Source organism: Hakea prostrata, chromosome 2, assembly GCF_041222555.1.
Source record: "Hakea prostrata isolate BN-2017 chromosome 2, UWA_Hpros_2, whole genome shotgun sequence".
Classification (NCBI taxonomy): domain Eukaryota; kingdom Viridiplantae; phylum Streptophyta; class Magnoliopsida; order Proteales; family Proteaceae; genus Hakea; species Hakea prostrata.
In genome coordinates, this window is record NC_142601.1 from 1,631,510 (window position 1) to 1,775,688 (window position 144,179).

General features: G+C 37.8%; 4 protein-coding genes, 1 long non-coding RNA gene and 2 pseudogenes across 12 annotated transcripts; 6 read left to right on the plus strand and 1 right to left on the minus strand.

The window, feature by feature from the left end:
* The first annotated feature begins 7,301 nt into the window (after window positions 1-7,301).
* LOC149023194 (splicing factor Cactin-like) lies at window positions 7,302-52,623 on the plus strand. 4 transcript variants are annotated; one of them, XR_016171498.1, is made up of 16 exons: window positions 7,302-8,488; window positions 8,578-8,649; window positions 12,717-13,044; window positions 13,122-13,213; window positions 23,101-23,200; window positions 26,464-26,535; window positions 27,377-27,439; window positions 28,418-28,558; window positions 37,623-37,718; window positions 46,701-46,985; window positions 47,074-47,209; window positions 47,292-47,434; window positions 48,300-48,476; window positions 48,555-48,821; window positions 48,911-49,082; window positions 52,172-52,623. XR_016171498.1 is itself a non-coding variant. In XM_089143752.1 (16 exons), exons 3-15 carry the CDS (start codon window positions 12,763-12,765, stop codon window positions 49,028-49,030), a joined length of 1,974 nt encoding a protein of 657 aa, XP_088999878.1. In that variant the 5' UTR covers window positions 7,302-8,488; window positions 8,578-8,649; window positions 12,717-12,762; the 3' UTR covers window positions 49,031-49,050; window positions 52,172-52,623. The 4 variants fall into 4 exon arrangements, 2 of the variants coding, with proteins under 2 accessions (XP_088999878.1, XP_088999879.1); XR_016171499.1 differs by having other exon boundaries at window positions 52,181-52,623; XM_089143752.1 differs by having other exon boundaries at window positions 48,911-49,050.
* Window positions 52,624-57,220: 4,597 nt separating this feature from the next.
* LOC149023195 (uncharacterized) lies at window positions 57,221-58,306 on the plus strand. Its single transcript, XM_089142716.1, has one exon. It carries the CDS (start codon window positions 57,221-57,223, stop codon window positions 58,304-58,306), a length of 1,086 nt encoding a protein of 361 aa, XP_088998842.1.
* Window positions 58,307-78,370: 20,064 nt separating this feature from the next.
* Window positions 78,371-79,890, minus strand: LOC149023196 (peroxidase 47-like; annotated as a pseudogene). The gene is made up of 4 exons (XR_016171404.1): window positions 79,578-79,890; window positions 79,267-79,460; window positions 78,968-79,130; window positions 78,371-78,847 (listed from the first exon to the last, which is right to left on the minus strand). The product of XR_016171404.1 is annotated as a peroxidase 47-like (transcript).
* A 1,708-nt stretch (window positions 79,891-81,598) lies between these two features.
* On the plus strand, window positions 81,599-82,497 carry LOC149023197 (uncharacterized; annotated as a pseudogene).
* Window positions 82,498-86,924: 4,427 nt separating this feature from the next.
* On the plus strand, window positions 86,925-111,921 carry LOC149023198 (uncharacterized). 4 transcript variants are annotated; one of them, XM_089143755.1, is made up of 8 exons: window positions 91,759-95,957; window positions 98,751-98,865; window positions 100,045-100,158; window positions 107,411-107,503; window positions 107,631-107,977; window positions 110,670-110,752; window positions 110,914-111,021; window positions 111,115-111,921. In XM_089143755.1, exons 5-8 carry the CDS (start codon window positions 107,959-107,961, stop codon window positions 111,265-111,267), a joined length of 363 nt encoding a protein of 120 aa, XP_088999881.1. In that variant the 5' UTR covers window positions 91,759-95,957; window positions 98,751-98,865; window positions 100,045-100,158; window positions 107,411-107,503; window positions 107,631-107,958; the 3' UTR covers window positions 111,268-111,921. The 4 variants fall into 4 exon arrangements, 2 of the variants coding, with proteins under 2 accessions (XP_088999881.1, XP_088999880.1); XR_016171500.1 differs by lacking the exons at window positions 107,411-107,503; window positions 107,631-107,977; window positions 110,670-110,752; window positions 110,914-111,021; window positions 111,115-111,921 and adding exons at window positions 86,925-89,339; window positions 89,573-89,660; window positions 89,783-89,855; window positions 106,291-106,813 and having other exon boundaries at window positions 95,866-95,957; XR_016171501.1 differs by lacking the exons at window positions 107,411-107,503; window positions 107,631-107,977; window positions 110,670-110,752; window positions 110,914-111,021; window positions 111,115-111,921 and adding exons at window positions 86,925-89,339; window positions 89,573-89,660; window positions 89,783-89,855; window positions 106,350-106,813 and having other exon boundaries at window positions 95,866-95,957.
* Window position 111,922: 1 nt separating this feature from the next.
* LOC149023199 (uncharacterized) lies at window positions 111,923-117,788 on the plus strand. The gene is made up of 8 exons (XR_016171502.1): window positions 111,923-111,969; window positions 112,062-112,112; window positions 115,706-115,768; window positions 115,978-116,065; window positions 116,210-116,227; window positions 116,451-116,525; window positions 116,616-116,703; window positions 116,811-117,788. It is a non-coding gene; the product is annotated as an uncharacterized LOC149023199 (long non-coding RNA).
* A 15,635-nt stretch (window positions 117,789-133,423) lies between these two features.
* LOC149023200 (uncharacterized) lies at window positions 133,424-135,979 on the plus strand. The gene is made up of 2 exons (XM_089143756.1): window positions 133,424-134,560; window positions 134,680-135,979. The coding sequence occupies exon 2, from the start codon at window positions 134,785-134,787 to the stop codon at window positions 135,949-135,951; it is 1,167 nt and encodes a 388-aa protein (XP_088999882.1). The 5' UTR covers window positions 133,424-134,560; window positions 134,680-134,784; the 3' UTR covers window positions 135,952-135,979.
* Window positions 135,980-144,179: the final 8,200 nt, after the last annotated feature.

A 144,179-nucleotide genomic window follows, 5' to 3' on the forward strand; every position in this document is an offset into this window, starting at 1 on the left:
ATCATAGAGCAGTAGGGTTGCATGTAATAGATAAGGGCTTCTAGGCGCTCAAGACTGGTAACCAACCTGTGAGAGGACATAGAAAACATCCTGTCCATTATATGTGGATGACCACTGGGTTAAGGAATGGGATCCAACAGAAGCCTCCCGTTGAGGATTCCATTCATAGGTGGGAAAGTATCAAACCAAAAGGGCACTAGGCATGAGAGGAGATATTGGATATTGAACCGAGTTGGTTGGTGTCATAGGGGAAGTATTTGTACCATATGTAGTACGAGACCATATGACTTTGCATTGAGCCTAGGATTATCCTTGACATGCGTCAAATCTCATACTAAACGGTGATATGAGAGAGTGATGACCTATACCCTAACCATGGCTTGACAGGACTTTACCCAACAATAGCGAAGAACCCAATAGACATCTCTTGTCGAGGGAGAGTGACTGAGACCACCCAAAGGAGATTGGTGTATAAACTTAATGCGTGTCTACCATAGAGACTTCATGATAGAATTAGGAACATAATATCATAATCATACATATATCATATCATTATCATTAATCACATTATCAATATTCATGCTATATATGTGACGTGGAATCTTGTGAACGAATGCATGATATAATGTTGAGTTAACCTCACTGAGTTTTGTTGAACTCATTCCTTTTTATATGTCTATTCCTATTAGAATATACTGTAGGTTATGAGGACTCCTTCCAAGTGGAGGATTTGTCGTCGGCAGACTTCTCAAGGGAGCATCTGAAGAAGATATAGACTTGCATGGAGCTTCATGCCAGTGCCAACACTGTTCTTATGGGGTTGGATTCCATTAGAGGATTAGTTTAGTTTAATTTTTGCCGTGAAGAAAACTATCTCTTTTATTTTCAAAACTCTAATGTTATAACTTTTGATTTGAAGTAATGGATGATTTTAATTATTATTTCAGAATTGATAATTTATTATTTGAACTTGATTTATTCTTGTCTGTTTGATTATGTTATATCATATGTAGCGTGGAATTGTCATTGAACCTAGGTCTTGCAGTGTATCACCCCCACGGTATTCAGGTATGACCGGGTCTTGCTGGGTGGGTCGTGATAGTTGGTCTTGAATGGTTTATAACGAGGATCAAGAAAACAAAGCTTACTTCCTATCTCCGAGATTATCGTTTTCCTCTTGAGTTCAAAGCTTGGGTCCCCGAACCCTGTAATCATGCCTTTCTTATTGATCCTGGAGTGATTGCCATTTATGCAAATCCCTAGAAGTTGGATTTTGGGTTCCTCTGAGTTCTTGGGCTCAATCTCTTCTTGATTATTATCAAGTTTGTCCTTGCCAACTTACCCCAAATAGTTAGAGGCTTGGGCAATTGTTTTTGAGTGTTTGTTCAATGCATGGGATGTAGTCCCTCAGTCAACTTGTTCCATAACTACTACACTTTGAAAGTCTCTAGTGAGCATGCTATCCTGCACTTCACCAGGAGAACATCATTGGTGTTGAACTTGATAACCATTCCATTTTTGTTGAAAAATCTATCCCTCGTGACAACAAAGGTTGGAGGGGGAAATACTGCTTCTGTGCAATTTCTTTTCCTAACAATCATTCTCAGTGGAGTTCACACTCAATTGAATCTTTGGCTCCTTTCAATCAAAGACCTCATCTAGACGCTTATGATCAAGAGACATGGAGCATGTTTCCTTTTGGTGAGCAGATTGATTATAATGAGTTCAAAACAGATGTGGGATTAACCCATTATGGTATTCTTCTAAGGTATATCTTCTTCTCTATGTTCTATTTTTGCTTTCTATTATTCTTCATTATTCCTTTGAAACAAATTTTTAAATACTATTCAGGAGTTGGGACATAGAATGCGCCCAACATTGCTGACATCCAACAGGATGCTCACGTTAAGAAAGAGGCTGAAATTGCACTTGAGAAGACAAAGAAAAGGAAGAAACCCTCAAGCAATGTTGGTCAAACTTTACATAAGAAAAGACTTACTGAGGAAGATAGAAGTTCTGATAAGGACAGCGATGGTTCTGAGGAGGAAAATGATGATAACAGGGGGAAGAAGAAAATGAAAAAAGAAAAAGAAACCTAATGGAAAGAAAACCAAGAATGGTGCTGATGATGAGTAGAATGGTACGAGTAGAAAAAGGAGGAGTAGGGAGGTTGAAAATGATGATGATGACATTGAAACCACTGGTGTCAGAGTTGACAAGAGTGTTGCTAAAAAGTCCTCCAATAGAAACTGGAACTCAAGGAGGCGACTCCGTTCCATGGGTCCATTTTCTGGTAAGGAATTAACCACCTGAAAGAGGAGTAAGAAAGTGCAAAGCAAATCCAATGCTTTGAAGGAGAATCTTGGGGGTGAAAAGATTATAGAGGGGGAAGCAACTCCTGACCAGCCCTGTGGACATATTGTTGCATCTTTGCCTTCCCTAGTTCATCCTCCCGCCAGTAAGGAAATTGTCCCTGCCATTCGGTTTTTGGAATTTTTGAGTCCACCAATATTTCTAATTTACCAATTTTTGATGAAGTCACTAGAGAACCTCATGCCTCCCCAAAAAGAGTCCCTGATCCAGACATAAGAACTGAAGGTCCTTAATTGGCCTAGTTGATCAGATCAGGGAAGTCACTGAAGAAATTGCTACTTGTGTTGCAAAAGAAATTATTGAACAGATTGCTGATCATATTTTTTAGGAAGAGGATAATCCAATAGAAGATAATGATCCCATAGCTCCTAAAGTTCTGCATGTTGTTCAAGCTACGGTTGGAAATTAGGAGAATGTAGAGAATGTAGTGGCTGAAGTGGCTAATCACCAGCTAGCCTCTAATGATGTCGCTCTGGTCCCTTATAATCAAGAGGTTGCTGGTGATGCTCCTACAGGTGTAGCTGATTCTGGGAATTATTTCCATCTGGCATGGAATTTAAAGGAAAATCATATTGTTACTTGGAATTGGGAAGTAGCCCATGAATGGGGCACCAAGAGAAGAATTCATCGAAACAAGAGACAATTAGCTTCAATGTCTGTTTTATCTTTATTCTCATGCATAGGGGTAAGATTTTATTTTTCCCTCTTTTTTTTTTTTCTTCTTCCTACTAATCCCTTTATCAGCTTTATGAACCTGTTCATTCTGTTCTACAAATGCTTTGGTGCTACTTCAATGCCTTTGTTGAAGTATTGGAAAGGGAGAAAACCCTTTCTCTTGAAAATCAGGAACTTGTCAAGCAAAATCATGAATTGGTCAATGAGGTACAAAATCTCAGAGTTAGTTTGGATACCTTGCTAAAAAGAGGTTGCAAAAGCCAAGGAGGAGCTAACTTTTGAGATTGATGGTTTACAAGAAGAATTTAATTTATGCTCTGACCATTGTAATGAATTACAAGATGAAAGCGTCGGTTTAAAGTCTTCTCTTTGGCAACAAGGGGAAGAAATTAATCAATTGGAAGCAATGAAAATTGAGGCTTTGGAAAGAGCTAAATGTGCTACTCGTGACAGAGAGGAAGTTTGTCAAAAACTTGTCCAAGCTATGACATGTCCGAAAGTTTCGAAGCTGAATGTAATGAGTGCAGATAAGACTTCGTGAAATTAAAACTGAAAACTTCAATTTGGATAGAGGTAACCAAAAAATGCAAGAAGTTTTGAATTCCTTCACCTAGCAGAAGACTGAACTTGAGATTGAACAAGACAACTTTTTCAGATCTCTGGAATCTGTCGTTCATGAAAAAACTACCCTCGAAGAGGAGAAGAGTAAATTTGAAGAAGAGAAGAAGAAACTATATAATGACTATGACACCTCTGTTAGAGCCATTAGTGAAGTCATTGGGCAAGCAAAAGAGAACCCTGCTTTCATGGTTCTCTACTGCAACATGTTTAAAACTTCATGTGATGAAGTATGGGGTGAGGTGCTCAAAGTCCAACCTAACTTCAGTTTCAGGGGTGAGAATGAAGCCTGAGTGAAAGTTGCTCCTCGATTCCTTCCTACAAGAGCTTTCTTTAGCCTTCGTGGGATTCGACACCCAGAAGATGATAGTTTTTCAGTAGAGACTGAGAGTGAAAGTGGTTCATTAGAAGAAGGAATTGAAAAGGAGGAAACTGAGGAGGAAGAAATCGAAGAATAGGGAGACAAAAGCAAGAAAAAAAGTTGATAGTAAGGCTAGCAATGATAAGCTTGAAGATGAAAGTTCTGATGACAAGGATTCTAGCTCCGAAAGTGATGGATATGAGGATGAGAATGTTGTTGAAGATGAAGAGATGATGCTCAATCTTAAGGGTTCTTTTTTTAGTGTATTGATCTTTTTTTTAGTGTACTGATCTTTTTGATTCTGATCACTTATTGCTCCTTCATTACTAATTATATTGAGATGAGAATACAACTCATCATTGCTAATCATATGTATTGTACCCCCTAAAGAGGTTGTATGACCATCTTGCAAAATATATTATTTGTTTGCACTTCGTTTTACTTCCTGATGAGTTGATGAGCTGATCATCACTTATTTTAGTAGAAGCCCTTGTGAAATAGTTGACCAGAAGACCATGATAAAAATGGCTGCTCAGAAGCCTTTGTAGAAATGGATGGTTAGAAGCCTTGGAGACTTATGAAAAGTCTCGGTGGCTTATAAAAAACCTAACTCATGAAAATTCTAGAATTGCCAAGAGATTAAGGGCATGTTTGGTTACATGAATCCAGAGATTTCAAATCTCAAATCTCTGGATTCATGAATCTGAGAATTATACCCGTTTGATTGGAAAAATCTCTAGATTCATGAAATCCAGAGATTCACCTTTTTACACTAAAAACGTGAATATGTAGATTTATGGTTAAGTGGTGAAATCCAAAGATTTCAAAAAAGCTATACATTTGCACATTCACAAAAATCACGTCGATCAAATAATTTTTTAGGATGAATCCACAGATTTCATTATACAACCAAACATTTAATTTTATAAATTATGACTCCATAGATTTGAAATCTATAGATTTGAAATCACTAGATATTTGAAATCTCCAGACTCATGTAACCAAACATGCCCATGACTTTTAAAATGTCTTGGGTGCATATAACTTTTATGAAAATGGTTGTATGAGATCCTCTATGGCTAAAGATAAGCCTTTTAAAAAAAAAGGCTGACTAAGAGCCTTTATGGCTGAAGATAAGCCTTTAGAAAAAATTGTTGACTAAGAGCCTTATTGAGAAAATGGAGCTTTATTGAGAAAAAGGTTGAAGAAGCGCTTTATTTTAGATTCAGGTATGAATGATCAAAGAAATTTATTTATCATCGGAATCAACTTTTGCGACCAAATACAAATTCATTATTAATTCCTAAATGACACATTCGAATACTATTGATAGTATTTCTTTAAATAAATGACATTCCAAGATCGTCTCAGTCAATTTCCTTGTAGATCTAAGATCCTTAAGCTAATAGGTATTCGAGCTGACAATTTGGCTAAGCATATGGTCCTTTCCAATTTACTGACAGCTTCAAGAGTGAAGATTTTGTAGGGCATCTCAAATGTGACTCCAAATTTTATCTTCTAGGTGAGATTTGTGAAGGACTCTACAAGGGTAGACAAGTTGACTTGGCCACAAAGCTCTTGAAAGAGGTATAACTACTTATACTAGAAAGGTTTAAATGCTAGTACTTTTAGATTACCAATATCTAATTTTTGCAAGAGTGTTGCGAGGGATGTTGGATAGATTCATGGCTCCTGATTTACGTCTTCTCGGTGAGATTTATGAAGGATTCTACTAGTGTGGACTAGTTGAATCGGCTGCAAAGCTATTGAAGAAGGTAGAGGCAAAAGACCTTATGCCATAAAGTTTTAATAGAGCTATATATATATATATATATATATATATATATATATATATATACATTGATGAATCATAAATTGAGAGCACAAAGGTAAGTCATTAAGATTGTTTATGCTTTTTGCAGATTAATGAAACTTTACAGTAATTTAATAATGGGTAATTTTCATTTGGACCCTGAGGTTTGGTTATATCATTTTTAGTCAAAAAAAAACTAAGACTTTACATCTGTTTCCTCTGTGCAATCAAAAAAGTCAATGTAAAGACAAATTATCGTTTCTATAACCAATTTGCCCTTATTTATTTATTTTTTTTAGTAATTTTCATTTAGACCTAGTGAGGTTTGGTTTATGTCAATTTTTAGTAAAAAAAAACGAGACTTTGCATTTGCCTCCCTTGCTATATAAAATGTCAATTTAAGGACAACTTGTCACTTTTATGATCAACTTGCCCTTTTTTTTTTTTTAATTTAATTTTTTTTACATATACACCCCCACCTGCCATGAAATCGTGACTCTCCTTTTAGTCCAAAAATTATTGAAATGTCTTAAAATTCAAATAAATTTTAAAATAAGACAAAAATGCCCTTATATGTTAAAATGACTCAACTACCCCTTAGATTAAATACCTATTGGTTTCATTTTTTTCTCAATTGGGTTGTTCTTGATTTCTCAGTAGTCGAATCGATTGAGGTTTTTCCAAGGGAAGAAAATGTTTCGGGTGAGCAACAATCTTTTAGGGATCTTGAACTTTGTAACATTCCTGCTCTCTATTCCGATATTGGGAGCAAGGATATGGCTGAGTTCAAAGGCTGATACCGTTTGCGAGAAGTTTCTGGAAAAACATAGTTTTGGGGTTTTTTCTAATGTTGATTTCTCTTGCAGGACTTGTTGGTGCTCGTTGCCATGTTTCGTTGCTTCTCTGGCTTTATCTTCTTGTTATGTTTGTCCTCATTGTTCTTTTGTTTTGTTTCACTATCTTCGCTTTTGTTGTGAGTAACAAGTAACAAGGGTGTTGTTTCTAATAGAGGGTATAAGGGGTATAAGTTGGGGGATTATTCTAATTGGTTGTAGACGAGGGTTACTAATTCCAAGAACTCGAAGAATATCAGCAGTTGGAAGGTTTTTTTTTTTTGTACAAAGGCGCTTTTTATATATAAGGATAGGATATTACATATGCCGCCGGTAGGAATTGAACCCATGACCTCTCCACTGAGAAGTAGGTTCCTAACCATCCTACTACTCCTCCGCAAGAGTTGGAAGGTTTGCAAAAGTGTTGCCGCCACGGGTTAGTCCTAGCCGTTGGATTTTTTTTTAATCATGAAAGACCGGACCGTTGGCGGCAGCCAACCGCGGCTGCCGCAAATAAAATCCCTAAACCTGTGATTTCATTCTGGATTTTTATTTGCGGCAGCGGCAGCTGGCTGCCGCTAATGGTTGAGATTTCACCATGAATGTAAATACAATTTTATTTTTTTACCTTCAAAGGTTTTATAGTTTAAAAATTTACAAAGTTAAACTCCTGAGCACCTCTCGCGGGTCTGTGATGACGACTCTAGCAAGATCTGCCCTTTATTTCAGAGAAAGTAATCTCGAATTGAAGATGGTGAAATTCTTGTTAGCATGGGTTGTAATTTTGGAGTCCTTGGCTTTAGTGGTTCATGAGAAATCTTACCTTAAAAAAGGTTTGGATAATGAAGCATTTCTCCCAAATTCAGAAGCGACACCACCACCACGGGTGCTCCAAGAGATGCTTCTGTTAATGCCAACGGCATCCTGGGGTGCCCAGATATTGCTTTGTGAGTTATTAGAAGGTGGTAAAGATGTTTTGCTAAATCCCCACTGAAAATAGTTTTGGTTTTGTAGCAGATTAGAACCCAACGGAACCCTAAATCTTCTTTGAGTTGAGATTTCAGACAATCGCTCATATCCAAGAGGGTTTCCTTGCAGATGGATACTGAATGTATGAGATTCAAGAAAATGACTTTGTGGGCTTAATTAATGCTTAGAAATAACACTACAACTCAAACCTCAACTCTCCATGAAAGCAATTTAATATCTATAAATTTTATGGAATTACAGTTCCACCAAAATAAATGGAAGAAAGGGAAAACATTTAACTGCCAATCCATCTTCATACCAGGAGCAAAAATCATCCACACGCACGGACACAGCCAAATGTAGACTGAGCAATGATGAGCGTTCCGGTAGTTGCAGCTCTCATCAGAATCAAATTCGAATTTTCAGGGGAGATCTGGTTCGTTTCTACTTTCTCTCCAGGCGTCATTGCAGACCGAGAGAGGTGCTCAGGGGTTTAACTTTGTAAAATTTTAAAATATAAAACCTTAGAAGGTAAAAAAATTAAATTGTATACACATTCATACCCCCCATTTGTTCATTTCAGCCGTTGGATTTTTTTTTTTCTAAAGCCTGGTGAAATCTCAATTAGCGGTGGCTGCCGCAAATAAAAATCCTTTGATTCTCGTTCGATTTTATTTTGATCATGTTATAATTCACCCCGTTGGCCGCATGCTGCATTGCTGCAAATGAAAATACTCTCCTCTCCCGTATTTGTGTTCCGTTAGAGTAGAAAAGCGGGGAATTTCGTTAGATAAATTGGAAGCTCTTCAGACGCTCTGCAAGCCCTCGGTGGACTCTGAAGCTAACGTGCTCTCTCCTTCCTTCGCTGAGGTCTTTCTTCTCTTTGTAGGTCATCCTCTGCTACATCTATGAAACCCTATTCTGTCTGATTTCAGGTGTTGGAAGCCTAAAGAGAAGGAAAAACGTTGGTGCAGATCATCACTTCTCTGGGAGAATCCAAACCTCAGGTAACCCTGCTCTCTGATCTTTTCCACCCATATCTCACTCATCTTCTCCCTCACAATGTTAAACCTGTGAGCTTGCTGCTTTTGTCGTTACAGCACATCAACTTATTACTCCTTTTCATATTGCCTCATCCTACCCTAATCGACGTTTGCATCTTGCCCTCGCCACATAGTTTATCGCTCAATATCGGCATTTAAAATGTAATAGAAACCCCTTCCATTGCTGATCATTATCAGTGCTGAGTTTTTTGGACTTGCTACCTATCCCTACCGTAATCTTTGTCTAACTGTGATGATTTTTATCCCTGCACCTCGAATAGAAGCTCAATCCACTTTAAGTTATACCCCTCCCCATATTTTATCAGAATCTTAGGAATCAATGGTTAACCACGGGAATAGGAAACGAAAATTCTATTTAACTGTTTTTTTCAGCTCAAGAATTGCTAAATTGAGTTAGCGACTAGAAACTTAGAAACTGAGTTAGGAATCAATGGTTATTTCCTGCTTAATGGTTTTTCTTTTCCGATGAAATAATATACAATTATACAGGGAGTCTGTAACAAATTATTATAATTATATGTGGAAGCTGGTGAACTATTTTGATAAAAATCACAGCGCTACTGAAATTAAAACCTTGTACTAAGTACATGTAGAAATTGTCAAACTACTTCAGAATTTCTTATTTAAGAGAACTTCCAAAGTTTGAAGTTAATTGGCAATCTAGATTTTGAAGTTCGGAGGAATTCTCTTGGAAAGGGAATAAATACAAGTATCTTAATATGTTTCTATTTGAGTGATTGATACTGATTTTGATGGTCATTTGCCAATATGTATTGGTTAAGTGAATCATACTAAGTATGAGTTGGAAAGTGTGAGTCAGTTATTCTGATTATACCAAGCTCGTGCTTGTAATTGATTCTGTGCAGGAAATCTTTATTTCAAATGTGAAAGTCTGTTCTTGTTTTTGGTGTTTCATACTGATAATAAGTAAGAGAAGTGGTGAACCTTTAAAAATTAATAGGAACTAATTGAAATTGAAATGAATTTGACCCCCCCAAGAAAAAAAGAAAAAAGAAGAAGAGAGATTACTTCCGTTGTGGTCACAAAATTGGGTAGTGTTTTAATTTATGCTGGTTAGTTTTGCTGACTTATTTACAATAGGGAGGGATGCATAAAACAGGGCTGTTCAGTTAACTTTTGCTGGTTTCCTTCGTTTTTTAGTTGAATTTGCTTCAATTAAAATAACTTAAGAAGATGATGGCAAACCTTGTCTAACCTCTCTCACAGTGAGTTCAAGAGTGAACCTGATGTAGGACAGCCCTTGGAACTAGGATATTCTATTAAGGGAGAGAATCACTTGTTAGTTAGGGCACTAGGAGGGGTATGGGCCGTATGGGGATGGTGGAATTGCACGGTGCGCACAAACTAATAGCAAAGATAACTGAAACAGCATATTATTCAGTAATTAACAGTACAAATAACGTGCAAACATCCTAAAAACTTAAGGAGATAAATTTAGACTTCATGCATGATTGGTCCACGCAATTGGGCAAAGGGGATTTGGGGCATTACATTCAAAATAATAAGTATCACAGCAGTAGTCAAGGATCAATATTCTTTTCATTCTGAGACCTATCCCAAACCTAATCAACAACTAGTACAACATCAATTAGGATTAGCACAAAAAGAAAAAAAAAGAGAGAAGAAAAAGAGAGATGAGTTTAGCTTCTGCCGTTGTGGTCATAGAATTGAGGAGTAGTGTTTTAATTATGCTGATTAATTTCACTTGCTTTGTTAAAATAGGGAGGGATGCATAAAACAGGGTTGGTCAGTTAACTTTTGCTAGTTTCCTACCTTTTTAAGTTGAATTTGCTTCAACTAAAATAACTTAAGAAGATAGTGGCAAACCTTGTCTGACCTCTCTCATGGCGAGTTCAAGAGTGAACCTGATGTAGGACAGCCCTTGGAACTAGAATATTCTACAAGGGGACAGATCATCAATTAGTTAGGACACTTGGAGAAGTATGCGGATGGGAAATTACAAAGCTCACACATACTAATAGCAAAGATAACTACAGCAGGATATTATTCACAAAATATTATTAGCAGTACAAATAACGTGCAAACATCTTAAAAGCTTAAGGAGATAAAATTATACTTCATGCATGATTGGCCCACACATTAGGCAAGGGGATTTAGGGCATTACATTCAAAATAGTGAGTATTGCAGCAGTAGTTACAAGGATCAATATTCCATTCAGTTCTGGGATTAAAAATACACAATCAATTTTGAAGACCTATCCCAAACCTGATCAACGACTAGTAGGGCATCAACTAGTAAGCACAAGACTTGTGACTCAGACATTATCTCTTGATCTCCTAAAAGGCTGTAGTAGCACTTTTAGTCCATTTAAACTCCCCTTTTCTAATGCAATCGGGTGATGGGAGCCATGGTGGAACTAATCCTGTTAATAAATTGCCTGTAGAAAGTGGCTAAACCATGAAAACTCCTATCCTCATGAGTATTGGTTGGTTTTGGCCACTCTACTATTGCCCTAGTCATTTTAGGTTCAGCTGATACTTCACTGGGCGACACAAAAACCCCCAAGAACTGCACCTGGTTGGTCAAGAAGGTACACTTCTTTAAAATGTGTGTAAAGCTTATCTTTCACAAGTGTCTAGAGTACTTGACGTATGTGATCAAGGTGAACTTCTTTGGTCTTGCTATAGATGAAACATTATCAAGTAGACCTGAAGGAACTATTGTATAAAGGGCCTCAACACTTCTATTGCGATCCTCATGAAGGTACTTGGGGCATTTGGGAGCTTGAATGGCATGACTAGCCACTCCTAGAGGCCATTATTAGTTTTGAAGGCCATTTACTGTTCATCCCCTGGCCTTCTCTAGTGGTACACAATATTGAGGTCAACTTTAGAGAATATGGTGGCACAAGCCATTATGTCAAGCATATCATCAAGTCTAGGTATGGGAAACGGTGATTTTTTTTATGGCTTTGCTATCTACACATATGCTAAGTTCCATCTTTCTTTGGCATAAGTAAAGCAGATACCTGGCTTTGCTATCTACACATATGCTAACATCTTCTGAGTCTCTAGTCCATCTTCACCTTAAAAACGAGTCCCAGTTGTAAAAAAACTGAAAATCCTTCTGTCAGAGACTCAGAAGATGTTCTTAGTTCCAATAACACTTGATTTTGCATCTCCAAGGTTAATCTTTCTGCTAAAGAAAACCTTATGTTTCTCTAACTTCCATATCAGAACTATATCTCACCATTTAAATTGCAGAATTCAGCTACTTTGAATAGGAACTGAGATATTAAGTGCATATCTGTTGACTTTTGTTTAGATGAAAGCATATCTGTTGAAACTACTTGATTGAGGTTTTATAAGATACGACATTACTTGTGCTTGTTTGATGTACATTAATCAATTGTTACCATAGTTAAGAATGTTTATGTGACCAACCATCTTATGTTCCTGTCTATGGCTTAACATATTGCGGTTGACAATTCTTTTGCTTCTGGTTAGGATCATTTGATGTTCCAATTTTGGTCTGGATCTCATACATGGTTTCTTACACATTGCATAAGCACTAATGTTAATGATCATATTATTTGCCAGTTAAAATCATCTCCTAACGTAAAAGTTGATAATGAAATCAACTGAAATATATTTTAATGCAAACTTTGATTGGCTATTTTTAACGAGTTATATGTGACAATGTACTTATTTTAGGCAAACTAGGCGCTATAACCATTAGTGTTAATAAAATAGATAATGACATCCATGTAATTATTTTTCAGAAAGAAGTGATTTTGTAAAGTGTCTATCAAATAGTGTTTCTGTTCATGGCATATAACATTTTTACCCAATGCTATTTCTCCTCCATGAGACCATTCTTACGGCAAGGAATCAGAAAAGAACATGTTTGTGAAAAGAGCATTCTCCTAGAATGGAAGCATTATCAAATGGGACTCCATTGATCTGTTTCTTTTATTTGCGTTATTGTTGGTTGATTCACATTTATGTGTCCTCATTTGTTTGTACAGTGGAGATTATTCAATAGCTTAAGGAGCGTTAGTTAATTATATAAAGATGCCGAAGCATGGAAGCAGTAGCAGGAAAGAGAAGTCTTCGAGGAGAGTGGAAGAATCCAGTTCTGCTTCTGAGGAGGAGAGTAGCTATTCTTCACCCTGTCGGACCTCTTCTAGGAGAACGGATAGAAGTCACAGCCATAGCAGGCGCAGGAGCTCAAAACACATTAGAGATTCTGATTCTGAAAGCAGTATTGGCCGCAATCGGCACAAAAAGAGGCCTTCAAGGGAGATAACTGAGGAAGAAATTTCTGAGTATTTGGCCAAGAAGGCCCAGAAGAAAGTATGGGGTTTGTTGCTACTGTTTTTTGCTTCATTTTCCAGGTTTGGTTTTGACACTAACTCCACCTGGATGTGCAGGCACTCAGAGTTGCTAAAAAGCTAAAGACACCTACAGTTTCTGGTTATTCAAATGACTCAAATCCTTTTGGTGATTCCAACCTAAATGAGAAGTGAGTCTTTATGTTTTTGATGAAAAGGTTTATGTATCAGCCCCAAAAGCAAACCTTGTATCTGAAAAGCTTTACAGTGCAGCATCTGGTTGAATTGAGTCTTTTTGTTAATTTAAAGTACAAGAAGAAAATGATTTGTTAGTCGGGTAGTGATAGAGAATTGTCAGGGAAATATAATAATTAGATGATTCTGACCTTCTTTCTGCTGTTAAAACTAACTCCCTCTCTCTCTCTCACACACACACACACACAACACAGTCACAGGTAATTTCGATCAGATTTGGATTGAACAATGCTTGTATGTTGATGAATCACTGCTGCAAGTTTAACGTGATTCCAACGGTTAAATTGAGAGATATGATCTTGTCCATAAATAGAAACTTACATTTTCAGACCAGAGTAGCCATCAGATTGGCTCAAGCTTGGACCAAATGATGGCCTCTAGGTGATTAATTGGTACTGCAATTTTGATGGATTTCTGATGGGTAGAACTTTAGTCTTGAATGGTAGAATTTCAGTAATAAATTTCAGTTTATTAGAGGATTGAGGTGATGGATGGAACATATGGATCAAATGAAGGGGATTCTGATGTAGAATGGAAGACTAGTAAATCTGCAGGGTTTATGTGATGTAAGGGGAAGCAACATTGTTCAAAACATCATCTTGGGCCAAGCTCGCCATCCCAAAACAGCGATATGATTTGAAATCTCAGGGAGATCTCATGGAGTTGAGGGAATTATTTTCTCTCAACTTGAGGCTCCAACTCTAGGGTGTTAGGGATCAGTTGGGGCTGAAACTTGCTGTCCACCCTAGTTGAGGCCTTCTGAACACAATGGGTGCCCTCAAACTTATGAAAAATAGTGCGAGTATGAGTTCCACTTCAGACTCCAAGTTGGAAACCACTATTCTAAAGTGAAATCTTAAAATGGTTTATTGTACATATAGTCATTGTTTTCAGTTGTCTCGAGTGTACCAAAATGAATCCTGGTGATCTAACCCAGGATTATTGGGTCAATTTTAGGACCTTTTCTAAGAACCAGCAGGTCATTTTAAGGCTGGAATCTTGCCGTTTAGGTCTAGATCTTAATAAACAGCAACTAAGATAAAGGTATCTTAATTGAAACCTTAAGAAGGTCTGAATTGAATTTCAGAACTTGGAGCTCTGCTTGGGGATGTCTGGAAGTGAGTCCAGGCCTTGAGAAGGGTTCGGCCGGCCTGAATTTAAGTCCTGTTGTTGAAACACTATTGCTGCACCTCTGTCCAAAAGTTCCCGATTATAACTCAAGGTCTGGAGTTGATGTAGAAGCCTTAGGAAGGTCTGATCAGCTATGAATTGATAACCCCTGGCCTTGATTAGAGTCTGTCCTTGTTCTCTAATTTCAGATTGGATACTAAAAGGTGTAGGCGTTGTTTAAGGAGTCCTAGTTATGGTAGGACTCTCAAGTGCTTGGGTTATGGTAGGATTGGGTTGGGAAGGTGTAATAGGGTTAGGAGATGTGGGTCCTAAAAGGGCTTAGAGATCTAATGGTTGAATTAGGAGTTGTTGGAGGTTTAGCGTCTATGGTTTTAATGGTGGCTCAAGGAAGAAGATGAATTGCAGGTTCTATTGTAACCACAGATTTAAACCCCTAGACTGTGGCTGCCCAGGCAGATTCCAGCAATAGGTAGAGGGTTTTTAGGGGGTTTAACACTGCCTAGGCCTGCTGAAAGTACAGTTCCAGATCTGAATTCTTATTGGGGTTGAGGTTTAGATTTGAAAAGTCAAGTCCTAGGTCAATTGGGTTCAACTAGGGTTTGGGATGGTTCTAGGGTTGGTTCTCCTGCAGTCAGAACACTTGTGAAACACTATTTCTGCAGTTTAGAAACTTAGAGAACCAGGGTGAAGTTTTAAGTGTTTTGGAAATTTCTGGAATTTCTGAAAATTCTGCACCTTTCAATTGGAGAAGATGAAGTGCAGAAATTTCAAAACTCAGAAAAGAGGATTGGTTTTGGGAACAGAGGTTAGTACTTGGTTCTACAGGTTATTGTGACTCTAATAGGGGTTGAATTGGCTAGAACTAAGCAGGGAATGTGGAATTCTATTTGGGTTAGTATCTGAAATTGTGTGAAGGAGGAGGAGAAGGGAAGGGTCTTGGGTGCTATGGGAAGGGGTTGAAACTGCAGGGGATTGATGGGGAAGGGCCAGAGGGCATTGTGATGGGGGTTATGGGTGATTTCCAGGTTAGACTAGAGAGTGGAGGGGCTGTGATAGGTGCGTGAGGTCGGGGAGGGGTAGGGAGGCTTGTGGACAAGGGAGAAGGGCAGGGAATGGGTGGGGGATGTTGCTGTACTTACTGGGTTGCTGGAAGCTTGAAGAAAGATGCTGGAATGGCTGCTTGGATGCTTGAAACTCTCTTGAGTACTGCTGAACTGAAGAAGAGAAGAATAACTTGAAAGCTTTCGACACCTGCTAGGGCCTGCCCAAACAGGAGACCCTAAACTCAAACACTTAATTCATTAATCATCCAAAACTGAATAATACAAAGCAAGAAAAGGCTATTTATAGCCTGAATCAAAGGACCTTTGACTTAGGCCTGGGATATCCTGACTAATAGGACCCTATTACATCTCAAACTCTTATCTAAACTTAGAAGGGAATCCAAATTACTATGCGATCTCTACCTTGGATTGGGATCTTACACTTTATCTTTAATAGCACATGCTTATCTAAACTTAGAAGGGAATCCAAATTCCAAATTACTATGCGATCTCTACCTTGGATTGGGATCTTACACTTTATCTTTAATAGCACACTTTATCTTTAATTAGATAAGACTCATGGAACCAACTAACATCAAACTGAACTTCTTCAAAACAGCTTCAACTCAGAATAAAATACTCTAAGCAAATCCTAAACAGACTCAACTACCAAACTGGTCTCAACTAAAATTCTGGAATATTCTAATAATAAATCTAGAAATAAAATTATTGAAAATGAAGGCCAAAATGCCTAAAATACACCTCCCAAGGGGTTTGGCCAGCTTATGGGGGCTTCTTGGATCCATCCTAGGGGCCCTACTTAGGGTTTTGGACAGGGGGGGTCCCAGTGTTCACATCAGGTTCTGTTAGAGATCCTAATGGAGATGGTTGTCAGGAAATGTAAGAGTAGATGTTGGTTAGGAGAAGGGGTGTGACTGAAACTAAGGGTAATAGAAGGTGGCTTGGGTGAGGGGTGATATAGATCTAAGGTTGCAGTTTTGGGCTTGCCACTGGAGAGAAGAAGGGGTTGGGGAAGCTTGTGGATGGAGAGGAAGAAGGGTAAGGGATGGAGGCATGCTTACTTGTAGTTTGGTTAGCTGCTGCTTGAAGAATGCTTTTGTGGATGTGATGCTATGGCTGTCATAGGCTGGGTGATGAAGATGGAGTAAAGTTGAATAATTTCATTCTCCAGAACTTAAGAAACTCTTCAGCCCAGGCCACAAGGTTTCTTCCGCGCGACCCAAGACTCTGATTTTTCTTATAAACTCGGAACTGATTTAATTCATGATAAGAGGGGCTATTTAGGCTAACCTTCTGGGACTCAAGTTACTAATTCCTAATAAGACTCAACTAGGGGATCCTATTTAGATTAGGATTCCCTTTACAACTCAATCACTTAATAAGAACTAGAAAAGGACTCTTTAAATAAGAGTTCCAAAAAATACAAGTTGGAAATAAAATGCCTAATTACCATTGGGAATCCTACTTGAAACTTGGACTTTAACTTGGATTGATATTGACTTTCTAATAACTGAAGAAAAACAAACCCAACCAGAAAATAGAGATAGATCCGTGACCCTTAGACTAGGGGAATTCCAACCAGACCCCTCTTGAGCCCAAAAAGGATTGGGAAAATGACCAAAGTACCCCTGGATTATTTGGCCAGTTTTGGATTGGGTCTTTTTTTTTTTTGGGGGGGGGGGGAGTTGCTGCAGGAGAAGGAAGGGAAATATAGAGGCTGTGGGAGAGAAGAAGAAGGAAAAAGGGGTAGGGTCTGGGGTAGAGTTCTGTCTTTATGGGGACATGAAGAACTTAAAAATTTGCAGAAATTTTGAACACGACAGCAGCCGCAAGTTCCCCTTCTTAGGAAATCCACGATTCCAATCCTTGGGCCCTCGAATCTCAAATTTTATTATTCAATCTGTCCTTCACAAGCTAGAGAGGCTTTATTTGTAGCCTAACATGAATAAACTTACATTAGGACTCGCAATTAGAAGGTGATTCAAACTAGGACTTTTATTGGACTTGGCACTCAAAGGGCTCTTATGTGACTCATCCTAGGATAATCCAAATTACAAGACAAGGATAGATCTAGACTCCTTGTTGAAATCATGGAGGAAATTTCGGTGGAAACCTAAGTTTTGGCCTAGCAAAAAACCAAAAATTTCAGGTTTTGACCAAAATTTCAATGGAAATCTAGTACTTTTTTTTTTGAAAACTTGACTGTAGGTTCCGGGCCTTATATGACCTCCATTTCATTTGATTTCTTGCCTTCTACCTATGTGAAGCATAATAAACACAATGGAAGTATTTTACCCCAAAAAAACCACTCAAAAGTTATCATTCAAGTATACTAACAAATGATTGGTTCCGACAACTACAAACAGTACTGCGTACATGCATAGAATTATCATCATACATGGATTGTTTGATAGAATGGTTATATAAATAACAAGTCAACAAATACAATGTCCAACTAGATCAAGTGATGGTGTCTCACATGTATTAAGTTCAAGCCCATATATCATCATAGTTGTCATGGTGATGAGGCGATGCGAGGCGGTTTAGGCTAGTTGAGGCAATGAGTCGATGAGGCGCCCTCCAAGGCGCTTTTGAGGCGGTTGGGGCGTTTTAAGTGAAATTTTTAGTGTACATCTCATTCACTCCAATTCATTATAAATCTATCATATCTTATATGATAAAAAAAAGTAATATTATCCTACCTTAAGTCATCCAACATATTACAAACCACACATAGTAGGTCCTAAATAAAAAGTCGCGGGAAGAAAGGAAGAGAAGAAGTCATCTGTCGCGCGGCTTGCCAGAGTGTCGTCGCGGGAATGGAAGAGAAGCAGCGAGGAAGAGAGAAAGAGATTAGGGATTAGAGTGAGAGTGTGAGACTCGAGTCAAGAACTTATTCTCTTTCGATTTTGTTTGTTTTTTTTTTTAATTTTTTATTTTAACATTTGATCACATGTAGCGTCATTATAAATATGCATATAGGTTCAAACAATAGATACTTTACAATTGGAATATAATAAGTAATTCAATATATGCCTTCGATTTGGCATCTTTCATGTGATTTAAAAAAGGAAAAAAAGTAGATGCCTTGGGGTATAAGGCGTTAAAGGCTCTTGAGGCAATGCCTCATACCCCAAGGCGGTCGCCTTATTGCCTGAAAATGAGGCGACACCGATTTGAGGCGCTCCGAAGGTGCTCGGACGCCTAGGCGATGCCTTAACAACTATGTATATCATGTATTTTGAAATTAGTTTTTAAGATAAAAAAAATTAAAAAAGAGTTGCAATAATCAAAATATAAGTTTAACGACACACAATCATAGATCAATAGTCCTAGACTAAACCTAAGTCTATTTCAAAGCAATACAAGATCATACGAGGCTTGAAGAAAACAAAAATGAAAAAATTGAAGTTTGAAACTGTTGGGTATGGCTCATGCTTCACATTCTATTACCAATGAGTTTCCTTTCTAGTCTAGGCTTAGGCTCATGAATAACTGTTGTGGCTTAAAAGGTGTTTAAAGGCAAAAAAGGAGCAAAAGAGGCGTTTGAAGGCAAAATAATTGTGGAAAATTAGGTGAAAATGGGATAGAAATTAATAAAAACCAAGGAAAAACATGTTTTAGTGTCGAAACCTGTGAAATTTCTGTTGAAACTTTGAACTTTAGGGAAATTCTTGGAGTTCTGTTTTCAGATTTTGTGGATATCTCGGTCGAACTTTCAATGAAAATTCTTTCCATGGTTGAAATTGGGCTGCAACTAATGGAATCCCTCTCTAATTGGGACTCCCAAACTTAGGAGTCCTCAATAACATGAGCAAACTAAAACAAAATTCAAAAGCAAAAGTACATTTAGAATCCAACCAATACACTGGACCCAACTAAAGGAATCCTTCTCTAATTAGGACTCCTAACTAGACTAGGAACTTAACAAAGACTAACTCAATTAGAAAAATATAGACTTGGACTCTTAACAAAATTCTGATTTGGGCTAGGTCAAATTGGGTTGGATTAGGTATACCCGAACTGACCAAAATGCCCCTATCCTGGCTGAGATTCCTTGGGTTGCTAGTAGGGCCACAAGCCCACAAGGTAATTGTAAGTTGTAACCTCCCTGGGCCCTTCCTTGGGTGTTCCTGGATGTGTTTCACATCAATTCCTCTCTAAATTGTGTTTATACTATTCGTTTGCTCTGTGTGTGCGTGCGGGGGGGGGGGTATGTGAAGGGAATTGCAGATTGCTGCCGGAGCTAATATACCAGTGAATTTGGTCAAGATAGGAGCTTGTTGCTGGGGTTTGTCCATTTAACCCAGGGTTTGATTGAGGTTCTTATCAACGTGGTATCAGGGCATGCTGATCCCAGGGGATGGTTATAAGCTTAATGGAGCTAGAGTTGACGAACTTGAGAGTTGGCGGTGGAAGAGTTGTAGTGTCAGCAGTTTTGCCTTAATTCAAACTGGGCTCTCTAGCCCAACGTATGGAGGAGGAGCAGAAGAGTAATATGGAATTCATAAACAAATAGAGGGCTTTCCTGATGAGAGGGAAAGGAGTGGAGGTAGTCGAGTCACAGGTACCTGAGGTCATAGTGGAGGGAGCCGTAGGCTCTCCAGAAGTCTACAGGTGGACAATCTGCTGACCAAACACTGTGAGGAGCAAAGTAGAGGAATGGTAGAGGGGCAACATGACTTTCTTCCATGACCGCTGGAAATGCCAGTTTCCTCGGGAGAAGACCCCGTCAGGTGGGCAGCCAGAGTGGAGAGGCATTTCACCTCCATGGACTCAATGCAGAAGAAAGGTTGTAAGCAGTGGTCGTTTGCTTTGATGCACCGACCTTGGGATGGATTCAGTTTATGGAGTTTCAGACTCCCATCATGTCTTGATCGAGTTAAAGGAGGAGTTGAGGAGGAGATTTAGCTCACCGCAACTGAAGTTGCTGCAAGAAGCGTTAATCAACTTCATCAATGGGTTTGGTTGCAGAATATAGTGCTTATTTGAAATGCTAGCAGCCTTCACCGGAGAGGGGGACGAGACCTGGCTGAAGGGTGTATTCATGTTGAGTAATTGCGGAGATTAAGGCTGGAGGTCAGATATTCAACCGGGATCATTGGCCCAACTGATAGACTTGGCCCTGTCTGTTGAATAACAAAACCAGGCCATCAGTGGCCCTATAAAGTCCAAAAGCATTCAGCCCATGAATTCAGTACATCATGAGGTAGCCCAACTCTATTTAAATATTAATGCAGTCACTCTACAAAGTCTGCTCCAGCAACAGGGAGCTTAAGTTGGCTGGAACCAACTACACCAACCAGCCTATCGTCCTCTCCAACGTCTTCTCAAGCAGTGACAACTCCTACTGGAAGAAATTAATTTTTGTGGTGGTTAATTTAGGAAGAACAAAGTTGAAGAGGGACAAGGGCTTGTGTTTCTGCTATGATGCATCCTATGTCAAGGCCCAGCAGTGTCCCTACTACACGAGGAGGAAGAGAGGCGGTAGCTACATGGTACGGGAGGAGCATGGAGACGGTTAACCTAGATGGAGGATTGAGTTCACCTTGTGGGCAAGGTGAAAATTGGGGGGGGGGGTGGGAGTATTGTTGGGAAAGTATTGTTAAGACACTAATGTTGAGGATGTAGGGTAGAAGGGCTGTAGAGTATCTAATACAAATAGCCATGTGGGGGCAAAATCAGCTACCAAAAAATTAGACGAAGACAGGTGGCAGTGTCTTATTGGGGAACAACCACTCTCATGTTGGCCTGTGTGAAAAGGAATTAGTTAGGATTTGTTGGGACTATATTAGGGAAAGAGAGGGGGGGGGGGTATTGAAGAGTGTTCTTGGGACACCCTTGCTTGCAGGGAAGGGTGTTTATTCCCTTCAGATTCTGTTTATGCTATTCAATTGCTGTGCGTGTCTGTGTTTGAGTGAATGGATAAGGTTGGAGATGTGTGTGCGTGGGTTGGTATGTGATGGGAATAGCAGATTGCCGCTGTGAGCTGATATACCGGTGAATTAGGCATAAGATAGGGCTCGTTGCAGGGAGTTAATCCGTTTGATCCAGGTTCTTATCAGAAGGGTCTTTTTCCAGTAAACAACAGTCTCAAAGATCTTCATCTACAGAAGGAGTTTTCAGGTTCTGACAAAGGTGGATTGAACCAGAGAAGAGAATAAAAAATTTATTAATGGATTTAGCCTTCGCAAACAAGGCTCCTTCAGCCTTACATGTCTATTCCTCTCAGCTGGGTTCTTGTCCTTATCACTCAATGGACATCATTCTTCATGTTCAAATGCAAGTCTATTCTCGATTCAATTATCTTTTTTTTTTTTTGGGGGGGGGGGTGGTTGGGTTTCACATTGCCTTGTTATATAGAGAGAGCATCGATGCTTGCTCCCATGTTACGTGGAATGGAAGCTGTTAATTTTAAGAATTAAATTTAACTTTGTTGAGAAAGTTGATTCTCTCAATACTGAAATAAAATTCCAAGTTGCTTGATTTCTAAATAGAAACAACCAATTTAATAACAAGAGAAACTAACCTGTATAAAAGATAGATACTAAATGCTTGCTCCTGAAGTTACATGGAATGGAAGCTATTAAATTTGAAGAATAGTTAATTTTGTTGAGAAATAAAACCAATTCTCTCAACTCTGAAATGAAATTCTTACTTGTGGATTTCTAAATAGAAACAAGCAACTTGATAAGTACAGAATTAAGTGTATATCAAAAGATAAACTATCTAAATTTCTGATCCTGTGCAAAAATAAAATTGACCTTCTAAAAATCTTCATATGATATGGTTTTGGGCCCCACAGAATCTGCTAATAGTATCGACCCTGTTCAAAAAAGGGCTGTGACACTGTTCATGTGAACAAGCGACATGAACTTGACCACCTTTTCTTCATGTTTTGTCCTAGATCATCTCCATTCCATTGTGTAGGAAGATTTAGGTGGCCCTTGATGTTTTCTGCGTGTACCCAACATTAATTAAGGTTGGGCAACTTATTTTGTAAAGTAATTTTTGAATCATATTTGTCGACAATTACATGTATAGCTCAAGCAAATGTCTTCCAAGAGTTCTTTGCTTGGAAAAAAGTATCTTCTTCCATTTCACTCAAGTTAGAGCGAGCTAAATTTTTGTGGTGGGGTAATGTATGTCTAGATGCTTTTCTCAAATTCTTATTAATACTCCAAATCTGGAGCGACCTATCTTCGTTATCTTGTAACTGCAAGTAGCAGAAAATATCATTTATAGAAAAGGGGTTAATCAAGGCTTTGGTTCCGGTCAACGTGCATAGTATTGTAAACCTTGTCTTTGTGTGTACCAGTTTTATTTGGATAAGGAAGATAACAAAGCATGGTTTCTCTGCTATTTTGCTGAACATATCTACTTGTTGGCTTATTATGGTTATCTGCAGATATTTTGCGTAGAAATCTTATATTTACATGCCTCCCTTTCAAGTTGTATTGATGTCTGTGTTGTTTGACTGGATAGATATCATGCTTACAAGGACTATGATGGTTAGTAAGAGTGTAGGACTATATTTTTCCTAGTTGATGGACTTGATACATTTAGCTAATGAAAGTAGATGATACTGTTTCTGTAGTTCTACGTATAGAACTAAGTAATTGTTGCAGGTTTGTGTGGCGAAAGAAAATAGATCGGGATGTTGCACAGGGCCTACCACTTGAGATGTATTCAGTGAAATCAGAGAAAAAGAAACAAAAAGAAAGGATGGTATATCTTCTTATCATGACCTCTTTTTTTTTTTTTAAATAAATATTTACTTGCTTTTATTTATTTTAGTTTCCTATTGTAGTTTTAAACTAATAGTAAACTATACGAAATGGAATCTCAGTTTCACAGGTAACCGAAATGCAACCTAGGGGAGTTTAAAAGGAAACAAGTTTTGCTAGGTTTTGGTTAGTTTGAATAATGTTTCATAAATTCAATAGTTTCCACCAATAATTGCCAGGTTTTGACCAATTTCTTAAACCATTTCCAACCAACCCGGTTTCGGTAGATTCAATAATTTAGATCAGCTCCTCACTTGTCATGTTTTACTGCCAAAATGCTTGATTTTGAAAATGCCCCAAAATCTTATCCTTGAATAAAACACAAAAAGTGCATGAAAATGAATTATGCCTTGTGGTTCTTTGAGTGTCTAGGGAGCTACTAATGTGTAGATGGGATCTACGGCAAAATAATCATGACTACAGCTATCGAACTATCATGTTCTACTAGCCAGGGGAGGAATCATTGTTAGGCTAGAAAATCTAAGCAATGGATTATCATCTATTATCAGACCCATAATCCAAAATTTCTGATTTTTTGCTGGCTGAGACGAAAGATGGGGGGGGGGGTGGATTATTCTTCCCAGGTTTTGACCCATCTTGGTCGAAATTTCAACCATATCTTGACCGTCTCGACTTTATGACCGTTTCTGACCATTTTGGCCCATCTTCTTTTTTTAAATCAACTACTTTTGACGGGATCTGCATATTTTGTAGATCTTGTCCCGGTACGACCCTGCTAGTTTCACAAATTTTGACCTAAGATCGAACTTTTTAGCTTCAAATCCCTCCACTCCTTTTGTACTTTGTCCATCCACTTTGTTGTATTGTTGGGGTGTTAAACAAACCTTGAAGATAGGTATGTATATTCATCCCAAAATTTTGATTTCTTTAGAGTTGATGCATCCAAAAATGTTTAATTCTTTGCAAATCAATATATTTTTAATTTAGGAGCATGGTATATGAATATTTGTTATTAAACCTTTTTCTTTTTGGGTGGAGTGCAAGTATTTTTGTATTTTTTGGTTTAAAAAAATTAATTTCCATATAATATATTTTTGAAAAAAATAATAGCATCGATACATGATACTATGATAGATGGCATTGAATCTAATATATGTGAGACAACATCATTCGATCTATGTTATGATTGTGTCGAATTTATTTTTCTATAGTTAACTATTTATTTAAATAATCTCCAAAATTATTAAATATATGTGATACACCATTCCTCTAATTCGATTTTTTGCCACTGCGATCTTACTGAGTCAAAAAGAAAAGATTAAGTGAGATTTCTTGGTATGACTTAGCTTGGCCTCCTGTCCTTGTTATTTGGTCTATTATTGCCTGGTAGTCTGGTACTATGTATTTCTTTCTCTTTGTGTGCCACTTTAGGTTTATTCTAAGGCTTGGTGCTGCATGTTGAGCCCTATAGTTGTATTTTGTGTTTCCCTCTCCCTTCTTTCCGTTGGTAGTGAATCTTTTATTCACCAAAAAGAAAATTATCAATGGATAACTTTTCAATCATAGAAGACAAGCTAATGCTTGTTTTCTTTTACCATCGTTAGCATCAGGAGGTTCAGGTAGTTGTCAGCAACATATGGGGTTTTTAGTTAAGGCTTGTATAGGGAAGCACTTTGGCCAAAAAAAAGTATAGGGAAGCACTAATTAATTTACTTAACCGGTATATATAATTTTTAATAAAAAATAGGATTTTCATTACATATTGAAAGAGTTGGAAACCTACTGCTTTCGCTTTTTTTATTTTTTATAAATAACTTAAGATTGACATTCACTTCATTTTGTCAATGTGATGTAGCCTTAATTGAATGATGGCCAAATATACCAATAAGTTATCAAAATATGGTGTTGTCAATTGAAAGGGGGCCAGATAAAGCCAAAATCTTATCAGAACCAACTTGGGGTCCTAGTAATTGGCTATGGGGTCTAGGGAGTGGGAACTAGGGAAAACTCCAATTGGTGTCTTGTTGGTCTGTTGCAAGTTAAATTAATAATAATATGAATGGGGTCATCCCTCATCGTTGAGGTGGATCTTAGGGAATATGGGGTGGATATTCTAGAGATGTGGAAATTATGGGTTTCTTGAAGACTTTGAAATTTCAGGATAATTTATAAAATATGAGGATTGGGGAAAGATGGGCGGGGATGATTTTGATCTGCAACTAGCCTTACTGCTGATCTTATCTTCAAATGATGAAGTGCTGATGAAGATAACAGGCTGGATCCACAACCTAAAATGAGAATCTTGAACTTTAACCACCAAGAATCTTAATCACCTTGGACTTTTAAGCACCCAAGATTCCAGGCATTGAACTTTAGAAACCAACAGCCCTCAATCTAGACTTTTAACACTAAATCAGCAAACTACAAATGGAATAAATTCCGAAGGCAGAGCTATTAATCACATAAACTCTCTAATACGTCCTTCTTTATTATTCCCTCAAATAGGTTAAGCAGCCTTACAACTCATAATAGAGATAGGTTAAGCAGCCTTAGAACTCATACTATAAATAGGAAAGGAACTGCAAAAGGTAAAAGAACTTAAAAATCTAATAAACTTAGGAATCCTACTAAATGTAGGACTTGGACATTTAAAACTAAAGTATTAATAAATAACTGATAACTAACCCAAAGTTGGCAGAATTTACATAATTGCCAATGAAATTACTCACTCTGGAAAAAAAAAAAAAAAAAAAGAGAGAGAGAAAACAAAACTTATGATTTGAAGTGCTGCTGAGCAGCAAGCCAAGGGGCTTTGCATGTGCTTCTAAGTGATGACTGGTAAATCCGAGGGCTCTGATTAGGGGCTGGTTTCCGCATCTCAATGAACTATTTTACTCAAATGCTCTAACCTATGATGGAACCTTTGAATGAAGAACACAAGTCAGTCCACCTAGTGGTTTCCTTTTGTAGTTACGTTATGTTGATACTTCCAACATCTGTAATGGTCTGCTGGTTAGCTGGTATTGCTTGATTTTGAGACTGTAGGATAGTTTAACATACATGCAACAAATCTTCCACGGAGGATGTCTTCCTTGAGTTAAAGGCACTTAGAATAGAAACCTACTGTCATGGCATATTAGGACTTTCATATCATTATCATGTAGTTTGGATTAGGTTGAGTTGAGATTGTCTATCTTTCTGAAATATGACATTTATGCAGTTACTATTAAATTCATGCTGCAGGCAGAGATTGAGAAAGTGAAAAAGAGAAGGGAGGAGCGAGCAATTGAGAAAGCAAAGTATGAAGAGGAAATGGTAATTTTATCTGTAATAATCATAATTTTTGGGACTATTGGAGGAAACTGCCTCTACTGTTTTTTCTTGTATTTTTGTTCTCAAATGAGTAAATTAGTGGTATATGGATGGGGGCTTATGCCAAATAGATGCAAAAATCAAATGGGATATGGCTGTATTCTGTTATTGTGTATGACCTTGACGCAGTTAGGCTCCTCCTTCAAGAGAAGTCTCGGCACTCGGTGCCAATTAAAATTTTAAGGTCAAACATCTGCATCCAGCCATATTCTGTGGGTTAGCTATAAATTCCTGGATGATTCCTCCATTTTCTCTCTTTCCTATTTTCCCTGATCGTCTATACAGAACTACAGAAGAACCTGCATTAACCTTTCAGCAGGTTGACCATGGGAAAGGAAGTTGCCAAAGGAGTTTAATGGGATGCCCAGGATTTTGGAATGGAAGAACTACCAAATTCTCTTGGAAACCTCTCACCTTCTTGTTACGTTTGACCCAACTGTTGTTTCCCTTTAAATGGTAAAGAATAAGGATATAGTCTAACATTGAACTCCATTTAAAAGCTTTGAGTATGGTTGGTATCGGACTGCTTCACATTAAATTAAGATTTTCCTTCTGTCTGTTCTCCTCAAGGCATAAAAAAGGGAGTGCACCTCTGATCTAATGTCACTTGCCTATCATCATCCTGGGAAGGTCGTCAAGCCTTGTTAAGTGTTTGTTGTCTGATACATATTGATCTTTTTCAATCGCTTAACTGAAATCAAACTAATAATTTCTGAAGGAATGAGTTACTAAGTGTGTTGTTGACAAAAAAAGAAGAAGTTACCAAGTGTGTTCATTGTCCCAGGCATTGTTGGCTAGAGAACGTGCTAGGGCTGAGTTCCATGACTGGGAAAAGAAAGAAGAAGAGGTAAACAATGGAATTTTTATTTCTCCCCATATTCCTATTGTCGTCATTCAATCGCGTGAAATATTTATTTTCACTTTTAGTATTACAATTTTTTGGTCGAGGTGAAATCGATATGAATGCATGTTGCATTGTTCTTACTGTGGTATGGAGATAAGTTATTTGTTACATTATTGGTATGTCATTAATATTATTATGATGTTCGGGATTTTACCAGTAGAGGTAATGTCAATCATGGATCAGAGTCTCAGATTTGACCAGCCAGAAACTGAGATCTGGCCGAGATCTTGCAGAAAATGGTTGAAACTAGGGAATTTCCACCATCCATCTTGACATGTGGTTTCAACGTTAATTCATGATATTTCATCTGATTTTTTGGTATACACGCCATTTGTAAGCTTATACACGCAATGGATGAACTATTTTCTTCAATTCACTGAAAATGATTGATATGATTCTTTGCACAAGGCTACCATTGTTTGCTGGAATTCAGAATACCAGGTTACCAGTTTAGAAACATAGAGTGACAAATACAAGGAGCTCTAATGTACTGTAATACAACAATGACAAGAGATTTAAACAATACCTTCTTATTTGATGGCTAAATCTTCCTCCAAACTGGCTTGTTTGAGTTAAAGATTAAAAGCAGAACAAATCCGTGTGTTTTGGCAAAAATCCATAAAATTGTCAACATTGACAAGTGTATGTTGAAAGCAGAGTTGGAACTCTCAAAACCATCGAGATATCTCAACTTCTGTCAAGACAAGTGACTTAAAATTCACTTAAAAACCAGGTTTCATTTACCCTATATTTCATCTCCTTTTCTCAGGAAACTGAGATTAGTTTTGACTGAAACTTGAACCATAATGTCAATATAATAGCATTTTGTTGCTATCTAGTATATTTTTTGTGTTTTATTCTACTATAGTTTATTTTATGCAAATATGTCAATTACCAGGCACTGACCTGCTTAATTTACAGTTTCACTTTGATCAAAGCAAAGTCAGGTCAGAGATTAGACTGCGTGAGGGGCGTATAAAACCCATTGATATTCTCTCCAAGCATCTTAATGGTTCAGATGACTTTGATATTGAGATAAATGAACCGTACATGGTCTTCAAGGTGAGTGCTCTTCAGTTTTATTTAATTGTTACACAATTCTGATATTCTGATGAGCTTCCATTCATGTTTTATATGGCTGTTCTGAAATATGATATTCTTCATTGTGTTCAAAGCATATAATAAGATTTCTTTGCTGAAAAATTAAAATTCATTTTTTTCTGATAAAAGCTATCTTTAATCTTTGCGAATTAATAGGCAACTGGACATCAAATGGCATGATTCTGGTTTCCCATCTACTTGATAGAATCCATTTCAAATTGCTATCAAGTTACTAGCAGTACATGTTGTAACTGTCACTATTACTCAATCTTCTACACTTCAGTTTCTAGACTCTCATGAGGAAAGACTTGCGGATGTATTGACCTTCTTTTGTTTATGTAGACTTTTTGAATCCATCCCTCTCCCCATTATCTGCCTTCAGTTTTGGTTGCTTAAGAGTAGACAAATGAATCTTAGGGTATTGGATGGTCTATGATGGATGAAGTGCTATGTTATGAAATTTTTTGGTGGAACTTGCTTTGCAATCAAGCAGGCTGGAGCCTGATGCGTGTGTTATTTTTGGGTGAACAAAAATTTATTGCTGAATAAAGAGGGGGGGGGGGGGGGGGAACAGTGGACTGGGTCCCTGGGGGAAGAGAAATGATAGGTGCATTGGCTATATTTTCATGCATCTCTCACTGTTTTAGATTTATTTTGTTGCCAATTCTTGAATATTAGATACCATTCCTCTAATTTCTATATAGAAGAAAATCAATGGATGAATATTATCAAACAAGTTGTAGGAGTATTTTGGGGAACTTTTGAAGAATAAGGTTATGTAGGAATCATATGGAGACAAGGAACCCACATTAGGTGCATGTTTGCTGGCCTCCTATTTTGAAGTTTAAGTTTGAAAAGGAAAGAAGAGGGTACCACCGAGCCAACTAGTTTCATGATTGAATCAAATTTCTGTGCTAGGAAAGTTTCTAATTTGTAATTGATTAGCTCTAGGATGTATTTCCTATTTAATTTAAGGAGAGGAGAGTAATTATATAAAGAGGGGACAAGACAAGGACTTGGGAGGAGAGGATAAAATCAAAAACAATTTTTGAAGAGAGGGAAAAAAGGATGAATTTTTGTGGAAGGCTTGGAGGACCTTTTTGGCTTGGAGGGGCTGCTTTGGATTGTGAGGAGCAGGGGGAGCTGCTACTAGAGTCTTCTTCTTCTTCACCTAACTGAAAGTGATGTGCTTCTACTTGTCTTCTTTTACTCTTTCCATGGAACTTTTTTTCGCCGAATTCGGTGATTTTCGCCCCCGGCGAACCGAAACAGGGGGCGAACCGATATTGTTTACGATTTTCCGGCGAATCAGCGAAAATGCCGGATTTTATGGCGAATCAAACGAAATTCGTTGGGATGAAGAAGAAGAAAGAAAGAAAGAGAGAAAGAGAAAGAGACAGATGAGAGAACAGCAACGAGAAGCAGAATGGAACTGCCGATGGTTAGCACTTCGTCCTGCTCCGGCGAGTTGGCGAAAAACAGAGCACTGCAGCCTGCACTTGCAAGAAATCACCGAAGATGAATGAAGTGAAGTGATGAAGATGAAGTTTTAACTTCTTTTGACATTTGCAATTCAGCCACACACGTGGTTCAAGGATAACCATGGGATTATTAAAAAAATATATATATTTTAAAGATAAACGTGAATACTAACTGAGTGTGATGTTTTGCAGGATATTTTCAAACTTTAAATTAATTTATTTAATAGTAATGGAAGAACGGTGATTGACAACGAGTGGTTTTCAAACTTTACATTTTTAAAACTTTTAATAGCAACTTGGGGCGAAATATCGCCGAGATTTTGGTGATATTTCGCCCTTTCGCCCGGTTCGCTGGGTAGCGAACCCAGCGAACCGGGCGAAATGTCTTTCCTTGACTCATTCTACCATGTTTTAAATTTTTCTGCTATAGTGTAAATGGATCGTTACATGAATTAACTTATTGATTTTTCTCCTTTATGCAATACAATCCTCTACTCTTTGCTTTCTTCAATTTTGTTCTTAATGTCTAAATGCTTGATCACCATTATGAATTTGGGGGATGCTATCATATAACAATGTGACAATGGAGATTTTATGCTAGACTTAGGGTTGAAGAATGATAAATTACAGTTAATGCGTAACATGTTTGACGGTTTATTTGATATTGTTTAGGGATTTTATGTTTCATGAATGCATTGAATTATTCTTCTATACGTAAAAGGTAGAAGGGATTTGCCCAGATGGGAAAGGAAAAATTGGAGAATCAAAAGGCTAAGAAGGGAAAGTGAAACTGTGAAAGTATTAGCATTTGTGATGGGATGTGTAAGGGCTCACTTTGGCTCTTGGCGAACTCTTTCGTAAGGCAAACGTTCGCAAGCACCACTTTACTCTCTTTGACCAGGGCATATGGCCCTCTGGGTTATTTTAAAAAAAAGGCGCTACTGACCCCGTATTCTCAATTAGAAGTAAGCTGCTGAGAAGGGACTCTCAAGCATAATAGGTGAGGTGATCTAATTTTGTAATCCTATCGGCAAGGGCAGAGAGCAAATTGATTGTATGTAGTGGGGAATCAATAATTTATGACATGTTTGGTGAAGTCGAAGCTTTAGTGTTTTTCATTAATTGATTCATTTTGTGTTTTTGTTAGTATAACCAATAGCTTAATTTTAATTAATTCTTAATACTTTGATCAAGTAGGTAATTTTAAGTGTGTTGAAAGTTAGTACATAATTTAACTCAATTCAATCCTTGTGGGAATGATATCCTTTTGTTCACTATATTACTTGGGCAATCTTATGCACTTGCGAGTCAATGCAACAAGTGATATAGTTAAAGAAGGGATATCGATCCCGCTAGGATTGAATTGAGCCAATCACGTACTAACTTCCAAAGTACTTTAAATTATCTAGTCGATTGAATTGCTAATAATGAATTAAAATTAAGCTATTGATTATGCTAATGAACACAAAAGGAATCAATTAATAGAAAACATTGGAGCTTTGATTTTACTAAACATGTCATAAACTATTAGTCTTCCGCCTTACACAATCAATTTACTCTCTACCCTTTCTGATAGGATTACAAAATTAAATCACCTCACTTGTTACGCTTGAGGGTCCTTGACACACCAAATCTCTCCTAACTTTTACACATAGAAGATCAATTCAATGAATTGCTTGAAACATAGAATCCATAGACAATATCGAATAAACCTTCAACCTGCTATGCATTAGATTTAATTTATCATTCTTCAACCCTAAGTCTAGCATGAAATTTCCACTGTTACATGTATGAAAGCGTGCCATAGATTCATAAATGTTGATAAGGCATTTAGACATTAAGAACAAAATTGAAGAAAACGAAGAGTAGAGGATTATATTGCATGGAGAAAAAACCCAATAATTAAATTCATGAAAACTGAAAAGATCCATCTACACTCTAGCAGAAAATTTTAAAACATACTAGGAGAAGAAGAAGGAGACAAGTAGAAGCACATCACTCTAGATTAGGTGAAGAAGAAGCAAACTCTAACAACAACTCTCTTTGCTCCTTATGATCCAAAGCAGCCCCTCCAAGCTCTCCTCAAAATCGTCCCAAGCCAGTTCTTAATTCTTATATAGGTAATGTGTCCTTGGGTGCTTTCTAGTGGTAGTGGGGTTCCCATGGGCTAGGTGGCATCCAAGGCAGCAGACACTCTTTCAAAATTCGTCCTTTTCCTCCTCTCTCTAATAAACGTCTCTTTAAGGCTCCTCCTTAATTTGTTCAAAGTGGCCCTCTCTTTAATTAATTAATCTCATCTTCCCATATTAAATAGGAAAGAAATCCTAGAGGTAATCAATTAGAAATTAGAAATTTTCCTAAAATAAAAATCTGGCTCAACCATAAAAACTAATTGGCTGGGTGGTTTCAAACTTCAAAATAGGTGGCCAACAAAGGTGTGTCTGATGTGGGTTGCTTGTGTCCATATGATTCCCTAACCGAATCTTCTAAGGCTCCCCAAAATACCTATGCAACTTGTTTGATAATATTCCTTCACTGATTTTCTTTTATAATTAATCTATTAAATACTACAAATAATTGTAGGAAAAATATAGAATTATCATAATTATTGAAATTAAGAGGAAGGGCATCTAATATTCAAAAATTGGCAACAAAATAAGTATAAAACAGTGAGACATGCATTAAAATGTAGCTAATAACCCAAAATAATATTCATGAAATGCACCTATCAAATTACCCCCAACTTAAGAGTTTGTTAGTTGTCGAGCAAACTTCAGAATCAAACTCACTCTCATCTAAATTCAATGCTCAGACACAACCAGGTTCAACCATAATTCAAAGAGGGGTATGAAATAAGCTAATCAAGAGATGAGTACATAGATCACAAATCCAGACTTCCTGTATGTGTGTGGAATCCTTAACTAAACAAGTGTATGTACATTGAAACCCCAAATTCAACCTACAACTCCCTAGTCCAAGTTCAATTCTCATATGCCTAGCCTATCATCCCTCTCTTCACTAATGAAGACAAATTACTTATCCAAGGTCAAGAGGACTTGTGAAGGTGGACATAATGTAGAAAGGGACTGAACGGAGATGAGACTATTAAAGCATTAATTTTTTTTTCTCTCCTTCCCCCCCCCCCCCCCCCCCCCCCCACAAAAAAAAAAAAAAAGACTTAACAATTCCAAACCTTTTTTCTTTTCATTTTCAAGGCGATAACACCTCCCCCAAGAAGTTGCCCAAGACATAGCCTAGACCCATGACATGGCTCTCACAAACTTGTCTATCCAAGCGTTTGACAGGTTGATCTATTCACAATACTTTTAACTCTCACCATGCTTTTAACAATTCTAAGTCACCTTCAATCTATTCAAGGGATTACACAACTTGGGAGAGTTGCCAATGAGACACTAACAAATACACCATGTACATTTCCATGAAATAGTAGATTAAGTGAAAGATGGAATATGGTAGGGGTGGAGCAAAATAGAAGTTCAAACATCATCACTTCCTTGTTTTACTCTACTAACTAGACAACTAAGCACCAACCTCAAAGAAAGTTTCAAAAAAAAATTCTGAAAAATTTCAGCCTAATGAGTATAATCCCATATTAGGCATAATGAGTATCCACCCCCAACTTTAATATTTGCATTGTCCTCAATGCGACGAGAAAACAACAGAATGCGCATAAGATGGGAGAAGCAACAATAAATATTGAGTAGCATATAGGAGACTCCCCTGATTAATAGCCTAGAAGTGGCGTAATTCATATTCGATCTCTTCTCTTTAGGGTGTAGTCCATATTTGATCTCTTCTCTTCAGTCCCTAAAAAAGAAAAAAAATTCTGGAAAAAGAAAAAGAAATTAATAAACAACAACTTGAAGAAAGTAAAAATTCCGAAAATAATGGAAAATAATAGAAAACTTGGGTTGCCTCCTAAACAACAGTTGTGTTGTAGTTTGTAGCCGAACTACCCTCAACTTTTAGGTCAATGATATAAGTGACTTCTAGGGGTTGAAGCCATCCCAAGTAGTGCCTAAGTTGCTACGCATGGTACTCAATAGAAGGTTTGGGTTTAGACCCCCCCCTTTCATTAATTCATCTAGGCAAGGTGTAAGCTTCCTAGTTAAAGGTTTAACCGAATTCAACTCATCTAACATTGTTTGCACCTTATTCATTCCCTTAAAAAAAAAAAAAAACAAAAAGAAAAATAGAAAAGAGAGAAATTTTGGGTTGCCTTCCAAACAACGCTTGCGTTATAGTTTGTAGTTGAACTACCCCCAACTTTTAGGTCAGAGATATGAGTGACTTCTGGCAGTCGAAGCCACCTCCCAAGTAGTGCGTGAATCCAAACCTGACTCAACGAAATTCTGGAAAATTCCTAAATTAATTTCAGGGGTAAATTATGGACTAAAATGCCCAAAATACCTTTCATAAAGGTTTTGACCAGCCTATGGAAGTTTATTGGAGCCATCTTGGGGGTTCCACTTAAACTTTCAGCCGGGGGACCCTTGTAAATCAGGTCTAGGGCTAAAGGGTAAATTGGTAATTCCCTAGACTTAGGGTTTGCACAGGAAGTTCCAGCATAAGAGGGAAGGGTTTTAGGGTTTCTAATAGATTTAGAGTCTTCTGAAACTAAACTTCAGACCTGAATACTTTTTTTAATTAGAAGTTCAGATTTTAATGTTGAATTTCAAAAGTCAGTTTAGGGTTTTGACTAGGGGGAAGAAGGCTCAATTCTCCTTGTTTTGTAATGGGAGAATTATTTTTAATCTTATTCTATTTCTCAGAGTGTGAACTAATGAATTGAACTTAACAGTTCAAAGTTCTGCAACTTTAAACTTCTGAAGGTTGAAGATTAAGTGCAGAATTTTTGAAGTCAATGGAATAAAACAAAACTGCAGAAAATAATGGTAGGACTTTGAGTTTATGGCTTCTTGTGATTCTAATGGAAGTTAAAGGGGTGGAGAAGGGGCTGGGAATCAGGTTTTCCTTAGGATTAGGCTGCTGTGGAAGAGAAGGGAAGGGAGGAGGCTTGCGAGTGCTAAGATAAGCAGGAGGAAGAGGCTGGGGAGTTCGTGGGGGTTAAGGGGGAAGGTTATGCAAGGTAGGGGAGGTGGAGGATGGACTTGCGTGGAGGGGAGGGCTTCTAGGGTTTGTGCAAGAGAGGGGGAAGGGTTGGAAGGGTGCTGTACTTACGGATTGGGAATGCTTGCTAGAGTGGTTGCTTGGATGCTTTGATGATCCCTTGGGAGCTTCTGAATTAAAGAAAATAAATGAAGAACTTGGAAGCTTTTTTCACTCAACCAGGGCCTCCCACACGGGAAACCATAATCCTCAAACAATCAATTCATTAATTTATCCAAAACTGAATATCACAATGCAAGAAGTGGCTATTTATAGCCTAAAATATAAGACTCTGATTGGGGTTGGGAATCCCTAATAGATAAGGTTCCTAACTCTTGACTACCAACACTAAAAAATGAATCAAATTACTACAAGACCGCAATCTTAGGATTGGAATCTTGTAAAGACACTTGACTTGGGACTCAAGCTAGTAGTTTGAAGTAAAAACAAACTTTGTAAGATAAGAACCTTTTGGATAAGGAATCTTATCTTATCCATTAGGAATCAAATTACTACATGACCACAACCCTAGGATTGGAATCTTGTAAAGACACTTGACTTGGGACTCAAGCTTTTAGTTCCAAATAAAAACAAACTTTATAAGATAAGAACCCCTTTGGATAAGGAGTCTTACCTTATCCATAAATAACTAACTCAACTCTAATGGAATCGTGGTTGTCATGGCGGCAAGGCGACTAAAGTGATTAGGGCTCAGCCTGGGTGATTAGGTGACAAAGCGGCGCCTAGGTGGCAATAAGGCGACCAAAGTGGTTGGGTCAAAATGTTTCAATACAACTACTTTTAAACTACTTTCTATAATAAGCAAAAAATAAAAAAAAATAAAATTCAATAGTCATTCATGAAAAATAAAAAAATAAAAAAAAAGCATTCAAGATTCATAATTATGAAAAATTATTCAAAAACATATTATAAATATAAGTTCATCTCATCAAACCATGGTTGTCAAAGCGTCTGCCTACGCATTTGCTGATTCATTGATTCTCAATGTTGGGTATGGCTCATGCTTCACATTTTGTTGCCAATGGGCACGGGGACAGTGCCCCCGGAGCAAAAAAAATAAGTCTTATGTCACTTTGGGCCTTAGAGTTCATTTGCAGTTTGAGCGTCATTTAAACAGTTCAAAACAAGGCAGTTGAAAAACTGCTTTGCTGCCTAGGCAGACGCTTTGACAACCATAAATGGAATATAGCTCTCAAACTACTAACTTAAATAAGAAACTGAAAATAGATCCATGATCCTTTGATCGAGGGGATTTTATCCAGACCCATATTAAGCCCTGAGAAGGGGCTGGAAAATGATGAAAATAGCTTTGGGGGACATTCAGCCAGCATGGATTGTCCATTTGGATCTATATTTTTGGGACCCAATTAGAGGGGGTCTTTGTGTTCACATCATAAAGTTGATGCCTAACACATGTCTTCAAACCTGTTTTGTCGACCCGTATAGTTGAAGGGATCAGTGTCAACAATCCTTCCTCTACATGATGATTTATGAGTTCCCACCTTACTCTAGAAACTCACCTTGAAACCATGTAGTGGAGTTTGAAGGTGAGCAGGTTCCTTTCCTTCTAAGTGGGACCTAGGTCTTTTTTGAGCCCCTAGCGCCGTGCTGACGTTATAAAACTGAAGTATAAGAGATTTGGAAGGAGAAGACGTTTGGAAACAAGGTATGAAGGGTTCAGGGTTTTTAGGAGGAAAATAAATGAAATAGTGAGACCTTAGGATGAAATGTGCACCATGGAATCGTTTTGGTTCTTTTAATCCCAAAATTGGCGATGCCGTTTTGCCAAAAATGGTGTTGGGGGGGGGGGGGGGCGCTGAAACAGAATGAGTCTGTTAAGGATTAAAACCAATCACAGTAGCCAAAACAGAATTGAGTCATTTCAAAATGGCAATACTTTGTAATTGTAGGCCGCAGTTTTGTAACTGCCGATTCCATTTGGCTGCTGTTTTATTGGTTTTAAACCTAACAGTGGCTGCTTAGGAAAATGCCTTGCCTGGATTTAACAAAACTGGCTTCTGTGTTTGGGTTTTCATGTTCTATTTTTATTTATTTAGTAATACTGAATAGCCACTGTTAAAACGAGTAAGTCCAAACTCTAAAACCAAGGAAGTGAATCGACCAACCATGCCTGAGGTGAGGGAAGAAAGGGTGTAAGAAATTGTGAGGGAAGACAGGCATGGCTTAGAACTAGTAACAAGTACAGAGTTGAATAAACTGATTGGAGATGCAGGAACCATGTAGCCGACCCCTTTCAGTTGGGATAAGGCTGAGTTTTTGATCCAATAGTTACCTTGAAGATAAGCCTTCTTGACATTATATTTTTCAAACATGAATTATACTCTGCTATGTTCTTTAGTTATTTAGAATGACTGTAGAAATGTGTACAACAGGGTTTGACAGTGAAGGAAATGGAAGAGCTTCATGATGACTTAAAAATGCACTTGGATTTGGATAGAGCTACACCAACACACATAAAATTTTGGGAGGTATGAACCTTGTCCATGGTATATTTTGGCATTCAGTTTCCTGTCATCATAAATAATCAACTATTAGATAATTTGTTATTTACTATCTAACTGCATGCTTTTTACTTATTTGAAAAATCTATAGTTTCAGTTTTAGTAGCTTGCATTTTTTAGGCTTTAGTGTGGCTAACCATTTAGGTTGGAGTTTGTTTCTTGATCCATACCTGACAATGGGTTTGAGAATTATACTGTAAAATGCACTCCATGTTGATATAAGTTGGTTTAGCAGTCTGATAAGAGCAACATGGTGTTTCTTGGGTTTCCATAAAATCATGGCTTAAGATTTGAACTCAAGGGCAATCTTACTCTTTCAAACTCTTAACCTCTATCTTGAGTGGTATTGGCTGTCATTTATGGCTAAAAGCTGCTGTCTAATCTCTTTTAAGCCTTTTGAAACACATTCGTGACCTCAGATTTGTGGAAAAAGTTAGTGAAAATGACAGCTTAATTTTGGACCCCAAGTTGGAAATGCTACATCAAAGTAAAACCTTAAAATGGCCTATTGTACACATTCTATGCTCGTATAAAGTCCTTAATTGTACATTGATGTTCAAAGAAGTCTGTGTATACATTAGCCATAATTCAAATTACAAAGTTCAATGTTTAGAGCATAATCCAGAGGGCTAAGGTAACTTGAGAGTCAATTCCCTATGTGCTAAGCAGCTCTTGCTCCACCGGCACCAACTAATGTGAAGCTAAAGTTGGGATGAGCTTATCCCCATGTAACCCACAAAATAAAGAATTCAAAACTGGACAGAAATAGATAATTCAAGTTGTATGGCCAAACCAGTCTACTGAAATTCAATCATGCAGTGTCATTGTTTATCCTACAAGCAGAAGAAATATTGCTGCAAAATTTCATTAAATTCCAATAGATGGCTTGCTGCTAGTTCTGAGTTGGTTCCCTTGGAGGAGCAGCAACTTTGCTACAGCATGCTTGGGAACATGGTTCAAAATCTCGCGAAATCTTGGCCATCTTGAGTCCTTGACCTAGGTGAGATGAAACATGGTCTGAAACAAGATTCAGTCAAGAAAAAATCTCGCCAAAATTTTGGCATCTTGCCTGGAAATTTTGGCGAATTTTGCCGAGTTCTTGGAAATTTCACTTGAAAATTTTAAGGGGTTGTATAATATAAATTGTAACTTATAATTTTAGATTATAATTGAGATTTGACTACTTCTCAATATGTGTTCTTGATTTTAATTGAAAATTTCAACTTGTATCTCCATGTTTAGATTATTCAAAATACATGGTCCAGCTTCGTCTGCATACAACCGGACATGTATGAATCAAGAAGACCAGTTTGTGTTAGGTTAACAAAATAATATTTTCATTGTATCTATTGCACTCAAATTAAGTTGTACACAAAAAATGTGACCCAATCACCCAATAACTACCTAAAACCCACAGAAATACTCAATCCTTCATCGAGATTTTGGCAAAGTTTAGTTATCTCGGTTAATGAGACAAGATTTTGAAAATTGCTTGGGGGGGGTAAAAGGAGGCACGCGGGGGGGGGGCCCCAAAAAGAGGGGCGCCGGGGGGAGAAAAAAAAAAAAAAAAAAAAAAAAAAAAAAAAAGGAAGGATGTAGTTAGTCCGCCCGGCCGGGGTGTTCTTTTTTTGTGGGGGGTGGGGGAACAAAACCCAACAACGAAAAAAAAAAAAAAAAAAAAACCACAACAATAAGCCTTTTCCCAACAAATGGGGCGGCTACATGAATTCTTGCCCTCCAATCAGTTCTGTTCAAGGCCATGCTAGATACAAGGCCTAAGCTATACATATCCTTTCTCACCACTTCTCCTAAGGTTATCTTAGGTCTACCCCTAGCTCTTCTAGTTCCTTCAATATGGATTATATCACTTCTCCGAACAGGAGCATTTATAGGTCTCCGTGAACGGGCCGTGCCACCTCAAACGACTTTCTAAGCTTATCACTATGGGAGCAACCCCGGACCAACTCTAATATGATCGTTTCTTATCTTATCCATCCTAGTTTTGCCACTCATCCATCTTAGCATTCTCATTTCGCTACACGAGTTTATCGATATGATTCTTTTAACAGCCAACACCGCACCGACATCAAGCGGCGGACAACGGTCCTATAAAATTTTCCTTTAAGCTTTAATGGAATACGCCGATCACATAAGACCCGGATGCACCTCTCCACTTCATCCACCTATTTTAATTCTTTGGGAAACCTCATCTTCTAAATCACCTCTTTTACTTATGATTGAACCTAGGTACCTAAAACAATCACTCGAGGAATCTCTTTATCGTCAGTATCACCACTTCATCATCGCCCGATCATGACTAAAGTTACAAACTAGATATTCGCTTCGATCTACTAAGTTTAAAGCCTTTTGATTCCAAAGCTACTCTCCATGATTCTAATTTGGTATTAATCCCCACTTGGGTCTCATCAATCAACACAATATCATCCGCAAAAGCATACACCAGGGGACCTCATCTTGAATGTCTTTGGTTAATTCATCCATTACCAGTGCAAATAGATATGGGCTTAAAGTTGACCCTTGATGTAGCCCAACGTTATCGGGAATTCCTTACTTTGTCCCCCCACGCTCTAACACTAGTCACCGAACCATCATACATATCCTTAACTATATCTACATATTTACTTGCAACACTTCTTTTCTCTAGTACTGCCAAATTAACGCTCTAGGGACTCTATCATAAGCTTTTTCTAGGTCAATAAATACCATATGAAGGTCTTTCCTACATTTTCTATACCTTTCCATAAGTCTCCTAATTAAGTAAATAGCCTCCGCGAGATCTTCCCGCATAAACCCAAATTGGTTCTCCGAATCGTAGTTAAGTGTCTCAACCGGGTTTCAATTATTCTCTCCCATAATTTCATCGTATGGCTCATCGATTTAATGCCTCTATAGTTATTACAACTTTGAATATCTCCTTTATTTTTGTAAATTGGAACCACAACACTTCTCCTCCAATCATCGGCATTTTCCCCGTGCTCATAATCTTATTAAACAACTTAGTCAACCAAACTAGTCCATGGGTTCCTAAGCTCTTCCATACTTCAATTGGGATTTCATCGGGACCTTGTGTTTTGCCAAGTTTCATCCTCCTTAAAGCTTCTTTTACTTCGGACATCGAAATTCTACGTATATAAGTTCGGACACAGTGCCTTGGTGAAAAGTGTAATCGTCCGAAACATAAGTGCTTGAAGAATGCTCATTTAGTAAACTAGAGAAATAGGTTTCCCATCTTTTCTTAATATCCTCCTCACAAACTAATACTTTACCATCTCCATTTTTAATACATCTAACATGGTCAAGATCTCTACTCTTCCTATCCCTCATCTTAGCTATCTTATAAATAGATTTTTCCCCTTCCTTTGTGCCCAACTTATTGTATAACTCTTCATACTTTCTTTCCCTTGCTTTTTCCCGCAATTTTCTTAGCTTCATTTCTATCTAACCTATACCTTTGAAGATCCTCAACATCCTTAGTTCTTTGCCATGTCTTAAAACTAGCCTTTTTATTCCTAATGGCAGCTTGAACCTCACTATCCCACCACCACGCTCTCTATAAGAATGGATCTTTCCTTTTGATTCACCTAGAACATCTTTAGCCACCTTCGAATACACATAGCCATCTCATTCCACATTGCATTGGTATCCCCTTTAAAATCCCATTTTCCTTGTTTGACTACTTCATTAACGAAGGATTTAGAGTACTCTCCTTTCAAATTCCACCATTTTATTCTGGGATAGTTTACCTTAGACCTTTTATGTGTTCTTGGGACTAAGCACATATCCAAGACCACAAGTCTATGTTGTGCGCTTAAGCTTTCCCCGGTATCACCTTGCAATCCTTGCACAACAATCTATCAGTCCTTCTAGTTAGGAAGAAATCTATTTGGCTTCTATGCTGTCCACTTTTGAAAGTAATTAAATGCTCATCTCTCTTTTTGAAGTAAGTATTTATAATAGATAGATCAAAAGCAGTAGCAAAATCCAAAATTGAAATCCCCTCGTCATTCCTTTCTCCAAAACCATATCCTCCATGAACACTCTCATATCCTCTTTGATCTTTTCCAATATGTCCATTTAAATCACCTCCTATGATAATCTTTTCTCCTTGACGAATTCCTTGCAGTAATCCACCCATATTTTCCCAAAATTCTAGCTTTAGACTTTCATCTAGTCCTACTTGAGGTGCATATGCACAAATTATATTTACGAACTCTTTCTCCATTACAAGCTTGATAGCAATAATCCTATCACCCACTCTTTTAACATCCACCACATCATTTTTTAAATCTTTATCCACTATTATACCCACTCCATTTTTATTTGTTTTATCCCCAGTATACCAAAGTTTAAAGTCATCCAACTCTTTGGCTTTTTACCCCTCCATCTAGTCTCTTGAATGCAAGCTACATTAATCCTTCTTCTCCTCATAACATCTATCAATTCTAAGCTCTTACCAGTTAGAGATCCTATGTTCCAAGATGCCAATCTAATCCTATGCTTATGGACTAGCTCTTTACCCGCACTCGTCCACGGCGCGGGAACCCTGCCTACTTATCACCGCATCCGGGCGCCGATGCGACGCGTCGCTGGGGGACGCCTAGCTAACCCTGCCCACTTATCACTACACCCGGGCCATAGTGTAGCGCGTCGCTTCTTTTGTCGGGGAACGCCCTAGCATAGCTTTTATCATATAAGGTCGAATCCATGAAAAAGGTTTGGCTAGATTTTTCCGGTGCCGGCTGCCGACCGCGCCCAACCCTCCTCCTTTGCGGGGTGGGGGGGGGGGAAAAAAAGGGGGGGGGGACCCCCCGGGGGGGGGATCATAAAAAAAAGAGGGAAAAAAATAAAAAAAAAAAAATATTGTTGGGGGGGGGGGGGGGTGGTTGTTGAGGTAATAATTATAGGTAGGGGGGGGGGGGGGGGGGGCATGATGGTCAAGAAACCATAGTTGTAACCTGAGGTCAAGGCATCAAAAACAGCTTCTCAGCAAAAACTGTTGGGGGTAAGGCTGCACGGGAAAATTGCTGGAAAAAAAAAAAAAAGGGGAAAAGGAAAAAAAAGGTGTCTTACCTAAGCCTTTGGCACTAGGTTCGCCTCTCAGTAACAACTAAATAGGTGATTACTAAAATTAAAAAAACTAATATGCTGTTCACGAGAACAATGTTTTGCCCATAGTTTTTGGACCTTTTAGAAGACTAGATGGTCTGATTTAACCTAGTCCAATTCAATGTGGTTTGATTCTGCCTATGTTCAAAATCACCACCACCACCAGATTAGTTTGGAAATGGATGGAATCCTTGTGATGAGTAGGAGTGCTAGTAATGACCTCTTGCAGCTGGTTGACCTAGAATATGGTGAAAGATTTGAATTGGCAGCAAGCTTTGGATGTGGGTTAAACTTCCTCTAGCTCAGTGAGATCTAATTGAGATGGCTCGTCTTGATCAAATTGGGGCTCTTTAGTGTTGATTTGAGTGGGGAACCAAGATCTCAACTTGACTAAGTTATTATTAATTAATTATTTATTTTGCTTGGCATCTCATCTCGCCAAAAAGTGAGATATCATTCGAGGCTTCTTGAGGACTCATAGTCGAGATCTTGTGAATTCTCATACTATGCATTAAATTACAATCATTTGCTTCTTGTTATAGTTATGTCCTCCTTTTATCTTCCTCGGGGTCGACTTAGTGGAGCAATATCCCGTTTTCCCTCTCTATTTAACCTTAAAAAAAAATTTGCTCCGGCATCCCAAAACAAATCAAACACTGACATTGCAAGGTGATACCTGGGGAAAACTTAACCACACAAGACACAGCATGGACTAGTGGTCTTGGATATGTTCCTAACTCCAAAAATTCATAAAAGGTGCAAGATTAACTATCCTAGGATGATAGGGTGGAACTTAAAAGGAGATTTCTTGAAATCTTTTGCTAATGAAGTAGTCAAACAAGGAAAGCGAGATTTTGAGGGTTGCACTAATGCAATGTGGAATGAGATGGCTAAGTTTTTTACTAAGGGTGTTGAAGATCTACAAAGGTATATATTGACTAAAAAAATTGTGGGAAAAGCAAGGGAGAAGTATAAAGATTCATATAATAAGTTGGGCATGAAGGAAGGGGAAATCTATGTATAAAATAGCTAAAATAAGGGGCGAGAAGAGTAGAGATCTTGATCACGTTAGATATATTAAAAGTGAAGATGGTAAAGTTCTAGTACGTGATGTGGAAATTCTGGGAAATTTATTTCTTTAGTCTATTAAACGAGCATACTTTAAGTATCTATGATTTAGACGATTACACCGTTCGCTAGGGTACCAATTTTTTGAACATATGTATGGATAATTTCGATGCCCAAGTAGAAAAAGCTCTAAGGAGGATGGAAAAAAAGGCAAACACAAGGTCCTAATGAAATCCCAATAGAAATATGGTAGAGCTTGGGAACATATGGGCTAGCTTGGTTGACTAAGTTGTTTAATAAGATCATGAGCACAAGGAAAATGCCGGATGAATGGAGGAGAAGCATCGTGGTTCTAATTTACCAAAATAAAGGTGGTATTCAAAGCTGTAAAAACTATAGGCATAAAATTGATGAGCCATACTATGAAATTCTGGGAGAGAGTAGTTGAAACCCATTTAAGACAATTAACCACAATTTTGGAGAACCAATTTGGCTTTATGTTGGGAAGATCTTCAAGGGAAGCAGACCTAAGTGAAAGTGAAGTGGTGGGCCTACACATCCCAACTGGGGGTCTTGCTAGGATTTGCGAAGAGCAGCACCTTACGATGTTCATGACCAATTGGATCCTGACGTACCAGTAGGTACCATAGGAGATCACTATGATCGTTACTATATCCTCTCTTATTATCTCTCAATAAAATGCTTATAATTCTCTAGGAAGGAGGGTTTGAGGGTGGATAATGTGTCGGGGAGAGGGTGGCAACTCCAGTTAAGAATCAAGAGTAGGAGCAAACAAAGGTGCCGCGCCAGTTATTAGCCACTAGGAGTGCATGTGTGTACTTTTAAACTGTTGGAATGTGTAAAAGCGATTGTTCTTCATATAGATGATAAATCCAGTGTTTAAAACTGACATAATGTAAGTGTAGTATCTTTGGATACAACATAGGTTGTCGTTAGATTCCAAGACTTTCTGCAAGGATACCACTCAATTGAGCAACTGTTAAACATAGCATTTTAAAAATATTAGGAGACCTATGGAAAGGTTAGAGAGTGTAAGAAAGACCTTTATATTGTACTTATTTACCTAGAAAAGCCTTATAATAGAGTTCCTAGTTCATTAATTTGTCAAGTACTAGAGTAAAGAAGTGTTGCAAGTAAATGTGTGGACATAATTACGGATATGTATGATGGTTCAATGACAAGTGTAAAAACAATAGGGAGACAAAGTAATGAATTTCCAATTACAGGTTGGCTACATCAATGATAGCTTTAAGCCCATATTTATTTGCACTTATAATAGATGAATTAACCAAAGATATTCAAGACGAGGTTCTTTGGTGTATGTTTTCTGTTGATGATATTGTGTTGATAGATGAGACTTAAGTAAGAATTAATACTAAGTTAGTATCATGGAAAGCAACTTTCAAATCAAAAGGTTTTAAACTAAGTAGAACGAAGACAGGATATCTAGTTTGTAACTTTGATCATGACCGGGCAGATGATGAGGCGATGAAACTTGATGATAAGGAGATTTCTCAGAGAGATTGGTTTAGGTACCTTGGTTCAATCATTTAAACAAAAAATGTGATATAGAGGATGATGTTTCTCAAAGAATTAAAATAGGGTGGACGAATTGGAGAGGTGTGTCCAAGGTTTTGTGTGATCGATGTATTTCTTTAAACTTCAAAGGGAAATTTTATAGGACCGTAACTACCTAGGCACATGGGAAAGTAATAATGTCTATTGACCTATATTATGAATATCAACAAAATGTTGAATCCCCTCACTGCCTTTCGACACTTAAAGACTGGTTATGTTGAATTTTATTTTTGTATGTGTAGCTTTATTCTTACTTTTAGATATTGCATGTTGCCACATTCATGTATTCCTATGTTCCACTTTTTTTTTGGGGTGCGGGTGAGCAAGGGGAGTGGTTGTGTTGTAATTGAAGCCTTGACGGGGTGGAAATCCCTAGGAATGGCTTGCCTTGAACCTTCTTGCTTTTATCTGGTTATGGTGTTTGACAAGTTCCTTACCATGGACTATCTCAAAGACAGTTATACTTGTATAGTTAATGCATCGTGTTGGACCAAAAAGCTAGAGGTATGATGTATTATTCCTAGCAACAAAAAATAAAGAAACTCATGGATATTTTCACATTTCATATATGGGCATAGCATAGGTTACGATGGAGTTCGCGATATTGAACCCAATCCACTAGAACTATACCTGCGGCTCTAGCATAATAAAAAGTTTTATTAGGCCTGAGGGTGACCCTTGAAAGACAGTTCTGGGAGTGAAGGTTGCCAAGAATGTAAGCCTACAGGGATCTTTCCCATTGTATTTGTGCACCTACTTTGTGGTATCTGTTGAGAATTGTCACCTAATTTCTCTCATAGAAGGCTCTCTTGGGAAATACTCCAATGTGTCTTTGAGAATGAGTATGTGATCAGGTTGAGAGGGTGCCACATGGCACTTCATTTTTCTCGACCTGGTAGTTCGTCTAGAATTGATTTGAAGTGTATGATGCAAGATAATTTAAAATTTTCATGATGCTTCTGCACGCTGCATGAATTAGATTGAGATTGATTTACAGAAGTATAGACTGGATATTATAAAAATTGTAACGGACTAACATTAATATGTTAGGGAGTGTTATTCAAAATGAAAATATGTTAGACGCGGACTATAACTTATATCCTAGCTTTTTATGGGCTCAAAGCTCATGATAAGATATTGGATGTTGTGACACAGGCATTAATGGTGGTTTGTGACTGGGAGCTGGCTGAGGCTCGGAAAAAGGATGCCTTAGACCGTGCTCGAGTACGGGGACAGGAACCACCGGCTGAATTGCTTGCTGAGGAAAGAGGTCTGCATTCAAGCATTGAAGCAGATGTCAAAAGTGTCCTGCAGGCTAAGACTTACAATGAGCTAGAGGAATTAGAATCACAAATTGACTCAGGGTTGCATTCTGGAACGGCCAAAGTGGTTGAGTTCTGGCAGGCTATTCAGAAACACCTAACAATACATAAGGCAAAGGTACATAGTTTCAGACCTCTATAAATGTTTTTCCATCAAATATCCATCTTGTGGTAGGAAACTTGCTAATTGACTTTTGCTATAATAGGCTCTTCTAAAGGAGATTCATGCTAATCTATTGCACAAACATCTCCAACGACTGGAGCAACCTTTGGAGAGTGAGGAAGACTTGGAAGGTGATCATAACTCGAATCCTCAAGTGGATGTCATTCAAGATGTGGAAGGTATGTGCTATCCTTGCTGCTTAATCTGTTTTGGTTTTATGACATTGTTTAGAAAGATTAGCTAATCCAGATTTGTATCTAGATGTTCAACAATATTCTCTTGAGCCCCTGATTGATGAAGAGACTCATGAACCTGAAGAAGAACCTGGTTCATTTTCACCGCAGCTGCTGCATGGTGACGAAAATGAAGAAGCTATTGATCCTGAAGAGGATAGGGTTGAACTGGTAAGCAATTTACTGACTCGCATTTGCTGATTTTAGTGTATTATATATGCATTTAACTAGTAATCCATACACTAATTCACATATGTTCATTTGAATGTATTAGATATGCTTTTCACTGCACTAGATTCAGTTCTGCCACCCAGTAACAGTATTACCCAACTTTGCCAGAGAAAGAAAGGGATGCTATGATTAGCAAATGATCCTCGAACACCTCCCACCTTCAGCATTGCCATCAACAGGAGGAGCCACCCTTCAAAATTTTTACGTTATTACCTATTGATCTGATTCTCAGCTAATGCTGGCATCTCATGCCATTCTATTAAAAAATGAACTGTGGCCATGTCTCTAAGGTCCCACCCCTCCATTCTTTGAGGCTTAGCTGCTTAATCTGCTTCTGCATGTGCTTCACAATAACTGTGAGTGATCTTCCAATGGATCTACCAAAAAAATTCTTTCAATGGATTGACTCCAAATTAAGACCAGATCCCCTCAAAACTTTTGTAATATGCCCCACTGTATCTGATGACACTGAACTAGAAACACTATTACAGCTTAGTCTCCTAACAATAGTTGGTTGATCCCCCCAAAACTTTTGTAATATGCCTTGGCACTTTGTATTTACTGCTTATCTTGGGGCAAACTTCCTAATTCTCTTTCAAAATCCCTTTTTACAATGGCTTTATAGATCAGATTGGAATCAAATGAGGCCTATAGTCTTGCAATCAACCAACTGTGATTCCTATGACTCCCTCTATCAGTAACTAAAGTGTCCAACTGTGTTTGCTGACAGCTGATTCCATTCTGATTTGAACCAGAATTGATATTGGCTTCAACATTTTAAAACCTTTTCTGTTTAATATATCAGGAAAGAAAAAGGGTGGCTGTACTAGAAGAACAGCAAAAACGGATTCGGGAATCAATGGCTTCAAAACCAAATTCATCAGAAGATAGCATGGAGCTGAAGGCCATGAAAGCTATGGGTGCCATGGAGGAAGGTGATGCAGTATTTGGTTCTGGCGCTGAAGTCAACCTGGATTCACAGGTGTGTTTTTAAATTCTAATGTTTCTATTTTCCTCCATTTGATTTCCCATTGCTGTATAAGGAGAGATCTCGATCCAGGTATACTGGTGGCATGATAAATACCGTCCAAGGAAACCGAAGTATTTCAACAGGGTTCACACTGGATATGAGTGGAACAAGTACAACCAGACCCACTATGACCACGACAATCCACCTCCGAAGATTGTGCAAGGTTACAAATTTAATATATTTTACCCGGATCTTGTTGACAAAACAAAAGCTCCAGTGTATACTATAGAGAATGATGGAAGCAATGGTGAGACGTGCCTTATCAGGTTTCATGCTGGGCCACCATACGAAGACATTGTGAGTCCTGCTTTGCCCATTGAATGAACCTACATCATTAGTTTCATTAAAGATAATTTAATTGAAAAACTACTGTAATTGCATTACAGGCATTCAAGATTGTGAACAAAGAGTGGGAATATTCCCATAAGAAGGGTTTCAAATGCACATTTGAGCGGGGCATTTTGCATGTCTATATTAACTTCAAACGCTATCGTTACCGCCGATAAGAAGTTAAAACAGGACAATGGTATGTGCTACTTCAAATATACTCTTATATGAGTAAGTGCCACAGTTGTCTCTCTCATTTCCAATGGTAAAAAATGATTAAATTTATGATTCTAGTGTCAGAAATGAATACTTGCTGTTCTTTTGATAATTCTGTTTGTATACCCTCATTTATTTTTGAGTTGATTAGCGTAGATGGTTAAAAAGTGATAAGCTACGAGAAGGTTGTTTGAGGTGGCACGACCACGTTCAATGGAGGCTTGTAGATGCCCTTGGACGAAGAAGTGATATAATTTAGATTGAAGGAATTAGAAGAGCTAGGGGTAGACCTAAAATAACCTTAAGAGAAGTGGTTAGAAAGGATATGCATAGCTTAAGCCTTGTATCTAGCATGGACTCAAATTGAGCTGATTGGGAGGTTAGAATCATGTATTCCATGGTTTCAACCCCATTTAGTTTAAGACTTGATGATGATGACCATAGACGGACAGTGTATGTTATAGGTAAACCATCTCTGGTCACTCCATACTTTTTTTGTGTCAACACTATTGGACCATAATTATGCTTATTCAATCATGTGGTAGGGTTGCTCATTGTGATCAAGTGGTCATAGATTCAAGTCACGATACAGCAGAGGTAGGGCTACGTACAATGATTCCCCTGCCGTGACAGAAGCTTCATGCGTTTGGTATGCCCCCTCATTGGCATGTGGTAGACTTAGATTGGGCTGAAAAGCATGGACTGGTAGATCCAAGGTTCCCTAGTTACATGTCTGGTTTACGTCCTTTCTGAGTTAGCTGCATACCTCTAGATTGAAATTGGCATGTCGAAGTTGCTGTTGGCCATTTCCTTGAGTATCCATCAGTGGACTCACTTGTCGCCATCATTCTACCCTATGACGGAATCAGGCCTGTTAACAAGAGGTTGTAACCATGCCCTTCAAGTCACATTGCTTTCTACCACATCGTTTCAAATGGAGTTTTACTATAACATTCCGTTGGATCCCATATGAAATTGATCGTAAACAGAATCATGAATAGTCATTGACTTACAGTTGTCATTTCCCCCCCTTTCTGGTTATGCTTGATAGCATTAATTACTTCGAGGAGGAAAACCAGTGAAACCTGCCATTCCTGCTGGTCATGTGCCTACAAGCTGATACATAAGAAAAGCCAGTGAACCCTGATTTAATACATGGTGCATCTGAAGAATGGGATCAGTGAATGGGACCAGTCTTCCAGTTGCTGAAGAAGTCCACCATCTTGTCTTGCAAGAAAAGTTTTGAACTCCACAGCTTCTCTTTTTACTCCCCCACTGGGTTCTTAGTGAGCTTTTCACCATTTGCCGAGTGAGGTTCAACAGGGTCAAGAATAAATAATTGCATATTTCTACTAGGAATTTTCTGTTGGTCCAACATGCATAAGCAAAGAGTGTAGATTGGGTATGCCGATATACCAATTTATCATATACAGTGGGACAAAATGGTACGATTATAGGAATGAGGTGTCTATGTTCTGTTTCTGTTGGTCCAACATGCATAATCAAGTCACTGAATATTTTATTTAAAATGAACAAAACGGTGTATCTGGTGCCCGAATTTCTGTATAAAGCTTTGGGCAGCAATACCTGTACGCAGCCTTATCCCCGTAATTTTTGCTGAAAGGTCATTGATGAATATTTCAAATAATTAGAAAATTATTATGATTTCATATGGATTACATCCAATTTTATTGACGATTGGCCGAAAGGTTACAAGCCTGAATGAACATTTGAATCAAAGATGAGTGTATACATCTTGATCATGAGGATGATGCTCTAAGAGCATTACAATGGTATACATACATTATATAAATGAACCATCTACTTCAGGTCCTCAGATGATTACTTCATCTCATGAACCATTACAATGGTGTATGTAGAAAGCAAGTCAAGAAAACTAATTAAGATAAAAACTAAAGCATTCCACGAAGAAAAGGGTAAAGGTCTAGAATCTAATTATTTTGGGATTTAATTTTTTTTCTTGAACACTTCTTAGTTTTAGTTAGTATTGATGGAATTGGAGGTGGTTTTGAAGGAAGAAAAGGGTAAAAGGTTTACCACTTCCATGAGAAAAAGAGACAAGGGCTGATTCTTGAAGGGGAATCCTAGAATCATTGTAGGCTTTTATTAAATACAGTAAAATTAGGACTGGAGCTGTATTATGCAAAAAAATAAAAAATGTTTGATCCATTCAGTTGGGTGGAAATGGTTGCAGAGATCTCTTCAAATGGTTTTGTTCTACTTTTAGATTTTAATTGCTGCCTTTGTTTTCTTGATGCAGCATGATGTTAATTTTTTTGCTTAGATGTTCTTGGTTTCTTTCAATTGCACAAGTTTGCCTGTTCAGGCTGCTGTTGGGTTTTCTATTTAGTTGAGCGAGTATTTATTCAGTTCTTGACCTTTTTCTATTATTAGGACTTGCGACTGTTAAAATCTGAGAACTAAAGAATGATTGCTAGGTCCCTACCAAGCTGCTCGTTTATGACCATAATGTATCTAACTCAATAAATTATTTTTTTGATATCCTTAAAGTCTGTAGCCTTAGGCTTAGGATTTCAAGAACCTACGCACCACCACCCAAAACATACACACACACAAAATAGAAAGTTTCTTGGTATGCATGATCGCACCATCTTATTCATTCGCCAAGTAGTTGGTTCTTCTCATACTGTACCTGCCGAGTATTGAAGTTCCAAGTGGCATTTGTCACAAACACTCCACGACAGGAGGAAATCCTATAGTTTGCTTCAGGAATCAAAACTATAAGGTTTCCCGCCACAGAACCTTTGATCAGGAAACCCATTAGATCTACGCGAACCTTTGATCAGAAAATCATAGAGTTTGCCTTTGGAATTGCTTTGCGATTCAGAACTATAGTTTGCTATGGCTACTTGCATTTGAGATGTCATCAAACGTGATTTACCAATTAAATTTTTTTTTATCAGGAATTGGTGTCTTGGTATTTGTCCACTCCCTATTTGGCATTTTGAGATGTTATATGGGCATAAGTTATAGTTGTTTCTTTATGTTATTGATCTAATAAGGCTAAGTTGGTAACTTTTTTTTTTGGATCTGCCATGGCTCACGTAATGTCTACCTCTTAGGTCTGGCAGGAACCTCGACGGGAAAGAAATTACTGAGTCTTCACAAGTGTTCTCATCAAGCAGAAAATCTCAAGATGCTGCTGTTGGTGTTCTCGTTCACATGCTACGGACTGCACCACCTCTTCGCCAAGACTATAGTTGTTACTCATCTCGTTCTCCAAGTGAACTTGAGTGGGAAGCTAGTGCTGATTCTGGATTCTTGTGCCTCGGAGGAGAGCTGATGCATTGGCTGAACTCAGAAGTTCCAGAGAAATGAGGGACTTACTACTCTCTCAGAGTGGGACTCCACTGGTCAACAATGAAGACGAATCAAAACCATCCGATTTTGATGGATGATATTAATATTTCGTTGGTATGCTAGCATTCAGTGGTTTACTGCTAATTTGTTTCAGGTCTGTTGCTACATGTTATTCAAGAAGGAACTTGTACACTGGAAACAGGGAAAGGGAAAACTGTGGTAATGCATGTGCATACATACCGTGACTGGAAGCTGAGGTGGTATAACAGAAAAGACTATCTGGGTTTGAGATTTTGTGCCAATTTGTCAGAGAATGAATTACAAATTAATAGAGTAATTACAAATTAATTGGTTGTGCAATTTAACTGGAAGAAATCAACATATGGTTTAGCTACTAATAAAACTTCTAATATTCTTGCGTGTGATTTGTTGTGAATAAGATGAATCGTTATGGTACTAAATCTATGGTCCAAGTGAAGGTCGGGTTTGGCATCGCCAATCCAGCCCATTCACTCCCACTTCTTTCATAGGCGTGGCCAGGCGTACCCTGGGATTTCGCTCTGTGAAATTTGTCAACGGAGGTATCAGTTCCTCTCAACTATCACAACATTATAATCAAGGTAACAATTTCATACCAAAACCTAATATCGTCATCGAAAATCTTATAAACCATATTGAACTGCACCGTTGCAAAATTCGGTATGATACGGTGCAGAAAAACAGTATTGAATTCAGCCTCAGCAATACTACATCCACCTAAGCATTGATTCAGGGTTCTACTTATATGACCGGTAAGTCATCCATGTATAACTCTTTTATTAAATCAACTAGTAATTGTGCTGTCGATACTGCTAATGGGACCCCTCACCTATCTTAGATTTTGGAAGTGGTTCTCCCACACCTCTGCTTACATTAACTAAGTTTTGCATCTTGGTCGCTTTCCTTTTAATATATTATCTGTAACGCAGTTGACTCGTGTTTTTCAGGATCTTCACATGTAGAAGACAATTGGTAGAAGGTGTGGGAAGAATGAACTTTTTTTTTTTTTTTTTTGAGGGGGGAGGCGTTTAGAGACTGGACCTTTATTTTTTCGTTTGAGGAGGGGGGAGGGGTTTAGAGAATGGACTTTACTATCTGGATTACGTTGCCCTACTCTTTGCTTTCTCTAATAATAGTATCTCTGTGTTTCAGTGGCAGTGTTGTTTAGGTCATCTTCTCTAACCTAAGTTGCAATTTTTATTTTCATCTTTTGAGTTCTTATCTAAATCAAATTGTGAAGCATGTAAGGAAGCATCATTGACTATGTATCGTTGTCGCTTTGTCCCTTGCATTGAGTCTTTATTTTCCTTAGTTCACTCTAATATTTGAGTCCTCGTAGAGTTATAATAGGCATTGGTTTTGGTATTTTGTGACTTTTGTGGACGATTTTTCTCGTATCACGTGGTTGTATCTCTTAAAAGATCTAACTAGATTTTTATTTGTATTCAAAAATTTTAATAATGAAATAAGACTCCATTTTCTTTACCTGTTAAAGTGTTTCAATCCAAATAATTTGTTCCACATAATATATTAGGTTTTTGCAGTTCTATTGACATGATTTATCAAATTAGTTATTCTATACTCCTCAACAAAATGGAGTGGCTAAATACAAGAACCGTCACTTCTTGGAGGTCGCACAAGCTCTCTTGCTTATGAATGTGCCCAGGAATTACTGGTGTCATAGTGTTTTTTAAGTGCATGTTATTTGATAAAGAAACAAAACCATTGCTGTGAGCGTCGCTTAACGTCCTTTAAATAAGATGATCCAAACTTGAGGTGCTTTGTTCCATAAGTAGGCGTCGCCATAGTAATTAAAAAAATTACAATGGGTTTTGCTAGGTAGCCATCAGGCATTAAAAAATCCACTTAGAGCCTAATGGTTTATTTCTTGGAAGAAGGTCCACTAGCTCCCAAATATGATGTTGCATAATAGAATCAATTTCACTCTTTATGGCTTCTTTGCATAAAGGACCCTTGGTTAAACTCATAGCTTCTTTATATGTTTGAGGTTCAGCTTCTAAGAAGTAAGTCAAAAAATTTGGCCCAAAAGATTTTTCTATTATTGCCATTTTGCTTCTTCTAAGCTCTACCTCTATCTCTTCTGATTCATAGTAAAGATCTTGAACTGGATTATTACTTTCATTAGCCTCAGTTGTTTGTTTAGACAAAGCTGAACAATCTTCTTTGAAGTTACAAGGAAATACATGCTCAAAGAACGAAGCATTCCTTGATTCCATTATTGTATTCTTATGAATCTCGGGGCTTTTAGATTCATACACAAGAAATCGATAAGCATTGCTATTTTGAGCATAGCCAATGAAAATACAATCAACTATTTTAAGACATATTTTCATTCTTTTAGGTGTTGGAGCCAATACCTTGGCAAGACACCCCCACACTTTCAAGTAGTTGTAGGAAGGTTTTCTTCCTTTCCACAATTCATAAGGTGTTTTATCCTCTTTCTTCTGAGGAACCTAATGTAAAAGGTAGTTAGCCGTTAAAATCGCTTCCCCCCACAAGTTCTATGGCAATCCAGAAATTATCAACATTGAATTCATCATTTCATTCAATGTATGATTTTTGCGTTTAGCTACTCCATTTGATTGAGGAGAGTATAAGGGGATGTGACTTCACGAATAATACCATGTAGTGCACAAAATTCACTAAATGGTTCTACATATTCACCACCACGGTCACTTCTCACCATCTTAATCTTCTTATTAAGTTGGTTTTCCACTTCTTGCTTATATAAAACAAATTTTTGTATAGCCTCATCTTTGCTCCTAAGCAAATATACATAGCAATATTTCGTGCTATCATCAATGAAGGTGATAAAATATTTGTTACCCCTCGAGTTTGAACAAATTTAAATCACAAATATCACTATGAATTAAATAAAATGGTTCAATATTCCTTTTAATTGTTTTGAACGATGATCTAGTTAGTTTGGCTTCTATACAAATTTCACATTTATGATTGGGATCAATGTTAAATGAGAGTATGTTGTCCATGTTAATTAATCTGCGTAGAATATCAAAATTAACATGACCTAGTCTACCATGCCACAAGTTAGAAGACTCGAGCATATAAGAGGAAGACTTTCCTCTATCATTGATGGGTTTTGGCTTGATAGCCATTACATTCATTTTCAACATCCCTCTTTTACGTACCCTTTCCCAACATAAACACCTTGTTTGGTCAAAACTAACTTTTCAGATTTAAAAAACCATTTTGAATCCATGTTGACTCTGAAGTGTTCCAAAGATCAGATTCTTTCGGATGTCAGGCACATAAATGACATTTCGTAGCTTCACTTCCTTGCCTGATGTCATCCTTAGGAATACAATTCCTTGACCCTTGATTTTAGAAGTTGCAGAGTTTGCGATAAATAACTTTTCTCCGTTATTCACAGGTGTGAAATCAGAGAAAGCATATCCATTACAACAAACATGGCGTGTCGCTCCAGTGTCCAGCCACCATTCCTTTGGATTTGAGTCTATCAAGTTGACTTCAGATACCACCACAGAGGGACTCATATCAGACAATTCATATGTGGCATTGTCAACCAAGTTGGTCTCTTTCTTCTTGTTCCTCTTTGGCAATCTACAATTTGCCGATTTGTGACCCATCTTGTCACAATTAAAACATTTTCCTTGGAACATTGGTTTCTTAAATATTCCACCTTAAGTCCCATATTGAAGTCCGACTTGTGTTTACCTTTCTTATTCTTGGAGCTTTCACCACGCTTCACCACATTTGCCTTGGCAACAACAAGGTTGGAGAACTTCCTCTCCAAGCCTTATTGTCTTCTTATGCAAAGCCTAACAATTAGATCTTCAACTGTGAAATCCCACACCAACCCTTATTCGAACATCTGTGTTCTAGGTCCGAAGACCCGAAGTCAAGGTAGAAGACAGTTGTGGACCCTCTCTATTGAACTTATTGGCTTTGACCTAGAACCAATGGAGATTGATATTGAAGATCTTATCTCGGAAACCTTGTTTGATTTGAAAGAAGTTGTAGTTTAAATGGGAATGGACAAAAAAGATGGACCTTGAGTATAATGTTGACACCTTTAGAAGGTCCTATGGAGTTAGGTAGTTAGGTAAGACCCTTTCTTAAGTTGGTTGAGGATCCAAGTGTTGGTTTTGGCTTTTGGAAGTCAAAATTCAGCAACTTGTAGGGGGGAACCCTTTGGTTGATCCCGAGGCAGCCTCCGGACAGAATTGTGTATTTTTGGAAGTTTTAGGTTTTGAAGTCCTATTTATATGTAACTTTGAACTAAATCGAAACACTATGCCTCTTAACTCTTGGAGAACGTGAGAAGAACCCTAGAGCCTCCTCTTCAAGCCCAAGGTTGATTCCAAGCATCCAAGTAAAGTTCCTCCATTGATCTACTTCTACAAGATTAGTATTCAATCCCATACTTGATTGATTTACTTGCTCTACTGTTTTTACTATTTGCTTTGATTGTGAGGAAGGTCTTACACTACTGTAATGGCCTAGTTTCGAACCCTCATAGTCAGTGAATTCCCATTCACTCTACTCTTTCCTTAGACCATATGTTGTATTTCCAGTGATTTGATCTAGCATGATACTATGATTTACTCTTACTGTAATTATCTGATTCTAATCTATGTTAGAACTACTTCTAGGTAGTTATTCTAATATTTTGACTATTGTCTTCTAGTTTCTCCTGATAATATATTATTCTCCTGATTTACTATCAATTTGGCCAACAATCTTAAAATAGATTTTGTTCAGGTTGAAATATGGGAGATAACATGAATGTGAAGGCTCCTAAGGCAACGAATCAATCGGTCTCGATTCCAGTGAATAACCATGAGAAACTTGAAAAGTTTGGAGGACTAAACTTTAAAACTTGGCAACAAAAGATGTTATTTTATTTAACAACTTTGAATCTTGCGAGATTCTTAAAAGAGGATCCTCCCACTGATGGTAAGGATGGTTCAAATGCTCAAACGATGGACTCATGGAAACAATTTGATTTCGTATGCCGAAACTATGTTCTGAACGGTTTAATTGATGCACTCTATAGTGTGTATAGTCCAAAGGGTTCTGCCAAGGAACTTTGGGTGTCCTTAGACCATAAGTACAGATCTGAGGATGCTGGTGCCAAAAAGTTTCTTGTGGGCCAGTTCTTGAATTTCAAGATGATAGACTCAAAGACTATGATGAGTCAAGTTCAAGAACTCCAAACAATCATTTATGAAATTCATGCCGAAGGAATGACCATGAGTGAGTCTTTCCAAGTAGCTGCAATCATTGAAAAGCTACCCCCTGGATGGAAAAACTTTAAGAACTATTTGAAGCACAAAAGGAAAGAGATGAATGTTGAAGATCTAATTGTTAGACTTCCCATAGAAGAAGACAATAAAGGCTTGGAGAGGAAGTTCTCCAACCTTGTTGTTGCCAAGGCGAATGTGGTGGAGTGTGATGAAAGCTCCAAGAATAAGAAAGGTAAACACAAGTCGGGTTTCAATATGGGACCTAAAGGTGGAATTTCTAAGAAACCAATGTTCCAAGGAAAATGTTTTAATTGTGACAAGATGGGTCACAAATCAGCAAATTGTAGATTGCCAAAAAGGAATAAGAAGAAAGAGACCAACTTGGTTGACAATGCCACATATGAATTGTCTGATATGAGTCTCTCCGTGGTGGTATCTGAAGTCAACTTGATAAACTCAAATCCAAAGGAATGGTGGCTGGACACTGGAGCGACACACCATGTTTGTTGTGGGATAAATGAGGTGTCGGTTAAGGGCTCGAGGAGAGCTTTGAGTGAGTCAGAAACTTCTATATCCGCAGCCGGATATCAAAGATCCTTAGTGTATTAAATGCTGAAATGAATATTGAATAAGTATTATATGTATAGAATTCCTCAGTCTCCCCACCTTTACCAAGATGTCATAAGAGGGTAGTTGTGTGTCACTGACATGTCATTCATTACACAACTTCTCTGAGGGGAAGATCCCTGAGAAGTGCCTTATCCGAGAAGCGAACCACCCTTGCCCAAGCTTGAATCCTGGCTTTGGTTCAATTGGCTTATTCCGGTTCAGAGATTGTGGTTGGAAACGTTGATAACACTCCGCTATATCTGGCTTTTTGTAAGTAAGACCTTTTCATGTTGGAGCTCCTATGTTAGGCACCGGTGGCTAGCAAATGATTCAATTTGGTCTATTCAAGTCCCTGCTGGACCGCTGGTGCTCTCATTTTTCGAAGAATTCTTAGCCTTAGACCTATTGCAACTCTCGGCATTCGCTATCTTATTAAAGATGGGGCTAACACTTGGTTATGGTTCAATCCACGGCTATTGAGCGGTAGCCTTGCTCATCGATTGGATTGATTGAGGCCTTAGGCCACCACCCCAATGACAATCTCACCCTTCTTCTAATGAGTGGATTAATCCTTCGGTTGATGCTGCTATTTAGTCTAGGTGGCATGACATCCAGTCAATCAAAGTGTGGCATCGCATCCCTCATGATTTGCCTATTTGGATTCTGTCTCCTTTTGGCTCTTTCTTCATAAAGGGAGCGTACCATTTGGTTCGGCAGCAATTGCCCAAGGTGCAATAGGTTAACCTCATTTGGAAGTCAATGGTTCTAGTTCGGTTCAGTTATATTACTTGGCTAGCAACACGGGAAAGACTTCCTGCTGAGCAATCTCTCACAGCTTGGGGTGTCATCAATAACCCCGCATGTAGGTTGTGTGGTGTGGCGATAGAGTCTCATGATCACTTGTTATTTGCTTGCTCTTATAGTCGGACCATTTGGAGAGCTCTTCTGCACTTTAATGGCTTTAGGGCCCCTGCTCGAAGCTCTTGGAAGGAGGTGTTAGCGTGGTCTACTTGTAAGCTTGGTAACTGAATTTTCAGGGCCAAGGTGGCATTAGCTAGTGAAGTTTTGGATTGGGTGGTCTGTGATACTTGCATGAGGTTCTGCTGAACCCAGGTTCAAGTAGCAGAGACAATTGCTAATAGGTCTTTCTTTCAACCCACTTCACACCAATACGTCAACGCTGAAAAAAAAGGTTTTATTTTTTTATTTTTGTCTTCTCTTCCACCGATTCTAAATCTACTTTTATTTTTTATTTCTTGTGGTGTTTTGTTAGTCGGATCGATAAAAGAAAAAATCGAAACGGATCGTTGAAAATTAAAAATGGAAACAATCTTGTTTGAGATCGTTGAAAAAAATAAAAAACGAAGAAAGAGACGGAAAATAATGAGTGGAGAAATGATTACTCTTATTTTTGTGACTAGAAGAAACGTGAAAATAAAAAAAAAAACTCAAAGCCTTCCTGGTATCTGGCAGATATTCTTCCACAGACCTCCTTAGGAGGTTATAAGCTCGTGTAAGTTACAAATTAGGGTTTAGTATACACTGGTTAGAGGACTTGCCGCCGCTCTTGTAGGTGGATGTTTGTCCTCATCTTCTTCATATCTAGGTATTCTCTATTAGGGTTTCTTCAACAATGGCATTTGCAAACGTTGAGTTCCGATTTTGGGGTTTGTGCATCCACGTTTCGTGCTTTGGTTCAGAGTTTTTCTTGGTAATTTTCGCTTCAGAACTGAAAATTTTCTTTCCAGATCTGCAGTCTTCGAATTCAGATTTGCGGTCTTTTCGTCCCTGCGTTTTTTGAATCTGAGCATGGTTTTGTGATTTTTGGAGCTATCAATCTTCTGCGTTTTGTTTTCAATCTATGGTGAAATTGGTAATTTAGCCTTTTGTTTTTTTGTTTCCTCTTTTCAATCTAGGGTTTTGGTTTACTTTCTGAATTTTCTTGCTCATATCTACAGTAGGTTTTCTTGCTCATGTGGTTGAAGTCTTGGTGTTTGAGATGGTTCACTCATTTGTTTTTCTCCTTTTCATTTATTAATTGTTAATAAAACTTTTTTGTTGGGTTTTTATTTGAAAATTAAAATTAGATTTAGCCCTTAAGAAATTTGAAAATGTTAGTCACAATAGCAAGAACAATTTTGGGCAAAAAAAAATGAAAAAGCAAGAACAATTGTAGAAGACATTTCCGCACATTTTTTGGGTACGCTTGTTTAAGGTATTTTATTATTTTGGTCATTTAGTGATAAGGGTATTATGTTCAATTTGAATGTTCTGGATATGAAGGGTATTCTGTTCAATTTGAATGTTTTGGGTTTGAAGGGTATTCTGGTCATTTTGAATGTTATGTGCATGAAGGGTATTCTGTTCATTTTGAATGCTCTGGGCAAGAAGCTTATTTAGGTCATTAAGGCATAAGCACATTTTGTCATTTTGGCATAAAGGGTATTTTGGTCATTTTGAATGTTATAGACAGGAAGGTTATTTGGGTCATTTAGGGATAATTTGGTCATTTTGGCATAAAGGGTATTTTGGTCATCTAGGGTAGTTTGCTTGTACGAGACAGTTTGGAATTTTACTTTGGTCATTTCAATCATAAACAACATTTTGGGTCATTTCGTCCTAGATGGTATTTTCATAATTTAGGACATTTTAGGTGATTTGATCCGAAAGGGGATTTTGCTCATGAGGTACAATTTGATTTTTTTTAATATAAAGGGTATTTTGGACATAAAGGATTTTAGGTGATTTGGTCTTACAAGGTATTTTGGCGTTTTTAGTCATAAAGGGCAATTTGGTCATTAGGGTTTTAGGGGGTTCAGGGTTCACATCTCTGCATCACTTGCATTTATAGGGTTAGGGTTTTAGTTCAATAATTGTCGCGACGGCACCACAACTGGTGTTGTTATCGCCATTGCTCTTCTGAAGCAGTGCCAAACTCTCCTAAATAGTGGAATCCACCCAATCGTTATCTCAGATTCTCTCCACAAAGCGTCTTAGAAGGCCGTCGATGTGCTCACTGCCATGGCCGTCCCTGTGGAGCTCACCGATCTCGATTCGCTTGTAAGTCCGCTAGCACTTCTCTGAATAGCAAAGTCGTTAGTCAGTACTCAACTCTTCTGTCTCCTCTCGCGGTCGAAGCTGTTCTCTCCGTCGTGGACCCTGCGAAACCAGATCTAGTCGATCTCCGTGACTTCAAGATCGTGAAGAAGCTTGGCGGTACCGTTGATGACACAAAGCTTGTTAAAGGTTTGTTTTTGACAAGAAAGTTAGCCATACCGCTGGTGGCCTAACTTGTATCGAGAATGCTAAGATTGGTGTGATCTAGTTCCAGATATCGCCGCCGAAGACGGACCTCACTTTCGTCTTATAAATGACGTCTTCATAAACATAAACTAGAGAAACTAAAAACGGCCACTTCCACCCCAAGATAGGGTTAATCCTGGTATGCAACATGATCACACGAGAGATCTTCACTGTAATCTTCGTAACCGCTAGCACCTTGAGAGTAGTATGCATCATCGGCTTGCGCTTCGTAATACTGGCCTTCATACTCGTCAGTACCTGTAGAATAATCTAACAAAGATGTTTGCAAAAAGAAGTGAGTTCAAAAGAACTCATCATGGCAAGTTATATCCATAGCAACTCAATAAAGCATGATGACACAACATAACATGATGCAAAATGAAATGAGATTGATGATGTGTCACACCCCACCCGCCGGTCTCGGTTACCCGCCCGACAACCTGTGGGAGTGAACCATCACAGGATCCACGGTCTTACTATCAATAATAATAAATGCAAGTAATAGATAATCATGAGCAAGAATAAATGCAATAATTAATAAAGAGATTACAAGAGTCCAAATACTCCAATAAAATAATAAAGGAAAGATTCAATGATAAAAAAGAATAAAGAGTTCAGCGGAAGCAATCAAAATAAATTAAATAATATTCTTTCCAGATTCTTTCTCTAAAGCTAAGAACTGGTCTTCTAACTTAGTAAGGAAGGGGGTTCTCCAATTCTTCTCCAGACGGTTAGCAAAATGTCTGGTCACTTGTCTCCTTTGTCCATCAATGGGTGCTATAAGTGCATTCCATGCATCCGCAGGAGCTCCCGCACAAGCTATCTCCATCTCCCATTGACGGTGCCACATCTTCTTCATACGAGAAGGCTCCTTCATGGGGTACCAATCCAATGTCCGTCGCATGGCCTCCTTCTGTACAAACTAAAATAACATGGAAATAAAGGAATGAGTTTTGACGAACTCAGTAAGAACAACTTAAATCTCATCCATATGTCAACACCATCAGCAATGCATATATGATATATATGAAATGCAAAAGTATGAATGCTACTAAGATCTAACTGTGCAAGTCTCTAACAGTTGACATGCTTTAAGATATACACCAGCCCTCCTCTGGGTAGCTAGTCACTCTGATTCTTCACGGTCTGGATACCTCTGTTGGGATCCTGGGTAAAGGGGTAAGTCCACACCTAGCTCACAAACCATGGCTAAGGTTTAAGTCAACACTCTCTCACCACAACCATTGGCATGAGTACTGGAGCATGTCGGGGTTTCTAATCCAATGCAAGTCATAATGGTAACACACTCCATGAAGTCCAGATGCTTCCCCCATGGCACCAACCAACTCAGATGATTCCGAATAATTGTATGTTCCTAGGGTTGGGGGTTTGGGGTTTTCTCGTTGTGTGGAGGTACTGATTTGGGGAGTAATATCAACTTGAGACGGGACTTAGTTTCTCTATTTACCCTTTCTGTTCTCTTTCGTTTGGCTTTTGGGGGTTGGCGATCGAACCTTTGCTTCTCTTTTGTTCTTCCTTGCGGTTTTGTCTCCATATTTGGATTGTGGAAATTGGTGAGTGGCTATGGTGCTAGGTGATCGATAATTTTGGCTTCTTTTGTTTTACCTTTTTCAATTAGTTTGTCAAGACTGAGAACCGGTGTTTACCGTTTTGTCTCCTTTTTTAAATCAATGTTATCGTTGGTGAGATTTTGGGTGCGCTAACAATTCTGGGTGTCTCCTTTCCAGATTTTGGATTTCTTGTTGAAGTTCGTTGATTTATCTGGAAGAAAAAAATCTGGTGTGCTGCATTTATCCGTTTCAAATGTTCCATCGCCCAGGAATTTTTTTAAGGGTTTAGGAGGCTCGGATGTTAGCATTGACGCTGGAACGACTTTATTGTTTGTTTTTGAGGGCTTCTTAGAGATTTAGATTTCCTCTCTCTTGGTGGAATTCTGGGGGCCTGACGATTTAATGCCTCTCCAGATTTTGGTTTTCTTGTTGAAGTTCGTTGATTTATCTGGAAAAAATTGGTATTTTCTTGCTCAAATGTATAGGTTTACTGCTTCGAATGTTATTATCTGATCTTGTTATATGTAATTGATGAAGACTGTCTTTTCCCACTTTTCATTTGTTAGTGAGCTTTTTGTTTTATATTGTATTTGATAACTAAAATCATATTTGACCAGACCTAGTCATAATAGCAAGAATGATCCAAGCTTCCTTTGGCATTGCCAATCGCTAAAAGAAAATGCTAGGTCTTTGCACCCGAGCTTGAGAAGAAAAAAAATTATTTCTTTGGTTTTCCATTTTCCTCAACAGTTTGGTCTTAGTAGGCTGGAATGCAAACACTCACGGACTGCCTACTTCTACTCAGCCTAAATTCAGCCTAAATTCAAGATACCGTTCTATTCTCTATTCAAACAATTTAGAGGTAGATGACACTACTGTGGGTCCAATTGTTTAGGGTCAGTTTTTTATATTTGTTCATTCTGGACTTGTTTGGTATTTTGGGCATTATGGGTATTCTAGTAATTTTTCTATATGAATGGTATTTTAGTCATGAAGGGCATTTTTGTCATGAAGGATATTTTTGTCATTGTGAGTAGGGTATTTGGTATTGTATATGAATGATATTTTAGTCATGAAGAGCATTTTTGTCATGAATGATAACCCTGTCCAATATGGCCCAGATGGACCTTGCACCTTCTTGGTTATTACACCAAGTTCATTTTCTACCAGCGAAGCCACCATCCACTAGCCCCAGATTTTCAACACAACTACGAAACTCATAGATAGCATTTTAGTCCGAACCCGCACCCCCAATCTTCTCATTCGGATTTTGGATGATATTTAAATCACCAGCAATCATCCAGGGAATAGAAAGTGACTGAGCAATAGCATGCCTTTCCTCCCAAAGCAACCTCCTTTCTACTTTGTTGCATTTAGCATTTATGAATGATGCACAGAAAAATCCATTCAGAGGTTTATATCATACCTTAAGAGAGAGAATCTGATCTGCTACAACCGAGTCAAGCACTTCAATGCATTCATCCCAGAAAAGCCATATTTTATATATGAAATTCTCATTAGTGATGGGTTTAGAAGATTGCCTCAATCCGATATAAATTCTTTCACATTCTAATGCATTGATCATAGGCTCTGAGATGGCTACTACAGCATCTATTCTGGCGAATCCACTCCTTTAATCTACGGCCCCCAATAGGGGGGCTTAGTCCCCCCTTTGATGTTCCATACCGGAACGGTATCCATTAATTGGATAGCTTTGTTTTCGCCTCATCTCGTGGTCCTAACTTTGGACCTAGTAAGCATCCTTTTCCCCAACTTCTGAAGCAGCAGCCTCTTTCCGGATTTCTTGTCATTGTCTTCAAACAGACCTTCATCTTCATCTCCTGACATCTCTTCTCCGTAAACATTCGTAACCAAGTTGTTAACTTCTCTCTCTCGAGAGTTTTTTTAGCTTCTCAATAGCCTGATCGAGAGTTAGATTGTTAACCCAATCTTCAAGAATCTCGGCTTTATTAGGGCTGCATAAAGGGGATCTTTTTTCACTTTTTAAGCCCCTCTTCAACATCTCAAAATGATCACCCTCCATAGCTGCATTCACTGGATTATCTTTGAGAATAGCTTCACGTCGAGTTCTCTCTCTACCGTCCGACGTTGGCCCTCCTCCTCGAGAGATGAAACTCACTTGGTGTAACCGCATTCCCATCTAGATGCTTACCAAACTCAGTCTTCTCCTGCAGAGAGTCATTCACCACTATAAACTCATTAGGATCATTCCTCAAGGAATCATTTATTTTGGCTCCATCTTTCCATGTGTCTATTGAAGTTGCAGTAGTTTGATTTCCCTCTGATCTGTCCAACTCCTTCCCCGCTTCAGTAACAGCAATCTTTATTAACTTCTCCAATCCAAGAGCTTTTTCTGACGACGTTGCACCCATATCTTTGTTTTTATCTTCTTGCAAAACGAGCCCCTTTTTCCTTCCTCACCCTTTTTTTCTCTTATTTGTAGAATTGATCTTGGATGTGAATGTCTTTTGCACCCATTGCTTAGTAGAGATCTTTTCGACCTTTTTGCCCATGGATAAAGACCGTTTCGACATAAAAAACAACAAAAATTAAAGCTTTAATAAAAGCACGGATTCGGAATTGTAACCAAGCATCCCCATTGGTTCTATACCCGATTCATAACTAGAGCATGCAGCCGATAATGGAGACAGATATATAGAAAGTGTGCAGTGATGGATCTTTATAGGTAGCCAGTCTTTACTTAAATCGGCCCAAGCGAGAACCAAGCAAGTCCTTCCGCGAAGAAGTGCCATCCTGAGCCCCAACAGAGAGGGAATATTTCATGTTGCCTTGACTCTGCCAAACCCTAAGAATTTGGCGAAGTAGTTTGATTGCTAGATGCGCTACCGCACTTTACTTACTCTAAAGGGCGCGCTAGCCGTTGCTTGGCAACTTACTCTAAAGGGCCACGACCAACGGTTGTAATAATTGAATTTGCTCAGGACGGCACTTCTTCGCTGAGGGAGTGGATTCTTTGCTCCCATGCCTTTCTTGGTCGGACCAACCCAACCGGCGATGTTAGACAAGTCTTTCTTCATTTTTAGAGCATGAAGTGGAACTGCGGAACTACAGGGATGAAATTCAAAGTGTTTCTTACGATTATGCCCAACAGCCCAGTTGAGCAATTTGTCATTCTCCCATTGATTCCTATGAATATAGGAAACTTGTATTTCTCATTCACAAATCCATCTTTGTCTATGTTGTTAACTCTCAGTTTGGTCCTACTTCTGGTTCATTTTGTTACTAAAAAGGGAGGGGGAAATTCAGTACCAAATGCTTGGCAATCCTTGGTAGAGCTTATTCATGATTTCGTGCCAAACACGGTAAATGAACAAATAGGTGGTCTTTCCGGAAATGTTAAACAAAAGTTTTCCCCTCGCATCTCGGTCACTTTTACTTTTTCGTTATTTTGTAATCCCCAGGGTATGATACCTTATAGCTTCACAGTTACAAGTCATTTTCTCATTACTTTGGGTCTCTCATTTCCGATTTTTATTGGCATTACTATTGTGGGATTTCAAAGAAATGGGCTTCATTTTTTAATCTTCTCATTACCCGCAGGAGTCCCACTGCCGTTAGCACCTTTTTTAGTACTCCTTGAGCTAATCCCTCATTGTTTTCGCGCATTAAGCTCAAGAATACATTTATTTCCTCTACTTTTTACATAAATAAATCAGATTTTTTTCGTAAAATCACTATTAAGAATGTACACATATCTATTTTTTTAATTTATTCTTGACATAAGTTATAGGAAATGTGATATCTGTTTTCTTGTTTGCATTTTCAATGTAACTTTCTATCTCCCTCTCTCAGTTTCTATTTCTATAAAATTTGGGTTTTGTTGTTGAAGGAGGGGTTCAGTTGGTTCATACTTGTAGGCCAACAATGTACAACATATGGAAAATGAAGGTGGTGGAAGGCTTCCAACTTGATTCATCCCTTACAAATGTAATGAACAATATGTTGTGATTTTCTTATGGGCTTCTGTTATGCATCCCCATAGCTTGCTCATCATCACCATTAATTGAGTTAGTTTCTGTATTGAGATGGACTAACCAAACAAGATTATGTAATCAAACCTAAAGCCTAAACCTAAAAGCCTAATTTTCGATAGGGGGAGAAGGTGGCAGGGGGAAGTGGTGGGCGGTTTTCGACGAGGTGTATGAAGAAAATGAGTGAAGGAAGAATCTTTTCACCTACCTAGGGATTGGGTAAGAGAGGGGCATTATACTCATTACACCTTATTAAGATTCGACTTTCAAAATTTAAAATCATGAGAGAATCACTACTAATTTTTCCAACTAGTTTTACCAGGTGGCTACAATAAAAATAATTCTAAGCTGTTTAATATTGTTAAGGTTTCTTTTCTTGTGGTGTTTTGTTAGTCAGATTGGTAAAAGAAAAAATCGAAACGGATCGTTGAAAAATAAAAATGGAAACAATCTTGTTTGAGATTGTTGAAAAAAAAAACAAAACGGAAAAAGGGTAACGAGCCATTGGTTTGAAGCTTTTTGAATTTATTTTCTTAATGAGTGGAAAGAGATCACTATAATGATTACTTTTATTTTTGTGAGTACAACTTATACTTATACATACGCTGTACGTGATTGACTCAGTGAGTGGAGAGAAGAGAGAGAGAAGGTCAGTGATGAAGAATAAAGATGAATAGATTGATGGGGGAAAAGAAGAGAGAAGAAGACCCTTTTGCCGACCACTTTGCAGGAAAATGCTAAAAAAATTGAGGCAGCCATCATGAAGACACATGCACACGGTTACCCAGAAACAATTAAATTGACTCTTGAAACTAAACACAATGAGAGTCTACGATACCCAAGAAAAACAAAACTTTCTCTCTCTCTCTCTCTCCCTCTCCCCTCTTTACACGCAGCACAAACACCCATATACTTGAAATGGTGTCTTCTCACCACGGCTAAGTGGATGTAAGAGTATTGATGGAGAGCATATGAAGTGATATATGAACGCCAAGAATTCATAAAAGACTATTGAGAGAATTAAACGATTCATAAAAAAACAACAAAAATAACTTTTCATAGAAATAATAGCTTTAATTGAATCCCTTTAGGTAATTTAGGCTTTTGTTTTCTAGTTTTCCCTTTTTGATTCTTTGGTGGGATTCTTTCCAGATTTTGGTTTCCTTTTCTTGCTCACATCTACAGTAGGTTTTATGCTTCAATGAATATATTTTTAATGTTATTCATGTGGTTGAAGACCTGGTGTTTCAGATGGTTCACTCATTTGTTTTTCTCCTTTTCATTTGTAAATTGTTAATGAAACTTTTTTGTTCGGTTTTTATTTGAAAATCAAAATCAGATTTGGCATTTAAGAATTTTGAGAATGTTAGTCACAATAGCAAGAACAATTTTGGGCCAAAAAAGAGAAAAGAAAATTTGTAGAAGACGTTCTGGTCATTTTGAATGTTCTGTGCAGAAGGGTATTTTAGTTATTTTGGTCATTTTGAATGATCCGGACAGGAAGGTTATTTTGGTCATTTGGGCATAAACACATTTTGGTCATTAGGGATAATTTGGTCATTCTGGGCATGAAGGGTATTCTGGTCATTTTGAATGTTATGGGCCTATTATTTTGGTCATTTGGGTATTCGTTTAAGGATAATTTGGTCAATATGGGCATAAAGGGTATTCTGGTCATTTTGAATGTTCTAGGTAGGAAGATTATTTTGATCATTAGGGCATAAGCACGTTTTTGCCATTTAGGGATAATGTGGTCATTTTGGCTTAAAGGGTATCTTGGTCATCTAGGGTAGTTGCTCATATTCAACATTTTGGATTTTACTTTGGTCATTTCAGTCATAAACAACATTTTGGGTCATTTAGGGTTTAGGGTTTAGGGTTTAGGAAGATGATAGATGGGTTTCATTGCTTTCAAATTCTGGAGAATTTTCATCCAAGCTAGCAGGAGAATTTTTCAGGAAACGATAACAACAACATGAGGATATGAGTGGAAAGAGGTGGTGGAACTTCTTTTGGAAAATTCCCTTACACCCAAGATTTAAAACTTTCTTTTGGCGTTTGTTGAATGCAGGTCTACCAGTCAAAGGAATAGTGCGACAATGGGTAAAAAGTGACAGGATGTGTGTATTCTGTCAAAAGGAAGAAGAAACGATCTGGCACCTGTTCTTCTCTTGTGATTGGACCAAGCGAATTTGGGCGGCCAGATCGCTCGGACTACAAACTGAGTTTATTACTCATGAGTCAATCATAGGATGGTGTAGGAATACGTTCCTAAATTTGCCTGTGCTAATAAGGAGGAAGCGGTGGATTCTCTCCTACTTCATTATTACATGCTATTTCCTGTGGATGGAAAGAAACAAAGTTTGCTTTTCAAATGTTCAACCTAATCCACACAGAGTTTTACATAACATATCACAATGGGCCAATTACTCTCAATTGGACCCTATGGAGCACATAGAAGAGGGCTGCCAAACCCAAATCACATCAGAAAATATGCAAAATAGAAAACTTGAAAGTTATTGTGCTTTTAATGGCTTTTTTGATGTTATTAAAACAACACAATTAACAATTATGTTTTGTGCAGGGATACATCATGAATTATTAAAGACAGCAAGATGGTGCGTGGGGATAATTTTGGAAGGGAGGCTCTACTATCTGGACACAGGACAAATTTCAAATGGTGGAGAGATGGAAGCACTTCTCATGACGATCAAGAACGGACAGGATCACGCAAAGAAACACCAAATTACTATACAGGAAATTTGGTGTAGCCAAGAGGCAGAGCTGTGCCATTTGACAACACCATATTCTGCTTGGCCACTACACATAATGCCATTTTTTGCTAATACCCTAATGAATGCCCCTAGAACAGGTTTTGTCAAATTTAAATCCCCAGCATTACTAGACTTTTGTAGTAAATTAGCTATGTTGGCTAACACAGACAGTACTAAGTGTAACCAATATAGATTTGTTTCTTAATATGAAGGTTTTTATTTACTATAAAAAAAATAAAAAAAATAAAAATAAAAACATTTTGGGTTATTTGGTCTTAGAGGGTATTTTGGTCAATTACGACATTTTAGGTGTTTTGATCCAAAAGGCAATTTTGCTCACGAGGGACAATTCGAAATTTATGGTATACAGGGTATTTTGGACATTTTATGTGATTTAGTCGTAAGGGACAATTTGAATATTTGATTATAAAGGGTATTATGGGTAATATGGTCATTTAAGGCATTTTGGCGATTTTAGTCATAAATTGACCTGTAAACCGGAATTTATGATTTAATAATCCTAAACCGGAAAAACTGATGTTGAAATCAACCACTAGGGTTAAATCGGTAAATATATAATATGTAACCACTTCACTTAACTCACAACCCACCCTCTTCTGAAAACCAGTTTATTTGCTTATGATTTCTGTTACAATAATACCCTCCTTGAAAATAACCAGGTGAAGCAGTAATATTGAGGGTATTTTAGTCAAAATTATTGCTTACTTACTATTACGTGGCAGTCAACAATTGTGGTGAAAAGGAGGGACTCTACTTTGACTTTGTCGTCACCGTGATAGCGAGAGTGAAAAACGGACCATGGGGGTTCCGGGTTGGATTTTAGCGCCCGGTTTAGACCAGTGCCGGAAAGTACGGGCATTGAGAGCCCGGTTTTCCGCTCAGTCTTTTCACTTTTTCCATTTCGATTTTCTTTTTTGTTTTTTTACTAACTAGTAAAACCTTACGTGCATTTGCACGTGGAGTTTCGTGATTATTATGATCAATCTGATTAATATGATGTATAGATTATAATGAATAATAGCGTATGTAAATTCCTACTGTTAATTCTTGATTTTATTCAAATAATTATTAATTTTGAATGTTTCTTAAATGGGAGGAATTTTCTAGACTTCTAAATGTAAATGAAGGATGATAACTGACGATAAAAAGATAAAGATGTTTAATTATCTTAGCTTTGATTGGCAACATTATAGTAATTGATTATGAATTTTAATAATTAAAAAGTGAAATACTAAGGTAATTCAGCTTGATATGTTCTCGTATTTATCAAACTTGTCTATTTCCCAATTTTCATTTTCTCTTTTATTTTCTACTCTTTTTCTCATCTCTTTTGGTTTTTGTTTCTTTATATCTGTGGATATCAACTGAATGGGTTTATGTGGCTTATTAACTGCTCTTCTTCTTCTTTTTTCCTTAAATAAACACTTGTATTTACTTATTTATCTTAATTTATTGTTTCCTTTTTATTTCTTATTTTTAATTGAAGTTAATTGCAATGGTTGAAAAGATAGAAATTAGGGTGGGAAGGAGAGCTAAGAGGTTGAATTTTTGTGGAGGGGAGTCTTAGGAATTGTGTGATGTGTTTTTTATTTTATTTTATTTTAGTTTGAGGTTCCAAGGAGTTTTTCTAAGAGGAATAAGATCATTTAACCCATAGAGATTGTTTAAGGAAGTTACTTTGATTGGTTTTCCCCCTTAGGACAAACGTTGCAGTTTTTTTATTATTATTTGATATATGGAGTGGACTTGAGGGGTTTTTGTTTTTTTTTTCCTGTCTAAATATAACTTATATTAATCTCCCCAAAACAATATTTGAAGAGGCACAAAAATGAATTTGAGCAATGAAAAGAGGTGGAGTTGAGGCTTTTTAGCCTAGAGGAGTTCCATAATCTTGTTTGCTAATTTTTTTGTCAAACTCTATATATCTAAGGATAATCCTTTTGTGAGTTTTTTCCCAATCTTTCCCTTTTATGAATGCTATTTTTTTTTTTTCCTCTTTTTTATTTTTACATTATTTTATGTGTACAATTTTGTTTGTCTTTTCATTTTTAGGTCTCTATTCATTGTAAAATTATGTAAATAGTAATCGGGCTTTTTTTGGTTAGAGGGAGGTGGATTAATATTGACAATTTAGAATGAAAATTTTTAGAGTGGAAAAGAAACAGTTTAGAAGTAACAAAAGTGTTTTTTTTTTGTACACAATAGTAAGATAAATGTTTTTTATATGGTACATAGAAGTAAGAAAAAGTGAATTTCGTTTTTAGGTCTGATTATTTGAATTGTTTTCTCGTTTTCACTTTTAATTATGTTGTCTTCTTATTTTACAATACTTCATTGTAAGGAAAAGATCTTGGGAGAAAGAAAATAAGATCATGGGAGAAAAAAGGCTTTACAAGTGTTTTTTTTAATGGTTGTAAGAATATTTTGAGAGATATCAAGTACAAAACTAAATCAAACTTGATGTTTATACCTTCCTATTTTGGAATGTTAATATGGAGAATCTTGCATATATCCCTGAAACCACCAAAAAAAAAACTCTTTATTGGAGAAGAAATTCGATATTGAAAAAAGACATGAATAACTTATTAGAAGGGGGGAGTATTCAGTATAAATTTGGTAATAAAATACAAAGACTTTTTTGACCGGAGGAAAGAGAGATGAAGAGTGAGAGGTTTTGGGTTTACAAATGAAAAGTAAAATAAGGGAGGCTTTGATTAGTAAAGAATCACATAAAGCTTTGGAGTACTTGGGTGTTAGTGTCCATTGGTAGATTTGGGATGACTTATATTTACTTATAGAGAATACAAGGAATACTTTTAAGAGAAAAACATGAAAGAATAATATTAATGGGTTGATTAAATAAAATTAAAAAGATGAAGTTGCTTTTTCTATTATTTAAGTGTTTTCAAGCTCAGCGTATCCAGTAGCTAGTCTCTCAACCTCCTTCGAGTCACACTTTGGTCAGATTGCAAGATTGTCATGGGATCTATCACAGGAGAAGGAAACCCAGAGAAGTATTAGAAGTTGCAGTTTGTGAAATCTAAAAACCTGGCCAGATGCATACCTGGGAGATCCATTTGTTCATGATAATGACAATAACATTGAAGACCCAGTGCCCCACCACTCAAGAATGGCAAGTTGAGGCTGAAATAGCTTCACTGACTCTATCGATCTTCCTCGATAGATTTCCAAAGAGGCCCATGAAGCTTTATCAAATATGTATAGATACAACAGAACAAGACAAGGTTTCCAAGATAAAAAAAACACAAAAAATAATGGAGCGAGAGAGAGAAAGAAATTAATGTATCCAGGTAAATGTTTCTCTAAAACACCATGAAGAGTTGAAGTAAAGATCACACGAAGGGAGAATATAAGCAACTAAAATGCCTCTGAAAGAGGAAATGATTGTTTCAGAACAAGAGTAAGAGAAGTAGGTTAAATGTGTAACGGTGGAGGTGGCTCTTCTCCCATGTGATGCTTTTGGCATGAAGGGTTTTTCCTCTACGAACAAAACTCAAACTCAATCTGCCTCTCTCTCCCCTGCCGTCTTGGGGATTTGAAGCTAAAGTGGTGTTTGCAGAGGGACATGTCTGTTGTGTCTGGCTGTTTGGAGTAGGTGTGTCTTCTCAAGCTTGTGCAGGTTCCTAGACATAGGAGGGGTATTATGGTCCAGAATATATCAAAATTGGATTGAGTGTGTAGTTTTATGTCGCAATATGATTGGACATCGTTTTTTTTCTCTTGACCCGGCAGGAGTGCGGATGGTTGCGTATGTTGGGGCAGCTGGCCATTGATAAGGTGTGTTGGTTTGTAGTAGGGGTGTGTAGGTTGTCAGTTTTGACCATTTTTTAAAGGGTGTGGTGGGTTGTTTTAGTTTCTTTGTGAGGGTACATGTCTATTAAGGAGGGGTATTTAGGTCCGCTAATATACGTGCCACAAGTATTGGAGGTTTTCCTTTTATATAGTAGTATGATTTGCTTTACAAATTACCAGCGGTAAATCTAAAACCAAACGCATGAAATTGGACAAACTAGGCTTCTTTCACAGGAAAGTGACTCATATGTGAAAATAACCAATTAAGGACCCGTTCGATAATAATCTAAACTTTTTCACTTAAATCTAGTCCATCCCACCCTTTGCTTCGAGAAACAAACATAATATAGAATTATTATTTGATCAAAATTGTTTCTTGAAATATAAATTTTCATAAATTTCAACTCTTCAAAAGTCACCTGAAACAAAATATTTTTATCAAATAATTTTCTAACTTCTTGAGCAATAAATATCAGAAATTGTTTTCCAATAACTTATCAACATGATTCTATGAGATAGCTGCAATGCTGTGTGGTCACATTAGCCTTGAACTCTTTCATAGATTGTGTGGCTCATGGACATAATTATGATATGGTGAAGAGGTAATGGCGGGCATCTCTTGATGAGAAGGTCACGAATTCAACACTCGTGATGGTATAATCCTTACCCATAATATACCATTTATAATCTAAAGAAAAAAGAAGGTAGCACAGGATCTGTGTTACATGACATTGTTTTATTTAGCATAGTTTGTTTGTTGAATCTGAAATGAGGGGGAAAAAATGTATAAACTTTTTCATGAAATTCTATAAGAAGCTCATCTATTGATGTGATATGTTAATTTTCTCACTCTTTTCATTTTTAAAATTCTACTAAATAAGTGAAATTGTGTAAAAAAATATAAAAAACAATAAAATAAAATTAATATTTCAATTTTGTTCACAAATTTATTTTATCATATTACATATAGATCTCATACGTTTATGTTTTCATGTTACTTTCACAACCAAACATACCTTAAGGATAATGGAATTTCCCCCCCTTTTTTTTAGGTTGAAGTTAAGGTGATGGAGTAGAGTTCAGTTTTTTTGAAGGAGAATTTTGGAGGTACCTGAGATTTGCAGGAAAGCAAACGGCTGCAAGTGTCATTTTCTGGAAACAAAAAGCACGGGCATATGTCTTTTTCCGGAAACGGAAAGCACAAGAGAGATAAAAATCCATATTATATTATATATTTCGATCTCACACGGAATTTAGGGTTTTTGTAGTGTAGCAAAAAAATGAAAAAGCGCGATAGGCAATAACCTCAGGTCCTCTCCTCAGCTGTTTGTGTTAGATTTGCATGTAGCAGCAGCAGCAAATGCGCAAAGAGCATAAGACAACAGAGCTAAGCTACTACGCACGCACGCACACACTCACCTCAGCTACAGTTGAAGATTACTTAACTTGTTTAGTGGAAATTTTGGGTGCACCAAACGCTTTGCCCCCTATTGTCTGCCAGAGCTGCTCGGTGACTTGTGATGCAGGACAGACATCTGAGATAGGGATTGATGTTTACTGGGATTTAGCATCTATGTTCTATCTCTATCGTAGACTCCACTAGCTCAACTCAGCTCAACTGGGTTTCTCTTCTTGAATATATGCATGCACGTGTCACCATCACTACTGTCTCTCTATTTGCTTACACTTACAGGATGAAAATGCCGGCTTCTACAAGACCTTGCAGGTCCTTTTTTTGCTTAAATCTGTCACTTTTTTATCCGATTGACAATGAATTTTGGCTTAGATTTGGATCTTGCCATTTGCTATTTTCATGTAAAAAGAAAATTCAGTCTAGTTTATGCACATGAAGCACAAGCGAGCAAAATTTGAAGTGAAAAATATGGCATGAACCAGAGTTTTGAGATAATTAGTAGCAAATATTTGGAGTATGCAAGAAATTTTTCAGTTGGGTAATTGAAGAAACCATTAAGAACCCTCAAGCAAAGAGAGAGAAGTTGTAAGTCCAGAAGCTTATTATATATAGATTTTTACCAAAAAAAATAAAATCTTATATATAGATCATTCTAAGCTAATGCTAATGGTTTTCTCAATGTATGTCAAGCAAGGGGATGCAATATTGACATGCAAAACTCAATGTTGAGTTTTTCAACCTTTGGTCAAGGATTCAAATTTAGTTAATCATGTTTCCTAAAATAAAATTCCAGTTAATTGTGGAGTCCAAACGAAGGAAAAGGCAAATGCCTAGTGTAGCACTAACGACAAAACTCCCTACTTTATTTATTCACCCTTTTTTTTTGTAACCTATATTTCCACTTTAAAGTATTAAAAAATAATGAAAATTCTGTGAGCTTGGTACTATGGACAGCTCAGATTCAATATATGTTATCCTACGGCTGAGGATTATCGCAAACTTTGCCAACCATGTGAAGTTAGAAATTAAGAGGGGAGCGGAAATTGTAAATCTTGAGACCTAGGGTTCGACCATCGGGCCCACCGCAAGTGCTTGTTTGGTAATGGTCTTTCCTGATAATGATGTTTTTTGCTAGAATCGTTATCTAAAGTTTTTATCAAGGAATGGTGGTCTAAGCAAAATTTTGGTTATTCTCAAAAACAAAAAGCAAATTTAAATTGCATCAAAGAGGGACACTCATCTGAAACTTCATTAACTTTTAACTTCTTTCTACCTTCATAAGATTTTAAAAAAAAAAATCTCTATCATCTCAAATGTTCTTAATACAAAATTTATAAAACATTTCAAATGATTCCGCTATACTCTTCAGTTTCTTTTGATTGGTATTTTGTATTTCCGCATTGTGATATTCTTTTGTGATCCTTCTGAGATCATTTATTGACTTTTATTATTTAATTACTTGAATACAATGATTTGTTCTTACTTTTGATTATGTTATTGTGCCAAGTGGATATGATGGTTCCTAAACTTGATCTTCGGGGCTGTGGATCACACACTCGGGTATTCCAGATAGTGTACCGGCTGAGTGGATGTGACACATTCATTTATATGTATGTGTTCTTTAGATTTCTCTTTAGGTTATAAGGACTTCTCTCAAATGGAGGATTCATTGTAGGGAGGCTATTTGGAAGGAGTAATTGAAGAAGAAGTGGAAGCGCACAAGGCTTCGTGCTCACGCTTTGAGTGCTCCTATGGAGCCGGCCTTTAGTAATAAGATCTCCTTCTGTAATCTATTCTTTGAGGAGATTCTAAAGGGCTTTCGTTCATCACATGAAGAGGGAGACTCGATGTTGATTTGAGCTCAAATGGTTGCCATACACGGTTTCTTTTGTACCTTTCATTTTTTCCCCTGTTATCTGTAATTTCTACAATCATAGTGGATTGGATTCTATCTAGAGTCTTGAATACAATGATTTGTTCTTGCTTTTGATTATGTTATTGTGCCAAGTGGATATGATGGTTCCTAAACTTGATCTTCAGGGCTGTGAATTACACACTCGGGTATTCCAGATAGTGTACCGGCTGGGTGGATGTGACACATTCATTTATATGTATGTGTTCTTTAGATTTCTCTTCAGGTTATAAGGACCTCTCTCAAATGGAGGACTCGTCGTAGGGAGGCTATTTGGAAGGAATAATTGAAGAAGAAGTGGAAGCGCACAAGGCTTCGTGCTCCTACAGAGCCGGCCTTTAGTAATAAGATCTCGCCGTACTTAAGAAATATCTTGTGTCATTTATGGCATTTTTCTATATCTACACTTTGAACCATCTTTCATTTGAGGGGGGTGTTAGAAGTTGTTGTCGTACAATGTAAAACACGATTTGACTTATTTCAAATCTCAAATGTAACTTTGACCTTTTAAAACTCTATCTACTGGCTATTTTGAGATAAGTAGAAACTCTATTTTGCAAATGTTACAGCCAAGTCATAAGATCATCATCACCTACAAAGAAGAAAGGGTATGGTTGCAGAAGAAGCAATCGCGCCATTAAGGGGCATAATCCATTCGGCGATGATTTCTTGGTTTATCTTAGAACCTCTGGGAAGAAGAAAAAAAAAGAAAAAAGGCAAATAATAGGGTCTCTAGTTTTTCTTCTTTTATGCAATTTTCCTTTATTGCTTTGTTCTGTTTAATTCAGTGCCATCGCTTGAAGCTTGTGCTTGGTGTGTGCGCTTGATTTTTTTGTTTTTCCATTCTGTGCTTGTTGTTTGAGCGTTTGGTTTTTTTTGTAATGAATTTATTTATTCATAAAAAAATTTAAAAAAATGTATGATTTTCCTCGAAATTTCTTTAGTTTCACAATGATCAAACATAAATAGAGTTATTAATATTTCATGGATAAAGGGTGAAAATTAATTTTCAACCATTACAAAAGAGACAGTATTTGATCAAGTCATACATTTACGTTTATACTATTTGAGACAAAGTTACCATGTACATAAAAATAAACACACGCCACTTGCTCGATCAAGAGATGAGATCATAATGGTAATTAATTATTTAAACTATTGATGCTAGAACATATACAAAAGCGCCGCAAATTGCATGTGGATTTGTACTAGTCGTACGTTCGCTAGCTACTAGTAGTCGCTAGCTACTAGTAGTAGTTGTAGTAGTATAAATGTCGTAAAAGTAGTGGTAGTAGCTGCCTGCTGTGGCTAGTTGATTCTACGACAGTCTCCGCGTCCGCGTACCTCTCCCGCGACGCCTTCTTTTACATCGAGCATCCCCATTTTCACAATCGCTTGCTGGAAATTAAAGAAAAACATGGCCTGGTTCATGGCATATCCGTTTACGAAGCCTCTGGTGCTTGGGCTTGTGAACAGGGTCTGGTCTGAGGTTAGCACACCGGCTTTCATCTGTACGTAGTTGATTGAAATACGAACTATCGAACATGTTTCTCGTCTGATCGAATGGTGCTTCTGCATTATCACCTGCGCTGCATATTTTGGATAATGACATCGCCACGCTGGAATCTAGCTAGGCTTGGATCCACATCATGGGTTGCATCAAACTTGCTCAGTCTGTTTTTAAAAGAGGAGCACCTTGCCACGCCTAATGTGTGTCCCCCTACGTGCAGTTAATATGCACTTAATAACAGCAGTATTGATATTAATTATTGATGATTAATAAATTCAACAACGTTTACCAGATACATGTATCTTTTTGATAATTAAAAGCAACATTTACCTGATAATGAAACCATTTCTTGAGCACTAAAACCCCGTTGTCCGAATGCAGTGATGAGCTGGGAGCTATTCAGAATGGGTGCGGGCAGCTTAACTGTGTCTTCGATTCTAGACCTTCTTCCATCCTTTCTTCCCTTGGGAATGTCATAAAATGGACCCCCTGTCTGCATCCATAAGATGTATGTACTCATCATTCTTAGTATATATCATTATATTGTTTCATCTTCTACTACGTACCATTTGGATCTACCGTCGACAGAAATAGAAAAGGGAAAGGGAGGAAAAAGAAAAGATCATTACCCAAAACACTGCATCCCTAGCAGCCATTGCTAGAATGTCAGAACAAGAAACAACTCCGGGGCATTGATTCTCGATCTGCTTCTTCGCATCGTCAATGATCTCGTAGCCACGCAAGCTTAAATTCGCAGGGCAGGGGAGTCTTTTTCTGCCGTGTTGTCCTTTGTAGAGTCAATCAAGATTGATCCATCACATCCCTACATGGCAAAAACAAAAGTCCCAGCTTTGATGATTAAAAAAAAAAAAAAAAAGAGTAACAGCAGTGGGTAGAGAAAATTGAAAACTATAAAATGCATGTTTCATTGATTCAGTACCTCTATCCAGCAATCATGGAAGTGCATCCGTAGAAGCCCCGCTGCTAGAGTTGGATCTGTTTGCAAAGCTCTGTTAACTGTGTTCCTTACTATAGTGTCTACAAATGGGCAACTGAGTATATAGTAATCCATGCGTAAACCATCCACGCTGCCATATCTATATTCACTTAATGCTACTGCATTAATAACCACTATAAGCATAAGAAGAAAATGAGGAAGAATCATCCTTGATCGATTGCCAAGTTTATGCATGATTCAGAGACCGCAGCAAGATTCGTACTAAAGCAAGGGTTGTCCCCTAAGTAATGTATAAGAGAAGTGAAAATCAAACAGAAAATGAGGGAGACAATATATAAAGAAAGGAAAATCGAGGATCCAATTCCAGGCAGTAAATAATAAGATTAATGGATATATATATATATATAATACTCAAGAGTAAGAGTCAACACAATATTCTACATTAGTGAAGACGGAACGCATGATTGCGATGTGTAAAGTTTCATTCCACTAAAAAACTAAGGTTGTTAATTATATCAATGTTTAACAAAGGATCAATATAATAATTACCAAAAAAAGAATTAAGAGGCTATAGATAGTGGTCCATTATTTCTTCCTTTCCATCTAAATGAACAATTGGTATGGTCTGATCAATCTTGCTGTAAAGTGGATATCTTCTATTTTACGATTAGATCGCTTATAGTCATTATCTAATAAATACATCGGATTGAACGTGGTTATAATTACTATATATGTAATTGTTATAAGGCCCCGTGAATGACAATTTCTAAACTTAAAAGAGGTGTAGAGGCTATATATTTTCCTATAATTAAATATATTTAGGCATTTAATCCTTTGTTTTATTTACGAGGTAAAGGTTCTCCCTCCAATGATAATGGTTATTGTAGATTGATCAATTGCGACAAGAATTAATTCAGATGTTTTCTGACATGGAAATCCCTCAACACTAGGGAAGGCATGCTGTTTGATTCTCATTTGTAGCTGGAAAATAAGAATAAAGATGATCAGAGAAGAGTGGAAATGGGGAAGACGGTGCATTAGAAGCACTATGGGCCAAGACTTGTTGTAATCAGCCGTGAACATAGCTTGGTGAGTAGTGGCTGCCTAGTGACCATAGGAATCATGAATGCATTATTTTTCAAAGAAGATGAAATACTGTGGGTGATAGTGCATGTATCGGCCAATGCCATACATCCTCGGATTAATTAAAGCAGAGCCCATCCATTTTATATATGATTAGTTGAAACATTAGAACTATTGTAACTATTGGAAACCAGCTGGAGCAATAAACAAAAAGGGAATATTGTTGAGTGCACAAACTATAAAGATGTCTCGTTCTCACAAACACAGAAAAAAGAAAAAAGAAAAAAGAAAAACGCGCAACGAAGTAAGTGGGAAAGCAAAGTTGATTTTATGTGGAGGACACAAGTCAAATGGGAGTAGGTAGTCTCCGATAAGATAATAAAGGGACATATTGGAGGTCAGCTAACTAGCTGGTATCCAATATGGATATAATTGATATCAACATGTCATTGTCGTATTTATCGTAAGTGGTCGGGCAATGGGCGGGCTTTTCCCCCCAAAAACGGTTCCCTTTGTGCGTAATTTCACACCACCACCTCTGTACAAGTGCAACGAACACGCCTCAGCAAATGCGCTATGTGGGTCTGTCCTACTCCTACCTACTCTTGCGTGTGGAGAGAAATTTCGCCAAAGAAAAGAAAAGAACGAACACAGGTATATATGGATTTTTATTTGCGGCAGCCGCTGCTGTGCTAGCTGCGATCGCGCACGCGCCACGTGCGCAGATGCAAATCTAATGGATATGAATAATGAATTAAAGGGCAGAAATATAAGTGTAAATATAATTTTTTTAATTTTACAAAATCTGAACTAATTTTTTAAAATTTACAAATAAACTCCTAAACACACCGACTGAACACAGGAACACAGGAGGATGAATTCGATTTAGGGCTTTTTGATTCTCCTACTTTCTTCTTCCTCTCTTCCCTTTCCCGCTGGTGCTCTTCCCTGAATCCATCCTTGCCTTGCAGATCTTTGAATTCCGACATCGCATCATGATGCACACCCTTCTCCAGACCGATATCCGATTCGATGTTGCTGCGTCGACAAGGTTATCAAGCACGAACGCCTCCTCGATGACCGATTCTATATAACATGCAAAGGGCAGGAGAGATTCCGTGTTTCACAATCGTTCGTAACAGGCCTTACTTGGTCGGCAAGGTCAGTTGGATGGAAGATAGACCCTCGCCGGACGGCGACAATAATCTCGAAACCCTAGCCAATGATGTCGAGACCTACATGAAGAATGTTAATATTATCCGTTATTCTAACCGAGTGAATGGTAAACTAGAGGCTAACACCAAAGATTTGAGGCGGAATATGTTTCCCACGCCGTTCTCCTTTGTTGGCAGTACGTTTGAAGGTGATCCCATGGAGCAACAAGCTCTGCTGGAGTTGGAAGACACTGCTATGAGATTGAAGAGAGAAAAATAGACATTGAGGAATGCCCTCAACTATTTGACTGCTGCCTCATCCATCAGGTGGAAAAGAAGAGAGGAAGAAAAAGGGGAGAATCTAAAAACCCAAATCGAATTCATCTCAGTCTCTACCAAAAAAAAAAAAAAAAAAATCATCTCAGTCGGAGACGGTGAACACAGGATCTGTATTTGTAAATATAAAAAATTTAGTAGAGATTTTGTAAAATAAAAACAATTCATATTTACATTTACATCCACACTTGTATTTATAACAGTCAGATTTACATTTGCGCACGTGGCGCGATCACAGCCGCTGCTGCTGGCAGCTGCCGCAAATAAAAATCTGGTATATATTGCCTTAGAGCAGGGATTTTTATTTGCGGCAACCATGGTTGGCTGTCGCCAAGGGTCCAGATTTCATCATTTTAACAAAATAAGTTCCAATGGTTAGGATTAAAGGCGCGGGGTTTGATTGTAAATACAACTTATTTTTTCTTCTTTACCTTCAAAGGTTTTCAATTTTAAACATTCACAAAACAAACCCTTATCTCCCTGCCGGACTGCCATTCTCTCCTTCTACGGGACTGCTTCACCGTCGAAGATGAGAATCGATGAGGATCTCGCTAGGGAAAATCTTTCTTACCTCAAGATCTATAATCACCAAGTGATGAGTATTTTACTCAGACCGTTCCAAGCGTTTTCTGCTTGATGGGTTGAAGACAAATCCTAGAAAGATCATACAATTGCAGGAAATACTGAAGCTTCTGGAGATGGGTAATTCCAGGAAGAGACAGCAAGGGTTTCTTTAAAGATTGGTAGATGGGGATATTTCAGGGGATTTAGGTTACAGTCGCTGCTTTGCAGTAAGGTTTGTTTTATTTATTTTAATTTTTTCTCGATTGTTAAAACACCGCTCTGTGGAAATCCTCAACAAATGGTTTTTTCTCCGATCTCCACACTTCTGAGTTAGCCAGTTTTTAATAGCTATTGCCAAGCGATGTGGAGTATATAGCAAAAATTCTCTCTGTTATTTGCTTTCCATTGATGGGTCTAACTTCCTCGCCGATTGCGGTTGGAATGATCTCTTCGACACCAACCTTCTTCAATAGTAAGTACCCTCTCCATTCCTCTCTTACCTCAATTATTTTCTTCTTCGTTTCAGTAGAGATGGAACTTGTTATGTACTGCTCACCAGTATCCTCTCTTCCCCGGCTCGCTTTAGTTTTGTCCTAGAAACCCCCTTCAAATCCCTTTGCCCTGCATCAGGTGAAAACCCATGGCCCGACGAACTACAAACTTTCCTTGATGAATCCATCGACGAGATGTCAAAGATCGGAATTGAGGAACCAGAGAAGCAGGAGACATGCTCCATGTAGTACAGAAGCCGGTGACACCAATCCAAAGTAGGGAGCAGAGCTGGGCAACGCCAGTGATGTTGGAGGTGAGGCGGTGTCGGTGACGTTAATCGCAAGCTTATCTCTCTCAATCTCGCTCTCGCCCTCCCTTGAGATGCGAACGATCTACCGGTGTGAAGGGTTTGATTTGTAAATTTTTTAAATTGAAAACCTTTGAAGGTAAAGAGAAAAAAATTGTATTTACAATCAAACCCCTGCGCCTTTAATCCTAACCATTGGATCTTGTTTTGTTAAGATGATAAAATCTGGACCATTGGCGGCAGATGTAGTCGGCTGCCGCAAATAAAAATCCCTGAAAAGAACGTTGTAGTGCTGGGAGTGATTGCAGCTACGGCAGGTGAGGTTTTGGCCTTTATAGTTTTGAGCTTGACAACAGTTTTTCTACTTGAAAGTAAAGCCATACATGATTTCACATAGATATGCAAGCTGCATTAATATTTTAGTAGTTCATCAAAATTTATTCGGTAAACTTTGGTTACTTCCGAAAATGATGTGTCACGATTATAAGATAAGATTTATTACTTATTAGGTAACATAATTAATCCTACCAAAAAAAGTAACAGAATTAAAAATGAGATGTGTTCAGAGGTTTGTGTAATAATCCGATAGGTTTTTATTCATTTAAAACTTAAAAGAACATTTTTATAGAATAATTGGGAAATGATGTTTCACAATTATAAGATGAGGTTTATTATTTATTGGGTAACAAAATTAAAATGAGATGGAAGTCCGCATAGATGTGTTTGGACTTTTGTGTATTAAGTTGCTGATTGGTTTAATCATTTAAAACTTCAAAAGAAGAATTTTTTAGAATAGTCATGATTGACTATAGTACATATAATGATAATGAGGCTATTGAGATGGACAACGAACAGGACTAAAGTGATAAAGTATGAAACATAATGGAATTGGTTTCATAATAGCTTCAATACATGATTAACATGGCAATGTTAATGGATGCTAGTTGAATTGTTGAATTGTGCAGAAAATCCATGTACTTGGCAACAATTGCCTTTCACTTTACTTTTGGTTTGGATGATAGTTTCTATTTTAGTGCTAGTTTCTATTTTCATAATTTTTCTATTTTGGATAGATTTTAGGATTTTGAACATTAGTACGTTTTGTCTTAAAACTGTATTTTTTATTCCATTTTCTAAGGACAGTTGCTTGTCTTTGAAGTTGTATTTTTTTTGTAAGAAATAATATTAATTTATTTAGTAATATTTAATTCTCTAGGTATTTTACATCTGAGATTATCAAAAAGCAAGGCCCAAGAAAGGAAAATGAGGGGGGGGGGGGTTGGAGGAGAATTAACATAATAGAACCTACCCTGTGATTTCAAGGACATCAACAACAAAATTAAGAAAATTTGTTTGGTGAGGTGACAAACAAACCTTCTCACCCCTAGTCTTTTTAAAACCTCATAAAATATATGAGAATTTGTGAAAAAATATGAAAAAACAAAAAGTAGAATCTACAATTAACGTTTTTCCACAAATTCTTTTTTTTTTCATTTCTTTCTCCCTCACTCCACTACATTTAAGACCCACATTTTTTGTTCCTTCACTTTTTTCCCACCCCACCTTTTCAAACAAACATAGTCTAGTAAAACATCCATGAGTCCCACTCCCACATTGGTCCTACACAAAGTGGGATAAAAACATCAGTGACGAAGAGGTCATCTATGTTCAGGAACTAGTTTCTCTTTCCACGCTAATCTCCACCATAGGCGGCTTTCTTTTTCTTTTTCTATTATACTTTTCAAATTCTAATTAATATATTTCCATTTTAACTTCTTTTTCCCTAAAACCGATGTGGCGAAGTGTTGTAAGCCCAAGAGTGAGGCCCACGAAGATTCAAAATATCATATGATGATGTCAACATGAAGACGTCACACCGTCTTATGATAACAAAGTTGTTGGGAGAGCGCTCAATCTGTGACTTTCTTATCTTTCTTGCTTTCTTTTAAATTCTCAATGGAGAAGTGCTTTATTTATGTATGGATGCTTGGGGAAGAACCTTTCTCTGTATAGTGCAAAGTGACCTTCAATTCTCCAAACTCCGTTGCTTACTTTGAACGAAGCTTCTTGGAAAATCTTGGAAAACCAAGCTTCTTTTCTTCACTGCAACTTCCAAGAAGGGCAGTGCAGGTACCATATTTATCATTTATTAATAGCAGAAACAAATACATCGATCACCACCGCTCACTAGGATTCTCGCCATATATACATGGGGGAGGTGAGAGTTGTGTGGCTAACACTTCCATAGTTCCATTGCCCCACCACCACCACCCCTGCTGCTGCCGCCTTGACTTGGAAGTCCTGTACCCATGATGGAGGTGGTGGTTGTCACCACTAAGCAGCAAGTGATCATCAGCCATGACAACAATAACCAGCTGATGAAGGGTGGGACGGCACCCCATGGTGGTGGCGGAGACAGATCCGAGAAGATTGGCTGCCTATTACAGAGTCAAGAAATGGCAACACCTTCTACTCAGTATTCCATTCTCTTTAACTCTGGAATTGGATTTCAAGCACTCTCTCTTCCCCTTGCTTTCACTTTCCTTGGCTGGTATGTCTCTCTTCCCCTCAAGATCTATCTTTGTGGAAGGACCTTGAAGATCTGCCATTTTTAATTATTTCTCTTTATTTTTCACGGATGTATGTGACTTTTCTAATCATTCTCTTTCAATTTTAGATTTTTTTTCATAGATACTTATGAAAAACGTTAAGTCAAGTCCTTTAATCTATTAGAAACGTCTTACTTTTCTTGGAAAGTGATTTGATCTAATCACAATTAACGTATTACATTGAATATATATAAATGTGTTAATGAGATTGTGACCATCAATGATTTCGACCTGGGTTGTTGCACGGTTTGGGGGATTGTATGTTTATCCATAGCATTCGCATGGCAGCTTTACACCTTATGGTTACTCACCCAACTCCACGAATCAAACATAGGGGTTCGTTATAGTAGATACATCCATTTAGCCAAAGCTGCATTCGGTAAGTGCTGTTGGAACCACCCTTAGAGCTGTGTACTGTATCATACTTTGATTGTTATTATTTTTTTTTTATGAAAATGTACTGTGATGTAAACTAAGAATAAATAATAGAAATTACATGCATTGATAACGCTTCCGTTGGCATCCTTGTGAACAAGTTGCGCGAGATCTGAAGAAAGATTACAAAGACATAAGTGAATTTTTATTTTTTATTTTTTAGTAGAAACATAAGTGGGTTTCTCTAGGAAAATTCGAGAAACTCGCTAAAAAGTCAAAAATTACTTTGATCATTCTGTGCAGTAGTAGATGTATTCTTATTTCTTAAGTTTTTAATTTGATGGAAAAATAATATGGTATTGACTTCACCTATTCATTTTCACGCGAGAAAAATTACTCACTTGGACGGTGAAGATCTACCCATCATCTGCAATTCAGCATGACACCAGGTGGTGAGCATGTTGTGAGTGGTTTCACATCGTGTAAAATGTAGAGATCTAACATATCATTGTACAAACTTTAAAAACTCACAAAAAAATCTAATCTTAGAATTCACATCACCTTTTGTGAACCACGTTTTTATCCATCACATTTTTTTTTATTAAATCTATCAAATCACATAAATCAACGTGTTGAAAAATATAAAGAGGAAGTTTCCCAATTGGCTACTCTTATTTTTACATATGAAACTATGAAAGCAACATCTCTAAATTGTGAACTTACAAAAATAGTCAATAAAAGTTTGGGAAAAGATACTATGTTGACTTCACTTTGGATCCGTAAAAGATAAAAATATTTATCGTGTATAGCATTAAATTCTGAAAGTCCAAGAAACACCTCACATGGGTGAGTCAGTTAGTCACGTCTTTTGACCAAGAAAAAAAACAAAAAACATAACATCACTAGGCATACTCCTAAAATAATATAAATACTTAATAATAATCACTTTTCAAAGTTCAAATTAGACATAATTAGGTGGTTAACGTTTTCAAGATCTCCCACCCTTGGAATGCACGAAATTTTAGGGTTTTGCTTCATTTTGCATAAGTAATCAAATCAATAAGTAATGGGTAAAATAAGTAATGGGTAAAATAACAACCAAGGACATTGGAAGAGAAAGTTTCCTTGAATTTCATATTATTTTAATTGTAAAATTATATTATTTAAATTAATTTTAATTGTCAATTTCTCTTTTTTTTTTTTTTCAAGAAATCATTAATTACCTAATAACTAATAAAATCAATCAAGTAATGAGTAAAACAACACCCAAGACAGTGGAAGAAGAAACGTTATTGGAATTCTAAAAATTATTATTAATTTATAATAACCAATAAAGTCAATCAAATAATGGATAAAACAACACCAAAGGGCATTGGAAGAGAAACCTTCCTTGAATTCCAACATTATAGTAAAACTAAATTTAATTAATTGATTGAAATTTACAATGATAGGCAACAAGGAAGTATATACCAAACCTTACCCAAAAAAAAAGAAAGAAGTATACACATTACGCCAAAGAGGACAAGTTAAAATCATCTAATGATCTAATGCAAGAGAAGGATTATTTCTAATATCCACCACCTCCGCGTTTCACCTTTTTTTTGTTGTGCGAACTCGATTACCGCAAGCTATGGCCTCAGAGAAGAAGCTCTCCAACCATACGGGGGAGATGAACTTGTAGAAGCTTGTGCGAGAAAGTGGATATCGTCTCACCAAAGCCGCTAATGTTTTCTAATGCCTCACTCTTCATTTGTGTACTCGCTAGATCGTAGATCTGTCGTTTTAAGTCGGATTTCGTTTCCAGTTAATTTGGTAGGTGTTGGAGCAACTTAATCGAACAAATCCCTATGGATGCATCTACTAGCATTAAGCAACTGATGGATATTCAGCGATTCTGATCAACATGTCAGACGGAGTTCTCTTGCTCAAAACTCATTTTTCATAAAAGAAAAAATAAAGAGTAGAAAGTGATTGAGTTCTTGTTTGGTTTCATGTCTTTGGATGAAATGGCAGAGGATGCTATCAAGCACGCTGTAACCTGTAATGAAGCTACCTTTAGCTTTGGAGGTATGCTTACTAATAGGTTTCTCGTTCTCGGTACACTTATTTGAGGGTGCGGGTAGAAAGATCTTGTTGAGCAGAACGCTTACTTTCCATGATCGTATTGGATATGGGGCTAAATGCATATCTGCACAAGTCTTAGGCTGTTGAGCAAGGTGCAAACTGGTCATAATTCTATGCTCTGGAGCCTTAAATATTATACAGTGGTGGAAATATCATTCACGGTGATTTCGTGGTGGCGCATTTAATGTGCAGGACTGAACCAAAATCACAAATAAAAACCCAAAAAAGCAGGATTTTTATTCGCGGCAGCAGCTGCCTGCTGTTGCCGACGGCCATTATTTCGCCACCTCATCGACATTTGAATGAACGGTGGAGATTTAAACAACGAGGGGTTGCGTGTAAATATTGATGTTTTTTTTTTCACACTTGAAGGGATTAACTTTTATTAATTTACAATATCAAGTCCCTCATTCACCCGATACCCAAAACCCTTTCCCTTTTAATTTTTCTTCTCACACCGACGCTGCTGGGAGCACGATTCTGAGAAACCAGGGCACTCCGGTGCCCGCTGTTGAAGCCATATTTGCAAGAAGCCAAGAACTCATTCGGTTTTTTTTGAGTTCGAGGTATCCCGTCTGTCAAATCTCGGTTCTTCACAATCTTTATTTATCCTTTATGGAGTTCGACCCAACGATTCTCCCACCTATTCGAAGGTCAGCAGTCCTCGGCGATTCATCGTCTTCAAGAATCGTTGGATTTGGTGAGTTTCGATTGCATCTCTAGATCGTCTTCATTTTTCTTATGCTCCTTATTCCCATTCTTTCAGGTTGTTGGAAATTCATGTGAATCAGGTAGGGCTGTTCGATTCATCAATGTAGGCTGTGGTATTGCTATTTGTCTTTCCATTTTTACTCAACAGTCAAATTTTAAAACAATTTTTTTCTTCATCTGTAACTTACTTAAATTTGGTTTGGATGGGATATATACATTCAGCTATTTTGACCGGATCTCCAGATTGTTCCATTCTGGCCACAGATGTGGAAACTGGTTCCACCATTGCACGCCTGAAAGATGCCCATGGGTATAGTTTTTCTATATCCCACCAAATCCCAATCAATTTCGTCTTTCTTCAGGCCTTTCCATTTGGTCTTTTGTCTTCTCAGCTGCTTGAAAATTGACTCTGATGTGTTTGCTCATGAACAGTGCTGCTGTGAACCGCTTGGTCAACCTGACGGAGACTACTATTGGCTCAGGAGATGATGATGATTGTATTAAGGTGCCTTGCAGTTAATTATATCACAAATTTTCCTATCTTGTGGATATAGTATTAAGGTACCTTTTTATTTCGTATCTGTATTTTCCTTCTACTGTGGGTGTTTTATTTTATTTCGAGGGAACATAAAGATAAGCTAGTTAAATAGTTAACTAAGTTTCAGGTTGGCAAAATTGAGCAAGTGGTATGGTCAAGATCATGCTGTTCATTGGGAATTGAAGGGGGGGGGTTGATTAGTATGCAATTTCCTACCTTTGCTTAGAGAGTTATTGGTTTATTCATGGTCATATGAGATGCAAATGTTAGCAAAAGTAATGCATGCAGTGGAACTTAAGAAAAGCACCAATAGGTGACAAGATGAGGATAACAAAGGTTTGGGATAATTCATTAAGACAGTTTGGCCATATGAAATTGCAACCCTCTGGTGTGAGGTCGGGTTCATTTAAATTGGAGGTGTTAAAAATAAAACTAGAACTCTAGAAGGCTAATAATGAGTTGGTCAAACTGCTGAGAAAAGACAGTATTTTATGAGAAAATAAAACTAGTATCCTAGAACTAATTAAAAACAAAACTGTTTTCCCCTTGATGATGGGAGAACTGAATTAAAGGGTTACTGAATATCTTCTAATTGTATGCTGAGTCACTGATTGATAAGAGTCAAAGATCACTGAGCTTGCACACATGTCCACACAGCTAAAAGAAATTGAATCAGGATCTGCAAACATCAAATAAATGAAAAGGGATTCAAGAACGAACCTCGGGCTGATTGTAGGCAGCTATATATGCTAAAAAATAAGAAATACGGACAACACAAGTGCAACAACCACAAATACACCTGCACTCATAATTGGCCAGCTGTGGTGGGGGAAGTGAGGGATAAATTTGATTCTTCCCCCAGGTGAGGGGACCCCATTTTCCATAATCGACTTGACGACTCTACCACCGTAATATAAAAAAAACAATGAGTATAGGATTTTCCTCCAAGCCACAAGCAAAATCTTCTTATTTCCCATTTTCTAAACTATGCTTCTGACAGCAAGTAATGAATCATGAACCACGAGCAATGATCCCTGTAAGGTTTCCTTCTTAAGCATTGGTTGTGTTGCCTTGAAATTGCTTTTTTTTTTTTTTTCAAGACTTGTGATTTTAACTAATGAATCAAGAGTTCAACTCCTGCCCAAGAATGGTGTGAATTGCTTTCAAATTACAATCTTGCACCCACAAGCTCAATTCTTCAACAAAGAATGTCCTGTCGAGGGGAGAGGAGAAAAACAAGATAACACTTCAAGAATGAGTTCAATATATCTTGCATCCCAAAACATATGTATCAAAAAGAATTGATGACATATACTATTGACAATAATATGTACCCAGTAGCAACGGATGGAACCGTAGATGTATTCAGCTTGTAACCTATGATTAACAACAAAATAGAACCGTCGAAATGAATATTTACATAGTTTTGAACAGAGATACCAATCATATCTGTAAAAATCTAAAATCAAATAATGTCAACAGTCATTACCAAATGCTTGTCATCCAAGTTCCCACAAAATTTGGATATTTTAGGATCACCAATCCACTAATAAATTTCAGCAAAGATGATCAACTGAAAATGTTAAATACCAGTTAAAAGACATCCATTAATCTCCAGCTGCTTTATCAAGCAAATCATCTTATTTTTGTTCATAAATATTATTTTCATAATGGAACTGCTTGTCATCTGCTTCAAACTATGGGAAGTTTCAGTACAAATGGTTCTTATAGGAGTTTTATTTGTATAACAACAGATACTGATGAGAATTTTGGAAGGGCTAGGTACTTCCATAACTATAATTGCTGCATACTGGTGCATAATCCACTGAGTTTGGCATTTCTCAGTTTGCTAAGTACGTGAGGTTAGTGGAGTAAAATCTCTGTAATGGCAGTCATATTTTTTCCTTCCGTTGAATTATAATTATATTCAAGGACGAGGGTTGAAGTCGTAGGTCTAGGTTGCGATGTTGAGTTTATTTTAGTTGTGATGTTTGAGTGGATTATACTCTGCGTTGGTTTCTTAATTTGATAGTTGCAACCACGAAATACATCTCTTCAATATCTGCGCATTTAAGTTCCAGGTTCCGCCCGCTTTCTGTTCTCTTCACCCCCCCTAAAAAAAAAATTTATCATGGTAATATTTACGATATGATGACTGATGAGAACAGAAGAGATCCTGCCGTTTTACTCGCTATCGTTTTCCTCTTGCCACCCACTTCTGGAAACAGAACTCGTTACCCCCATTAATTCTTATCTGAATATGCTTCAGTTTTCCATCTATATTGAATTAATTCAGTATTGTGACGCACTAATGTGTTTGTAATTGGTTGAAGGATGGATTGCTTGGTCGTAGAGTGTTCATCTGCTAGTTGCAGAGTGTATATCGTAAGTTCCCTAATTGATTACTGAGAGAACATCGCTAGCTCCTTGTGAAATACTCATACAAAAATTCAAGTCAAAGTGGGTTCGGAAATCAGAAATAATTGACTCCTTGATTCCTCGGGATCGTTATGACGACTACTATTAGGTTTCTAGAGTATCAGTTGGTAACAGTTGTGTTAGCGATGTTGCCAGTTAATCAGTATGTATGCACACACACACTCACACACACACACACACTCACTCATTATTCTTTTTGTAGGTCTAAAATTAAAATAAAAAGATTTAATCTTTTTTTATTAGGTTTTGAATTTTAAAAGTTGCAGCGCAGTGAATTGAAAATTATTCCTTTCTCATACGCATGTACCATCCGATATGGAATGAACAATGTATATTATGGATTTAAAGAGTTAAATGACAAATGATTTTTTAGATTTTGAGATTCAAAAGAATGATAAATGATTTTAAAATTAGTGTGGTGTTCATGAAGTCAAGTGTTGGTGTCAATTTTGCCGCAAAGTTAGATCTAACCAAACGATTTGTTATGTTTCGAACTTGATTGATTTCTTTGTGCTTGTTTTATGATCTGCTTACTTGCAACTGATTCTAAAGAATAATGTTAGAAACGAAGAAGATCAGCTTGATTGGCGATCCATCTTTGACGAGCAAGTGAATGGAATTCGAATTGAAGAAAACCAGAGCTCAAATGAACCCTAGAAGGAGAGAAAAGGCAGTGATAATTAATTAAAGTTAATTGATAGATTACAATTACAATTTTAGACTTAATTAATCACATCTTTTAGTGAAGATTCAAGGGTATTCTAGAAAACTAAAATGTAACCACAATATGAGTTTTACATGTTATCTATTAATAATTAATACATATAAATAGAAAAATACAGTTTTAGATATCATTTATTAATGACTTCTGAATTTAAGAGAAAAATACAAGTTTGTTTATCATTTAATAGTTACTTAAAAGTCTAATTGATTGAATGAACAAGGGTATTTAAGGGAACAAAAATGTAGCCGCTTTATTATATATATATATATATATATATATATATATATATATATATGTATATATATATACTAGTAAGGTTACACGTGCAAATGCAGGTGGTGATATCTATTTGAATATTAATTTTATATAATGAACTATGCAAAATTTACTTTAAACATATTTTCAAAGTTGAATTTGAATGAGCTTAATGTTTTTAAGGATCAATTTATATTACCATTAAGTGTACTTTGATTATTAGTAATTGTTTTTATATTAGTCATAAGATTTGTTTTTCCTTCTAATGCAAAATTTGAACACCTTCCTAGATGTTGAAATTCTAGTGTGCATAACTGGATTCCTCCACATTGCAAGATCTTGAGGTTTTTCTGAAGAAAAAACGATTAAGAGAATTGATAGCAGGTAGATGACCATAAACAGTTATTTATTTATTATCTTTTCTCAAAAAGATTGATAGCCCCCATAAATTTTTTCGAATTTCGAATAAGATATTTTTTCAATATATTAATAAAGAATAAATTGTTAATGTTTTATCATTATTACATTTATTAAGCGGTATTCAAACGATGCTTGGTTGATTTTGATTAGTTTCTTCTTCTTCAATTAATATTTTCTAGTTTTTAGGAGAAACTCTTCTTATTCTTACGCTAGTTGTTGCTAATTATTATCAATGTAGTTAGGGAAGAAGGCTATTTTGGGAAGTAAAAATGTAGCCATAAATTTGACGTAATTAATTGTATCAATGTAGTTAGTGAAGAAGACTATTTTGGGAAGTAAAAATGTAGCATGAGTTTTGAGTTCGTGTTTTTATAATAAAAATAGTATGATATATATATATATATATATTTATTTATTTATTTATTTATATATATATTCAACCGGCATTAAAGCGTCAAGGGTTTATAAGCGCGTCGGTCGATTCGTATTCTTTTGGGTATAAATAATAAGTGTCTGTCAATTTTGACCTCATTCCAACAGTTATTTTTCCCGCTTCATTTCCCTGTGTTGAAACGATTCGAATTCTTGAGAAGCTTAAGAAAGATCCAAACCCGGCCGATATGATCGACCGTTTTCAGTATTTATGATTCACCATTCTAGGTTTTCGAAGAACTTCAGATGGAGTGAGCGGTTTTCTATTTTTTTTTTATTCACTTTGCTCTTCCTGGTTCATCCGTCACCTTCGTCTCTTATTCTTCTTCTCGTATTTCTCGCCATTCGAGTCATTGTTCGATTATTCTTTCCGAAGTTCGATAGACTGATTTAGCATTTAGGGTTTTCTCGTTCTATCCACCATGGCTAGTTTCGCCACTCTTCATAGCCTTCGTGTATCTCTCTTTCCCAAAAGATATCGCTTCTCCTAATATAAATCTCCAGAAACAGGAAATCCGAAGGTTTCAGATCTTCCTTTGTTTTTTTCTTCTTCGTCGTCTTCCGTCTCTCCCCTCGATTATCTATAGGGACGATAGTGTTTTCGGCTTTCACGAGCAAGGTGATCTGGCTGATTGTTGTATCGTTTTTCTTTGCTTTTCGTGACAACGGAGCTTGGGGATCGAATTGCGTCTTATTTTGTGAAGTGGCTGGGGAAACGTACTTTGGGGGTTGTCTTAGGGGTGGACCACTAGCGATTCTCTTATTGCCTTGACTATGCCAAATACGGCGGTGAGAGCTGGAGACACTTCTTACTTATTATCAAGTCGCTAACCCTTTCTTCTAGTAGCGATCTGGTGATCCGTCGTTGAAGAAGCTTGGCTTCTATCTGGTTCTGTCCCAGTTTCAGGTATAACGATCGTTTTCGTTCATCTCTTTCCTACATGTTTCAGATAAAAAATTAAATTTAGATTTATGTGTTTCTAATGAAGATTCCTGCATTCTTCAACATAAAGTCCTTCTTACTCGTTTTTCATTTTGTCTGTGATTTTAATCTGTTCTAGAGTGTGGTCAAGGGTGCTCTATCTAAATCCTTCAGTTGCTGAATATTTCAGTAGATCCATATCATATTTTAGAAACTGAAAATATGTCATTGTTCTCCTAATATTAATTTTATCACCTGTCATTATCTCATCTACTTATCCATCGCTCTTGTCTGATGCATCACATTTCTCTGCAAACTCAAGTGTGCTTTTCGTAACTGCTGCAGCTTAAAATCTGCTTTGTCTCATGTTAGCTTAGGAACTTGGGTCAAATTGCAAGCCCGTGGTTTACCTGGTTCAAGGCTGCTAATTTGCCTGCTTTGTTTGCACTTTTGAGTTACCCCATTTATCCCATATAAGCTCTGTCCTCTTGATGCCAAGGATACTCCTGACACCCCTGCTATGGCTACACAGAAACTAGAGCAGACGGGTCCTGTCAAACTAAACAAATTTTTTGTGGTTGGAATGATGCTTCTTGCTGTCTCATTATGAGTCCTCAGGTAAGTGGGGTACATCTTTTGTTAATTATCTGATGAATCAAATCCTGTAAGATCTCGTGATAAGTGTGTAGGTGATATCTAACTTTTTTCCATCATGGACAACATTCTACATGCTGTTGATTGGATTCATTTAATGCTATCGCTCATGTTACATTGGTTAAATACAGTTGGATCAAGATGCTTGTTTGCAACTTCGCTACTTACATAAATGTATTGGAATGCCTTATGGTCTAAGGGAAAAGCATGGAGTGTCATCTAGGTATGACCGAATCTGTTCCTATTATTTTGTAATATGAAGTGACAAATTTTTAGGTAATGCCTTACTAGTTCTTGTGATGAGAAAAAAGAAATCGGTGTTTCCATTTATTGCTTGAATGTCCTATTAATATTATTTATTCCCACATCTTAGGGTTTCTAATAACATTATTTACCAGTAAACAACAAGAAAAAGTTGCATGAATTATAATTATTGGATTAGACAGAGACACGGGAAAAAGGAGAAAGAGAAAGGTAAGAAACAATGAACAAACCCAATTCACCCACAATCCACATCAGCATTCGGTTTTCCTCAAAACTGGTCGTCGGAGCAGAATACGGCCTTCCGACTATTTTTCCATAGAACAATCCATGTTTACTGTAGGGAACGGAGCAATGCAGTGGCTAATCTTGTCTTGTCAGTAGAGAAAGATGAAACTAGTATGACACTAGGGTACAGAACCTATGGAGCAATCAGAATCAAACAAATAGTGCTAGCTATTTACATTATTGGATAAGTTCCAGCATGAATATCTTTTGTTGACTGTTATTCCATTTGAGAAACGTGGTATACTTTTCATAAAGCTTCACTGTAGATGTGCCTGTGAAGATTTGTACCCATTTCATCATCTTCGTCTTATCCTTGCCTTGTGAATAGGATCAGGGTATTGGATCACAAATGATGCTCCTCTTTGCAGGATTAAAGTGTTAGCCATCCCAGAATTTTTAAATTACTACTAGACCACTTCAAAGTAATTAATATAGACATACTAAAGTTTTGATAATAATTACCAACTAATTGGCAAGGTTTCATATAATAAAATGGAATAAAAATGGAAACGAAGAGTGCCAAATATCTATCTGGGACCAGTGGGGTGTGTGTGCATCTGAGTTGGGGCAGTTAAAGAGGTCTGAGGAATTGAGGGTATGCAGGAAATGGATAAAAACATGAAAAATAGGCGGTTGGGAACACCTTATCTCTTTGCTAGTTGTTTTCCTCTTCTTTCTTCCTTTTTAGTTGTTCCTCTCCACACTTTCCTTAGGAAGAAGAAAGAGGTTTGGTGGTGATATGGATTTGAGAGGATGAGTTAGTGAGATTGGGAAGGGAAATATGTGGGTAGGGACTAGGGAGGATGTGAAGAGAGGGTTTTGGTTGGAGAGAAAGAGAGGAGAGGAAATGAGGAGGCGAGGTCTCGTTTTTTAAAATTAAATAAAGTGAAAAGTAAAGATAGGAGGCAAGTGAAGAGAGGGGAGCAACAAGGAGAGGAGGAACTAAAGAGGCAGGGGCCCAACTCAACAGAGAATCTCTTTAGAAGTGGGAGGAGTTGGGTGTATGTAGGCGAAGTGGTAAGGAAGGAGTGGAGTAGCTAGAAAGTAGGAGGAAAAAGGGGGAAGGAGATGCAGTTGGTAGCTAGACAGTGGAAGGAAAAAAGAGAGGGGATGAGATTTGGTAAGGAAAAGAAGAATAAAGGAAAAGGGAGGGTATTTTTGGTGTTCTCACTTGATTATCAAAGAGGGGGTTTTTAGTACGGAGAAGTAAAGGTAATACTGAAGAGAGTGACACGGATGTAATTCTTGGAGGAAGTTAGGAATAAGAGTATAAAAATGGTGGTATGGACAAAACAGTTTTTTCTGTAAATGGGGGAAAAACATTAAAGGGAAGGGGTGGCATCTTGATAATCAATATGTCCCGTTAAAAAAAAAAAAAAAAAAAAAAAAAAGAGATGTGGCTACCTCAGGGAGTCCTAAATGTGATCTTTTTGTTGTAAACTTCAGATGGGGATGTCTTTTGGTCGATGAGCCTGATTCACTTTCCAACTGTAATTGGTAATGGATTTTTTTTGAGATTTACTAAATGTGGCTACCTCAGGAGTCCTAAATGGAATTTCCTCCCCTCTCTTATGGGCTGCAATCAAGAGCCTAAATTTTGTGTGCAAGTAGTCCCCTGCTCACATGTCTAGTTTAGGGAAAACAGAATAGATCATGGGCCTCATGGCATGATATTGGGTTCTATCTTTTTGTTGTTTCTGAAAAAAAGGGGTTCAAAATGATATACTCAACAAAAAAGTTTGTTAAACACAATTGGATAGCTGAAAATGGAAGGGAGATTACTGACATATTTGAATATGCTTCTGTAATTTAAAAGGTTCTAGGCTGTGGTGTGCCCTACCTATACAAGTGTTGGAATTGTGACATGGCAAAAGATGGAAGAAGAAGTCCTTCCTATGTGGGCCATGTAAATGACTTTCTGACTATGCCTTAATGCTCTGAATGTTGGGAAGCCATGAAAATAATTAGGTGCAGAACAAGGAGGGTTATAAGCATAGCCACAGGAAGTGGGTTCAACATTGAATGAACAATGGTTCAGGTTACACCATACTACGAGTTTTCCAGTTTTGTAGAAGTACCCTAGGTTGTGATTTAGGATTTCTACCTCCAGATTTTCTGAACTGATTATGATTGAAGTTATAATTTTCTTTAAATAGTCATAAAGTTCTTTATCAGTCCATGATTTATGGTGAATAAGATTTGGCTTTTTGGCTTCTAGTTCTTGGGTGATTCACAACATTCCAGCCCTTATTGTGGTGATCCATTAGTTGATTGGTTGTGATTCCATGGTCATATCCCCCTTTCTTATCTTCTTTCATTTTCCTTACACTTCTATTATTATTATTATTATTATTATTATTATTTTTCTAATGGGCATTGCGTTCTATCTAATATTTAACTGCGGTTTTTACTTGATAAAATAATAAATTCAAGTGTTCCTATTTTTTTTATGCCAAATCTGAGGCAGAGTAATGAGATGCTGCCAAGGATTTGCTGCACCTACAGTAACGTTTAGGTTTTTTAGTGCGACTCTACTCCAATGCTGCCAATCTTTCTTTCTTTGAGGAAAAGCGAGACAAAAGGTAGGTTCTTTTACTGGGATTTATCATTATAATTTATGTTGCAAATATGAGTGTTTAGAAGCATTTTCAATAATCTATATATTTTAATGGCCATTATTCCTCTGATCGAATTTTCTCAATTTGGTTCGATTTTAAACAGTGGATGTCCTTTTGAGTGTTAAATCGTTGGTTTTGCTAATTGGAATGGAGGAGCAGGGGTGTTACTGTGGAGAGAAAAAAGAGAGAGATCATGATCAGGAAATGGGTAGCGGATGAAATGCTCTTTTTTTCTTGTTAATTAATTAACATGTTTTGATTTTTAGTGGTGAACTCTGCAATTTTACAGAAAGAGTAAGGAAGAAGAATAGAAGGAAACAATTGTTGGCAGAAGATTTTATCACACAAATATTATTCTACTTTTTATTAGTATGCTTCTTGCACTGCCTTTCTTCACAATGAATTTTTTCTCCTTGAGGATCCTTTGATCCTTTAAGCATAAATTTCCCAGTCTAGGATTCCATGTCTCTTTCGGCATAAACCCCTTCAGATGCCATGTCTAGGATGTTGTAGCTATTTATTTTAATTGGTTGCTTCTAGACTAGGAAAATCCAAATGCATTTTCAGAGTGGTTAATAATGGGAATTTAATTTTCTGGTTGCCTTGCGATTCCCAGTCTTTTTTAAGTTTTACAACATTTGATTCTTATCTAAACTTTGAGACAATTTCTAGGTTTCTGTTAATTTCAGCTAGGTCATAGAATTCTACAGTTCTTTTTGTTAAAATTTTAGGATTCTTGCTATGGTGATGAATGTAGAGATGTTGAACTGAGAGTTAGAACTTTGGCAGTGATGCACTTGTCCATATACTATTACCAATGTGTTGTATCAAAAGAAAACTTGATGTATGCATGGTTAAAGTTGAAGCTCTTATGCCTTTTGACTTTGTAAGAAAAGCAGAATAGATTTTTCCTAAGCTTGCCTTCCAGAACTTGTGCTACATTGTTTCTCCCTAGCTAATATATTGGCAGAAACTGTTCTTATATGATCATGTTTCGTTATACTAATGGATTGGATTTGAATTCTCATACCCGTAGGATAATTCATGGAAAGATGATATTCAAGGAAGACAATGGTGTGGCTGTTTGAACAGTGCATCAGCTTTCATATCCTTTTAATTTTTATTTTTTTGTATCTTGTACAGACTACAGAGACAATTCTCCACTTCCCATGTTGGAGGCAGAGGAATTTGAGTGTGGAATACCAAATTAGATGCTGCACATTCCTTGGACTAAAAGCAACTTATGGCAGAACACAGGTGACTATTCCATTTTCCTTGCAAAAGGACCCCAAATGGGTACCGGATGAAACATCGATGCATTCTTCCTTTCCCCATCCCTCTTTTCTCCTTTTTGATTTCTCTTACTTGTTGAAACTATTGGTAGGTCTCTTCAGAAAACCTAAGTTGTGGAGCGTTTCCCACTTTTAAGGATATTAGTTATGAGTTTTCCTTTTGCTGCCGGTCCCAAGCCCGGGTAAAGGAGGAGGGTTGGTGCGTCAGGTCGGCAGCCGGCACCGGAAAAAAATCTAGCCAAACCTTTTTTCATGGATTCGACCTTATATGATAAAAGCTATGCTAGGGCGCCTCCCGACAAAGAAGCGCCGCGCCACACTATGGCCCGGGTGTAGTGATAAGTGGGCAAGGGTTAGCTAGGGCGTCCCCTGTAAGCGACGCGTCGCATCGGCGCCCGGATGCGGTGATAAGTAGGCAGGGCCCGCGCCAGGCACGGGTGGCCCGCGCGGGGGCGTAAAGAAGCTAGTCCATAAGCATAAGCGTAGGATTAGATTGGCATCTTGGAACATAGGATCTCTAACTGGTAAGAGCTTAGAATTGATAGATGTTATGAGGAGAAGAAGGATTAATGTAGCTTGCATTCAAGAGACTAGATGGAGGGGTAAAAAGCCAAAGAGTTGGATGACTTTAAACTTTGGTATCTGGGGATAAAACAAATAAAAATGGAGTGGGTATAATAGTGGATAAAGATTTAAAAAATGATGTGGTGGATGTTAAAAGAGTGGGTGATAGGATTATTGCTATCAAGCTTGTGATGGAGAAAGAGTTCAGTAAATATAATTTGTGCATATGCACCTCAAGTAGGACTAGATGAAAGTCTAAAGCTAGAATTTTGGGAAAATATGGGTGGATTACTGCAAGGAATTCGTCAAGGAGAAAAGATTATCATAGGAGGTGATTTAAATGGACATATTGGAAAAGATCAAAGAGGATATGAGAGTGTTCATGGAGGTTATGGTTTTGGAGAAAGGAATGACGAGGGGATTTCAATTTTGGATTTTGCTACTGCTTTTGATCTATCTATTATAAATACTTACTTCAAAAAGAGAGATGAGCATTTAATTACTTTCAAAAGTGGACAGCATAGAAGCCAAATAGATTTCTTCCTAACTAGAAGGACTGATAGATTGTTGTGCAAGGATTGCAAGGTGATACCGGGGAAAGCTAAGCGCACAACATAGACTTGTGGTCTTGGATATGTGCTTAGTCCCAAGAACACATAAAAGGTCCAAGGTAAACTATCCCCGAATAAGATGGTGGAATTTGAGAGGAGAGTACTCTAAATCCTTCGTTAATGAAGTAGTCAAACAAGGAAAATGGGATTTTAAAGGGGATACCAATGCAATGTGGAATGAGATGGCTATGTGTATTAAGAAAGTGGCTAAAGATGTTCTAGGTGAATCAAAAGGAAAGATCCATTCTTATGAGAGACGTGGTGGTGGGATAGTGAGGTTCAAGCGCCATTAGGAATAAAAAAGCTAGTTTTAAGACATGGCAAATAACTAAGGATGTTGAGGATCTTCAAAGGTATAGGTTAGATAGAAATGAAGCTAAGAAAATTGCGGGAAAAGCAAGGGAAAGGAAGTATGAAGAGTTATACAATAAGTTGGGCACAAAGGAAGGGGAAAAATCTATTTATAAGATAGCTAAGATGAGGGATAGGAAGAGTAGAGATCTTGACCATGTTAGATGTATTAAAAATGGAGATGGTAAAGTATTAGTTTGTGAGGAGGATATTAAGAAAAGATGGGAAACCTATTTCTCTAGTTTACTAAATGAGCATTCTTCAAGCACTTATGTTTCGGACGATTACACTTTTCACCAAGGCACCGGTGTCCGAACTTATATTCGTAGAATTTCGATGTCCGAAGTAAAAGAAGCTTTAAGGAGGATGAAACTCGGCAAGACACAAGGTCCCGATGAAATCCCAATTGAAGTATGGAAGAGCTTAGGAACCCATGGACTAGTTTGGTTGACTAAGTTGTTTAATAAGATTATGAGCACAGGGAAAATGCCAGATGATTGGAGGAGAAGTGTGGTGGTTCCAATTTACAAAAATAAAGGAGATATTCAAAGTTGTAATAACTATAGAGGCATTAAATTGATGAGTCATACGATGAAATTATGGGAGAGAATAATTGAAACCCGGTTGAGACACTTAACTATAGTTACGGAGAACCAATTTGGGTTTATGCCGGGAAGATCTACAACGGAGGCTATTTACTTAATTAGGAGACTTATGGAAAGGTATAGAGAATGTAGGAAAGACCTTCATATGGTATTTATTGACCTAGAAAAAGCTTATGATAGAGTCCCTAGAGCGTTAATTTGGCAAGTACTAGAGAAAAGAAGTGTTGCAAGTAAATATGTAGATATAGTTAAGGATATGTATGATCGTCGGTGACTAGTGTTAGAACAGTTGGGGGACAAAGTAAGGAATTCCCGATAACAGTTGGGCTACATCAAGGGTCAACTTTAAGCCCATATCTATTTGCACCGATAATGGATGAATTAACCAAAGACATTCAAGATGAGGCCCCCGGTGTATGCTTTTGCGGATGATATTGTGTTGATTGATGAGACCCAAGTGGGGATTAATACCAAATTAGAATCATGGAGAGTAGCTTTGGAATCAAAAGGCTTTAAACTTAGTAGATCAAGACAGAATATCTAGTTTGTAACTTTAGTCATGATCGGGCAGATGATGAAGTGGTGATACTGACGATAAAGAGATTCCTCGAGTGATTGTTTTAGGTACCTAGGTTCAATCATAAGTAAAAGAGGTGATTTAGAAGATGAGGTTTCCCAAAGAATTAAAATAGGGTGGATGAAGTGGAGAGGTGCATCCGGGTCTTATGTGATCGGCGTATTCCATTAAAGCTTAAAGGAAAATTTTATAGGACCGTTGTCCGACCAGCTATGATGTACGGTGCGAGTGTTGGGCTGTTAAGAAGAATCATATAGATAAACTCGAGTAGAGAAATGAGGATGCTAAGATGGATGAGTGGCAAAACTAGGATGGATAAGATAAGAAACGATCATATTAGAGTTGGTCTGGGAGTTGCTCCTATAAGTGATAAGCTTAGAGAAAGTCGTTTGAGGTGGCACGGCCACGTTCAACGGAGACCTATAAATGCTCCTGTTCGGAGAAGTGATATAATCCATATTGAAGGAACTAGAAGAGCTAGGGGTAGACCTAAGATAACCTTAGGAGAAGTGGTGAGAAAGGATATGTATAGCTTAGGCCTTGTATCTAGCATGGCCTTGAACAGAACCGATTGGAGGGCAAGAATCCATGTAGCCGACCCCATTTAGTTGGGAAAAGGCTTATTGTTGTTGTTGTATGTTGTATGTCTTGAATGTCTTGGTTGTTACTAGATAAGGCAAGCAGTTCTTTTTTGTTAGTTTATGCGCATCTCAGTTATTGGGGTTCCAGTGATCGAAATGGAAAAATGAAAAAGAAACAAAATAAGCCAAAAATTGGACTCTCTTCCTGCTACTGTTCCTACTTTCTGATGTTAACATATGTAAATCCATGTAATAGAGACGGAATAGTTTCAAAAGCTTCAGAAATATGTGCATATGTCCATAGTAATATGTGAAGAGAAAATTTTGCATCATGCATCTTGTTTCATTGAGGATTTTTCCAAATACCATCATCATCCTTCCTATATTTGTTTTCCTCTCATTTGGGGCTCTCCTATATTTCTGAACTAGGGCTTTTTTTTCTTCCTATTTATATTTGAAAAGTTATTTGTATTCATCATCATCTCTAACTGGACTGGTTTGTTTCCCCATTCCTTATAAATGGCTGCACACATAGGCTGGTAGACCACTTTGGTATATAAACAACAGAATAGAGGAAATTGGGTGCCTAAAGTTAATGGATTACATGTATGATAAGCACATGATGAGTATAGCACGAATACCCATTCCTTATTAATGGCTGCACACATAGGCTGTTAGACTTCACTTTGGTATATAAACAACCAGAGAGGAAATTGGGTGCATAAAGTGAACGGATTCTTGAATGATAAGCGCATAAATGCAGTATAACACAAACCCTTTTTGTTGCAAATTCATATATTTTTATATATATAGCTGTTCTTCCTTGTGGATTATGAACTTGGATTCAGCAAAGATAAGTTATTTTAATCTATTTTGAAGTTTCTATTAGTAAAAAAATTGCAAGGGCTTTCTGATTGCAATAATGGTGATTTTGAGCTCTCTGCATAAGATTGTTGAATTATCTCTTTAATTCCATATACAAATACATAATACCTATCAAGTTCAATGATGGTATGGTCAGAGTATGATTATGAAATATATGATTGATTTTTTTTCTTCTTTTTATTTTGAATAAATTTATGCATTTCTGCTGGGTTTTTACTCACTGCTTGGTGAGACAAAAATGCTTACAAATGAGCCATTGCTGGAAAGCAGATTCATGCGGAAGTAGTACCCAAAATCTGAAAGTAACATAGATAAGAAGGGAGAAAGACTGAAAGAGACTGAACGTGACCTTTTGTCGTATCATGGTTAATATATAGTAATAGTACTTAAATTTTCAGTCTGAATCTGTAATTCTTCTTGCTCAAGCAGATTCTCAGTTAATGTTCAGATTGTTGTACTTGCACAGGAATGATTTCCCTCATGTTTCTGCTTCGATGCACCCCAACCCAACACACATCCCTTTGTATTTTTTGGTTGAGAGTCCATCTTAGTCTGCATCCTCTTTTCTTCCCAGGGAACTTGTAAGAAAGCATTGGAGAAGCAGATTGAACAGTTGGAACTTGGAAACAAAAAAGGCTAGAGGGCTAACAAATTTTATTGTACCTCTGGCACATAAGATCATTGCTGGGGCTGGTTTTATGCTTTGATCCCTAGCAGATTTGAGCCTTGTGGTCTCATTCAGTTACATGCCATGTGATATGGAACAGCAAAATCCCTTGCTCTTACTGTATTTCCCTTATTGTTGCATCCATTAGGGGACGAGTTAACACCATTAAGGAAGTATCACTGGATTTCAGATGGGAGATTTCAATGGAGAGGTAACAACATTTGCCTTGTTGTGAGAGTTACCCCGTTAACATCTCAAAACTCTTGCATTTGGCTATTTAGTCTGATATTGTTGACCCAGCAAATGGTACCGTGGTCGTAGAAACTGTTAAAAGGGCTCCCAGGATGTTTCCTGGAAGGTAAGGAAAAATAAATATCTCAGCAGAGATTTGATTACTCATTGTATTTGGGATAGGATGTGAGTAGCGATTTGATTAGTTTCTTTATAATTTTTCTTTCCTTCTGGGTTTAATAAATTCTTCTTATTATTATAGTATTAGGGGGAGTGTTAGTTCCACGATTGTCAAAGTGCCACGAAGGTTGCCTAATACTCAAGAGGAAAACGCATGTTGGTTAGAAGTTGGAAGTGGGAAATTTGTGGATTTTAATTGAAAATTGGAAAACAATTGACAGATGGTATAGGCATTCACCTTTTCTACTACATACTCTCTTGACTGTACTTGCACAAATCTTGCTGTTAATGGTGCCTTCATGTTTTGTCTTCTTTCCTTGAAAGGTGTCTCATTCACCAAATCCTTAATGTCTTACTTGGGTTGTTTGATATTAGTAAGGTAATGGGGTGTTGCTGAGTCTGCTCTTTTCTTTTCTTTTTTTTTTTTGGGGGGGGGGGGGTCTTTGTCTTTATTTTGACCGATGATGTCATTTTGTGCTCAAAAGAAAGTGTGCATCTGTTGTTGGAGAGGGAATGGATGCTGCCTCAGCTTTATGGAAATTTCTCAAATTTTCTTTTGGTGGGGTTTTTTTTTTTTTGGGGGGGGGGGGGGTGTGGAGAAGTGGGTGATGAAGATTCAGAATTTGAGTTGACGCTTCTTATTTTCCCTTTACATTTGTAAACCACCGCTGATGATTGATCTCTATCTCACTCCGACGACGGATCGATAAGTGAAGTCTCCTACTCGTACACCACATGTTGAGCAAATAATTGGTTTGTTTTTGCGTAAATTTCCGTCGTGCTTTCATCTTGTTGTGTATCTCTTTAGGTAATTCTCATGGTTTTGTCTTCTAATGTTGTTGCAGAGAAGGAAATATGAACCGCTAATCTCAGGTTTTCTTGTCTGCTGGTGACATGCATCTAGCTTATTGGTACGTCAGTGAAACTAGTCCGACAATTTGTGAGGTTTGGGGACTGGTGAGACAGGTAGTGAAGCTCCAGAGGGACACTCTTGCTCTGCGCATGGCATGCCTTCTCTTCGACTAGTTATTGAGGGAAGCTCCAACCATATCAGAATGTCTTCATACCTATGGGTCTCTGATTTGTCATCTTTCAATTTCAACTCTTCCAAACTATTTCGATATTGTTCCTTCATATTCTTCGGTTACATGAGCTTTTTCTTATTTCTTGTAGTTTGTGTTAATATGGGGTAGGCGTTCCGTATTTGCAATTATTCCTATATATATATATATATATTTTTTTTTTTGGGTAAATAATTATTCCTATATGTTTGTATTACATTGCATTATCGTATTCAGTATATTCTCGCGCTTGATTACATGAACTTCAGTTTTCATTTTCTGCATTCATACGTTCCTATGAGCTGGCAGGGTTTGTATTTTACATCATTGCCATGTGCATGGGTTTATCTCCGCTATCTTGTTTCGTGAGTTTCTCTTAGCCTACAAAATTGATCTTCTCCCGAGAAAGGGGAAGGAATATGAAAGATTGCTGTATCTTCTTTCTAATGTTCGATCTGCTTGGTACAATTGAACTTACCAAACTGGTGCATGCGAGCACAAACAACACTGGAAGCTTGTGGTGATTGTTTAAAAACAAGCAAGTAGCCGAATAAAAAAGATATACCTAATGAATCAAGTATGTTTCAGTTTTCTTACTCATACTTCTCATCTTGAAGCAAAAAATTTGTTCTTCCTTGCTTTCAGTTTGCTTACGCAGAATACCTCTGATTTTTGAGGTCAAACATGTCGAGTCTAATTAAGTTATTCAGCAGATGAAAATCCCTTGATTATTATTTTATATCATAGAAAAATCATTGAAATTGTAACTTTGGTATAGTGGTAGTTTGATTAAGTTGCTTTGCTTTGTATTTGGATGCCTGTCCATTGCAATGTATCTAACTTGGGTTTTTGTCCTTTTTCCCACATGCACATGGAAATGATGTATCTTCTATTTTGACTTTAGGAAGTGCTTTTATAAGAAGCTTATAGATGAGCAGGCAGATTGCTGTCCTATATGCAATATAGATCTTAGTTGTGCTCCAGTGGAGAAGCTCAGGTCAGCTCATTCTTTTGTTCCTACTTTACAAAAAATTTAAAATGTTATTGTTTGAGTCATGCATATTGTGTATGTACTGCTACTTATTGCTCAATTGCTACCTGCTTATTATTGTCCTCTCTACTAGGTTACAGCGATGGCCAGTTTTCTTCAATCAGGTAGATTGGATGGTAGGATAGAAGAAAAACAAAACAGGAAAACGTTGTTTTTCAGTTGACATCCATGGGTTCTATATAAGATGTATAAACTGGCTCCATATGCAATTATGTATTGTTATATGTCGGACAAGAAGGTTTTGTGCTACAAACCAATCCCCTTTCTGTGCTACAAACCAATCCCCTTTCTTCTCAAGATCATCAGGTATGATTGTCGATGGAATCGGAAGAAGACCGCAAGAAGCTTTTTCACTCTGACTGTTGCTGCTGCTACTACCCTTTATAGGAGTTGGGTGAGGGATGCCTCTTTTACCTGGAGGTTGGTTTTCCCAAATGTACACAAGCTGTTGTCATTGTGTTCTACTTGCCACTACTATGCAAGTTCATTCATTCATTCATCAGTTCATGTTCTTAAGAGCTAATGGCAGAGCCTTCTTTGTCTTCTCTGATATTTCTCATGATAAAAATAGATTTCTCTACTAATATGAAAATGTTAAAATATTTAATTATTTAGAAGAAAAAAAGCAATAGAAACTAGGTGCATATGCAGGCGAAATTTTAATAGCTATTATATAACAGTACAACCTGGAATTTTGCTTTGGCATACTTTGGGCCAAAAACCCAACCAATCATTCTATATGGACTAAACTCACCCACCACTCATTCCAGGTTTTCCCCATAAAGTAAAAAACCCTCAACCAAATAACAAATTAATCTAGAAAATCATTACAAATCATGGTACTTTCCCACAACAAAACCCAATCTCAGGTTTAATCTTTATTTTAGATTTTCAAAAGGGGGAAAAAACACAACAAAACCAGATAGACCATGATATGTTTATACCCATTTCAATACAATAGAAGTGAATGTATTGTGCATCCCTCTTTGTTGTTGCCAACCAAAGTAGGGATGATCCTCAACACCTTTGTTTTCTCTCCATCGCCAACTCTCATCCACTCCCTTTCAATAGCTTTAAAAGTTTTCTTAACAAAGATAATTATAAATAAAGATTCTTTAGACACTTGCTAAATTAACAAATGGAATCCATGACACTTTGCATTATTCTGTCCAACTATAACAAAAGCTATGAAATGCACGTGAGAATGAACTAGTTTATAAGAAAAAGTATTGTTTGCATTTTTTTTTGGGTACTGGTGCTTTGTTAATACTGAAAATGAAATGCCATCCGCAAGAGTCGAACCCAAGACCTCTCCACTGAGAAGTATAGAACTTTACCACTCAACCAACCCTGCATTGGCTATTGTTTGCATTTTGCTTGACTGAGATATATCCTTAGTATGGTATCCGGTGTAGCATGTTCCATTTGGTCCATCTTTTTTCTTGATTGTAGAGGAGCACAATACATGCTCGTGTTGATTCTGCTATACAAAATTAGGGGTACTTCAGGGGTATAAGATCTACACGCAGTTTCTCTTTTTTTCCTGAGAATATTTGGCGGTAGGGGTAACATTATCCTTGTTTAGATTAGAACAAAAATCAAGCACTGAACCATGGTTGGAGAAGTTGTGGAAGAAAACTATCAACTTATAATAACCTTCTCTCTTGAATTAGTTGAGTTGGAGAATTCTTAAATGCAAGGTGCCAGGGGATTGCAGTGGCATAGTGCACATAAAATTACTAAGTAGACCTGATCTGGTGTTAACATTTATTTATTTTTCATTTGGAATACAGACTCTTGAGGAGTAACTAGTGAACACATCTGCATTATTATATGATCATTGGCTTGAGGATGCACACTTGAACACCTCACAGATACTTCAATACTCATAATATATATACAATATATAGTGATAGCTAGTTTCTTAGGTTTAAATCGGGAGAAGGGACGTTTGCCTGTTTCGTCTCTCTTCCCTTTTCCTCACTCTCTCAATTTTGTCTCTCTCTGAACTCTCCTCTCTCTCTCTCTTCCTTCTCTCACTCTGTCTCACCCCTCTCTCGCTCTCTTGTTCTGTCTCTCTTTCTTCCTTCTCTAAACCTTCTCTCCCCCTTTATCTTCAAATCCTCTCTTCCCTCTCCAGCAACGTCTCTATTTGACTTCTCTGTCTCTCTTCTCTCTCTTCCTTTTATTCTCCTCTCGTCCTGTCTATCTTTCATTCTCTCTCTTTTCAAACAATCTCTTTGCTCTCTAGCGATGCCTCTGTTTGGTGTCTCTGCCTCTTTCTTCCCTTCCTATCCACTTTTCTCTCTCTTCTTTCACTCTAAAGCTCTTTCTCTCTCTTCCCCCCCCCCCTTCTGCGATGATTTTATTTCAGCTCTTTGCCTCTCTCTGCCCTCTTTTCCTTTCTTCTCTCAAGTGACTTTAAAACAAGACCATGTAAATAACTGAACAACTGATTTCATCCATTGGCTCCTCCTTTGCCCCTGTTTTGGGTCTTACAGCTGTAACAAAGAGTGATATTTGTAGTGAAATATTTTAAAATGTAGGGTAAATATGTAAAAACAGGTGTAATGGTTTAACACATGCTGGATCCATTGAATTTTTTAATCAGATATTCAAGTAAATTGATGGAATGATAGTAGATTTAACTATAGTGGCCCATACTTGTGTCTGTTTACAGCCTACAGTAGGTGTTTTCTTGTTTGTATGGTTTTTAGAAAACAACAGTGCATTTCAAGATCTAGTAGAACCACCCAATGAAGTTGCCTACAATACATAATACAAGAGGCTTTAGTTAATTGTTCATCCCTGCCCCCACAGACCCCCTCCCCCCTCTTTTAATGTGTGGTTCCCAGCATTCTTTGGCTTGAGGCTCTCCCTTTTATTTTGACTAAATCTTTAAATTATGATATTTTAGCATTGAAGCAAAGAAGAGTTGAGAGAGTAGAACTGGCTGGGAAGAAAAGTGTGGAGCCGCTTTTCTATTAACTAAATGATTAACTGAGGATTCTGTAAATGTTTGATACTGGCTTGTTTGTTTTTTGTGGTACTTCATTTAGCCATTTCATTCCATCATGAGATGATTCTATATCTGCTGTGTTTTTCCATCTAGGTGAAACATTGTGGCTCATCTTTAAACCATTTGTTGAGGAGATTCCTTGTTTTGGAGCTGTTAGCTTTTCAACGAGGGAAAAGGTAAATAATTTTCTTCCCCCTTGCAGACTTTGTCTAATCTGAAAATATCCATTCGGAGCGTCGCTCAGTTTTGGTAGGTAACTCTGACGCTGTGATTTCTCGTTCTTAACTATTTGTGAATCCTTTTCTTTGTATGTTATGTTTCATTTCTTTTGTTGCAGCCAACTGTGGTAGCAGCCAGCTTTTGTGACAATGACAGTGCGGGATTCGAGGAAGATCCTTTGGCGAATTTTTACCCTTCATGGGTTGTGTTCTCTCAGCATCAGAAGGTTGGCTTATCCAGTTGCTTTTGTGTTTTTGGAGTTCTTTGTTTTCTTTTGGTACTGAATGGATGTCTTTTTCATCCCCTTCTTTTATTCCAGCTAGCTTGCTCAATCTTCAACTTACGGAGGATTTGGCCTTATGTTAATGAGGTAATGCTTTTGATTTTACTTGGGATTTTGTTGTATCTGGTGTCATGGGATGAGTGGGAAGCAAACATTCTTTCTTTGCATGTGTTGGCGACAATGGTATAGGCTGCTTCTGAGCTGATAGGGATTAATGTCGAGCCAGTCCTTGATGCATCAACAGATCTCTTCATCTGGGAAGGGTATAGAATTAGATAGAGGGATCTTGCTTGCTTCTGATTTCTTAGGTTCTTAATTTCTTTCCCTTTTTCAACATTTGTGGTCCATTGAAGCTTCCCATCTTACAAAGTATCCGCTTAAAGGTTCTGTTAATGTATCCACTGCTCAATTGCTGTTCGATAAAACGACTAACTGAAACTTTGTCGACAATCTCCTGTAATAATGCGGTGATGTGCACTTGTTTGAGCTACTTCGATTGGGATGTTTTTGGATAAAGCTAAGGCAAATATTAGTATCTCAAATTAAAGTTCTCCATTCGGGTAACCTTGATCTATTCTTGCTTTGTTCCCCCAAGAACGTTGTTCTTCTTTGGACCGGTGTTCGGTATCACCATCGGTATTGGGCTGATAATCGCCTTTGTCCATTCCGAAAATATCAGGTCGAAGCATCACTCAGAATTGGTAGGTAGCTATGACTCTGGTTTCTCGTTCCTACCTATTTGTAAATCCTTTTCTTTGTATGTTATGTTGGATTTCTTCTGTTCCAAGCAACTACGGTAACAGCTTTTGCAAGGATGACAGTGCAGGATTCAAGGAAGATCCTTCGGGGGAATTTTACCCTTCATGGGTCATGTTCTCGCAGCGGCAAAAGGTTGGTTATACAGTTAGTTCTTGGGGGAGTTCTTTCTTTGTTTTCTTTTGGTACTGAATGGATGTCCTTTCCACTTCCTCCTCTTATTCCAGCTAACTTGGCTCAACCTTCAACTTACGAAGAGCTGGCCATCTGTTACTGAGGTAATGCTCCTGGTTTTACTGGGGATTTTGTTGTATCTAGTGTCATGGGAAGATGGAAAAGCAAAAAATCTTCTTTGCATGTGTTGGGGACCATGGTAAGTGGTCTTTTGTTGTCTCGTTGGGGGTATAGGCTGCTTCTGAGCTGATAAAGGAGTAACATTGAGCCAGTACTCGAGGAATATAGCCAGCCATCTTGGCTTCTCTTACATTTTTCAAGCTGACTCTTGGAACTGTTGCTGATTTGTCTAATTGACTATAGCATAGGGTATAATTTTTCTTTTTCTTAAATGTTGATGGTGATCATCATCTTATTTTCAGAAGTTACTTGTATGTTTTCCTCTCAAGAATCCAATGAAGGTCTAATACGACTAGTACGCTAGCTTTTTTTTTTTTTTTTTGAATGAATAAATAATTATATTAAAGAAACAAGGCCTTCAAGAAGTAGACCGAAACGAAGAACTAAGACCCCAGGAGACAACAATAAGCCTGTTCCTTGGGGTATCATCAACCGGGGGATGGGGAATAGCTAACAATCGGGATGAAACATCAAAATAGATGGCATTCCAAATCCTAGCTATAGAGCGGGATTTGGAAGTCCATCTCCTAAGGTTGTGCTCCCACCAAAGGTGATGAATGGATGCACAAAAAACTAGCTTGCCGATCCGCTCACAGATAGAATTACTTGAAAAGATTCTCAGAATCCAAGACCAATCACGTGAAAAACCGAAAGACCGCGTCGAACGGGGCCAAATGGAGGCTAGGGCTTTTCTCCAGATAGATCCGGAGAAAGTGCAAGAAAAGAATAGGTGCTCTAGATCTTCCAAACCATTCCAATAGAGATGCAATTCGAATTTGTAGGGATGTGACGGCTAATAAGGAAGGACAGGGTAGGGAGGGCAAGGTTAAGGGCCCTTTGAAGGGTAAGGGCCCTTTGAAGGGTAAGGGAGTGATGTGGAATGAAGCCTTTGCACTAGACCAAGGGGGGCCAGGGGGTTTTGGATTTTGGGCTTTGAGGATGTTCCATGCTGAGGCTGCAGAGAAGGTTTTGGTGGGGGAGGGGAAGCCAAATGGGAATATCATTGGTGGAGCTAGAGAGAGGGAAGAGTTTCCCAAACCTGTGTCAGAATGGGGAGTGGGGTAGGATTCCAGGATCTGTTTGTGGTGAAAGTGGAAAAGGGAGATGTAGATAGCACGGGGGCCAAAGAGGTTAAAGAGAATGCCCATCAGATGCCACAGATCAAGCCAAAAGGAAGTGGAAGAGCCGGAGGAGATTGTGGTAGAAATTGCCGAGTTGGCGCAAGGGTGCATCAAGAGAATTTTCCTCCAAACCCAAGAGGGGTTGGAGGGCATGAGGTGAGTCCAAAGGGAATAAGACCAGAGATGATAAGAATAAACCCATTTAACCCAAATGGAATCATGTTTTGAGGCAAATTTTCAAGATGAGCTTGAGAAGGCAGGCAAGGTTAACATCTGTGATCTGGCAGATTCCCAGGCCTCCTTGAGAAGTTGGGCGGCATATGGTTGACCAACTGGTCGGATGAAGGAAACGCGTGGTTTCCCGCCCTTTCAAAAGGAAGGCACAAAACAAGAATTCCATAGCATGGATGGTGGATTTGGGAATGGAAAAGATTCCCGCACCAATAGAAATAGGAAGATTGCAAAACATAGCAAATGAGGACCACTCTGCCAGCAGAGGATATAAGCTTGCCCTTCTAGAGCTGAAACTTCTTACGAATTTGATCAAGCATAGGGAGATAGTGGTGGTGGGTGAGCCTACCGGGGATGAGAGGGAGGCCAAGATAGACAACTGGGAAGGTGCCAGGCTTAAAGCCTGAGAGCTGGAGAAGGAAGGCACGAAGCTGATTGGGGATCCCTGTAAGAAAGATGGTGGACTTGTCAAGGTTGACCCGAAGGCCAGAGAGGGATTCGAAATGCGAGAGAGAGGAGATGGAGAGGTGATCCTCTTTAGAGAAGATCATGAGATCATCAACAAAGGCGAGATGGGTAAGATTGAGGGATTTGCATTTGGGGATGGGGGACATGAGAAGATGATCAGTTTTAGACTGGTGGATATGGGAGAGGGCCTCCAAGGCTAGGGAGAAGAGATAGGCAGAGAGGGGGCAACCTTGGCGAATACCAACCCGGGAGGGGAAGAAACCTGCAGGGGATTCAGTTAGGGTAGTTTGAGTTTTGTGGTGGATCTCTAACAAGTTACAATTTGTTAGTCTTTGTGGCTAGTGTTAGATGAAGAGATGGTTGGGTTCAAATGTGTCTTAGATAGGTTAAGGTTTATAGGTTGAAATAGGAAGAAATAGGGATAATTGAAAGTGTTGGTTTAGGGTGGTCTTGGGGTGTTAGAATCTAATGGAATTTGGGTCTGCTGGTGGGGTGTGTTACTGTAGAGGTTATGCTTCAGGGTTTGGGTTCAGTTGGATGGCTCTTGATTTTAGGGTGAGGAATAAGGGTTTCAGATTTGATTAATCTGGGGTCTGACAGGTCAGGGTTGAATGGGTTTTAGATCAGGGTTTTAGGTGCATGAACTTTTGTATGTGAACTTTGTGACAATTCTGATGGAAATTGATTATTTCTCCTACTCCTATTGGCATGTAAGGAAGGAGCTTTCAAGGTCTTTCATGATTATGTGGCAGATCCAGATCATGAATCATGTTAGAAATGCCCTTTGACTTGCCTCCTCCTCCCCTGGCAGCATCAACTGTATGGGATTCCCATGTATTGGTCTTCCCCTTCTGCTATATAAGTCTTTTATGTGTGAAAAGATGCATGAAAGAAGGAACCTGTTTCAGATGGGGAAAAGCACCTTGTTGGCTTTGAAGGTTCCAGACACGTGGGATTCCAAAAAGCACCTTGTAGGTCTTGATGGATCCGAACACTTGGGATTCCACAACCTGTTGATTAGGGACCAGGAAATATGTTGCTATTTATTCGCCACAGAATCCTTGTTTGCAGTGTTGTTGATGGCATTCAAAATGATTTGGGTCAAATAATTGAAAGCCTCCTTAAGAAATGTACAATTATTTTACTTGGTCATGCTGATGAATGGTTAGTGCAAAAAAGAGATAATGAAATTCCTGGTGAAGATGCAGATTCGCATACTCCTCCAAACCACTTGGCTTAAAACAAGCCCACCCAATTCCTGTTCCAGACACGGGTTGTGTGCTTGTTGCCACGTAGAAGCTTGATGGTGTTTGCAGTTTTGAAGGAACAGTGGTCCTCCTGTGGTTTGGAACTAATCCAGCTGTCTGGGTTTGGACTCATACGGTGCAAATTGGTTTATGATCAATGAATCATACAGATGATCACTTTTTGCCAACTCATTTTGTGATATCTTGCCGTTGAATTGTAATCTTGTAGTAGCACTTATGTCCCCAAATGTCAGTCCTTTATTTATCTTCTACGACTACCCTCTTTTGCCAGAACAGAATAGCAAAGTGTAAAAGAAATTAGCATGGTTTGCTGGTGCCATTTTTCTTCTCATGACATTGTTTTCTTTCTAAAGGTCTAGTTGTGATGTTGGGATGCTATATTCCCCATTCTTATTGCTGTGTATTTGACTTACCGTCAATATTTTGCAGGATGGCAAAGGGAAAGCCTACTTAATGAACTGAAAGTTGTTGAAGAAATGAAATTGAATAGAGGTTATGTATCTCCATATTTTATCACCATGCAAAAGAACCAAAATTTTGAAATCTGTTGTCATCTATGTGGAATCTCCAATTTATTGCACTGTGATGGAGCATCCGTGTGTTTACTCTTGGGGTTTATCATTTAAGAAATCAGCTGCTGGTTTTGTTGATTGGAAACTGCTTGTACATTGAAACCAGACTTGTTCCATATCTGTTATCAGGAACTAGATGGTCCTCTCATCTTGATCTATGACATGAATATTTCAAGCATAAATGCTGTGGCCAAAGTGTTTTGAGTTGGCTCTGAAGGTATGCATTTCTTTTCGCTTTGATTGCATTTTCCGTGGTTTGCTACAGTAATCTTAGCGTATCTGCATAAGGTGTCGTCTATTTATTTGACAATACACTCTTGGTTGTGTGAGAGGCAAAGGTGATTGTGTATTGTTGCTGCAGATATAAACACCAGAACATGTGAGTGAAGGAAAATCCCAGTAGCTGGTTGTCACCTCATTCTGGAATCAAATGTCCTGCCATTCCTGGGGAGTCTGTTTTTCCATGGGGTGTGGAGGTTCCAAACATTTTGTTGTTTCTACATAGATATCTTTTTGGTCCCATCTGGTGTTAATTTTTTTCTTCCTCTGAGATTCTGTTTGGTTCAGTTTGCTATATTGTTTATTTGTTAGTGATTTTGTAGGTGACAGTATCTAAGGATGACATTGTCGTTCTGGATTGGCCTGGTTATAAGAAAGCCATTGAAAGATGTGTAGAGGTTCATTTCTTTCCTTGATTGAACTGAAATGTTCTCTTGGTGCATGGTCATAAAAACAGTAAAAATGTTAAATTCTGCTACTCTTAACAGTTGAGATCTGCAATTGTTGAGCTGATTATGAGAAGGGGAAAGCTGCAAGAAAGACTTGCGGAGCATTCTGGCAGTGTTGCAGTTGAAGGTCTACTACTTGAGCTCCTAATTTTTATGACTGAAGCTCACAAGGGATTTTATGTTGTCGGTTAACTCGTGTTCCAAGTCTTCTGATCATAGTTGTTATTTGAACAGATAGTTGGTGCTAGCAAAGCTGAAATAGATGAGGAGGATACAACTAATATTAAATGTCACAAAGGCTGCAATAGAGGGGGAATTTACCAAGTATTTTTTAGTGTATTGAGGTTAGTTTTCTGTCTCATAATGCATTTACTTGGTGATTCTGTTAAGCAATGTATTGGCCATCAACATGCGATGGGGTTGCACTTCTTTCTGCATCCAAGGAACTAGATAAGTTGCAAGCTGCCAACTTTGTCCAGAAGACTGGTGCTCAAATTATTCAAAATGTGCTAAAGGCACGAGTCTTTGACTTTGAGCTCCACTGCTAGACAAAGTAACCATTAAATCGCCATCCTTAGGAAAAGTGGGAGATATTTTTCTTGGTTACAGGAGGAGATCTTTTTTCTGATATACATCACCATATCAAGTCACAAGGGAGAAGAGGGAGTTGGGGGAAATTTAAGCAAGTTGTGGGGTGGGTAGTTGATGAAAACACCCCTGAATCATCTCACTTGTAGATGGGAGATGTTTATTTTGCTACTTAAGTCACTAGCCTTTCATCAGCATGGGGCCAATTGGGAAGTGCATTGAAACCCGTGGTTGTTTTAATGGTTTGGTTGCTGAAAGGCGTCGGTCTTATAACTACATTAGTTAGTAATTAAGGCAAACTCCTAGTCCATGTCTTATTATAGTTCTTCTTCCCTTCTCCCTCAAGGTAGAAGTAGTAAGTACAAAATCCCAGCTCCAAAACCCAAACCTAGGCCTTCCTAAGCTCTGCGTTTCTTTCCCTTTACGGGCAACAAGTTTCTGGAATCTTCGAAAGCTGGAATTCCAGAATCTTGCAATTCTCCTCCTTGGTTTTCATCACTTTGTCTATAGAGGCCCCTGTTCTTAGTCTGAACGGCCATGGGCATGGAGAAGCTTAGCTTTGCTTGTAGGCACGGTCTACATAAAAAAGGCTCATCTCTTCCAAAAGAAAAATAAAATTTCAAATTTGTCTCCCGTTCGTCGTCTTTCTTCTCCGACTTATCTCTCCGTTCTATTTTCCTCTGACTCTCTTTTACTCTCCTCTTGCTTCTGCGAACTCTTTCTTAAGTCGATCCCTTTCATTCTATCTCTATCTCTTAAAAACCTATCTCACTTTTTGTATTGTGGATGAGGCTCCCCCGTTGTGATGGCTCTCTATTCTCTCCTGTTCTGCCTCCCTTTTTCTTCTCTTGGCATCTTTGTTCTATCTTTCTTCGACTCTCTTTCTCTCCTACTGGCTTTGGCGTATTCTTAGTTGTCCCTCTATTTTGTTCTCTCTCTTTCTTGTCTCGTTTTGTCTCACCTTAATTCGCTCATTTGTCTCTCTTTAAACCCTTTCTTCCTTCTTTAGCAACATCTCTGTTCAACCTCTGCCTTTCTCTTTCATTCTATCTGTTTTGTCTCTCTTCCTTCTGTCACTGTTTGATTTTGTCTTTTTCTTTGTTTATCTTCAAACTCTATTTTCCCTCTTTCACAATTGCTTGTGTGAATAAGGCTCCCCCTTCATTCCATCTCTTTATAGTCTCTCGTGTTTTGTCTCCCTTTTCCTTCTCTGTATCTCTCTCCTTTTTTTCTCTCCTGTTGGCTTTCGCATACTCTTTCTTTTCCCCTCTTTTTCTCTCCTTTTGGCTTCCTCGTACTTATTGTGGCTTTCTTCTCTCTTATGTCCTCCTTCTGACGGTCTCTCTCTCTTCAAACTCTATCTTCTACCTCTTTTTGTTGTGTTATTAGGCTCACCTTTTGCTCTCTCTTTATTCTCCTGTTTTTTCTTCATTCTCGTTTTATCTTTCATGAACTCTCCTTTTCTCTCTCATTGGCTATTTGGCATGTCTCTCTCTCATACACCTAAGCTTCCTAGGCTTCCATTTTTTCCCATCTCTCTTCTCTTCTATTGTCTCCCTTTTTGTTCTCTCTGTTTAGCCTTTGTGTTCTTTCTCGGACTCTTTGTCCTCTTTTAGTTTTTGCGATCGCTTTCTCCATCTGCTACCTTCTTTTATATTGTCTCTCTCTCTCTCTCTCTCTCTCCAAAACCTAGCTCCCCATTTGTTTTATCTCTTTATTCTCTCTTTTTGTGTATCCATTTCCTTCTCTCTTTGTTTGTCCTTTCTTTTTCTCTGGTATTGAATTCTACGTAGTTTATTTTTGTCGGTCTCTGTTCAGCCTCTCTTTTTCTCTTTCATTCTTCCTATTTTTTCTCCCTTCCTTCTATTACTCCGTTCGATCTGTCTCTTCTTTTTCGATCCTCAAACCCCTGTCTTCCCTCTCTCACACTTCTATGTGTGATGAGGCTCCCACTTTGTTCCATCTCGTATACTCTTTATATGCCACACTCTTTTAATTTATCACCCCTTTTATCCGCTCGTATTTTCCCTCTCTTCTTTGTGTGAGTGGGGCTCCACTCTTCTCTCCCATTGTCTTCTTTTTCCTTCTTTCTCTCCATTGTTTCTTTCTTTGACTCTTTATTTCTCTCTTATTGGCTTCTTTGTACTTTCTCTGCTTAGTCTTTCTTTCTTTCTTTTTTATTTATTTTTTATTTTTTTAATTTTAAAATCTCTCTCTCTCTCTCTCTCTCTCTTCTCTTTTTACCTCTCTTTCTTCTTTTTACACTCTCTTTTTTAATTTCCTTTTTCATTCTCTCTATTTATCTCTGTGTTCTTTTTTACTCTTCTTCTCTTTTTCAGCCTCTCTCTCGTCCCTACATTCCCTCTCTCACTCTTCTTTGTTTGAATGAGGCTCTCCCGTTGTTCCCTCTCTATTCTCTCCCATTTTGTCCCCTTTTCCTTCACTTTGTCTCTCCATTCTTTCTTCGACTTTCTTTCTTCGCCTGCTCGTTCGGATAAGGGTTTCCTTTGTTTCAATTTTTTAGTCTCTCTCGTTCTTTGTCCCTTTCTTGTCTTGTGTTTCTATTTTGTTCTTTCTTTGACTCATTTTCTCTCCAACTTGTTTCTACGTACCTTTTCTTTGCAACACTCTCTCTCTGTGTGCTTTCTTTCTTTGTCTCTCTTTTTATCTCCTATTGGTTTCCTCGTACTTTTTGTGGCTTCCTTTTGACACTCTCTCTCTCTCTTTTCAAACCCTAGCTTCTAGCTTTATTCGTTGTGTGTATTAGGCTCACCTTTTGTTCGGTCTCTTTATTCTCCTTTTTTTTCTTCCTTCTCGTTTTATCTCTCTTGAACTCTCTCTCTCTCTCTTTTTTTTTTTTTTGGCTATTTGACATGTCTCTCTCTCTCTCTCTCTCTCTCTCTCTCCATACACCCAAGCTTCCTCTTTATTCTTTATGTGAATGAGGCTTCCCTTTGTTCCGTCCCTCTTCTTTTCCATTGTCTACCTTTTTGTTCTCTCCTTCTAGCCTTGTGTTCTTTCTCTGACTCTTTTGAGCTCTCTTAGTTTTTGCGATCGCTTTCTCCATCTGCCTCTCTTTTATATTGTCTCTCTCTCTCTCTCTCTCTCTCTATTCAAAGCCTAGCTCCCCATTTATTGTCTCTTTATTTTCTCTTTTTATGGCTCCATTTCCTTCTCTGTTTCTTTATCTTCTCTTTTTCTCTGGTATTGAATCATGCATTTTCTTTTTTTGTCGGTCTTTGTTAACCTCTCTTTATCTCTTTCATTCTTCAACCTCTCTCTCTCTCTCTTTGTCTTTTTTTTCTCACTCTTTCTTGTTCTCTTTCTCTCATTTTAGACCTTCTCTTCCCTTCTTTACTCTTCCTTGTGTGAATGTGGCTTTTCCCTTTGTTTCGTTTTTTTCTCTCCTATTCTGTTTTGCTTTCCCTACTCTCTTTTTCCCTTATTTTGTCTCGTTGTTCTTATTCTCTCTGTCTCTCTCCAAACCCTCTAATCCCTTTCTACTAGCATCTTTTATTGACCTCTCTCTCTCTCCTCCCTCTCGGTTTATCTCTCTTCCTTTCAGACACTCTCTCTCTAATTCATTCTCTTTTGAAAGCGTCTCTTTGATCTCTACTAATGTCTTTTTTTGGCCTCTCTGGCTCTTGCTTTCTTCTTTATCCTTTCTTCTCTCTTCCTCCCCCCTCCTAATTGATGACGATTTTGTTTCATCTTTCTATTTCTCTATTCTCTCCCATTTGTCTTCCTTTCCCCCCTCTTCATTATGTCTTTCTTTGGCTTTCATGTATTCTTTTGTCTACCTTTGTTCTTGCTTCTTGCTTCTCTCTCTCTCTCTCTCTCTCTCTCTCAACCCTTAATTCCCTCTCTAATAGGCAATGTACCTGTTCGACCTCTCTCTGTCTCTCTTCCCTCGTATCTCTCTCTAGACCTTCTCTTTGCTTTTTGGTCATTCTCTGCCTCGTTTTAGAAATCTCTCCATTTGGTCACTCTCTGCCTCGTTTTTCCTCCCTATCCTCCCTTTTCTCTATTCCTTTCCCCCTCTATCGTTTAGTTTCCCTGTCTCTCTCATTCTCCTTTCCCTTCTTTGACAATGGTTTTTTTCAGTTATTTCTCTCTCTTCCCCCCTTATTCTTTTTTCTTGCTCTTTCTTCCCTATTTGTTTGAAATGGCAATGAATCGTAGAGAGATGTTCCTTTTAAAGGCCACGTCTGATGTCTTTATCTTCCCTCCCTTTTGTCTCCTCTCTCCTTGCACTCACTTTCTATCTCTCTCGTGCCCTTTCTACTCCTTGTTTTCCCTCTCTTTAATCAGAAGATGGCCAAAAGCCAAAATAGAATAACCCTTTCAAGAGAAGGGACGTTTGCCTATTTCATCTCTTTCTTCCCTTCCTCTCTTATTCTGTGTCTCTTTATTCTCTCTTCTCTCTTTTTCTCTTTTCAAATCCTCTCTCCTCTCCCTCACTCTTCCTTGTGTGAATGTGGCTGCCCTTTTGCTCCATCTTTTCTTTCCTCTCCCGTTCTACCTCCCTTTTCCTTCTCTCTCTATATATCTCTTTGTCCGATCTTTCTTTGTCTCTCCTCGTGGTTTTTGCGTACTGTTTCTTTGTCTTCCTTTATTCTTGCTTCCTTCTTTTTTCTTCCCCTTTCCCCTCTCTCTTTCTTTTGTCACTCTCGTTCTCTCTCACTTCCCTTCTCTCTCTTTCTCTGTCTTGTCTTTATCTGTCCATCTTCTCATGTTGCGCTCCCACCATAAATAATGAACTGTAGCAGCGTAGACGAGCTTACCTACTCGGTCGCAAATCGTGGAACCGTAGAACTTACTCATAACCCAGTTCCAATCTCGAGCAAAACCAAAAGTGCACCTCGATTAGCCAAAACCATTAATTATTCTAGACAACCAAATTGCAATCCAAAGACCTAACTTTAGCCATGAAAACGCCTATCATCAAATTATATATAACAAACCCTAATTCAAAAATCATTCCCAAAAAGATTAAATATTTTGTCCCTAAGGCTAATCATAAATGTTGGTACCTTTTTAGTCCTAGAATCTGAGACATAATATTGATCTGTATATCTGCAAGGATTGTACTTTTCATTCTGTAGTTGTACCTGTTAAAAGGACAGTTTTTAGGCTGTATGGCGTCAATTACCATTTTGATCAGCCAAGCCCTTTATCGATATAAAATGTTTAGAAGGAAAATTACGTAACAGCCTCCTTCCTTCTCTACTATACTAATTAGACTCAGTGGGAAGGTAAAGTACTCAATATACCCCTACATGAGTGTAATACATTAGGCCTTTAAATCATTGTGATCTGTAAGAATAAGTATTCGTTAATGAAAACATATATGATATATCTAGGCATCAAGGACATCATCTTTTGATCAAGCTTTTTCATTTTATTAGCATCATCTGTGCTTAGTATCTTATTATTTACTAAATTTGTAGGAAAGGTTTCTGTGTTATTCTTAGTTCAACTGTATGATCGTGGTATCTTTTGATCTCCTGGCATTAATTACAAATAAAAAAACAAAAATAAAAACTACGGGGGCAAATCAGATCTGTTGAATAAATGGAGGTTCATTTTTCAGTAAAATATTTGGTTGAAATTTCTTATTGCAACAGATGGAATGTTGTGCTGATGTGCTATCTGCTGATTTGCTTTAGGTCGCTGATCTATCTCACCATTGAATCTTTTTTCTCCGCCAGGTTAGTCTAAATTAACTCTAACTTGACCTTATGGGTGTTGGAATCCTAAAGTTTGAACTTCAGTTTCTATTGTAGAAGAAATAATCGATGTATGTCCTGTTTCATGGATGTCTCTTTTCTAACTGTGTGTGTGTGTTTTTTTTTTTCACTTAGCATGATTCCATTGTAAGGTGTAGTGCTCTTTGGGCAACTTATGATCCTAAACGTGGGAAGGGAAAGAAAAAGAAAATAGTTTCTCTATTTCTCCCCTCTCTTTTCTCTTAGCGATGTCTTTGTTTGACCTATGTCCATCTCTTTCTTTCCTCTTGTTTTGATCCCTTTCTTCCTTATTTTGTATCTTGTTAAGAAATTATACTTTAGATGTTCGTGTTGCCTTTCTGACAACTTGGAGGGGGTTGGGGGATGATGGTCCTGTTATATTTTCGAATACTTTTATTCAATGATCTTTTAACAAAACTACTCTTCACTGTCTTCTCACTGTTCTTATTCTACTTCTTTTGTCTGTCTCTGTGTTAAAAAATTTCACGTGGGCATTAAGAAGACGAGGTACTTCTTTTCTAATACAGAATGTAAGCTATGTTAAATGAAGTGAGTTCATTTGAGTTGTAGGTTGAAATATTGCAAAGAGGACTTAAAGAAAATGTTTAGAAGGAAAATTACATAACAACCTCTTCGTATCTTTTGATCTCCTGGCATTAATTAAAAATTAAAATACAAAAATAAAAACTACGGGGGCAAATCAGATCTGTTGAATAAATGTAGGTTCATTTTTCAGTAAAATATTTGGTTGAAATTTCTTATTGCAACAGATGGAATGTTGTGCTGATGTGCTAGCTGCTGATTTGCTTCAGATTGCTGATCTTTCTCACCATTGAATCTTTTTTCTCCACCAGGTTAGTCTAAATTAACTCTAACCTGACCTTATGGGTGTTGGAATCCTAAAGTTTGAACTTCAGTTTCTATTGTAGAAGAAGTAATCATTGTATGTCCTATTTCATGGATGTCTCTTTTCTAACTGTGTGTGTGTGTGTTTTTTTTTACTTAGCATGATTCCATTGTAAGGTGTTGTCCTCTTTGGGCAACTTATGATCCTAAACGTGGGAAGGGAAAGAAAAAGAAAATAGTTTCTCTATTTCTCCCCTCTTTTCTCTTAGCGATGTCTCTGTTTGACCTATGTCCATCTCTTTCTTTCCTCTTGTTTTGATCCCTTTCTTCCTTGTTTTGTATCTTGTTAAGAAATTATGCTTTAGATGTTCCTGTTGCCTTTCTGACAACTTCGAGGGGGTTGGGGGATGATGGTCCTGTTATATTTTCGAATACTTTTATTCAATGATCTTTTAACAAAACTACTCTTCACTGTCTTCTCACTGTTCTTATTCTACTTCTTTTGTCTGTCTCTGTGTTTAAAATTTTCACGTGGACATTAAGAAGACGAGGTACTTCTTTTCTAATACAGAATGTAAGCTATGTTAAATGAAGTGAGTTCATTTGAGTTGTAGGTTGAAATACTGCAAAGAGGACTTAAAGAAATGGGGATCTTGAAAGATATGTGAAGGCCCTCTCAAACTTATCATCAGCTGAACCCAACTTTTATAGGTCTGTTGAAACTTCTGTTTGTTCTTTCAGTTTGTCATTTGGGTTGCATTTTTGTCCAATATTGGGAGAACACATTTTGGGCTATTTGATTCAAGTAGAATGCATATAGACATAAAAATCTCTGTTGAACAAGCTCACTATCAAGGAATTGATGTTCACAATTGCCCCATGATTAGCTGTGACCGTCCTTTGGAGCCAAATGTTGTAAGTTATAGGTATTTCCTTCTCTGAGTTATTTCTGCTTCTTCAGCACGAGTTTCTTGTGTACATTATTTCATATATCATTCAAGATTATATAGCTTGAGGTGAACAAACATGGCAGTTCTTCGGTTCATGTTACAGATTTGCATCTCTTCCTGTGTTTGCCCAATTAAGTTAGATCTGAAACCCATGACTCTTCCATATTTATGTGCAGCCCAAGTGGAATCATTTCAAGGAAATAAAGAGCTGATACTTTATTGCAATCATTGGCAGGTGATAATGATTGTACCTAGAAGTTATATCCCTTATTCTTTTGACGGACGAGAGAGGTATTTGTTGCACTTCCTTTACACTATCAAACTGCATTATTGTTCATCATACAATTCAGATAGATATCAGGTTTCTATATAGTCAAGCCCTATGAATGGTTAGTTTAAGTTGGACACACTGAAATTGCAGTTGTCATTCATTTGACCCATGGGAAATCACTGAATGCAAAGAACTGCCTGTTGAATGAATGTTTCATGATCAGCCTGTTGGACTAGCCACTAGCTAGATTGGATCCACTGCATGATGTCCTATCCTGTTCACTGTTATTGAAAACCTATCATTAACAATTTGAATAACAGGTACCGGGCATTGGCATGTCCTTGTTACTGAAATTAGGCATGGGGTATCATTTCTGAGTGATAAAGCTGGTGGCTATCTTTCTTATGAAGTATCTATTGGTAAGTACCATCAATTTTGTTATTTATGGTTGGAAATAGGTCCCAACAAGATAAATGAATTTGAAATAGTCCAGCCGTCTGGTTTTGGACTTTTAGGGTATAAATTGGTTTGTGATCAGTGAATCATAAGGATGATCACTTTTTGCCAACTCATTATTTTCTAAAAGCGACTGCCTTGACATATGAAAGCCTTAAACCTCCATGTGTCTTTATGAATTTAACTTTTCAATTTCCCTATTAATTGTCGACCATGGTTTTGAAGTTTTTAGTCATTTGTAGCTATAACTGGGGACTCTTGGAGTAAATCCCATGGAAGATTGCTCTTGAGCCTTTTAGGACAGGTGATCACTAGTATGCAGGTGAAATATCTAAGTTTAAGACGGTACCCATTCCTATCCATTTTTCGTATTACCGTTACGATACATGTGACCTTTCCCACAAGACATGTTCAAATCTTCTTCGATGAATTTGAATTATTTTTTGTTTTTGTTTTTTCAATACAAAATAGTTAGAGATTAGGGAAATGATGAAAGAGTGCTTATCGATTAATTTCCTCCAAAACTTCAAAGCTTTAGTGGATTCCGATGGGCAAGGGAGCTAACCATGATTGTGTGTCCAGATTTCAGTCATTACTCTATTTTTTTCTTGAAATTATGTTCTAGTGTTAGAGTTGGGTCTGTGCTCATATATGTACTCTCTAACTACTTAATGGGTTTGTGATTTGTTTACCTATTGGAAAGTTGTTTTTGTGAATTTAAAATGGAGAAAATATATAGAAATACCATATTATATAAAGCTCCATTGAAAAACCATCCTTTAATTTCCATATATCGTCCAAGTCCAATCTTAGATAAAACTTGTCATTATCCACCCCCCCCCCGTCTTTTATGCTTTTTACTAGGTTCTTTATACCTAGTACTACATTGTAAGTTAAAATATTTATTCCTCTTCTGGTCTTATAAATTTGTTTATTTTGTATAATTTTCTTGGTAACCTTTCTTTTGAAGTTTCCTGAAGAAAATATAACGTTCAGGAAAGAATAAATGAATTTCCCCATATTACACATGGTACCCTCTTTTTTCTTAAATTGCTACCCTTGTTTTAGTTTTAGGTGACTATACATTTGTATGTGTTTACATGATCTATACGTCAAGATCTGTAACGTACACTAGTCGTATATTCAGTGGTGATTTCTATATGAGGAAATGTTGATGAATCCACACTAGGGAAAGATGGTTCCAAAGGGAAGAAATATACTTCTGACAAATTAATTTCAGATTGGAGAACCTTCAGAGCACATCTTGTTGCAAAAAAAGGTAAATGTAGCTTTCCTTTTAGTTGAAATTACACTTTCTTTCTTAAGCTACTCTGGAAAATGATAAGAAGTAGGAAGTTCTCATGCTTGGTTGTTACTTATTACGGTTTCATGATGAGACATCTAATTTGCTGGTGTCTACACTGGATGTTTGAAGATGGATTGTGGACTTACATGTATTTCATAACCTCCGTTGGTCGCTTTTGGCCAAATCATTTCCACAAAAGTTTTGGAAGTTACTCGCTTGGATATCATGCTAGGCCATGATTGTTGCTTTATAGAACTAGGGTTTTGGAACATGGTTTTTATAAAAAACTCGCATTGATTGGGACTAGGCTTCTTATTCATTTTTATGTTTTAATTTATTCATTTTCCTTGTGGGGGGGGGGGGTGAGGGTGGGAAAATGGTCGTGACCCTTCAGATATTGATTATTTCTGCTACTTTAATTGGCATATAAGGAAGGAGCTTTCATGGTCTTTCATGATTATGTGGCAGATCCAGATCATGAATCATGTTAGAAATGCCCTTTGACTTGCCTCCTCTTCCCCTGGCAGCATCAACTGTATGGGATTCCCATGTATTGGACTTCCCCTTCTGCTATTGAAGTCTTTATGTGTGAAAAGATGCATGAAAGAAGGAACCTGTTTCAGATGGGGAAAAGCACCTTGTTGGCTTTGATGGTTCCAAACACATGGGATTCCAAAAAGCACCTTGTAGGTCTTGATGGATCCGAACACTTGGGATTCCTTTTTGCCAACTCATTTTGTGATATCTTGCAATTGAATGATAATCTTGTGAATGAGGCTTCCCTTTGGTTCCATCTTTCTTCTCTCTCTTTGTCTCTCTTTTCCTCTCACTCTTTTTCATTCTCTCTTTTTTAAAGGCTCTTCCCTCTCTCTTCCTTTTATGAATTGGTTTTTTTTTATTTATTTTGTCTCTCAGTTTTTGTGTTTTTTCTGGTTTTTTTTCTCTCTCTTTTCTTACAAGCCCTATTTTCTCTCTCGCTCTTCCTTGTGTAAATTGGGCTTGCCCCTTTGCACCGTTTCTCCTCTTTAGTTTCGTCTCTTTTTTCATTTACTCCCCTTTCCTCTGCGTTGTGTCTTACTTATTCTCTCTTATTAGCCTCCACGCACTCTTTCTTGTCTTCTTTCTGTCCCTCTTTTAGTATTTTGACCTTATCTTGCCTTTCTCATTTCTTTGTCTAAATTAAGCCCCCCCTTTGCTTTCTCTATCTATTCTCTCATTTTGTCTCTCTCTCTCTCTCTCTCTCTCTCTCTCTCTGTCTTCTTCCCTTCAAACTCTTTCATGATGTCTTTGTGCAACCTTTCTCTATCTCTCTTCCCTCTCTTTCTCTCTCTATCTTCCTTTTACACTCTTTTGTTTAATCTCCCTTTTCATTCTCTCTCTTTTTCTTGTGTTTTTTTACTCTTTTGATCTCTCCTTTGGCTTCCTTGAACTTTTTGTTGACTTCCTTTTGTCGCTCTCTTTTTCCCTCTCTCCCGTTGTTCCCTCTTTATTTTCTCCCGTTCTGTCCCCTTTTCTCTCTCCATTCTTTCTTAGACTTTTTTTTCTTCGCCAGCTCGTTTGGATAAGGGTCCCCTTTGTTTAATCTCTTTAGTCTCTCGTTCTACCTCCCTTTTTTTTCTTGTGTTTCTCTTTTGTTCTATTTTTCTTCGACTATTATTTTATAGCCAACTTGCTTTTACGTCCCTTTTGTCTTCCGCACTCTCTTTGTGCTTTCTTTCTTTTTCTTTCTTTCTCTCCTTTTGGCTTACTCATACTTTTTCTCTCTTCTTCCTTCTTACGTTCTCTCTCTGTCTCTTCAAACCCTATCTTCCACCTCTCTTTGTTGTGTTATTAGGTGCACCTTTTGTTCTATTTGTCTATTCTCTTGTTTTTTTCTTCCTTCTCGTTTTATCTTTCTTCGACTCTCCTTTTTTCTCTTATTTAATGTTTGGCATGTCTCTCTCTATCATACACCCAAGCTTCCTCTTTCTTCTTTATGTGAATGAGGCTTCCCTTTTTTTCGTCTCTCTTCTCTTCCATTGTCTCCTTTTTTGTTCTATCTTTTGAGCCTTGTTCTTCTGGGACTCTTTTGTCCTCTCTTAGTTCTTGCGACCACTTTCTCCATCTGCCGCTCTCTTTTATATTGTCTCTCTCTCTCTCTCTCTCTCTCTCTCTCTCTCTCTCTCTCTCTCTCTCTTCAAAACCTAGCTTCCCATTTGTTGGTTTGGCTCCAGTTTACAGATCAAGCTGTATTTGCTCAATGTTTGTTCGGACTTGGCATTATCCTGGTATGTCCTTGTGATTTAGTTTTGACTGAGTTGGATCACAATGGTTTTGTTCTAGTGAATTACTGTTTAATTAGATCCAGTATCTTGGATGTGCTAGATTTTCCTAAAACTTTAACTCATAATGGAGTCGATCTCCATTGCTAGATATGTCGTTCTTCGGTCAGACTTAGAATGGATAGTGTTCGGTAATCTGACTTGACTAACTTGAGTGCGATTCCTATTGGTTGATTGCAATACTATTTTTGTACCTTAATGAAGACGTTGTGATGCTGTCGATGTCTGTCCTTTTTTTTTGGTGGTTGTTCATGATGTTATGCTCTCTTCATATGCATGCTCTGGTACTGTGGGATGGAGTTTTAATCAGTTTGATGAATATTTAAAATGTCCAGAGATTATTTCATGGACTCAAGGAGGAAAACACAATAGCTCCAGTCCTACAGTGACGTGACTCTTAATCCTTGTAACTTGAAATAGGATTTCTCCAGTACAGTTATTCTGACATCATATTGACAATAAGTGACATTGCGTGTCCGTGCTAGCTTTTGGTTCATATTGTTTTTGCATAATTTCTTACAACCCATATGTATGATCTTGGGACATTTGCTATTTCTCTTTCCAAGCAATGGCAATGTCACTGCAAGAGTACAGATTGATAAGCAACTGCTGATATGTCGAAAGATTTATCAGGATAGAAGGGAGACGTCGTCAGCGAATTTTGAGCTCACGGGGAAAGAAACTGACGAAGAATGCCTAGAATTAGTTCAATAGATGCTATGGAGACCTGGGCTAATCAACAAATGGAAGAAAATGTACATTGTGTTGATAAGGTATTGTGAGTGTGGTATTTCTTGTTGATCTTAGTTCAGAACTTCAAGCTTTCATCTCTATTTAGAGTACTTTACAGAGTTCGAAACTCCAGATTTAGTTTGTTTAATCTTTATGTTCAATTTGAAAGTTGGTTTTGATAATGCAACTACAATTGGCTTGGAGGAAACAAATTCACTGGTGATATTCCAGACTTGAGCCCATTGCATAAGTGGGTTTCTCTGTAAGTATATTTCCTCACCAACGACAGTTCTTGAAGGAAGAGTAACCTAACATGACATGTTAGTGACACCGTGACAGGCTAAATGTAACCAGATATGTTTTATCAAACTCTCCACTTGTTTAGATTCTTTCTCATTAATCAAGTTGACTTTATTTTATTTTGTGATTAAATCAATTGAAGAGGTTTGGACAACAATAAGTTGGACGGGCAGATAGCTCAATCACTGGGGGAACTTGACAATCTTCAGGAGCTGTAAGTTTCCATTATGCCTTCACTCTTGAGCTTTCATTTACTTGCTAATTACCTTCTTGTCTGAACAGATTTCTACGAAACAACCACCTCGAGGGTCAGGTTCCACATGCCTTAAAAAAGAAAACTGGAATCAAGATTAAGTAAGTCAATTACTGCTTGTTTCCTTTCTGTGTTCTAGAGAAATGGTAAGCGTTGATTATCACTCCACCCTCCATCCCCAACCCACCCCAAAAAGAAGAAGAAAAGATTATCCTGTCTTAATGAATTTTCTTGGTGCTTTAGGCTCTCTCCTAAAGATCAACCGGCTGACAACATATATGATAAAGCACCATTTGAAATGGTTATGCTGTATTATTAGTTTTTGTGCTTGGACAACTTAATGACCAGAATTTGTAATCATCTGATTTGTGACAGGAGGATTTAATCATTTGAAGTCCCATAGTTATTCTTACATTTCCCCCATATGAAAGTACGCCGACATGCTTTTTTATGTTTAGTTGCCTTATTGTACACATATTTTGCCTGTGGGGGTTGACCTTCCTTTAATGTACCTCCCCCCCCCCCCCCCCCCCCCTTTTTCCCCCAATGGTTATGGTTGCTTGTGTTGGGGGGCTGGGAGTTCCACCATTCCTATATTACTGTTCATCTTAGAATCCATGCAATCTGATATTAATAAAATTTGTTTGTTTTTAGTAGGGACTGATATTGAGAAAAAGTACATATTGATGTTTTTCATTGAAATTGATGCTCAATTCTTTTCAAATGTTCAGAGATTTTGAATAAACCCTGTAAGACAAATTGCTGTAAAGCCATGCAAAACTAGTTGTACTTGTGCTAGATGGAAGGATGTATCTAGCCTTTTTATGTGCCTTGTTTTTTTCTTTCTCCACTTGTCATGACTGATTCCTGTCTTCTTTTCTCAGAAAAGCACCAAATACACTAGAAAAGAAATGGAGGATTGATGGTGCTTAGAGGGCAGTATACCTTTCTCCTGATCAATTGAAGATGTTTGGACAACAATAAGTTGGACGGGCAGATACCTAAATCACTGGGGGAACTTGACAATCTTCAGAAGCTGTAAGTTTCTATTATGCCTTCACTCTTGAGCTTACAGTCCTTTAATTACTTGCTAATTACCTTATTGTCTGAACAGATTTCTGCAAAACAACCACCTTGAGGGTCAGGTTCCACATGCCCTAAAAAAGAAAACTGGAATCAAGATTAAGTAAGTCAATTACTGCTTATTTCCTTTCTGTGTTCTAGAGAAATGCTAAGCGTTGATTATCACTCCACCCCATCCCCAACCCACCCAAAAAAAAACCAAGGTTTGTTAAAAAAAGAAGATTATATAATGAATTTTCTTGGTGCTTTAGGCTCTCTCCTAAAGATCAACTGGCTGACTCAGCATATAAGATAAAGCACCATTTGAAATGATTATGTTGTATTATTAGTTTTTGTGCTTGAACAACTTAATGACTAGAATGTGTCATCATCTTTCCATTAATTTCCTCAGAGAGTTATCAATGAAAAGCCACTGTGGGGCTGTATATATTATCCAAAAAGTAGTGACTTGAATATTCCTTAACCTTATGCATTGATCTAGAGCTCTACTTTAATGGCTTATTGTCCTCAAACACCCAAAGTGGTTGGTGTTACTGCACTTTCCAGTTGCCTATTTGGGGCTTTATGTGGGACCTCAAAGGTTTCCAAACTTCTAGAAACTAGTAAATTTGAATTGGCATATGAATAAAAATCTTACCTGAGCTGGCTAATTAGTACAAGAGGATAGAAATGCTCATTTTCACTTTTAAAAACTGACCACAGTCAAGCTAACTCTAATCTTCCCCCAGTGGGGGTATGTAAAGGGGCTGTAAGTAGCCAAATTACAAGTCCAAGTCAGCTAGAACAAAAAAACCAAATAAAAAAAACGTCACACTTCCTTCCATTAATGAAGGTGTTGTTTCCTAATCACATACTCTATTTTATGGATCTTTAGCTCAATTGGTAGAGCACTTGGAACATGAACATGTTTCAAGGGGATGGTGGTTCAAATCCACCAAGATTCTTTTGATTCAATAATGAATTTGAATTATGCATGATAAAGACTAAGTGTTGGTTAATTTCGTATGTAATGTTAAAATTTTGTTTGACCCTCACTTATTGTATAGTTTGATAAAAGGTGGAGGCTCAATATGTCCATGTGGATAAGTTGGGATTGTAATGTGAATGTTTTGCACAAGATGAAACCTAGGACTTTAGTTTTTCTAAGTGCCCTTTTTGGGAAGAAACATTAGGTAATTTCATGTCGGTAGACAATCATATTTTAACTCAAATATTCAAATTCAATACACATTGTTAGAGGAGGTTTTCCTTTTATATAGTAGTATGATAGTATGATAAAGGGTATTTTGGACATAAATGACATTTTAAGCGATTTGGTCTTACAAGGTATTTTGGCAATTTTAGTCATAAAGGGCAATTTGGTCATTAGGGTTTAGGGATTTTAGGGTCAAATACCTTAATTGTCTCTTGTGGTGATAAACATACATGCTTAATTCTGATTTGGGAGTCAAAATATAGTCCATGCTGTCTTATGTGATACTCCTTATTGCTACTATTCCATTAATTGATTAAAAAAAATTTAGAATTTTGTCTTTAGATTCTGGATTTTGATTAGGACCATTCACCTAATAAACAACACATTGAAGTGGATATCTCACCCATTCAATTAATCAAACTCATCGACTACTCTCTCAATTTTGTCTTTACAGAACCGGAGCAGCAGCAACAAATACCACTTGACATCCTGTTGCAAATACCACTTGACATCGAGCCATGATAATGGCACTTGAAGCCAAGAGAAAACTTGGTTTCATCAATGTCTTCTGGACTTTGCGAATTCGACAATAGGTAAGTGATATTTACCCATTATTTATTATTATTATTATTTTATTATAAACTTCAGCTGATTAGCTCTAAATAAAAGTAAATTTACATTCATACCCACGCATCTGTTATCCTAACCGTTAAATCTGATTTTATAAATATGGTGAAATCTGGACCGTCAGCGGGGTTTTAGGGTTTCACATCCTCCGCATCACTTGCATTTATAGGGTTAGGGTCTTAGTTGAATAACTGTCGCGACGGCACAACCGGTGTTGTTATCGCTGTTGCTCACTGCCATGGCCGTCGATGTGCTCACTGCCATGGCCGCACTGTGGAGCTCACCGATCGCGATTCGCTTGTCAAGTCCGGTAGTTGGTACTCAACTCTTCTGTCTCCTCTTCTACCATGGCCGTGCCTGTGGAGCTCACGCTGTTCTCTCCGTCGTGGACCCTGCGAAACCCGATCTCCGTGACGTCAAGATCGTGAAGAAGCTCGGCGGTACTGTTGATGGCACAGAGGTTGATAAAGGTTGTTGGCCTAACTCGTATCGAGAATGATAAGCTTGGTGTGGTGCTCCTCTATCTTCAGATCTGAGGAACAAGTACAACGTGAGGTCGATTCAAAACCCATTCTGAGGAATAGAACGTTGCCGTTATCGTATCGGGTAGCAGAAGAGAGTCTTCACCGCTCCGTCGAGTGTTCGTGGTGTGCTTCTCCTCTATCTTCAGATCTGAGGAACAAGTACAAAGTGAGGTCGATTTCTGTGAGGAAGGACGACGAAGTGCATGTGGTGAGAGGAACTTATAGGGGCAGAGAAGGTAAGGTAGTTCAGGTTTACCGTTGCAAATGGGTCATCCATGTAGAGCGCATCACCCGTGAGAAGGTTAATGGATCCACCGATGAAGGAGAGATTTGCGATCCTTTCTAGGTTGAGCTTTGTGCAACATGGGTTTAAATCTCTCCTTGTCTAGCTTGAGCTTTGTGATGGTGACTTTCGAGGGGTTTCATCTTGTGCCTCCCTGTATTTGTGTTTGTTTCTGGAGTCCTGAATCTTCTATTTAATTGTATCTATGATTGAGATTCCGTTAGTGTGCTCTTCTCTTGGTGTTACTAGGTTCAGTTCTTAGCCTCAGATCCACCAATTCAATCGATCTGAAACTTTCAGCAAAGATTCCTTCCCATGAGACTTAGAACTCGACTTTCTTTTCAGGCCTTTCAATTAGCTCAATTCTGATCAAATGCTTTTCTCTTAAATCTGGGCTTCATTTCTGTTCTGGTACTGTTTTAGCTTCTTTAACCAGTATTACATTAGCGGCCTTGGAGAAATGACTAAAGATGAAGACTTTAAGCTTCTCAAGATCCAGGTTTCTCTCTCTTCTGCCTGACTTTTGAAGCTCTCTGTTTTTTTAAGACCGCTAAGGTGGGCGGTGGTTTTATCCTGACTGAAAATTTGCTTCTTGTTTGTGTTTGGGTATTTTTCAAGGTGAACATAGATTGTGATGGATGCAAGCAGAAAGTGAAGAAACTGCTTCAGAAATTTGAAGGTCCAAGCGTGTCAAGGAGTCTGAAGTGACCGAGGCAACTGGAGATGGAAATGAAACGATTGCTTTCGACCCAACTGATTTGCATGGCAGCTCTTCGATGCCAACGTTTGAACAGCCTCAGCCTTCACCAGCCCCACAACCCCAAGAGAATCCTCAGCAGTTTCACCAAAATTTCAGTGATAACCAAAACCAGTTGCACTATCCTAATCTCTCACTACTTCATTCTGGCCAGCAAGCTTATCAGATCAATCAACACTTCACAGATAGCCAAACCCAGCTTCATGATTATACCCTTTGGCCACTTAATTCTACACAGGAACCCAATCAGGTCAATCAAAATTTCACCGATACTCAAAACCCAGAGGCGTCTTCCTAACCCCAGCCTTCTCAATTTTAGCCAGGAAACTTACCAGGTCAATCAGAATTCCACTGATATCCCAAACTGTTCGCCTGATACTGCTCCCTCACTACATAGTTCTAGCCAGGAACCAAGTCATGAGGTCAACCAAAATATAAATGATCCAGATGTCAACTCCTCCATTCTCAACTTTCTCCAGGAATGTGATATTTCCATTTATGTCCAAATCCTGTCGCCTGATGATGCCCCTTCTCTACTTAATTCTAATCAAGAATCTAATCAGCTCAAAGTCACTGATACCGAAGCACAGTTGGCTGACCCTATCCCCTCCCATTTTAATTTTAGCAAGGAATCTGACCTGTTCCATCCAAATTTCATTGATCTGCAAAACTTTCCTGATACTACCCCTTCTCTACTAAATACTAGCAATGAATCCGACCAACTCAACCAAGACGTAACTGATACCAAAACCCAGTTACCCGATCAGGATTCGCCTCATGTCCAAAACTCGTTGTTGGATACTCCCCCCTCACTTCTTAATTCCACCCAGGAATCTGAGCTCAATCAGAGTTACTTTGTTGATGATACGGTGAAGATGGGTCTCTTGACTCCACCTGCTATGGAGAACAATGGGAGTTCTGGTAGCAACTGCAATGGGAGTTCTGGCAGCAACTGCAATGAAGGCTATCTTGATAATGGGTTTCTGGTGGATGCGAACACCTACTCTACTGCGTTGAAGGTGGTCTTGGGTGTTGGTTTTTGGGGTTTCAGGCGGCCGGATTCGGTTTTTGGGGTTTCCGGCTGCCGGCGGTGTTGGGGTTCCGGAAGGTATGGGGTGCCGGCGGCGGGGTAGGGGTGCCGCCTGAGGGTATGGGGTGCCGGCGGGGGGATAGGGGTGCCGCCTGAGGGTATGGGGTGCCGGCGGGGGGATAGGGGTGCCGCCTGAGGGTATGGGGTGCCGGCGGCGGGGTTGGGGTGCCGGAGGGTATGAGGTGGCATTTAGGGTATGAGGTGGCATTTAGGGTATGAGGTGGCGTTAGGGTATGAGGTGGCGTTAGGGTATGAGGTGGCGTTTAGGGTATGAGGTGGCGTTTAGGGTATGAGGTGGTGTTAGGGTATGAGGTGGTGTTAGGGTATGAGGTGGCATTTAGGGTATGAGGTGGCGTTAGGTTATGAGGTGGCGTTTAGGGTATGAGGTGGCGTTTAGGGTATGAGGTGGCGTTAGGGTATGAGGTGGCTTATAGTTTCATGGTTTCATATGTATTATGTAATTGACTTACTATAAATACAATTATATTGTTTCAATATGAGATCATGGACTTCACTCAAGTTAAACAGTTCATCATATGTATTAGAATTTTAAAACGGCTATCTTGGTGATCTTTTGGACATTATTCACTTAATTTTTTTAATTTGTTAGAATTTGCCATCACTATACACAATAAACGACCAAATGAGGACTAGAATGACCAAATCACATTATAAATAAATATATGAAACGAAGGCACTAAGCAATATATATACAATATGAATTATAATCAACATTTTTATGATAGAGATAATGATCAGAATGATTCTGATCAAGTGAAATAGTTTGAATTGCTAGTAGAGTTTAGATTTTTTTTTTGGTAATAGTAGAGTTTAGATGAGACTACTTGATTACAACCAACCCAAGTAATACTCTCTCCTCTTTTAAGTTAGCAACAATCATAGAATTTAAGTTGAACTCCATCACCACACAACACAAGTAACTTCCTATGTTATAACCTTCAACATTATCATGTACGCATTATTGAGTTATTCCCTTTAATATTGAGATCTATAATTTTGTTTTTGTATTCTAAAATTGTGAGCTTCATTGACTTGATGGTCGTTAATTAGTCAATCAAACTAGTCGAGCATGATTTTTCAGGTTGGTTCACTTACATTGTCGAAAAGATTTTGGAGCAACACAATCCAATAAAACACTCTTTTCCTCCCAAACAAAGGATGAGAGGTTTCACCCGCAGAAACCCAAAAGATACCTATAAAAATGGAAAATACAAGAGAAACTGATATTCTCATTGACTCGAGAACAATGAATTACTACCCCAAAAATAAGAAAAAAAGAAAGATGCAACAGATGATTTTATTAATTCAGTCTTATCTCAACTAAATGGGTAATTTTTTTTAAGGTTATTTTGGAAGTAAAGATCTAAACCCTATTGAAGGATATTTTTAAGTAAAGATTTTTTTCATGGATTAAGTAACGATCTTAGACATTGATTTTTTTGGAAATTCCCTCAAGTCTTAGAAGTGTTACCCAAGGAAAAGGAGATCAAGAGCTTATGATCTCGTTGGCTATCTCGACAACAGTTTTTCTACTTGAAAGTAAAGCCATACATGATCTCACATAGATATGCAAGCTGCATTAATATTTTAGTAGTTCATCAAAATTTATTCGGTAAACTTTGGTTACTTAAGAAAATGATTTGTCACGATTATAAGATAAGATTTATTACTTATTGGGTAACATAATTAATCATACAAAAAAAAAGGGTAACAGAATTAAAAATGAGATGTGTTCAGAGTTCTGTGTAATAATCCTTTTTATTCATTTAAAACTTAAAAGAACAATTTTATAGAATAATTGGAAAATGATGTTTCACAATTATAAGATGAGTTTTATTATTCATTGGGTAACAAAATTAAAATGAGATGGAAGTTTGCATAGATGTGTTTGGACTTTTGTGTATTAAGCTGATTGGTTTATTCATTTAAAAGTTAAAAGAAGAATTTTATAGAATAGTCACGATTGACTATATTACATATAATGATGATGAGGCTGTTGAGATGGAGAAAGAACTGGACTAAAGTGATGAAGAATGAAACATAATGGAATTGGTTTCATAATAGCTTTAGTACACGATTGACATCGCAATGTTAATGGATGCTGTTGAATTGTGCAGAAAATCCAAGTCGGCTGCCTTGCTACGCAAGCCTTGGCAACAATTGCCTTTCACTTTACTTTTGGTTTGGAACAAAAAAAAAGAAGTAATAATGACGTAAAGAACTAATGATCTTGTTGAGCAGAACGCTTACTTTCCATGATCGTATTGGATATGTGGCTAAATCTTTGCACAAGTCTTAGGCTGTTGAGCAGGGTGCAAACTGGTCATAATTAATTCTATGCTCTGGAGCCTTAAATATTATATAGTGGTGGAAATATCATTCACGCTGATTTTGTGCAGTTGATCTGCGATTCTGGAGGCAAGACAATAGTAGTGGATCACATTTAAATAATGGTTTAATCTTGAGCGCTTTGTCTTAAATTGATTGTGGGCTTCTAAGGATTGTGTATAAAATTGTAAAGATTCTGTATTTTTATTAAATGAAAGGATAGCCATCTACTGCGGAAGAAAATTTCGATGAGATCATGTATTTCCCCAAAGAAATATTAGAAAATATTTACACATTGGTGTAAGTAATGAGGCTTCTTGAAATTGTGTCGGTAAATTCCCCGGATGGTCATCTTCTCTTCTTTGGAATACTTGGAACAAGAAAAAGATGATCTAATCTTTCTGAATGGACAAGAAATTCTAGGGATATGTATAATATGAGAAATTCCAGGGATATGTATAATACGTATGCATGAATTGATAGAAGGGTGAGACGCAAAAAATTTCTATTGATACAATGAGATCATATGTACCCGCAGAAACTTATCAAATTTATCTATTCTTTTTTCCTATTTTCAACGCAGGAGTTAACAAATGTTATTCAGCCAAAGCAATCATGCTTCAAACATGGACGAAGTATTCGTGCTGAAAGAACTCTTTAGGTTGTTGGCTATCCACCCAAAAACATCAACATATCACCCCTTCGCTGAAAATTCATCTGAAGACCAGATCTAGCCTGGGGAGTGTATAGGTATTTAACGCTTGTTGAGGAATTGCAAAATTCCCATGAAAAATATGCTATTGATTAAAATGAAGTAATGATGACCACAAGAGAAACGTTATGAATTGAAGGTTTAAGTTGATTCAAGACTTCTATTTACTGAAATTTTGAATAGAAATATTACATAATATACCATCAAACAGAATCCAACCCATAATATCTCCACTGAGAGATCGACAACCGACTAACCCTACAATGATAAATTTTAAACCTAAATCTTTATGGTGTATATAATTGAATTCTAACTGCTATACTAAAATCTCGTGTTGATCTAACAATTTTACCAGGTTTCTTTTCTGAGTGTTGGATCAGATATGAAACTCCATCAGTGTGGGTCAAATTTTCAATTGGGCAATAAATTCAGTTGTTGGCCAATCTTCCTGTGAAGGTTTCTAAAGGTGCTTCGATTCCACAGCTTATAATCCTTTTGGCATTTCTTTAATTTACCAGAAATAATTCTTGAAGGAGATCCATCAAAAACGGTTGACCAACTCCTTACATGTAGGATGAGATAACCAGATTGCTTCAAATCTGGATGGCTTCTGACAAAAAAATTTCAATTTTGCTTGAGTCCTGCGCATTAAATGTGCAGGACGGTCAAGCAAACCGTCGGATGCACTCTAATCCATCCTAGCCATTGATCGCAGTTGGAAGGGTTAATGAGTAAACCGTTTGGGTTCTGTCCATAAACCGAACTAGCGCACTGGACAAGACGAACCAAATTGTACGATTTTCAAAATGAAAAACACAAAACCGGGCGCGCATATCCTGCTTTCGTTTCAGTAACGTGATTTCAGAAAAAGACGCTGGAGAAGAAGAAGCTCTAAACCCCAAGCCTATTGACCAGGTTGACCTTAACTAATACTCTCGTTAGGAGGCTTAAATGTTCCTATGATCCACATCATTGAACGGATAAGTCGCCAATCCCTAAAACGAACTATGTAATGTGGAAATTATTAAATATATTTGAATTTTTTTTCTTCTTAAGAGGCCTCTAATGGATTCGAGCTTTCAAAATTTTCTGAAACCATTGTTGCAGGGCATCATGAGTCTCCATCGCGGTGTCGACGCTCGTTCGCTGATTACATTCTAATCCTGTTGCGATGTGTCGTTGATAATAATAAACCATTGTTGGGTTGGTTTTGTAAATTTCTGAAATAAAACATCTTTGAAGATAAGAAAATAAAGCTAAATTTACATTCATACCCACGCATATTTTATCCTAACCATTAGATCTGATTTTATAAATATAGTGAAATCTGGAGCGTCGGTGGGGCATTTGGGGTTTCACATCCTCCGCATCACTTGCATCATTTATAGGGTTAGGGTTTTAGTTCAATATGGTGACGGCAGAACTGGTGTTGTTATCGCTGTTGCACTGCCATGGCCGTCCCTGTGGAGCTCACCGATCGCGATTCGCTTGTCAAGTACGCTAACACTTCTCTGAATAGGTACTCAACTCTTCTGTGTCCTCTCGCCGTCGAAGCTGTTCTCTCCGTCGTGGACCCTGCGAAACCAGATCTAGTCGATCTCCGTGACTTCAAGATCGTGAAGAAGCTCGGCGGTGCCGTTGATGACACAGAGGTTGTTAAAGGTTTGTTTTTGACAAGAAAGTTAGCCATACCGCTGGTGGCCTAACTCGTATCGAGAATACTAAGATTGGTGTGATCCAGTTCCAGATATCGCCACCGAAGACCGAAGACGGACCTTACTCCATATATTTTGCTTGGGACTTATTCAAGGCCACCACTCGATTCATTTTCTTCTCTCCTTGCTATTGAAATGGATATCGAGCAGGGACGGGGAGAACTGAAGTGTGGGATGCTTGTGTTTTGGTCTTGGGACTCTTGATTTCGGTTCTCTTATATGTTGGGCTTAAGGTGCTTAGCTACTCCAAATGCTTAGCGAGAGAGAGTGGAGAGAGAAAGAAGGGGTCTCTTCCTCCATGTGCGCTTTGATGCACAAATATTTTTGTGATGGATGCTTTGAAACCAAAGTTAGCAAGCCTTCGGCATGCTCGTACACTGCTTGCTGCTAAGCAGTTCAGCCAGGTTTGATTGCTAACAAATTCTTCAACATTCTACAGTTTTTTACGAGGCAAATCTATAGGAAGAGTGAAGCTTGCTTGCTTGTTGGACGGATGGTGAATAATTTGATGAACCTTTATGTGTTTTGTGTTTGTGCTGCTCTTGCAACTATATTTCTGTTAGTAGCTCTGGAGATTGTATTTTATGTTTTTCCGGCGGGGGTTTTAGGGTTTCACATCTTGCATTTATAGGGTTAGGGTATTGCTCACTGCCATGGCCGTCCCTGTGGAGCTCACCGATCAAGATCGTTAAGAAGCTCGGTCGACGCTGTTCTCTCCGTCAAGATCGTGAAGAAGCTCGGTGGTACTGTTGATGACACAGAGCTTGTTAAAGGTTTGGTTTTTGATCTCAGAATGATCGGATTTAATCAAGGCTATGTAATGTTTTGCCGATTCAAAAGAGTATTTTGAGGGATGCCGACGGATCTGTCTTTGTGTTCCCAAGCTCCATCTTTGCTTGGGATGAGTTTTTTCAGTTTTCAGGGCTCAAGCGGGCTAAAATCGTCACTCAGAAGTGATATTTTCGAATTTTGGTGGTTTAAGTTTGAAGGTGATTGACTACAGGGGTTCGAAATTTGGTGGTTTCAGTTTGAAGGTGGTGTTGGGTTTTGGGTTCCGGCGGTCTTGAAGGTGGTTTTGTAGGTGTTCCGGCGGTGTTGGGGCCGCCTACGGTGTTGAAGGGGCTGCCGGCGGTGTTGGGGCCGCCGGCGGTGTTGGGGCTGCCGGCGGTGTTGGGGCTGCCGGTGGTGTTGGGGTTTAGGGCGTAGGGTATGAGGTGGCGTAGGGTATGAGGTGGCGTAGGGTATGAGGTGGGTTAGGGTATGAGGTGGCGTAGGGTATGAGGTGGGTTAGGGTATGAGGTGGCGTAGGGTATGAGGTGGCGTAGGGTATGAGGTGGCGTAGGGTATGTGGTGGCGTAGGGTATGTGGTGGCGTAGGGTATGAGGTGGCGTTAGGGTATGAGGTGGCGTTAGGGTATGAGGTGGCATATAGTTATTATAGTTTCATATGTATTATGTGATTGACTTACTTACAATAATATGGTTTCAATATGAGATGATGGACTTCACTCAAGTTAACAGTTCATCATTTGAGTCAAACACTTTTGGTCAATTTTCTGAGTACGTGGGTGAACGGTGGTGTTAAAATTGAAATTCCATTATAAAACTTAAGAGGTTCTCACATATTTGATTTTTTCGGTGAATCCTTAGCTCAACTGGGAGAGCACCTAGATATTATCTAGGGGATGATGGTTCGATTCCATCAGGATTTGGTATATAGAATATTTATTTGTAATCTGTGCTGAAACAAGTCTAAAAGCATTCAACTATTATTGTTAGACTCAGGTGAATGATATAAAGAAAGTTTAGCTATATGTGTAGGTTGAGTTTTAGCCGAAAAAAATATATATATGGAGGAGAAGAAGAAGAAGAGTGAAGCTGGATTTGGGAATTTGAAATTTTAGGATGTGGGTTCGGCTCATAATTAGGTTGGGTCGGTTATAATTCATTTGAACCGGATTGGGTTAAGCTACAAATCGATAGTTGCTCATGGGATGTGAAGTGGAATGTATTTGCACGTGGATTTGGCCTGGAAGAGAGAAAGTTAAATGTAAATTCATTCAAATTTAAGTTCATTGGGAGACGTTTCATTTCACTTTAATTTGGAGACATTGAAGTTATGTTTCACGGTGGAAAACACATTAGGATTTCGTATACACTAATTAGAAGTCTTGCCGCCGCTCGTCCCCATCTTTTTCAGATCTTTTCATTTTCTATTCTTCTTCTTGTTTAAAGGTATCCTCATCCGAAAATTTTCTTACTAGAAAATATACCTATCCGTTCGATAAATTATTCAGATAATAGAGAATCGGATCGAATAATGTCCGATTAGGATTTATCCGATTGTAATATATGATTTAATAATCCTAAACCGGGCCAAAAAAAAAAAAAACCAAACCTAAATCGGAAAACCTTGTTGAAATCCACCACAAGGGCTAAATCGGTAATTTTAATATGTAAGCACTTATAAGTTATAACCATGGAATTATTATAAAAAAAACACTAAACCTAAACGGCTAAACATGAGTATAGATTTGAAAAGTCAAGATTGTTTTATTATTTTATATTTAACGTTTTGCAAGAAGATGTCAGGTATTTATAATTTTTTAAACTTGACGCTTTGCAGGATTTAGGTTGTTTTACATTTTTTTTAAACTTTATTTTAACCGACATTTTAGTTTAAGTGATTGTAACAGACGTTTTTGCGTTTTAAATTTTAAATCAGCAGTTTTAAATTTTAAATCAACTTTTCCTCGTTTTACTCAAACCGATATTTCGCTTATAACTCACAACCCTAATGCTAAATCCCCAAATCGACAATCGAAACGCTCATTCAGCCGCTAACGTTCTTCAAGCTTGAGAAGTGCCAAACGACTTCTGGTTTCTTCAAGCTTCCCCATGGCCTCTCTCGCCTCTTCTATTTCTGTTAATAGCTCTGGAGGTTGTATTTTATGTTTTTCCGACGGCCTTCAAGGTGGTTTTAGGAGTTTTAGGATTAGGGGTTTTGGGGTTTTAGGGTTTTAGCGCCGTTGCAGCGGTGGGGCAGCAGTCAGAAGCAACAATGGTAGCTTAGAGAGCTGTTTTATTCATCTGTTAGGCTTAAACCATCCGTATACAGGATTTCATGAGTTGGGGTTTTCTCGTTGTGTGGAGGTACACTGGTACTGGTACTGGTTTGGGGAGTAACATCAACTTGAGATGGGATTTTCATGGCTTGTTTCTCTGTTTACCCTCTCTTTTCTCTCTCGTTTGGCTTTTGGGTGTTGGCGATTGAACCTTTGCTTCTCTTTTGTTCGTTGTGGTTATGTCTCCATATTCGGACTGTTATTTTCTTTGGGACATGAGGAATCAGGTGGTGTTGACTAAGGTAATTCCCAACCTGAGGCCTTAATGTGTAGTTATCCTTTTGGTTGGTCCATTGTGGCGATCAGTCACGGGAAGAAGTAAGAACTGAGCTTGTGTGTTGGTCTTCTATGTAGTGGCCCTAATGGGGATT

Excerpts from the sequence above, each read along its gene's own strand:
- LOC149023194 (XM_089143752.1), top strand. The coding sequence starts at position 12,763 with ATGCCGAAGCATGGAAGCAGTAGCAGGAAAGAGAAGTCTTCGAGGAGA. Across the intron at positions 13,045-13,121 it reads CCAAGAAGGCCCAGAAGAAA|GCACTCAGAGTTGCTAAAAA; the intron begins GTATGGGGTTTG and ends CTGGATGTGCAG. Across the intron at positions 27,440-28,417 it reads GGGAAAAGAAAGAAGAAGAG|TTTCACTTTGATCAAAGCAA; the intron begins GTAAACAATGGA and ends CTTAATTTACAG.
- LOC149023200 (XM_089143756.1), top strand. The coding sequence starts at position 134,785 with ATGGAAATGAAACGATTGCTTTCGACCCAACTGATTTGCATGGCAGCT.
- LOC149023198 (XM_089143754.1), top strand. Across the intron at positions 110,753-110,913 it reads GCTTTTCAACGAGGGAAAAG|CCAACTGTGGTAGCAGCCAG; the intron begins GTAAATAATTTT and ends CTTTTGTTGCAG.
- LOC149023195 (XM_089142716.1), top strand. The coding sequence starts at position 57,221 with ATGGGAGATAACATGAATGTGAAGGCTCCTAAGGCAACGAATCAATCG.